A 144,179-nucleotide genomic window follows, 5' to 3' on the forward strand; every position below is an offset into this window, starting at 1 on the left:
GCCAGAAGCCATGAGTCCTGAACCAGGGTACTTTACGCAGAGAAAAGGAAACGGAAGCGGAAAGACGGGATATATTCAGATGGCATCATTACCAGACTCAAAAGGACATGGACCATGAAGGGATGGATGTGTGGGGCAGAGGATGACACCCAACTTCCTGTCTTAGCTTCCACTTGTAGACAGGCTGTGCTCGCTAAATTAGCAAAACTCGACACCGTCATCATCTACATCATCGTCAAAGCCCTCTGAACACCCTGTAGGTGCAGACTAAACGGAACGTGGACTAAGAATTAGGGCAGATCATAATAGTCACCCAGATATAGAAGGTCTGGGGCTCCCAAGAAATTCCCTACACCTGCCAGGGACGGAGGGGCGGGGCGAGTCTTACACGGGTTCCGCCCAGGGGCGGGGCCTGAGCCCAGCGGGAACCCAACCCATCTCTAGCCAGAGCCTCAACCCTCCGTAGCCGAGGTGGGAACCAGACCCGCCCCGCTCGCTTCTCGCCCGCCACCGCCAGGTGCGACAGCCCGGGAGCCAGCTCTTGTCCGAGGTAAGGGGCGCGGCCACAACCCAGCTCCAGGCAGCCCAGGAGCAGGGGACCGAGGGCAAGGCATCTTAGGGGACTCGGAGAGGGGCTGCGGGAGGCCGCCAGGGACCCACCCGCACAGCAGCCGAGCAGGAGCGTTGGCCTCGCACCCCGGATTCCCAGGTCCGCCGGGGAGCAGCGACCACTGGGGCTTGGGGGCCGATGAACAGCAACTGCAGGCAGTGAGGGGCGCCTGAAGGAGAGGGAGAGGGTGCCAGGCTGCTGAGGGCAGCGGAGGGGTGCTGAGAGGATGGAGGGAAGGCAAGAGAGAGGCGGGTGTGCAGGTGGAGAACTGGGGTGGGCCAGAGGGGCTTTGAGACGAGCACACGAGCAAGGGCTGAAAAGAAGGGGCGCCGGGCAGGAGCGGGTATCTGGTCGGCTTGAGAATTAGGGCTTCTGGGACGTGAGTGTGGTTTAGCTGGGAGTGAAAGGGTGCAGAACCGAGCCCAGCGGGTACCCGTGTGAGGGTCGCAAGTGGATGGAGACAGAGGGGTGGGGCTTGGAGGGGACAAGCTTGAAAGAAGGCAAAGGTGGGAAGTCCTCTGGGTCTACCTCGCCTGCAGAGGGAGTGGCTGGGACTAGGTACGGGGGAGGGTTGTGGCCCCATGTGCGGGCCGGGGGCACCTGAGTTCTGGCCAGGATGGAGGAGGCGGCTCTGGAGTGGAATAGGATCTGGCAGCTGGAAGCAGAGGAACCTTGAGGGAACTTGGACAGTGAGGTTGTGGGGGTGATGGGTCAGGTTAGGGAGGCGGCCACATGCGGGTGAGGTGGGAATGAGGGCTGAGTACAGCCTTGGCTCCTCACAGAACGAGGGCAGCAGGCACTGGACCCGACCACAATGCCAACTGGTGTCACGGGCAAGAAGAGCATAGTGGACAGAAAAATTCATCTCACACGCAACTCTATCCTGGAATCCAAGCATGGAAGAGGCTTTGCGAGGGCAAGATGACAGCCTCCAGAAGCCAACAGAGGTGTAGAGTGGAGAGGGTTTCTCCATCCCTCCCTCCCAGAATCCAGATGAAAAGCTGTAGGCTCTAAACAGAAAGTATGTGGATGTGTTGGTGTGTGTGTGTGTGCATGAGCAGGTATGTGTGTACCTTCATACAAGCAGAGAGAGCACACTCATTCTGTGCCCCAACACAGAAGAGGAGAGTACTTAGTGCAAGCTTGAGGACCTAAGTTCAAATCCTTAGCATGGAAGAGCCTGGTATGATCTCTCTGCCTGAACCCCAGCTGTGGGGACAGAGACCGGGCAGACCCCTGGAGCTTGAAATGTGACCGTCTCAAAAAAAAAAAAAAGTGTCAGGGCTGAAAAGATGGCTTATCAGCTAGGAGCACTTGTTGCTCTTGTAGAGGACAAGGGTTCAGTTCTTAGGAATAGCATGTGGTTCACAACCATCCTAACTCCAGACCCTCTTCTGATCACAACAGGCACTATAGGCAAGACATTCATACACATAAAAAAATTTAAATCTAAAAATCTAAATCTAAAAAATCTAAAAGAAGAAAAAAGTAAGGTGAAGAGGGATAGAGGACGATATCAGGGCCCTCCTCTAGCGTCTGGGGTGCAGTGGACACACAGGCACGTGGTGTAAAGGTGCCTCCATCCATAAACCACACACACACACACATACATACACACACATACATACACACTCACAAATATACATACACACACTCACAAACACATACATACACACTGCACAAAATAAAAATAAATAAAAAACAAACAGAGGAAGACCATGGAAGTTGGGAAAGGCCACCTGTGGGAGTCAGAAGCCATAGCGTGTTGGGAGCAGAGGAGAGGGATTTGAGGATGGCAGACGGGCCAGCGAAGTCTCTTGGACATGAAAGATGTAGCCAGCGCTGGAGTAATGCATGCTCCTGTCAGAAGACGCAGCATGGGGAAAGGTGAGGGACTGCGATGTGAAAGGAAACCTCAGTAATTGAGAATGCGCTCATGAGGTCCCTGCTCCATCTCTGCGGAGTTCACGGAGGGCCTGGCCACGCTGTGGGTGTGCAGTGACTGTGGACTGAGTGAGTAACTGAGCTGGGGTGGTAAGAGTCCAGGAGAATAATGTGAGTTGACGGGAGCTTTGTAAACTGTAAAGCACTGCGCCAGAGAAGCCACCGTGGCTGTGCAGGTGTGTGTGCCTGTGCAATGGCACTCTTGGTTAGCCCCTTCCAGTCGGAAGGGAGGAAACCAAGATGTATGAAGCTTCGCTTGTGTGGAAGGTAGAGAATGCCTCTGAAGCAGCTAGCAGAATGCAGCTTAGCTTTTAGTGAGTCCTCAGTAAGTGGGGGCTGTTCTGAGAGTGTTTCTATGGCTCTAAGAGTCCTGGCAAAGCAGTGAGGCTGGGCTGGGTTGGTGGTGATAGGTTGGCAGGTGGGGATGGTCTAACCAAGGAACAGATTGGGAAAGTGTGCTTCGGGGGAAGATGGCGTACAATAGAACAAGATTCACACCTACACCCAACTCCCTTTAAAAGTTTTTTTAATTTGTAAAAATTGCTATTATTATTATTGTTATTATGTGTGTGTGTACATGATGTGTATAGGGGCTAGTGAGCCACACTGAAGACGTAGAGGTCAGAAGAGAGCTTGACGGAGTCTTTAATAAATGTTCCCTGAGGAGGGCAGAGAGTTACGTTCGCTGAACGTTTAATATGCTGTGGTAAATGCATCTCCCACAATCTTCCCAACAAAGTTAGTTTCACGAAGGAGGAAGACTGTCTTGTGAGTTCCCTTATCCAGGCAATAACAAATAAACAATAGAACAGGAAACTGAGTCTAATTTGTTTGATTTTGAACCCCAAACTACTTCCATCACTTAGGATGACTTGATTAAAAATACCCGCAAAGCTAACAAGAAGTCTCAGTGGGTAAAGGTGCCTGCTGCCAGGGCTGAGGACCTGGGTTCAATCCCTGGGACCCACATGGTGGGAGGGGAGAGCCGACTCCTGCAAGCGGTCCTCTGACCTCTTCCACGTGAGCACGGCCACAGGTGTGCACTTGCACACCTACACACAAAACAGATAATTTTTAAATTAAGAGGTTTATAAAGTTAAATGACAGGCCAGCCAGCCCTTCAGAACCTTCCTGTCCCTGCCTCCCCAGTACTGGGATGACAAGCACATGCCACCCTGTTCAGCACTTTTGTCTTGGATCCCAAGTGTCAGACTCATGTCCCCCTGCTTTTGAGGCAAGTGTTTTACCGACTGACTCATCTGTCCTCCCAGATCCTATAAAGCATTCATTCACATGCTGACTTTAAAGTTGTTCTGGAAAGCCGTTTTATTCACTCATTCAAGGCTAGGCGTGTGAATTGCCAATAGTTGTATAATTACTGTGAGAGCCGTACTCAGCCCAGGTCTTTCAGACTTAATGCCATGGCGAGTCCTCTGACTCCCATCAGGAAAGCACATCCATTCCCTCTCCACTGCATTCACTGAGTCCATCTCTTCCTGCAGGATCGCAGGGCTCTTCCGTTCTTGCGCTACCCTTTCCTAGCTGAAGTCACCTTCTTCCCTAGGTGTGTTTTTTGTTTGTTTGTTTGGTTTGGTTTTTTTTTTTTTTTTTTTTTTTTTTTTTGCCTGCCCACGAGACCGAAAGGGTTATTTGTTTTTCATAACAACCCTTGGAAGAGACATCCCCCCCTCCCCCAAGTCTGGGACCAAGAATGGCTTCCCAGATCATTTCTGGGCCTTCATCTGTATTACTTGCCATGGAGACAGTGAGCTTGGTGGCTTTATCATTTTATGAGACTGTCACAAAAGAGGGAAGATTTGATTGATGCTTATCGTACAAATGCAGTTCTGTGTGCACCACTGTGCAGTGACCTGTCTGCTCAGATCTGCCTCAGGCGGCTGCCTGCTGGGATGCTTTCTGCTTCTCTACCAAATGTCTATGTCAGCCCTGCCCCCCACCTGAGAAGATGCCCTCGAGGGGGCTTCTGTCTGAACCCGTTCACTCTGCTCTCCGCCTCTCTCTGTTCTCATACAACCTATCAGGAAAGCTATACTGAGTCCAAATAAGCAGACTTGACAATACAGTATGGTAAATGTGGTGTGGTGATGTGATGCTCCATCCTGAGAATGCTATTTTGCTCACCTGAAATTTGTTATGGTTTTATTTTTTTTAGGCCCAGCCAAATTCTGGGAGACATGCGGTAACAGACAGCCTGGCCCACAACTGGCTTGTCATGTGACCTTGGACAAATCACTATTCTTTATAGAACCTCAGTGTTTCTTACCTGTCAAGTGATGGGATGGGTAGATCAGATAAATCAGGTCAGAGTTTAAAATGTATATTCTTGGGGCTGGAGGATCACTCAGTGGTTAAGAGCACTTGTTGCTCTTGCTAGGGACCTGGGTTTGATTTCCAGCACCCATGTGGTGGCTCACAACCATCTGTAACTCCAGTTCCAGAGGATCCAGCACCCTCTTCTGGCCCCTGCAGACACTGTACACATGTGGTATACAGACATACAAACAAGCAAAACACCCATATACACAAAATAAAAATGAATCTTTAAAAATTAAAATGAAACTTGTATTCTTCCTATCACTCCCCACTCCCCTGCTTTTAGCATAATTACTAACGGCAGGCAAGTTTCCCACAGGTTCTATAGGAACACACACACACACACACATATGTATGTATGTATGTATGTATGTGTATAGTCAACACAATGAATGAAGCATATTTATATTCATTCTATTACTTAAACTTTACAGCAGCTTTATGGAGTCACTGTTATTCCCAGATGAGCACACTGAGGCTTTGAGCTTGAGTAACTGCCAGGTTCACGAACTGAGCTACTGGGAAAACTGGAACCAGTACCCAGGCTTCCTGTTGTGATAAAAAGAAGCCTCAAGCTTCCCCTTTAAAAACTATTTATTTATTTAAACAAGGTCTTCTATAGCCTAGGTTACCCTCAAACTTGATATGAAGCTGAGGATGACCTTGAACTCCCGATCCTCCTGTCTCTACCTCCTAAGTGCTAATATTATAAGCCTGTTCCAACATACCCAGTTCCCAGATCCTTTTAATCCTAGCAATTTAAGAATGTAAAATTGCTGAACATGGTGGGACATATCTGTAATTCAAGCATTTGGGAGGATGAGGCAGAAACATCGTAAGTTCAAGACCAGCTATATAGTGAATTCCAAAGCAATATCCTGCTCCTGCCTCCCAAAAAAGTGTAGGTTGCAGGACTTACTATTATTATAGATGACCTGTGTGGTGGTATTGTGTTCCCCAAATTTTGTACACCCTAATAAACTTATCTGGGGTCAGAGAACAGAAAAGCCACTAGATACTTAGGATAGGCAGTGGTAGCACACGCCTTTAATCCTAGCATTCCAGAGGCAGAAATCCATGTGTTCAAGGATACAGCCAAGCATGGTGACTCAAGCCTTTAATCCCAGAAAACGAGCCTTTAATTCCAGGGAGTGATGGTAGAAAGCAGAAAGGTATATAAGGTGTGAGGAACAGGAACTAGAAGCTTTTAACTGGTTAAGCTTCAGGCTTTCGAGCAGCAGTTCAACTGAGAGCCATTGGGATGAGGACACAGAAGCTTCCAGTCTGAGGAAACAAGACCAGCTGAGAAGTTGGCCAGGTGAGGTTAGCTGTGGCTTGTTCTGTCTCTCTGATCTTCCAGTGTTCACCCCAATACCTGGCTCAGGTTTGATTTTATTAATAAGAACTTTTAAGATTCCTTCTACGGACCTGGGTTTGGTTCCTAATACTCATACTGGATGGCTCACAACTACCTATAATTTCAGCTCTAGGGGACCCAACACCCTCTTCTAGCCTCCAAGGGCTCCTGCATGCAGATGGTGTATAAATTCAAACAAATTCACATACCTACACATAAATAATAATTTTTTAAAAATTTATTTTATGTGTATTGGCGTTTTGCTTGCATATATGGGCTATGTGAAAGTGTTGGATCCCATGGAACTGGAGTTACAGACAGTTGTGAACAGCTATGTGGATGCTGGGAATTGAACCTGGGTCCTCTGGAAGAGCAGCCAGTGCCCTTAACCTCTGAGATATCTCTCCAGGCCCCATAAATAATAATTTAAAAATATTTAAAAAGTGTTAAACTGGCTATATAGTGGAAAAAGTAATTGAAATTTACATTTTCAATTCTGATAAATTGGAAAAAATAGATATATGTTTATTGAAAGAGGTAACATCCCCTAAGGAATCACTATAAGTGCTGACAGGTGAAAGGTGGCTAAAACTGCCCTGAGTTCAGAAGGGGAGGCAGCCAATTCATTATAAAACAGGCCCAAGTAATAGAGCCCAAGCAAGGAGAAAGATGGTTGAAAGAGTTGACTGCAGAAGTGAATTAAAAGTTGGACATGGCCAGGCAGTGGTGGCACACGACTTTAATCCCAGCACTTGGGAGGCAGAGCCAGGTGGATCTCTGTGAGTTCGAGGCCAGTTTGAGTGAGATCCAGGACAGGCACCAAAACTACAAAGAGAAACCCTGTCTCGAAAACAAAAACAAACAAACAAACAAAAACAAATAAAAATTGGACCTGGTGGTGAATGTCTTTAATATCAGCACTCAGGAGACAGAGGCAGGCAGTTCTCTTTGAGTTTGAGGCCAACCTGGTCTACATAGTGAGTTGCAGGACAGTCAGGTCTATGTGAAAGACCCTGTCTCAGAAAATTGAAGAAGAAGAAGAGGAGGAGGAGGAGGAGGAGGAGGAGGAGGAGGAGGAGAAGGAGGAGGAGAATTAAAAGGGTCAATAAAATAATAAATACTGCATAGCTTCCACAAACCAAAAATCAGCACCAGATTGTTTATATATAGTCCTGCTGATTCTATTTATGCCATAGCTCCAAGTAGGTGATATTTCCCCTGTTTTAGGGCAAACACTCTGGCTTACAGAGTTTATATGACTTCTTCAGGAATTCAGCTGATGGCTAGAGCAGCAGTTTTAAACATCTCGAACACTGCAGGCTACCACATCTAGTCTCTGCTCTTAGCTCTGAGGCTTTGCCAAATCCCCCTAATTCAAATGGGAAAAATGGTTCCCATCCACCCAACTTTCATTTTTCAGATTTACCTTAAAGGATAAAACAAGATAAAGGACCTGAAATCGAGTTAAGAATCAAATCTATGTTTTAGTAAAGTTGCCCTCTGATCAGCAATTTTATTTCTCGGACTCTGTCCCTAGGAAATATTAGGAAAATGGATAAAGGTTTCTGTAAAAAACGTCCACTGCAGTGTAATTTATGACAAGAGAGCTGAGCAATGGCTCAGCAGGTAGAGGCACTTGTCAAATCTAATGACTGAAATCCACGTGGTGGAAGGAGAAAACTGATTCCTGAGAGCTGTCCTCAGACCCCCCCCCCATGCATGCCTTGGCATATACATACCCAAACACACAATAGATAGATAAATAAATAAATAAGTAAATAAATAAGCAAATAAATAAATAAATAAGTAAATAAATAAATAAATAAATAAGTGTAATGTAATTCTTAAAAGACTAGAAAACAACTTTCAAAACAAAATTAGTCGGTGTGGTGGTGTATGCCTGTAATCCCAGCACTTGGCAGGTGGAGGCAGGTGATCTCTGTGAGTTCCAGGCCAGCTGGAGCTGTCTGTTTCAAAAACAGGGACAGGAACCCTGTCTCAAACAAACACACAAAAGCCATAACAACAGCAAACAAACAGAAAACAACAAACCAAAACAACAAAAAACATTTAAAATTGAAAACACCCTTCTTCCTAGAGAGAAAGATAACATGAGAGGATTGGCCAATAACACAGGGTGGACTGTAGCTGTAAATGTCATTGGAATAGTATTAATGAAGAATTTTTAAAATATCAGTACTTTTTGAATGTACTTTAAAATCTAAGAACTTTAAAATGACTTTTTGTTTATTTATGTGTATGTGTGTGTCTGTCCAAGTATATGCTGTGTGTGTGTGTGTGTGTGTGTGTGTGTGTGTGTGTATGTGTCCACACATGCACACATGCAATGGTCGTAGGTAAGTGTACGCAGAGGCCGGAGAAGGGCATTAGGTGTACTTCCCTAGCGCTCGTCACCATATTCCTTTGAGGTAGTGTATTTCACTGAACTGGAGCTTGCCTTCCTGGTTTGTCTAGGTTGGCAAGTTGCCAGGCCCAGTGAGTTCCTGTCTCTACTATGGTAGTGCCAGGGCTGTAGGCATGCGTGAGTTATGCGGGTGCTGGGATCCAAACCCATGTCCTCATGTTTACACAGCAAGTGCTCTTAACTACTGAGTCATCTCTGCAGTCCTGAATCACCCATTCTTGAAGGAGGATGTGTAAACTAAAAGGGAAGGTTTACAAGACCGTTTAAGTAGCCAGTGGTGCCCATCTGTCTCTTCCAACCTCACTGTCTTCCTCCATGGAAATACTATCCAGGGCATGTTCCACACTTGCTCAGGGAACATTTTCCTGAGGCGCAGATTAATTTAAAGATGAAGCTGAGGGTCTCGGATGAAGACTTGAGATGAAAACTTCTTGAAGGCAAAGAACGAGAAGACAGTGAGGAAGTTTTGCTAAAGGGTGGCTCAGAGTCTGATGTATTTATCTGATCTTGAAGAGAGCTTTATTTTGTTTGTACGCTCACTGGCTGCTTGTCCCTAGAGTCTGTCCAGATCTACTCGCTCACTCCTTCTTTCTTTTTACAATTATTTATTTAAAACTTTCTGTGTGTTTGTGTTCTTGCTTGTGTGCCACCGCTTGTGTTTGTGTGCCACTTGTGTGGAGGTCAGAGGACAAACTTTCAGGGAAGTCAGTTCTCTCCTCCACCAGCCAGGTTCCCGGGGGTTAGACCTGGTCATCAGGTGCCATCAAGTGCTTTGACCCACTGAGCTACTGACCCTCCTTTTTTTGTTTTTTTGTTTTGTTTTCTTTTTCGAGACAGGGTTTCTCTGTGTAGCTTTGCACCTTTCTTGGAACTCACTCTGTAACCCAGGCTGGCCTCGAACTCACAGAGATCTGCCTGACTCTGCCTCCCGAGTGCTGGGACTAAAGGCCACCTGGCTCTGCCTCCCGAGTGCTGGGACTAAAGGCGTGTGCCACCACTGCCTGGCTTTGATGCTCACACTTTTAATCCTAGCACTTGGGAAGTTGAGGCAAGAGGATTTGCCTCAAGTTCTGGGTCAGAGAGCCTATCTCAAAAAACAAAAAGGCCAGGGCTGATGAGATGACTCAGGGTAAAAGTGCTTGCCACAAAGCTTGACAGGAGTTCAATCCCTGTGGTGGTTTGAATAAGAATGGTCCATCTAGGCTCATGTGTTTGCTTGGGAGTGGTACCAATTGAAAGGATTAGAAGGATAGGAGGTATGGCCTAGTTGGAGGAAGTGTGTCATTGGGGCTTTGAGGTTTCTAAAGCCCATGCCAGGCCCAGAGTCTTTTTCTCTGCCTACAGATCAGGATGTAGAACTCTCAGCTACTTCTCCAGAACCATGTCTGTCTATGTACTGCCATGCTCCTCACCATGATGATAATGGACTAACCTCTGAAACTGTAAGCAAGACCCCTATTCAATGCTTTTTTGTTGTTGTTGTTTATTTTTCAAGACAGGGTTTCTCTGTGTAGATTTTGAGCTTGTCCTAGAACTCACTCTGTAGACCAGGCTGACCTCAAACTCACAGAGATCCGCCTGCCTCTGCCTCCCGATTGCTGAGATTAAAGGCGTGTGCCACCACTCCCCACAACTTATAATAGTTGTGTTGGTCATGGTATCTCTTCACAGAATAGAACAGTGACTAAGACAATCTCTGAATCCCACATGGTAGAAGGAGAAAACCAACTACTCCAAGCTGACCTTTGACTTTCACATGTATACAATCACACACACACACACACACACACACACACACACACACACACACACATTAATTTTTTTTAAGAAGATGAATGAAGTCTTAAGCCCAAGTGCTAGATTGTAGGGTTAGATCTGTATTATGGGGTTCAGATTCAGATGTTCTAGGAAAGAAGGGAATGCTGCTAGACTTGACACATAGTATATATTTGCTAACGGATGAATGTGGGAATGAAGAAATGAAGAATCATGCTCTGAAGGATAGAAGTATCAGGAATGTTCACACCTCTGTGAAGTTTGCCAGTTTTTAAAGATGTCTGTGTTAACTGGTTGGCTTTTTGCCATATTAACATAAATCTAAATATATCTGGGAAGAGGGACTCTCAACTGAGTTCATCAATCTGCCTTCATCAGATTGGCCTGAAGGCAAGTCTTTGGGGGGCGTGGGGTGGAATTTTTTGATTAATGATTGATGTGGGAAGGTCCAGCTCACTGTGGGCAGGGTCATCCCTTGACAGGTGTTTTGGGTTGTATAGGAAAACAAGCTGAGCAATCCATGAGGAGGAGGTCAGGAAGCCACATTCCTCCACAGCTTCTGTTTCAGTTCCTTCCTTGAGTTCCTGCCTCAGTTTCCCTCAAAGGACTGTGAATTGAGATGTGTAAGCCAAATAAACCCTTTCCTCCTCAAAAAAAAAAAAAAAGCAGACAAATATGATGCCAATCATTTGCTTTGTTTTGTTTTTTCGAGACAGGGTTTCCCTGTATAGTTTTGGTGCCTGTCCTGGATCTCGCTCTGTAGACCAGGCTGGCCTCAAACTCACAGAGATCTGCCTTGCTTTCCCTCCCGAGCACTGGAACTAAAGGTGTGCACCACCACCACATGACTCTCAATCATAAAAAAAAAAAAAAAAAAAAAAAAAAAAAAAAAAAAAAAAAAAAAAAAAAAAAAAAAAAAACCAACTCTCTCTCCTGAGAAAATGCAAGAAACTGTTCTTCTCATTTTTTCCAGACAAAGAGATTGAGGGCTTGAGGGAAGAAAGTGACTTCATTAATCCTTCACACATGTTCAGAGTGTTGTGATAGGCTGGGATTTCAGCTTGAAGCCAGGGATGCAGAAACAGAGGATGTTAGGTTCCAGATGTTCATTCTGAGAGAGGAGGCACAGTAACCAAGTCTGAAATGATGTAGGTGCCCGCAGGGGAAGTGGGAGTGTAGGAAGAGCAGAGTGTGCCTCTGCCATGCTCAGGGCAAGGGACACTATGAGGATGGGTAGGCACCCAGTAGAGGAAGAGGAGGCAGAAGGGGTGGGGAATAAAGTATATGCATATATATATATATATATTACACACATACACACACACTTTATATGCATAAAGTGGGGACAAAGGAAAACAAAGTGACATCTTCGGATTACAGTGAAGTCAGTGGCGTATTTTGATATAAAGATGGCATAGGCAGATGGGGGAAATGGTTGAGGGAGACAGCTTAAAGAGTTGAGGGTTGAGTTAGCTGGTTCTTTGTGAAGGTGGACAGTTCAGGTTTTCTCCAAAGACCTGTTGGAAGCCAAAACATTTTTAAAAACAGAGAATGGCAATTCACTATGGAGCCTGCCCTCTTATAGGATTCTCTTTGGTCACCAGGTCTCCAGGGTACACCAGGACCTACCAGGCTGCCATTTATCTGCTGTCCCGCTGGTCGCATTTTCCTGTTCTTGCATTGTTTTCTGTGGCAACCTGGAGATCAGTCACCATGTCTGATTCATATTTGAACACCCCCACCCCTATGCTCAGCAGAGGGCTCACCCCAGGGCGAAGTGCTCAACAAATATTTGTTGAAAGAATGAATGGGAGGAGCTGGGTTCCACCCCAATCCTGAGACAACATTTGGGGCACGAACCGTGGTGGGGAAGCCCTGAGTAGTATTTCTTCTGTGATGGTAGGTGACCATTAAAAGGTTGGGGACTCAAAGTCACACCAAAGTGATCACAGGCCTCTCTTGCAGATGGCTTCAGTAACTGATGGTAAAACTGGAGTCAAAGATGCCTCTGACCAGAATTTTGACTACATGTTCAAACTGCTCATCATTGGCAACAGCAGCGTCGGTAAGACCTCCTTCCTCTTCCGCTATGCTGACGACACCTTCACCCCGGCCTTTGTCAGCACCGTGGGCATTGACTTCAAAGTGAAGACAGTCTACCGTCATGAGAAGCGTGTGAAGCTGCAGATATGGGTGAGTGCTGGGCAGGCACTGTGGGCAGAATGAGATGTAGCTAGCTATGGGTACAAGGCCTAGGAGGTGGGCCTGGCTTGCAACATCTGGGTCGTACAGCATCGGATATCAATGCCATTTCAGGTCTGGGCCTTCACTGCCCCCATTTTTTTAAACATGTTTATTCTCCTGGGGCAGGGCGGGGGTTCAATTGCTGCTGCTTAACTGTCTGGAAGGTTTTATTCTGGCTTTTATAACGGAGTGACCAAGAAACAGGGCATTAGAGTTACAGACTGGGTTTCAATTCTACTTCTACCACTTCCAAGCCATAGAAACATGACTAAGTTATTTAACCCCTCTTGGCTACCCTTTCCTTGTTGGGGGCAGAGGGATTATAATCTCATCTAGTTACAGATGGTTGCTGAGCGTAGTTCCTGGGACACAGTACACATACCATAGATGTTAGTTAGAAATCAGTTATCTATTGTTGCATAACAAATTACTCAGTGATGTAAAAACAAGAGTAATAATTGATCATCTCACAGTTTCAGTGGGTCTGGCAGTAGGGTTTGCTTGGGGCCTTTCATGAAGTGTAGCCAGATACTGGCTTGAGCTGCAGTCAGCTGAAGGGCTGACGAGGGCTGGAGGATCCACTTCCAAGGTGGCTTACTCGCATATCTGGTGCTGGCTGTTGGCAGGAGGCCTTCCTTCCTTTCTTCCTATCTGGCTCTCTTAGCACGCTTCACCATCCTCACTATAGGTATGAAAGCTGGTTTTCCCCAGCTGGAGAGCTAAGAAACCAAATTAAAAATGGCAATATCTGTGATATAGCCTTGGAGTATTCTCTTGGTCACTGATCGAGTGTGGGAAGAAGGTACACAGCTGTCCAGATACTGGGAGGAAAGGATCATGGAGGACGGGTCTTAGAAGTCTTAGAAGTTGGAGACTCAACTACCATCGTTGTCTGCTGATGGTACTAAGAAAGCATGCACCATTTGAGAAGCTTGTCAGAGTACTTAGCAATAGCTTGGCACTGCAGTTGGAAATGTTGAAAATTTGTGAAATAATCAAAATGTGATGCTATGGTCTATTATACTTAATAAATGTATAATAATATATTGTGTATGTATCTTATTGTAAGAGTCTACATCTATTTTTACAAATTATTTCTTGTATATTAATACACATAAATGTTATGGGGGTACATAGCATTTTTTGAGACAGGGTCTCATCTTTTAGCCTTGGCTGGCCTGGAACTCACTATGGGGATTCATCTGTTTCTGCCTCCTGAGTGTTGGGATTGGAGGCAACTTCTATCTATAGGCACATAGTATTTTAATATGCAGTCCTATTTTACAGAAGAAATCAAAACCTCAGAAATTAACTTGTCTTAGGTCAACCACATAGCCACAAAGTGACACTTTAACTCTGAATTATGTGCTATTTTCCTTACATTGTGCATCTGAAATCTTAGACCACATTTCCACTTAAAATAATGTTAAATATTAATTTCTAGAGGGGTGAGTGTCCATTGACTCCCTATTAAAGGCACTGAAACATCATAAACCATTAGAAATAGGAGAAGCTCTGAAGGTTGTCTAATTTACTGGTTCTCCAATTGTGGTTCAGCCATACCAGCAACACTTGGGGATCTGTTAGAAATTCATTCTTGGGCCTCACCACAGATGCAATGACTCCAAAATGCTGGAGATAAAGCCCAAATCTGTGCTCCCAGGTGGTTTTAAGGCAGGCAAGAACCCCCAAATCTGTGCTAGTGGGCAGTTTTAAGGCAGGCTAGAACTGGAGAACCACTCATGTGGTCTACCTACCTTGTGGTGAGAGTTGATGAATATAGGAAAGCGCCTACTATGTGCCAGGTACTTTCACTAACATTATCTAATGTCAACCCCAGCACCGGAATGCGTGAAAGCACATGTCTATAGGATATGGTGATCAATACTTTGAAACTGGATTGAGGCTGTGAGAGAGATGGAGGAGAGAGAGAGAGAGAGAGAGAGAGAGAGAGAGAGAGAGAGAGAGAGAGGAGAGATCTGCTATAGGCAACTGATGGGGTTGGGGGAACCTTGCATAAAACACAAACAGCTCTTGCCGTTGGCCAGATGGCACACACTTGACAACTCCTTAGGGAACTGAAGAAAATACTAGAACTTGCTTTAAAATCTATTAATGCAGAGTAGATTTGTTTTAACTAGTATTTACTATGTAGGTTGGCATGGATTTCCTTCGTGATTCCTATACTAGATGGTGGTGTATCCTACAGCTGAAAAATCTCGAGGCCGGAGGCGTTCTACCTGTCTAAGGACTGGTGGTGGTGGCTCCCTCACACCTTGGTGCACTGAGAGCGTTTGCAGTTTTTGATGCGCCTGGCTTAAGTAGATTTATTGATTATGCTATTTAGTTTTAACTAAATGAAACCCCACAATGGGTATGTGGCTTTTCAAGAGTCCTATAAAGAAGCCTCCTATTGAAGACTATGCTAAGTGTAGTGACCCAAGTGGATATAAGAGAGTAGTTGACTGACCTGTCTCCAACTTCCTGGCACAAGTTTCTTGTCAGCCATGTTCCCAGGTAAAATCAATGAGGATCTCACTAGATCTGATTTAGTCAATCTCATTGCTTTGCTTAAAATTTTTTTCAAGGATTTTTATGTAGCAGAATTATAACTTCTATACTGTTTATATTAAAATTTAAACATTGTTTCATTTTTGCTGTATTTGTGTGGATGGGGTAAGTGCATGCCCACACGTGTGTTTGCATACATGTAGGGACCAGAGATCAATTTTCAAAAACTATTTTTAATTATGTGTGCCTGTGTGGGTTTGTTCATGTGAGTGCAGGACCTGGGGAGCCCAAAAGAGGGTGTCTGATTCCCTGGAGCTGAAGTTAGAGGCAGTTTTAAGACATCCCAAGTTGGTGCTGGGAACCAAACTTGAGTCCTCTTGGTTGGTATGTGAGGCCTCTCTCCAGCTCCAAAGTTCTTCGTTTACATATGGGGATCGAACTCAGGTCATCAGGCTCCTGTCGTTAGAAGGTAAGTGCCTTTACCCACTGACCCATACTGCCACCCCTGGGCTTCTTCCTCTATTGCTCTTCACCTCATTTTTTGAAAGAGAATCTCATTAAACCTGGAGCTCACCAATTTGGCAAGATTAGCTGGCCAGCTAGCACCAGGGACCCTGTCTCAGCTCTCCCAAAGCTAGGATCACAGGGTGTACAACCACACCTGTCTTTGACAGAGTGCTAGGAATCTGAGCTCAGGCCCTTGGGCTTGCATAGGAATGCTTTACGGACTACGTCATCTATCTAGCTCTTATTTCATTTCATATATCTCAACATAGTCTGTGCCCAAGAGTATGCATAGGTAAGCTATGTGTATGTTGTGCCTGAACCTTTCTTCCTTAAATGGATATGTTTGGAGACCTTAATGATAAGCACTGGGGGTACCACGGAAGGGTTTTGACAAAGACAGATCTGCATCTTAGAAAAATTCCTGGCTTCAGATGCAGGATAGATGGAAATGAGATAAAGGAACTGTGGTTTGGATCTAAACCCATAAAACTGTATACATTAAGTTCTGTATCAGTTCGACATTGTGAAACTATTTAAAAATAAATAAATGAATACTGACCAAGCTATAAAAGAGAAGGACAATTAAAGTCACCCAGTGGCTTGGATATTTTTTAAGTGTCCAAACCTAAAGGACATAGAACTCATGAAAAAGGATATAAAACTGTTTTTCTAGTGTTCACTCTGTTGTGAATTTTTCAAGGTGTTTTTTTGTTGTTGTTTTGTTTTGTTTTTGTTTTTGTGTGTGTGTTGGATAGGTGCATAAAAATATAAATTATAGTAAAAGTGTAAAATGCAGCAACTTCAGAATTCTGAATGTATCAAAATCATTGGGATGTATAGACTTTGGGTCTGGATAATCTTACTGTGTGATTTTTTTTTTGTGTGAGTTATTTACAATAAAGTTTTTTAATACTAGTAGCGATAATAAGGCTTCAAAGCAAGTGTGATGGTTTGAATGAGAATGTCCCCCATAGGCTTGTATGTTTGAATACTAGGTCCCCAGTTGGTGGAACTGTTTGTGAAGGACTAGGAGGTGTGGTCTTGTTGAAGGAGCTGTGTCCATGGGGGTGGACTTTGAGATTTCAAAAGCTCATGACATTCCTAGTTAACTTTCTCTGCCTTATGCTTGTGGATGAAGATGAGAGCTTTCAGCCACTGCTCCAGCACCATGTCTGTCTGTCTGCTGCCATGTTCCCCACCATGATGGTAGGAGGCTCTATCTCTCTGCAACTGTGAGCCCCTAATTAAATGCTTTTTAAAAGTAAGTTGCCATGGTCATGGTGTTTTGTTGCAGCTATAAAAAGGTCACCAAGGCAGCAAATGTGTCAGTTTACTGGGGCTGCAGTAATAAATACCACAGACTAGCTGGCTTAGCAGCAGAAGTGGTTTTCTCATAGTTCTAGAGACAAGTCCAAGATCAGGGTCCAGGCAGGACTGCAAAGGACACCTCTTCCCTTCCATCTGTGTGGCCATGCAGGAGAAACAGAGCATTAAGGTTCTTGGTGTCTCTCAGGACACTAATTCTCTTAATCAAGGCCTCACCCTTATGCCTTAATAATGTTAATAACATCTTAGAGGTCCCGTTTCCAAGTGCAGCTGCATTTCAAGCTATGTTTGAACATATGAATTTCAGGAGGACGCAGACATTCAGTTTATGATAGTGGCAAAGTGACAAATAGACTAGAAATGAAAGAGACTTAGGAATTTACTAGTTTTGATGATCAATGTATTATGAAGACAGAGAGAGGAAAACACATACTCCTTCTATACTTTTTACACAAAAATTCTGTGATTTTTTTTTTTAAAGCTGTGTGACTTCCAGTAGGTCACCTTGTGTCTGCAAATACCTAATATTTCCTATTGTAACTCTCTGTAGGGTTGTGGATGAGCATTAGAACAGCAGCAGAACATAGTGCCCGCCACATACAAGACATGTTAGGTTCTATTTCAGGTTCTGGCTCCTGGTCCACAGATAAAGGACTCTTGGGTCATATCCAGTTGCAGGAGTGCTAAACCAAAACCTAGTGACTCACCAGCGTGGTATGCAATGTTTACTTAGCTTCTCCAGCCCAGCTCTCCTAGGGCATTTCGGGAAGCTGTTCTCCACGTGGAGAGGGGAGAGGGAGGGGAGGAACATCCCTCAGCAGGACCACCCACAACTGGAGCTTTTGTTATCTCTGGGGACAGTGGAGGGTGATGGCATGGGGCACCTGGCTCTCTTTATTCTCTTGCCTCGTAGGTCCTTGAGTATTTCCTCTGTTTCCTGAGAGGCCAGTAAATGAGGATCAGAGGAGAAAATCTTCCTGGGGAGGTAGGATTAAGAGTGAAGCCTCATTCATAGGGAGTGTACACACAGGTGACCAAGTACCTTCAAAGCGACAGACCCAACTGGAGAGAGGCCATTTGTTGCTGGTTCTGGTTGCCAAGCAACCCCGGGAGACCTGTGGGAAGAGGAGAGCAGGGAGGGCTTCTGCCCTCTGTGTGTGTGGCCTGTTGATCTGCTGGTCAGGGGAAGAATCCACGGGTCTGGGGAAGGACAAAGCCCATCTAGGACTTGAGCATCTTGGGTTTTAGTCCCATGTCTGCCCGGCTTGCTGTGTGATGTGGGTGACCCTCTCCCCTCCCTGCACTTGTCTCCCCAAATCTGGAGAACTAATTCTTTGCTGTCTTTGCTTCATGGGTTGTTTTCAAGAACAAGTGGGGAAATGGAATTTGTCAAGTGGAAAGTGGGCATTGTCAGCGGTGGAAGTTCATTTCATATGTGCTTAAGGTTTTATATATATATATATATATATATATATATATATATATATATATTACTTAATGTATACAGTGTTCTGTCTGCATGTATCCCTGCAGGCCAGAAGAGGGCCCCAGATCTCATTACAGATGGTTGTGAGTTACCATGTGGTTGCTGGGAATTGAACTCAGGACCTTTGGAAGAACAAGCAGTGCTTTTAACCTCTGAGCCATCTCTCCAGCCTGTGCTTAAGGTTTTTAAAATGTGTTATTATTTGTGGATGTATCTGGGTGATACAAATGTGAACAATCACAATGGTGGTGGTGGTGGTGGTGGTGGTGGTGGTGGTGTGTGTGTGTATGTGTGTGTATCAGAAGACAACTTTATGGACTCGGTTCTCTCCTTCCACCTTTACGTGGGTTTCAGAGATGGAACTCGGGGCATCAGGCTTGCACGGCCTTTACCTAGTGAGCCACCTCTCTGCTCCTTGTGTCTGCTTTAAATAGTTCTTTGTCTCTTTCACACCTTCCAGTTGACCCAGGTAGTCATGTCCCGAAAGAAGGAATTGCCAAGGCTGGCCAGATGACTGACTGGGTAAAAGTGCTTGCCACGAATTCGGATGACCCGAGGTCAATCTCTGGAACCTACACAAAGGTGGACACAAACTTCACAGAATTGTCCTCTGACTTCTGTATGCATTCAGTGGCACAATATGCCCTGCCTGCCTCTGATATAAATAATAATAATAATTTTTAAAGAAAAAAAGGGATGTCTGAGGTCAGAGACGTCAGGTTCCCTGTGCCGAGCTCAGCGGCAGCCCTCCTTGTTTGAGTCATTCAGGAGGCTCATGCAGGACATTGTGCTAGGTTGGGGATGTGTTCTTCCTACTCACGTGAATTTTCACAGTAGTGGGGGAGATGGAAACTAAGCCCAGGATGGAGACGTTTCTCCCATCTGTCCTATGGGTCCTGAAGAAAAGAATAGGCCTGTTTCAACCTCAGGCCTGCGGCTTGGAGCTGGGAAATGTTGAGCTGTGATTTAAGTCTCATCCGTTGACTTGGAGCTGGGATTCAGCCTTTTTTATATATCCACAGCTTTTAAAAGCTTTAAAAGGCCAACGGCCTTCATCACACCCATCCTTCCAGGCCTGGTCCATGCCATAGGATGCAGCACCAGTGGCTTCCACTGTGGAAAGACAGAAATGGCGCCTCTGCTGTTCCCACCCGTGAAGCGTTCTTTCATGTCAAGACTTTCTAAATGGGACTGTCTCATCCGTCTGGGGTTACTCATGTCACAACCAGGGAAGGATTGGCTGGCCTCTCCAGCTTGCTTAAAGGATGCACAGACACTTGTCCCTGCCCCCAGGCCTGCCGCTCGCCTGTCTTTCTTTTCAGCCCATTCCTCAGAGTGCTCAGTGACGGTGGCACTTGTACGTACCTCCATTACGTCAGTTACTTTGCTCTGTTGGTGACATTTTGAGAGATAGTGCTGGCCTCAGAGTAAACGCCCAACAAATAGTTCTTATTAAGATCCAAGGGAGATCAATAAATGGTCCTCCCTTTCTTCTTCACCTAAATTTGGAAACAATTTAGAGATAGATGTAGGAGTCAGAGGGATGGGGAGTAATGTGAAAGCCTTATTACTCATAAAAACTAAGATGAAGCATGTGATTAGAGGCTTTAGCAGTCAGGCTTGCTAAAACCTTACTGTGGAGTCAGACAGACAGACAGACAGACAGACACACACACACACACACACACACACACACACACACACACACAGCCACAAGACCACATGGCTCTCTCTGCCATCTCCGGGAGGCATCTGATCCTAATCTGGAGACCTATAGGGAGATCGGTGGGCAGCGCGGGAGAGTTGGAGACTGAGCAGAGACTGGGTGGGGCTCCGACAAGCTCCTATGGCTCTAGGAATGCCAGGCAGCTGCCGAGTGCACCACCCTGTACTCAGCTCTCATGATGATCAAAATCGATTTTTCTAGGCAGCAAGTTCCTCGGTGTGTCTCCAGGGACATGCTGACACTTTCATCCCCTCAAAGCCAGTGGGAGCCAGCTGCTAGAGGAGGTTCAATCTGACTTTACCATCATAGCAAAGGCTGTGGGAAGTCAGGTCACAATTGCATAGTTTACCTTTGAAATTTGTAAACAAATGAACCAGCAAACCCACTTGAGTATTGGAGATAGTCCCCCAAGACAGATTCAGGAGCGGGGAGAGGGGCTTTGATCCTCTTTCATCCACCCTGACTAGTGTGGGGGAAAAAATCAGCTAAACTTCCTTTGAACATTTATTCATTCAGTGAGGGACTCTATCTTAAAGAATAAGAAGTCACACAGCATTGGCATCTGGCTTCCACACACAAGTCTACATATGCATACACACATGAACAAGTACACCCACACATGAAGAAATATTTCTTCCTGGAAAAGTCACTGAAGGCTTCACAGTTGAAGTTTATTTCTACCATATCTTGACAAATGAATACAAGGATCTCAGGATTGTGTCAGGGAGAGAATTTACAGGGAGAAGAAAGGACATTTGCAAGAGCTTTTTTTTTAATGCTTTAAAATATCTTATTTATTTTATTTTCTGTGTATGAGTGTTTTGGTTCATATATGTATGTGTACTATGTACATGCCTGGTGCCCGAGGAGGTCAGAAGGGGAATCAGAACCTCTAGAACTGCAGTTAGGGTGGTTGTGAGCCAGTATGTGGGTGCTGGGAACTGAACTCAGATCTTCTGCAAGAGCAACAAGTGCTCTTAACCACTGAGTCATCTCTCCAGCCCTGCAAAAGCTTCTGAGGGCCTCTTATGTACCTAGCTGTTCTAGGCTCAGCAGGGACTGGTGCTATAATGTCCCTACCTACAAATACATGGGATAGCAGTAGGCACACAAATATTGATGATGTCCTGTAGATTCTGGGCAGTGGAATGACATGGTCTGACATCTATGTTAAATAAAATTTTAATCTGGATACTTCTAGGTTTAAGAAAAGTTCAAAGATAGAACAGAGAATTCCCATGATCCTTCACATATTATCTCTAATGTTAACATATCCTAGAACCATTGGACATTTGTCAAAACTATGAGACTGACATTGCTACAATATAACTAACAAATTTATAGACTTTGTTTAGATTTTGGTAGTCTTCCACACTAATGTCCTTTTACTGTTCCAAGATCCTACTATGATGTATTAAATAACATTTTAAATGGCATAATTCATATGCCATAAAACTATGATATTTTCAAGTATATGGTTCAGTGATTTAACAAAAATTTTTGATGTAGGGTCTCACTATATAGCTCTCGCTGGCCTTGAACTTACTACATAGATGAGGCTGTTCTCAAACTCAGAGTTCTCTGCCTGCTTCTGCCTCCCATGTAGTGGGATTCAAGATGTGTGCTACTATATATATCTGGTGGTTGTGAACTGTCATGTGGGTGCTGGGAAATGAACCCAGGTTGTCTGTAAGAACAAGTGCTCTTAACCACTGATCTATTTTTCCAGCCCTGAAAAAGCATTTGAGGGCCCATTCAGGGTTTTGGCATAGTCATAAAACTGTGTAATTATCACTACTAATTCTAGCACACTTTACCTACTTACATCTTCATATTTAACAGGATCCCTCTGAGACAGTATTTTTTTTTTTTTTTTGATAAATATTTTTTATTTTACAATACCATTCAGTTCTACATATCAGCCATGGGTTCCCCTATTCTCCCCCCCCCACGCCCTCCCCTTACCCCCAGCCCACCCTCCATTCCCACCTCCTCCAGGACAAGTCCTCCCCCGAGGACTGTGGTCATCTTGTTAGACTCAGTCCAGGGAGGTCCAGTCCCTTTCTCCCAGACTAAGCCAAGTGTCCCTGCATAAGTTCCTGGTTTCAAACAGCCAATTCATGCAATGAGCACAGGACTTGGTCCCATTGCCTAGATGCCTCCCAAACTGATCAAGCCAATCAACTGTCTCACCTATTCAGAGGGCCTGATCCAGCTGGGAGCCCCTCAGCCTTTGGTTCATAGTTCATGTGTTTCCATTCATTTGGCTATTTTTTTTCAATAATTGAGTAAAACTGAAATTTATTATATGCCACAGTCGTCCTAGGGACCTCCATGCTATATATATATAGCCTTTATGGTTCTATGGGTTGTGGTCTGATTGTTCATTTTATATCTAGAATCCACCAATGAGTGAGTACATACCATAACTGTCTTTTTGGGTTTGGGTTACCTCACTCAGGATGATTTTTTCTAGTTCCATCCATTTGCCTGCAAATTTCATGCTTTCATTGTTTTTCTCTGCTGAGTAGTACTCCATTGTGTATATGTACCACATTTTTTTCATCCATTCTTCCGTTGATGGGCATCTAGGTTGTTTCCAGGTTCTGGCTATTACAAATAGTGCTGCTATGAACATAGCTGAGCATGTATCTTTATGGTATGTATCAGCATTCTTTGGGTATATGCCCAAGAGTGGGATGGCTGGGTCTTGAGGTAGTTCGATTCCTAATTTTCTGAGAAACCGCCATACTGATTTCCACAGTGGTTGTACAAGTTTACATTCCCACCAACAGTGGAGGAGTGTTCCCTTTGCTCCACATCCTCTCCAACATTGGTTGTCATTGGTGTTTTTGATCTTAGCCATTCTAACAGGTGTAAGGTGGTATCTCAGAGTCGTTTTGATTTGCATTTCTCTGATGATTAAGGATGTTGAGCATTTCTTTAAATGTTTTTCAGCCATTTGTAGTTCTTGTTTTGTGAATTCTCTGTTTAGCTCTTTAGCCCATTTTTTAATTGGACTGTTCAGTGCTTTGATGTCTAGTTTCTTGAGTTCTTTATATATTGTGGAGATCAATCCTCTGTCAGATGTGGGGTTGGTGAAGATCTTTTCCCAATCTGTTGGCTGTCTTTTTGTCTTATTGACTGTGTCTTTTGCCCTGCAGTTTTGAGAGGTCCCATTTATTAATGGTTGTGCTCAGGGTCTGTGCTGTCGGTGTTTTATTTAGGAAATGGTCTCCAGTGCCAATGCGTTCAAGAGTGCTTCCTATTTTCTTTTCTATTAAGTTTAGTGTAACTGGATTTATGTTTAGGTCTTTGATCCACTTGGACTTGAGTTTTGTGCATGGTGACAGATATGGATCTATTTGTAATCTTTTACATATTGACATCCAGTTATGCCAGCACCATTTGTTGAAGATACTTTCTTTGTTCCATTGTATAGTTTTGGCTCCTTTGTCAAAAACCAGGTGTTCATATGTGCATGGATTAATGTCAGGGTCTTCAATTCGATTCCATTGGTCCGTATGTCGGTTTTTATACCAGTACCAAGCTGTTTTTATTACTATAGCTCTATAGTAGAGTTTGAGGTCCGGGATGGTGATGCCTCCAAGGGTTGCTTTATCGTATAGGATTCTTTTAGCTATCCTGGGTCTTTTGTTTTTCCATATAAAGTTGAGTATTTTTCTTTCCAAGTCTGTGAAGAATTGTGTTGGTATTTTGATGGGGATTGCATTGAATCTGTAGATTGCTTTTGGTAAGATTGCCATTTTTACTATGTTAATCCTACCTATCCATGAGCATGGGAGATCCTTCCATTTTCTGATATCTTCTTCAATTTCTTTCTTTAGAGATTTAAAGTTCTTATCAAAAAGGTCTTTCACTTGTTTAGTTAGTGTTATCCCAAGGTATTTTATATTATTTGTGGCTATTGTAAAGGGTGATGTTTCTCTGACTTCTTTCTCAGCCCTTTTATCATTTGTGTATAGGAGGGCTACTGATTTTTTTGAGTTGATCTTATATCCTGCCACTTTACTGAAGGAGTTTATCAGCTGTAGAAGTTCCCTGGTAGAGTTTTTGGGGTCACTTATGTATACTATCATATCATCTGCAAATAGTGAAAGTTTGACTTCTTCCTTGCCAATTTGTATCCCTTTGATCTCCTTTTGTTGTCTTATTGCTCTAGTTAGCACTTCTAGTACTATATTAAATAAATATGGGGAGAGTGGACAGCCTTGTCTTGTTCCTGAATTTAGTGGTATCGCTTTGAGTTTCTCTCCATTTAATTTGATGTTTGCTGTTGGCTTGCTATAGATTCCTTTTATTATGTTTAGAAATGTTCCTTGTATTCCTATTCTTTCTAAGACCTTTATCATGAAGGGGTGTTGGATTTTGTCAAAGGCTTTTTCAGCATCTAGGGAGATGATCATGTGGTTTTTTTCTTTCAGTTTGTTTATATGGTGTATTACATTGACTGATTTCCGTATGTTGAACCATCCTTGCATCCCTGGGATGAATCCTACTTGGTCGTGATGGATGATTGTTTTGATGTATTCTTGGATTCGGTTTGCTAATATTTTGTTGAGTATTTTTGCATCAATGTTCATGAGGGAGATTGGTCTGTAGTTCTCTTTCTTTGTTGCATCTTTGTGTGGTTTGGGTATCAGGGTAATTGTAGCCTCATAAAAGGAGTTTGGTAGTGTTCCTTCTGTTTCTATTGTGTGGAACACTTTGAAGAGTATTGGTATTAGTTCTACTTTGAAAGTCTGGTAGAATTCTGCACTGAAACCATCTGGTCCTGGGCTTTTTTTAGTTGGGAGACTTTTGATGACTGTTTCTATTTCTTTAGGGGTTATTGGTCTATTTAAATGGTTTATCTGGTCTTGATTTAATTTTGGTATTTGGTATTTATCCAGAAAATTGTCCATTTCTTCCTGGTTTTCCATTTTTTTGGAGTACAGGTTTTTGAAGTATGATCTGATGATTCTCTGGATTTCCTCATTGTCTGTTGTTATGTCTCCATTTTCATTTCTGATTTTGTGAATTTGGGTGCTCTCTTTTTGCCTTTTGGTTAATTTGGCTAGTGGTTTGTCTATCTTGTTGATTTTTTCAAAGAACCAACTCTTTGTTTCATTGATTTTTTGTATTGTTCTCTTGTTTTCTATTTCGTTGATTTCAGCCCTCAATTTGATTATTTCCTGGCATCTATTTCTCCTGGGTGAGTTTGTTTCTTTTTGTTCTAGAGCTTTCAGTTGTGCTGTTAATTCATTGGTATGGGATTGCTCCATCTTCTTAATGTGTGCATTTAGAGCTATGAATTTTCCTCTTAGCACTGCTTTCATAGTGTCCCATAAGTTTGGGTATGTTGTACTTTCATTTTCATTGAATTCTAGGAACTCTTTAATTTCTGTCTTTATTTCTTCCTTGACCCATTGATGTTTCAGGTGGGCATTATTCAGTTTCCATGAGTTTGTGGGTTTTCTATAATTTTTGTTGTTATTGAGTTCTAACTTTAAGGCATGGTGATCTGATAAGATACAGGAGGTTATTCCAATTTTTTTGTATCTGTTGAGATTTGTTTTGTGTCCAAGCATGTGGTCAATTTTTGAGAAGGTTCCATGGGGTGCTGAGAAGAAGGTATATTCTTTTGTGTTAGGATGGAATATTCTGTAGATATCTATTAGGTCCATTTGAGTCATAACATCTGTTAGGTCCTTTATTTCTTTGTTAAGTTTCAGTCTGGTAGATCTATCTTTTGGTGAGAGTGGTGTGTTGAAATCTCCCACTACTAATGTGTGGGGTTTGATGTGCGTTTTAAACTTTAGTAGTGTTTCTTTTATGAATGTGGGTGCTTTTGTATTTGGAGCATAAATGTTTAGAATCGAGACTTCATCTTGGTGGATTTTTCCCGTGATGAATATGTAATGTCCATCCTGGTCTCTTTTGATTGATTTTAGTTTGAAGTCTATTTTATTAGATATTAGGATAGCTACACCAGCTTGTTTCTTAGGTCCATTTGCTTGGAAAACTTTTTCCCAGCCCTTTACTCGGAGGTAGTGTCTGTCTTTGGAGTTAAGGTGTGTTTCTTGTATGCAGCATATGGATGGGTCCTGTTTTCTTATCCATTCTGTTAGCCTGTGTCTTTTTATAGGTGAGTTGAGACCATTGATATTGATGGATATTAATGACCAGTGATTGTTAATTCCTGTTATTTTTTTGGTTGTGTTGTGTTGTCCTTCTGTGGTGTATGTTGGTGTAGGATTATCTATTGCTTGATTTTTCATGGATGTGTTTAGCTTCTTTGGGTTGAATTTTCCCTTCTAGTGCTTTCTGTAGGGCTGGGTTTGTGGACAGGTATTGATTAAATCTGGTTTTATCCTGGAATGTTTTGTTTACTCCGCCTATGGTGATTGAGAGTTTTGCTGGGTATAATAGTCTGGGTTGGCATCCGTGGTCTCTTAGTGTCTGCATGAGGTTTGTCCATGATCTTCTAGCTTTCATAGTCTCTATTGAGTAGTCTGGTGTTATTCTGATGGGTTTGCCTTTATATGTTACTTGGTCTTTTTCCTTTGCAGCTCTTAATATTTTTTCTTTATTCTGTGTGTTTAGTGTTTTGATTATTATGTGGCGAGGGGACTTTTTTTTTGGATCCAGCCTATTTGGTGTTCTGTAAGCTTCTTGTATCTTCATAGGTATTTCTTTCTCTAGGTTAGGAAAGTTTTCTTCTATGATTTTGTTGAATATATTTTCTGTGCCTTTGAGTTGGTATTCTTCTCCTTCTTCTATCCCTATTATTCTTAGATTTGGTCTTTTCATGGTGTCCCAAATTTCCTGGACGTTTTGTGTTAGGACTTTTTTGTCTTTATTGTTTTCTTTGACTGACGAATCTATTTTCTCTATCGTGTCTTCAGTGTCAGAGATTCTCTGTTCCATCTCTTGCAATCGGTTGGTTATGCTTGTTTCTGTGGTTCCTGTTCGTTTTGTCAGGATTTCTATATCCAGCATTCCCTCAGCATGTGTTTTCTTAATTGTCTCAAATTCATTTTTCAGATCTTGGAATGTTTCTTTCATCTGTTTAATTGCTTTTTCTTGGCTTGATTTGATTTCTTCCCATTTTTTGTTCGTTTTTTCTTCCATTTCTTTAAGGGAGTTTTTTATTTCCTCTTTAATGGAGTTTTTCATTTCCTCTTTAAGGGAAGTTTTTATTTCCTCTTTAAGGGAGTTTTTAATTTCCTCTTTAAGGAAAATTTTTATTTCCTCTTTAAGGTAGTTTTTCAATTCCTCTTTAAGGAAAGTTTTTATTTCCTCATTGAGGGAATGTTTTATTTCTTCTTTAAGGGCCTCTATCATCTTCTTAATGTCATTTTTAGGGTTGATTTCTTCTGTTTCTTCTGTCATGGTATGTTTAGGTCTTGCAGGTGTAGAATCACTAGGTTCTGATGTTGCCATATAGGTCTTTATGTTGTTGCCTGTATTTTTGCACTGGCGTCTACTCATCTCTTCCTCTGTGAGGTGCAGGTGGTGTCTGTGTCTGAGAGTGCCTCTCTTGTTCTAATTTTTAGTCTTGGTTTAGTAGTGGTTTTTGGTTAAATTGGTGCTATTGGGCTATTTCTTCAGGGGCAGCTGATTTCGATCGGTGAATTATATACTTATGATTCTGGTGATCTGGTTTGGTGTCTGGGTAGCGCCTTCTTCTGTGTTCCCAGGTCACGTTTTGTTCATTTGTCAACTCCTCAGCTGATCTTGTTTCTTCAGACTTTAAACGTTAGGCATCTGAACCCTCTCCCAGATGGGTTTCAGCTGAGCAGGGTAGTCTCACCAACACCTCCAAGTTGTTGGGTTTCACAGGATCAGCAGCTGGGCCCTGGGTTGTCCTCAGATGGAGTGTTCAGATTCGTTCTGGTTCTGACCCACCGAGATAGCTTCTTCCCCAGATGTTGGGGTTAGGGGCGTCCCTGTTCCAAGCTGCGTCTGCTTGTCTCCGTCCCTGGGCCTGTTTACCTCTGCAGTCCGCCGCCGGGCCTGTATGTCCCTGTCAGCTGCTGCTGAGTCTGTCTGCCTCTGGGGGCCGCCAATAGGCCTGAATGTCTCTGCCGGCTGCAGCCGGGACTGAATGTCCCTGTCGGCCGCTGCTGCTGGGACTGAATGTCCCTGTCGGCCGCTGCCGCCGGGCCGCTGCTGGGCCCGTCTACCTCCACAGGCCGCCGCCACAGGCCTACCTGCGTCTGCTTGTCTCCACCGCCGCCGGGCCTGTCTACCTCTGTGGACCGCCGCTGGGCCTGAATGTCTCTGCCGGCTGCCGCCGGGCCTGAATGTCCCTGTTGGCTGCCGCCGCTGGGCCTGTCTGCCTCAGCGAGCTGCTGCTGGGCCCGTCTACCTCCACGGGCCGCCGTCGCAGGCCTACCTGCGCCTGCTTGTCTCTGCCACCGGGCCTGTCTACCTCTGTGGGCCGCCGCTGGGCCTGAATGTCTCTGCCGGCTGCCGCCGGGTCTGAATATCCCTGTCGGCTGCCGCCGCTGGGCCCGTCTACCTCCACGAGCTCCTGCCGCTGGCTTACCTGCGTCTGCTTGTCTCTGCCGCCGGGCCTGTCTACCTCTGTGGACCGCCGCTGGGCCTGAATGTCTCTGCTCCTGAGACAGTATTATGTCTGTTTTAAAAGTGAATTAGGCTGGGTGGGGATGGCATATGCCTTTAATTCCAGCACTTGGGAGGCAGAGGCAGGCAGATCTATGAGTTCGAGGCCAGCCTGGACTACAGAGTGAGTTCCAGGATAGCCAAGGGCTATACAGAGAAACCCTGTCTTGAAAACAAAATAACAACAAAAAAGAGTGAATTAGGATGAGCTATGGACAAAAGCAGGGAGAACTGAGTAGGATTTTCAGTAATGGAAGCCAGAATAATGGTAGCTTGAGCTAGGATGTTGGAGAAGCCTCTGACTTAGCTGGGAAGGCCATAGGAAGATCAGGATTTGGAGAGACAAGATGCGGCTCAATCTGGTTATATTAAATTGGATTCAACTGTGGATAACCAAGTAGCTATATGGAATAAGCAGCTGAATTAGTGCATCAGTAGCTTAGGACAGAAGTCCTGGCTGCAGATACAGATGAACAAGTCACTCCCACATAGACAGTACTTGAAACTATAAGACTGGATCCAGTCCCCAGCACCCTGAGTAAATGTTTAAAACTATGAGACAGATGAAAATCAACAAGGGAGTTGGACATTGTGGTGCTCACCTATAAACCCAGCACTCTGATGGGGGCAGGAGGATCAGTTCAAGGTCATCCTCAGCTACATGGTATGCTGGATGCCAGCCTGGATCTTGCTAAAAAAAAAGAAAAAAACAAAAAACAAAAAAAACATAATAATAAATAATGCTGGGAAGATGATGAATTGGCAAGAGAGATTAAAAAAGAGAAAATGTAGTGTCCTGGCAGCCAAGAAAGGATAGCTTTAAAGGGGAAGGAACTTCCAACTGTGTGGAATTAAGAGGCTATAGATACGAAAGTAGAGAACTAACCATGGGGCTTAGCAACATGGAGGATATTAGTAACCTCGATACAGCAGTGTTGGTAGTTGGGATGAAAACCTGGTAAGACTGGGAGACAACACCTGGAAAGAAAAGAAGCAGGAACCTAGGATAGAAAGAAAACGCCTGGAACAGTTTCCTTGAGCGGCTGAGAGGGGATGAATTCAGGAAGAGAGGGCGAATTCTCGCTGGGGGCACACACTGTGTCCCCAGCAAGCAGGGAGAAAGCAGAAGGCTTGGACACAGGTGCAGTTCAAGGTTGCACGTGCTGGTAGAGGTTATTTTGAATAAGGAGGAAACAAGGGCATCTGATCTAAGATTCAGGGTAGAAGAGAGAGATTAGAGATTTGAAGAGAGAGGACACCATCGTGGTGGGGGGGAGGTGAACAGACGAGGGAAGTGCAACTTGATTGCCAGTTAGCATTACGGCTTCACTTGAAATTAATGATAATACATTGGCATTCATGTATTCACGAATCTGAAGCACACTTTTGTTTTCCCCCAGACGTGTCCTTGTTCTGTGGATACAGGCACAGAATAGACAAGGAGTTGGTGTTGAGGAAAGTGTGGTTTTGTTGAGTATGGTAAGCCAGCAAATGGTCCACGGAGCCAGGGGCAGGGATGTGGGCAGAGAAGTCAGGGTTATAACTGACCACAGGATTCCAGACAGAGAGGGAGGAGGGACACAGGGGTGAGGGACAGTGAAGAGGTGGCAGGGGATAAAGATGGTTGAAATAGAACTGATGAGTGGGCAGCAGAGGTCCTAGTGGTTTTAGGGTAGGAGGCTTAAAATTCCTCCTCTTAATGATGAGGTGCAGGTGTGACCTTGAGTGGCTGAGGTGGGGTGAGAGAGCAGCATCATTGAAGGACTCCCAGAAAATGAGAGTCCAAGGTGTTGGAAAGCTGCTGTAGGTGGATTCCAACCACCAAGAATTATGGAGGTAGCCAGGTGAACCCGCCGCTGTTCACTGGCCAGTGGAGGGATCCGTGGGTGGCATAGCCTCCTGATATAAGCTGGGGGTGTGTTTTGCTTTGTGAAGGAGAGAAGCAGAATGATGTGCAAGCAGGAGTGAGAAGCTGGGCAGGAGTGAGAAGCTGGGCAGGAGTGAGAAGCTGGGCAGGAGTGAGAAGCTGCAAGCAGGAGTGAGAAGCTGGGCAGGAGTGAGAAGCTGGGCAGGAGTGAGAAGCTGGGCAGGAGTGAGAAGCTGCAAGCAGGAGTGAGAAGCTGGGCAGGAGTGAGAAGCTGGGCAGGAGTGAGAAGCTGGGCAGGAGTGAGAAGCTGCAAGCAGGAGTGAGAAGCTGGGCAGGAGTGAGAAGCTGGGCAGGAGTGAGAAGCTGGGCAGGAGTGAGAAGCTGCAAGCAGGAGTGAGAAGCTGGGCAGGAGTGAGAAGCTGGGCAGGAGTGAGAAGCTGCAAGCAGGGGTGAGAAGCAACATCTAGGCCACATTCCGACTTAGCCATGCAAGGATGATGAGGAAGGAAGCCACCAGCAATATGGAGTCTTTGGAGGAAGGTGTGTCCTTAGCGAGAGCTGGGTTTCGGTTGCGGCAAGGAGGGGAAAGAAACATTCAGATGAGGCTGTTGACAAAAAGAGAGGGGAGGAGATAAGGCTAGAACAGAGGATTTTAAGGGAATATTATGAGCTGTGTGGCAGAGCCCGGTGATAAGAGGTGGCCTGGGACGATTGGGCTTCTTGCCATGACTGACGTGGACAGAGAGAGAAGAGGCCAAACAAAACCAATTATAATGCTGACAGATGCCCCAGGACTGCCAGGGGTTGTGTGTGAGTGGCGGAGGGTTTGTTCTCTCTAGACCTGTGCTCTGAGCCCTGGAGACAGTAGAAGTACTCTTCTAAACACATGCTACCCCTCCCCATGTGACACATCCGTTATCACTGTGGCGGTGCATAGCGGATGCTGTTTATGTAAAATGCCCTCACCTGGAGATGGCTTAATAAAGCCTCCCACAAGGCTGATGGGAGCTGACGCGTGGCTCCATGCCAGCACTGCGCTCAGTGATTCCATCACCTCACTTCATCCCCGGGCTCTGGAGGCAGGTGCTGTCATTGCTGGAGGAATGGAGGTATACAGGAGCTCTGTTGCTAACTCGAGTTACTCACCAAAGCAACGGTAAGTTTCAGAGTCCAGCTTTGAACCAATGTCTGTCCGATTCAAAACGATCGTACGCCGTGTTACAGTCTCTGCCTTGTTATTTATAGCTTTACGTATTATAGGGAAGGGCTCTGGGAGCTGAGGAGATGGTTCAGTGGGTGGAGGGCCTGAGGTACAAGGGTGGGGACCTGCAGTTGGATCCCGGGAACCTCAAAAAGCCAGCTGCAGTAGTGTGCACCTGTAACCCCAGCATTCCTGTGAGGAGTGGGGAGGTGGAGGCGGGGAGGCAGGTGGAGGGGTGAGCTTAGACGCTCATGGCCAGCTGGCTGGAAGGAGAAGCAAAAATCAAGAGAAAAGCAAGGCCAACACCAAAGCGGTCTCTGTCCGTGTTCTATTGCTGTGAAGAGACACCGTGACCAAGGCAGCTTTTATAAAAGAAAGCATTTAATTGGGGCTTGCTTATAGTTTTAGAGGTTAGTCCGTTATCATCACAGCGGAAAGCAGACAGGCACGGTACTAGAGCAGTAGCTGAGAGCTCACATCTGATCTGTGTCGTGCCCAGATCGTGACCCCCAGAGAGACCACCGAGGACGAGCGTACCAGAATGCAAAAGCAAGGTTTACTTCTGCTACAAGTCACGACAGGGAACTCATCTCAAGCACTCACTGGCAGTGAGGCAGGGAGGAGTTACTCTTTCTTGGGGGAAGTTAGTTTTTATAGGCAAATCCCACAAAATTTCATAGAGGGGAGGGGGTTAGTACCGGTCCACCCTTGATTGGCCCAGTTTTTCCCGGGCCTGGACTTTGTCTTATTTTAGCTTATCCATTTGCCCTGTCAGGAGTTTTACAAGCCATCTCCGGGGTCTGGTCATGTTATCTCTGGAGAGGGGCATCTCGTGGTTAATCGGTCACCACCAGATATCCTGACTTTGTTCTTTTGAAAACACCTGACTTCACCCTTTCCAGGAAGGGGGAACTGACTCAGTTCTGTTTATTTTTAAGATATCTCTTTCCTCAGCTCTTTTGGGTTTCTGGGGGAACTGTGTCTGGGCCTTTGGTGGGGGTCTTTCAATCTGCAAGTTGCAGGCAGGCAGAGAGAGAGAGAGAAAGAGAGAGAGACAGAGACAGATGGACAGACAGACTGAGCCTGGCTTGGATTTTTGAAACCTCAGAGCCCACTCCCAGTGACACACATCCCAATCCTTCCCAAACAGTTCTACCAACTGGTAAGCAAGCATTCAGACAAGCACGTGAGTCTGTGGATACCATTCTTATTCAAATCGCTACAGAAGCTGTCCTCTGACCTCCATACACATGCCTGGAATGCACCACAGACACACACACACACACACACACACACACACACACACACACACACACAGAGAGAGAGAGAGCTAAGGGCTTTAGTAAAGCACTCAGTAAATTATGAAAATATTAAGAATTATATTTATTGGAGGTGGAGCGATTGCTCAGTGTCTAAGAGTTTTTACTGCTCTTACAGAGGACCTGAGTTTGGTTCCCAGTGCCCACATCAAGCAGCTCACACTAGGCCTGTACTTTTCAGCTCTGAGGGGATCCCTGGACTCTGTGGACACCTGCACTCACATACGCACGTAGTTCAAAATTTTAAAAACAATTTAAGAAGGCTTCCACTTACTGTGCAGCCAGTATATAAGTTGTGGGTGCTTTTCTGGCCTTTCATCCTCTGTGTGATCGCCACACGAATGAATGATGCACAGGACAGATAAGGAAACAGAGAAGGGCTTTCACCAACTCTTACAGAAATTAATAAATGACACAGCTGGGATTCAAAGTTAGAGCTGTCTACCACCAAAGTCTGTGCTCTTCACACCTAACTCCCTTCCCTGCCCAGTGATACCCCGGGCACCTCACAGGAGGTTGAGAGACACATAGCCATGGCTAAAGTTTGGAACCTCCAAGAAAATACTCCCAGGAGAGGACACACTACCCATTCCATCTTATCGTCTGTTATCTCTTTAGGCCCCCTGTCTATCAGCCTCCCCGTTCTCCTACAACTTCACAGATGATTCTAGTCAGTACCACAGTGGGCAACCCTGGTGTGTAGGTGTGTAATTAACCAAGTTAGCGCTTGATGCAGGAACCTCGAAGGCAACCTTCCTAAAACTGTGACCTTTTAATACAGTCCCTTATGTTGTGGTGACCCCAGCCATAAAATCATTTCATTGCTACTCCATAACTATAATTTTGCTATTGTTATGAATTATAATGTAAATATCTGATATGCAGGGTATCTGATATATGACCCCCGTGAAAGGCTCCTTTGGCCCCCAAAGGGGTCACAACCCACTTGTTGAGAACTGCTGCTCTAAGGAGTTGCTGAATGATTGACACAAGATGAGACAGGGCTCAGTCAGTTCAGCTGTGGCCTGAGCAGAAGGGACCCCTGGCACCAGCAGTGTCTGATTTTTAGCTACTTTGGCCATAAGGCAGGACGCAAATACTAACGGCAGCTTCGTGGTATTCAGTAAAGGCCAAATGAGACCCTACGAGGAAAGGCATTGGCTTCGTGTCTGTTACAGGTGCTCAGCACTCAAGCATGAACTTACACAGCGAGGGAAGGACCAGAATTAGCGTTGACTGTTCTACTATGCTGTGCTGTGTGACTGGTCTTAAGTGGCCACTTAAGGTCACTTTTAGGATCACAAGCCCCGGGGTTGACAAGGAAGAGTCATCAGCAGAGACATTAGAAGTTAGATGGTAGTCTCACTGCTTGTCCTCTGTGCCAGTGGACGATGGAGACCGTGGCAGTGTTCTGTCCAGCTGCTGTGGAAGGCTGGGGTTCTCAAGCTTTCCTGGATCCTGCCTGACGTGTTGCTAAGGGAGGGGGTGGGAACGTTGGAGGCCATTCAACTGAGGAGTTGAAATGCCTGCCTTCTGCAGCTGCCTCCTTCCCTGCACCACTGCCCCACACCTGGGTTGCCAGGTGACCGCCGGAAGCTGCTGGAAAAGCTCGTCTGTACCCCTTTGCTTCTCACCTTCCTCTGTGAAGTCTGCAGACTCTCTGAATGACACAGAGACTCTGAGCTCAGGCCCAGATGGGTAGGAGGTCAAGTCCAAGGGGATTTCTCTCCTTTCCCCTTGAGCAACAGTTTTTCTCCAGCTCAGAACTAAGGCATGCATTCTACTCATCCAATTGTTAATTTCACATTCAAATTTCAGCCTTCTTCAATTTTGTTCCAGAATCCCCCCCCCTTTGATCTAGGGTCTTATGTACCCCAGGCTGGCCTTGAACTCTCTCTATAGCTGAGGATGGTCTGATTTCTGACCCTCCTGCCTCAGCCTCCCAAGTGTTGGGAATTACCAGCGTGTGCTAGTCCACTTCCATCCATAGCTCTCTTCGGAAGGTCAAGGCCTGGCTGGCTCCTCTTTCCCTTTCCTGTCAGGTTCCTAGTATTTCACCCTTAGACTGCAGCAGTAACCCAAACAGAGCTTCTTGTTCTGAGTCTTGTTCTTTCCAAATGCTCTCTGATCACTCTTGTGCCAGTGGGGTGTGTGTGTGGCTGGGTGGGAAAGGCATGGTTGCCCATCAATACACAGAAAATTCTACATACCCTCTGGCAGCCCACCAGCTACACCTCCAGTCCCAGCCCACGAGGTACTTAAAAATAAATAAATAAAACAGTCTTAAGCTGGGCATGATGGTACACACCTGTAATCCCAGCACTTGGGAGGAGAAAGGATCAGTTCAAGATCATCCTGAGCTACACAAAGAGGCCACCCTGGGCTATATGAGACCCTGTCTTCAAACACAAAACACAGTCTTAGAGTTACATAAAAATGTCAAGAATAATACAGACTTCCCATTGCTCTGCATTCACTTTACCCTACTAGTCCTGGTTTACATTAGCATGGCATGTTGTTATAGCAATACATTTTGACTAAGTTCTTAATTCATAGCAGGTTTTTTCTGCCCCTCCCTCCCCTTTGTGTCTCTGTGTGTGGGTGTACACATGACCAGAAGATAATTTTCCGGAGCCAGTTCCCTCCTCCCATTGTGTTAAGACAATGAGTCTGACTCTGGTTATTTCTGGCCCTGGGCAGGTTACTGTGTGAATCTCCTCCTCCACCTCCGTTTCACCACAGGAGTCTTAGGACTCCGGACTCCAGGCATGGAACCTGCTTGTTTGTTTTCTCCTTGTGAGCTCTGGGAATCAAACTCAGGTCACCTGGGTTGTGCAGCTAACCTCTTTTCCCGCTGAGTCATCTCCCTGACGCTATATACGTTTCTTTACATTTTTACCCAGTGTCCTTTTTCTCTCCCAGGATCTCATCCAGAATACCACTTATACTTAATTGCCCCTTCTCCTTTGGCTTGTCTTGACTGTGACTTTTTTCCTTCATGTTCTGCCCTGGCTGTTCCCTCCTCCCTCGTGATCAGCCCTCTTCTGTCATCCTCTATCAGAAAACCCTCATTTGACGCTAAAGATTCAATCCAGGCATCATCTCTTCTGGGCCTCCAGCCCGAGTTAAAGCCCTCTTAATTTTCCACACCTGCCAGCTGCTCCACAAGTGTCTAGAACACAAGGTCTTCTCCCCAGACTGAAATTCCCCAGGGCAGTGGGCGGGCCCGACTCACGCCTGCATCTCCAGCACCAAGCACTGGACCTTGTCAAGAATAAGGGTTCTAGGGACTGGCAAGATGGCTCAGTGGGTAAAGCACTCTCTGTGCAAGCTTGAGAACCTAAGTTCAGATCCCCGACACCCTGCAAAAAGCCAAGTGCAATGGCATACACCTGTAATCCGGTGCTGAGGATTCAGAGACGGGCAAATCCCTGGAGCTCACTAGCAGCCAGTCTGGCTGGATCAGTGAGCGCCCCCAAATAGAGACCCCAGAGAGAGATCTCAAAAAAATTAGGTGGAGAGCAATTGAAGAGGACACTAGGCATCAGCTTCTGCCTTCTACCTCCTTCATTCCAACCTCCTCTGCAGAAACTGGTTTCTTTTTTGTTTTTAATTTATTTTTTAAGATGAAGTCTTGATATGTTGTCCAAGTTGGCCTTGAGTTTCTGGGTTCAAATAATCTTCTCACCTTAACTGCCGAAGTATCTAGGGCTATGCTACTGTGCTGGGCAATGCTGACCATTTATTATTAGTATTTTATGTGTACAGGTGTTTCTGTCTTCGTGAATGTCCATATACCATGTGCATATTTGGTGCCCACAGAGGCCAGAAGAGGGCATCAGATCCTCTGAAACTGGAGTTACAGATGGTTGTAAGCTATCATGTGGGTGCTAGGAACTGAACCCAGATCCTCTCTGGAAGAGCAGCCAGTGCTCTTAACCATGGAGCCATCTTCCCAGCCCCAAAGCTGACAGTTTCTAATAGGGTTCCAAGCTGAACTTTCCAGTTTCTTTTTCTAGCTGTAGGAGGGAAGGGATAAGGAAGGAAAGGAAGAAGAACAAGTGAAGAGAGAAAGCCTGAGGTGACTCTGAGGATTTGCTCTGCTCAGGCCACTGTGAGGTGTCGCTTTGTAAGAAGAGAGAGATGTCCTCGTTGGACAGAGCTCTCCCTCACCAGTGTGTTGCTGCGTCAAGTGATTAAGCCCAAAGCCTGGCCTGGAAATTTGCCACCAGCGGAGGCATAATCAGCCTTTGAATTTCCTTTTGGTGGAAGTTTGTTCTGCCGTTTCTAGCCAGGCGCTCTCCTCCGGCTCCTCCCTCTGCACACGGCCTTGTCCCTCCCACTCCTGAGGGATCGAGGCTGATTGGCTCCTCCGGAAAGAGCAGCCGATTGAGGGCAAACTCTAAGTTGAATGAACATGACTCACGTTTATACAGAGCTCTCCAGCTGCCCAAGCACCGTCACAACACTCACTTCACCCTCCCAGCAGCGCCCAGAAAAGATCATTATCGATAGCACTATTTTTCAGTTCAGTCTAGTTCTCAGAAAGCCAAATTACGGGTCCAAGGTCACACGCTAGGAAGTGGCAGAGCTGGAGTCTGAACTCAAGTGCACTGGGCCCTCAGATCCTAGCGTTTCTGCTGCCCCTCGTGGTGCCCTCCCCGGTTAAGGGCTTACGGTGTTTTGGTAAGTAGGGAGGGGCTGGAGAGATGGCCCCGTGTGTGAGCTACCGTGCAAGCGAGCATGAGGACCAAGCTCAGCTCCCCATGTGAAAGCCATTGGCCAGCAAGTCTAGCCAAATCAGTGAGCTCTAAATTCAGTGAAAGATCCCGTCTAAAGATAAGAGGTGGAGAGTGGTACAGGAAGACTATGTTGTCCTACGGTGTTTACTACGTTCACCCCCAGCCCCCCAAGCACACACAACTAAGGGACTAGTAAGTGCTGCAGAGAGGGAATACTAAAATTAAAAGATAAGAGTAAGGATAATTTTAAGATGGTTCTTGGGTTGGGGGTGGTGGCACATACCTTTAATCCTGACATTTGATCTACAAAGTGAGTTCCTGGACAGTCATGGCTACAAAGAAAAACCATGTTCCAAAAAAAAAAAAAAAAAGTTTCTTGGCAGAGGTGATTCCATACCTGATATGAAAACAGAAGCGGGTGCCCAGGTGCATAGGGCTAAAAAATAAAATAAAATAAAAATAAATAAATAAAAAACTTGTGACCTTGTTCCCAAAGAGGTTTAGGATAGCAGAGAAGGAGCCGGAGTTATGGACTCGTCTGATCAGTTCGGTCTTGATTGTAGGCCCATTTGCCCCCAGGTGTGCTGTTTCCAATGACCTCCCAGGAAGGTGTTCTTTCATTTACAACCAACCAACCAACCAACCAACCAACCAAACCGAGAGTAGGGTTTACAGTCTGGTGAAGGGGGCAATGTGACAATTCATTGAGAAGACAGGAGAGGAGCAGGCTGTTAGGAGGGCTGTGTGTGAGGTCAGACCCCCTGGTTAGGGTCTCTACTGCAGTGTGACCTTAGGCGAGGTGTTTAACCTCAGCCCTCTGCATGAGTGTGAAACAGGAACCCCTCTCGGGAAGTGATGGGTTCAGGAAGAGTGCCCGACACACCGTTTTAACTGGCTGCACCCAGTCCTTACGTCTGCCCGCTGGTATTGGAGAGAAATGGAATTGTCCAGGAGGAGGTGTGTGAGCTGAATTCTGAGTGACAAGCTGAGGATGCCTGGGGCTACAGCTGCTCCAGGCAAGGGAAACAGAGCCGGTTAAGAACACACTGTTGGGGACCTAGGGAGGGTGGCCAGAACTAGGAAGAGGAGACTAGGGAGGGGTGGCATGATCCTTGGGCCCTGAAGTGAGAAAGCCAGAGTGCGGCAGCTTAGCCTTGGGAAGACAGTGTACCACTCTTGAGCCCTGACGCTCAGCTTGGAACACTGGCAAGTACTCTTGAACTTCCTCTTTGATGTACTGCTCAGCTCAGAGTCTCTTTGTGAGGATTGTTGCAACAACACTGCCTGGAAACCACTTGTCATGGTTCCTGATAGTATGGGCTCAATCCATGTTGGCGATCAGTATTTGATTGTAATAGTCACGGTGTCCTATAGCATGTAGTTCCTTAGATCCAGAAGCGGCTCTAACATTTACCGTCCGGTCTAACATCCTTATTTTAAAGATGGAGAATCCAAAGTCCAGGGAAGAGGGTGTTGATCTTAATTGTACCAAGCAGATGAGCAGTGGGATTAAGTCATACTGGGTCTCCTGGAACCAGCCTGCTCCTGCTGTTTCCTAGCTTTTCCCAGGCTGCCTCTAACAGGCTCCTCCCTCCCTCCTTAGATGGTTGTCTCCCTTCCCTTGTAAATACATTTCAAGGCTTTTGCTTCCTGGAGCTGAGTGCTGATCCTATTTTTAGACCTCTCTGGCACCTGTATGCAAATGATCCTCAGGGGATTTGTCTGCCATGGCGACTCTGACAAACTCCCCAAAGAAAGCCATCGATGCCACCAGAGGGAAAGCACAGCTCAGGGTAGGCTGGAGATCCTGGATGCCTGACTTCTCTTTCTAGTTAAGTCCCAGAGGTCCCGGGAGCTTGTTTGAATCTCTCATCTGCTGTGTATACACCACTCCTTGTGTCTCCATATGGAAACGGGTTCTGTAGGGTTCCTGGGCCAGACTTGGCTTTGGAACAGCACAGCAGAGAGTGTCAGTCATGGCGCTGGTGTAGGTTCTGGGGGCATGATCATTGCTTTCAGGACAAAGGGAGTAAGAACAGCCCGAGGCAGAAGAGGACTGGGATGACGGGGGAGGGAGGGCTCAAACGCTTCCCCCACAAGTCCATGTCCCCCGATCCTTGATCTAAGCAGTAGCACTCTAACCACACACTTGTTAGCACACAGTCACCGAACGTCCTCTGGGTGACAGCCCCAAGTCGGGCATCACTGTCCTGGTCTTCTCAGGGCAATGCCCATGTGCCTTGGCCTCAGAACGCTAGCTGCAGCATCACTTGCCACTCCCTCCCCACCTTTCCGTCATATGCTTCAGAGAACATAAGATGCTAGCAATCGTAAGATACATCCCAACTGCAGAGACGCTCAAACGTGGAAAAATGGGCTTTGGAAAATCCATGAAACTGTTTTATACCCCTCCAAAAATGGAACTGCCTGTGCTCTCCCCAGATGTTTCAAGCCTACCTATTTTTGTGGTGTTTCTTTTTTAGCTGTTTATTGTGGAAAAATTCAAATGTACACTCAAGTAGGGGGAATAAATAGTACATGACCATAATAATAAGATAGATAGTGTATACCCACCATCTAGCTATAACACTTAGTAGCTTATGGTTGTCCCTCCATGTTTTTCTCCAAGTTCCTTCTCTCTGGATGTCTACTGATAACAGTAGCAGCTGCCAGTGCTTGCTAGGGATTTTTTTTCTTATTTATAAAAGTAACATACACTCATTAAAAATATTTTGCAGGCTAGAGAGATGACTCAATGGGTAAATGCAAATGAAGACTCAAATTCAAACCCTTAGAACCCATGTTCTAAACCAGACATATAGTCTGGGTGTTTATAATCCCAGTGCTATTACTGGGAGATAAGAGATTGAGTCAGGAGAATCCCTGGAAACTCAAGGGCCAGCTAACTGAAGTATGCAATAAAAAAACAACAAAGAGACCCTTTATCAAACAAGGTGGAAGCTAAGGATTAACATCCATTCTGATCATCACACACATGCTGTGGTACACCTATGCCTCAATTACACACACAGATACATGCATGTGTACACTCACATGTAGGTACTCACATACACACACATACACACATACATACACACATTATATACATACAAAATATTTTAAAATTATGGCCAACCTTAAAGAAAATAATACTAATATTTGATTGCATTTTTATTTATTTTGTGTGGAAGAGGCACATGCCATGGCACACTGGTAGAGGCCTGAAAACAACCTGATGAAGTTGATTCTCCCCTCCATGTGGTCCCTGGGCTTGAACGCAGGTTGTTGGACTTGGTGGCAAGCTCCCTTTCCTGTTGAACCATTCCATTGGCCTATTATTAGTATTTCCATTGACTTCTTTTCTGTATCCTTCCTCTGAATTTTTAACATAGTTGAGGTCATACTATATATTCAATTTTTATACCTCACCTTTACTTTCATCTGATATTGTGACATGAGCATACCTAATATTAATAGAAAGTCTTAATGAATATTCATTTAATGATTTCACTTTGCTTTATGGGAAGGATGTACCATAGTCATTCATTAATTCATCACTCAGTAGTATTTGTTGCTCATGTCCAGCACTCTGAACTAATCAAAGAAGGAAGCCCAACCTTTGGCCTCCAAAGCTTAGTGTTGCCCATTTCCTGTCATTTTAACTACTTTCCAACTTGGAGCTGTTGTGAATCATGTTGCAGTGATCACCCCTGCATGCCAAGCCTTTGCTACATGTCCCTCCCTTACTCAGTGACGAAATCCCTGTCTTACTTTACCTTTGTGGTCAGCTAATATCTTTTTTTAGTTTAGTGAATTCAGTGGACTGAAACAATCGAAACCCTTCATTCCAAATTGCACTGATCTGATTACTTATTGAACACTCACTATCCCTTTATTAATTAACCATTTCTTTTCTGCGAACATCCGTTTGACAGAGAGTGCTATTTTTATCACCTGTAATTTCCCAGCACCAGACCTGACTTTCTTCATTTCCTTGTGCTTGCTATGACCTCAGGAGATATTAAGTATAATCTTGTTCTAGGTTTGACTTTTTCCTCCTGGCCCCCCTTCTGCCCTGCTCTTCTCCCTGCGTCTTCCTGTCTTGAAGGGGAGTTGGGTGAGTCATAGACAGGAGGCAGCAGGTGGCAAATCATGTGAATTCCTCAGAGAGCCTTCTCAGAATGCTGTGAGTGAGACTGTTGTCAATTTGAAGGCAAAGGAGCGGCGAGGAAACGGGCTGGTAGGTCTGAAGCTAAATTTGTCCCTGTGAAGTACTGGGGGTACAAACGGGTGATGGTTTATTCAACACACATCTCTAGAATCCCTGCATTGTGCCCAGACATGTGTGGGTGCTCACGAGGACTTCTTTGATGATGAAGCCACAAACAAAACAGATGATGAAGAGCAGTCAATAACCATGTGCCTGTCGGAAGGGTTGAGACTGAGTGGAGATGTGCAGCAGACAGCTGGAAATTTCCATCTGTAACTGGAAAGTGAGGGACTGGAGAGGATAAGGGGCCAGTATAGGACACAGAGCCAGCACAGGGGAGAGAGAAGGGAAGGACTGGCTGGCTGGGTGGTGGTGGCAGCGGAGGCATCATTAGTCCTAGCACTCGGGAGACAGGGATCTCTGTGAGTCTGAGTTTGGGGCCAGCCTGGTCGACAGAGTGAGTTCCAGGACTGCCAAGGCTACACAGAGAGACCTTGTCTCCAAAAACAAACAAACAAAAAACAAAAAGCAAACAACAAAAAACAAACAACAAAAAAAAGGGATGGACCAGCAGCCTGCATGTTACAGAGGCCAAGCAGGAGAGTCTCAGTAAAGGGGTTAGGGTTTGGGGATGCTACTTAGCCGAGGCATCATACTATCTTCCCTTCCCTCATTCATTTCTTTGTGGATTTATATTTTTGCTGCCAGGTGCTAAGCATTGCTGTTTAATATTGGAGGTACAGAAATAACAAGGCACAGCCCCATTTCCTGTCTAAATGAGAAGTAGAGGTGGGAGTGGAGGGAGGCAATCCCTGATATAGGTGCTCGATTGGTTCATTCTACACATATTTACTGAACAGCTGAGACATACCAGGGGCTTTGATAACAGTGAAAGGACGCCTGTGACATTCTGTTCAGTTCACCTGCATCAGGTAACATTTGGTGCCTGCGTCTTAATGGGAATCAGCAGTCACACCTGTCAGCGTTTTTGAGTTGTAAAAGGACATTGTATCAGAGACCAAGGCTAAAATTAATGCAAGGCGGTCATCTCACTGAACTTTTGATTTTCATCTAAAAAATGATGTTGACCTCTTGTGTACCTATCACAGGGTTTCCGTGCACTGGCAAGTTCCCCTCCTACCCTGTGTGGGTTCTGAGAGTAGGAAAGGTCTTAGCCACTAGTATAAACTCAGTAAATGCATAGGGAATTGATGTCCTCACAGGGATCCTCTATCTCTAATAGTCTGTGCCCTGCTGTTGCTAAAATAAAGACCCACATGCATTCTGTGGATGCCAAAAAGAATGACGATGAGGTTTGGCAAGACGGGACAGTGGGTGAAAGCACTTGCTGCCAAGCCTTAAGACCTGAGTCTGGTTCTTGGGCTCTACATGGGGGAAGGAGGAAATGATTCCTTTCTACAGGTTGTTCTCTGATTTCCACCCAGACCACGTGGCATGTGTGTGCCCCAAATGTAAACTAAATAACAAGAATGGTGAAATATATATTTTGAAACTGAGCCCTTCAGGGTTTCCCAGGATAGATACCCTCTGACCTGAACTTCAAACCCTAGATAGGATCCTACTTGTTCACAGAGACCAGGGAAGTGCTTTCTCATACTCAGTCCTGGATCCCAGCAATCCTTCTCCTGCCCTCTGACCTCAAGGATCTAACCATTACTACCTATGTGTCCTCAGAATCCATCTTCCTTGCCTGTAAATCAGTAGTGGCAATGGAATGTAGTGCCAGGGGAAAAAAAAAAAAACTGGCTGTGGAGTCAATTCTAGATTGCTGTGATAGACACCGTGACCAAAAGCAACTCGGGGAGGAGAGAGTTTGTCTTATTAAGTTCAGTTAATCCTCAAGGGAAACCAAGGCAGGAACTGAAGCAGGGCAGAAACCTGGAGGCAGGAACTGAAGCTGACTGAGGAATGCTGCTAACTGGCTTCCTTCCCATGCTTACTCAGCTTATTTTCTTATAGAACCCAGGACCACCTGTCCAGGGGTGGAACTGACCACAGTGGGTGGGGCCCTCATGCATCAATTATCAATCAAAAAAGGCCCCCACATGCCTACTGGCCAGTCTGATGGAGGCAATTCTTCAATTGAGGTTCCCTCTTCCCAAATAAACCCAGTTTGTGCCAAGTTGACAAAAACGAACCAGCAGAGTCCGAACATTTGAACCGGAGTACCAGCCAAATCAGGAAGTACATAACGTGGGGCAGGAACACTGGCTCAGTGGTTAAGAGCACTGGCTGCTCTTCCGGAGGACCTGGGTTTGATTCCCAGCACCCACATGGTGGTTGACAAACATCTGCAACTCCAGTCTCAAGGAATCTGATGCTATTTTCTGGCCCCTGAGGGCACTGAAGTGCACTGATAGACATTCAGGCAAACACTCATACACATAAAAATAAATGAAATCCCCAAAACAGTACTTAGTAGCTATGGGATCCTGAGAAGGTTACTAAATGTCTGGGTCATAGTAGCTATGGGATCCTGAGAAAGTTATTAAACGTCTGAGTTTCTCTATCTGTATAATAAAGAACCTAAGTGTACTCTTGGGTTGGTATCTCCAGGGTCTAAAAGTCTGCTTCATGGGTCACTGTCAGAAGTCAGTGAGAGGAAGCAACAGAAACTCAATAAACTGGAGGGTTTGCTAAGGTGTGGTCCATGCTGCCAAGAGCGGGAGAACACAGCACCAAGCCAGATCCAAAGGACGTTTTCCTCGACTCGGCCCTTCGCTTCTTCAGGGCTCTGCTAACCCTCTCTCTGCTTCCAACTTCCCTCCAGTTCCCATGGGACATAATGCCTTAGCTCCTAGAAGTTACAAAACTTGAAAGGCTTGGAGCCCAAAGCCACAACTCTCATTACCTGTTCATCATTTCTGCCCACTATACTTGCTTGGAGGGGGTGAATGAGAGAGAGAGAGAGAGAGAGAGAGAGAGAGAGAGAGAGAGAGAGAGAGAGAGAGAAGTTTCTGGTAGGGGAAGCAGGTATACAGCAGGGCAGGATTCAGGGATGGAGGATCCAGAGGTATCCACTCACTAAGCCCAGTAAGGAACTAGTTCTTCTACCATTGTGGAAAAGAATATTTGTTTAACTATGTAAATATGTGTTGCTGTTTACCTTGCCTGCCTAAGGCACCCAATTGGTCTAATAAAAAGCCAAATGGCCAATAGGTAGGCAGAGGAGGGATAGGTAGGGCTGGTGGCCAGAGAGAAAAGAGGAACCAGCCAGCCAGTGGAGTGCCAGTCAGCCAGACATGGAGGAAGTAGGAAAGCAGGATGGACAGTACATAGATGAGGTAAATGAGTCTCAGGGTAGCACATAGATTAATAGAAATGGGTTCATTCAGGTTTGTTTTGTTTTGTTTTGTTTTGTTTTTCGAGACAGGGTTTCTCTGTATAGCTTTGCGCCTTTCCTGGAACTCACTTGGTAGCCCAGGCTGGCCTCGAACTTACAGAGATCTGCCTGGCTCTGCCTCCCAAGTGCTGAGATTAAAGGCGTGGGCCACCACTGGCCGGCTCATTTAAGTTTTAAAAAGTAGCTAGAAATAAGCCTAAGCTAAGGCGGAGCATTTATAATTATAGTAAGTCTCCATGTCATGATTTGGGGGCTGGTGGTCCAAGAAAGCCTGCTACACTCCACTACTTGACCTGCCTCTTTCCGGCCTCTGTCAATAACACTAAAAGGGACCAGGAGGAGGAGGTAGTGTGTATGATGTCACACACTCTTTCAAATGAGTTCTAAATTTGTTTTCTTGTTTGTTTCTTTTGTTTTGTTTTTCATGACAGGGTTTCTCTGTTTAACATTCCTAGCTGTCCTGGAACTCACTTTGTAGAGCAGGCTGGCCTCAAACTCAAAGAGATCCGCTTGCCTCTGCCTTCCAAGTGCTGGGATTAAAAGCATGCACCACCACTGCCTGGCTAAATTAGTTTTCTTAATTCAGTACCTAGCCAGCCCTTAAAGTTCTCACTAGCATTCTTATTAAATGCCTACTATGTGCCATGAGCCTCAGGGCAGCACATAGATTAATAGAAATGAGTTCATTTAAGGTTTTTGTTTGTTTGTTTTTTTTTTTTTTTTTGGCTTTTTTTTTGGTTTTTTTTTTTTTGGTTTTTTGAGACAGGGTTTCTCTGTGTAGCTTTGTGCCTTTTCTGGAACTCACTTGGTAGCCCAGGCTGGCCTTGAACTCACAGAGATCCGCCTGGGATTTAAGCTATGTTTGGACCTGGGATTTAGCTATGTTTGATTTGACTTCAAGATGCTCATAGCCTGAAACAGAAGACAGATAAGTAAACCAGTAACTTGCATAATATAATGTATGCAAGGATATGGTATCAAACTATAAGTGGGCAGAGAACAAAGTCTCTTTGTCCTGTGTGTGTGTGTGTGTGTGTGTGTGTGTGTGTGTGTGTGTGTATGTAACTTAGTGAAAGAACCAGATAAATTTTTGCTTTTCCTCGCCACCCCCCCCCCCCCGAGACTTTGTAACTCGCTCTATAGATCAGGCTAGCCTTGACCTCAGAAATCTACCTGTCTCTTTCTCCCAAGTGCTGGGATTAAAGGCATGGACCACTACATCCAGCATCACAGAAAACTTTTGCATAAGGTTGTATATAGAAGAAAAGAGACTTGGGGCTGAGGATATAGCTCAGTAGTAGAACACTTGGCTAACATATGTGAGGCCTTGTGTTCAAACTCCAGTACCCTACCACAGAAAGAAAGAAAAGAAACAGATCAGACAAAGATCAGTAGAAGCCCAGGGGTGTGAATAATACACAGTAATCAGGCAACCTGGAGCTTGTTGTTCTGTCAAGGAGTGAGATGGAATGAACTAGAAGGGGAAGTCTGAGCTAAATTGTGAAGGGTTTCCATCCTTTGAGAAGCTGTGAGCATTCAGAATCCAGGAAAGGCCTTAGACACAGAGAAAGGTGGTGAGATGTGAGTTTTAAATCCATCTGGCACTCCTGAGTTCCATGCAGAACATTGAGGGCATCCAATAAATCCATCCTTCCAACAGGATTTGTCAGAACACTCCAGCCTATGTGCAAGTGCTGGACCAGACACTGGAGATCCAACAGGAAGCAAAACCAGACATCCTGTTCTTATGGCACTTGCAGCTTGGCAGGGAAGACAGACACTAATCAAGTAATTATACAAATAAATATGAAATTACAGTGGGGATGAGTGCTACAAAGGAGATGCACATGCTCCCAAGAAAGCACGTTCCTGAGCGTTTGATGGGCCAGGATGGTCAGGACAGCTCCTTTACTGAGCTGAGTGAGCTGTGAGGGAAAAGTGTGAACCTCACAGTACTAGGAAGGCTCCAATTAGATGGGCTTCCCTGACCCCTCTTGCCTCAGAACCCACATCCAATGCAGGCTCATCTACCATGGCAAACAGACACCGTAGACTTCAGCACTGTTTAGCTATCTTGTCACCAAACAACCCACAGCAAAGATTTGAAATTGAAAAGGAGAAAGTCAACTCCTTGACCCTTTAGATATTTGAGATAGAAATACTATTCCTTCAGGGTTAAATTAAACATCTTTCTCGGTGGGTTTCATGTTCCCTTCATGGTTCTGATCAATCTGTTAATTGTCAAGGTCCTGTTTCAGGTGACTAAAAGTCATTGATGTTGCCTTGTGAAAAGAACACTGGTGTCTTGGAGACATAAGACCTAATTTTATTAGGCCCCTGTGATAGTATTAATTGTCAACTGGACAGAATCTAGAATCATCTAGAAGACAGGCCTCTGGCTGTGCCAGCAGGGGACTATCTTGATTATGTTCATTAAGGCGGAAAGATGGCAGCTTTCCCTGGCTATGATCCTGGACTGTATAAATGGAGGAGCAGAATATGATGTGAACAGGGCTTCTAGCTCCTATTGCCTTGACTTCTCTGCCACAGCAAACTGTACCTTTGAGCAGTGATCTAGAATGGTGGACTAGATTCCTTGATAGTGATCTAGAACTGGATGGTGATCTAGAATGGTGGACAGGACCCCCTGGGTAGTGATCTATAACTGGATGGTGATCTAGGATGGTGGACTGGACCCCTGGGTAGTAGTCTAGAATGGTGGACTGAACCCTGGGACAGTGATCTAGAACAGTGGACCAAACTCTTGAAGAGTGGTCTAGAATGGTGGACTGAATCCCAGGACAGTGATCTAGAACAGTGGCCCAAACCCTTGAACAGTGATCTAGAATAAACTCTTTCTTACATTGCTTTTGTCAGAGTATTTTACAACAACAGCAAAATAACCTAAAACAGTATCTTCACAGTTGCCTGTCTTCTGCTGCGTCAGGCTTCAGCTGTCCATTTAGAGCAGTGGTTCTCAACCTGCATGTCATGACCCCTTTGAGGGTCAAATGATTCTTCCACAGGGATCATCTAACACCATTGGAAACCATGAATATTTACATTATGATTCATAAGAGTAGAAAGATTACAGTTATGAAGTAGCAACACAAATAATTTTATGGTTGGGTCATCACAACATTGAGGAACTGTATTAAAGGGTTGCAGTATTAGGAAGGTTAAGAACCACTTCTCTAGATGGGTAGAGATACTGACCCTTTTCTCACAGGGATTTATCTGAGATAATGACAGGAAACCCAATAAACTCAAAGAGTTAAACAAACACAAGGATCTAAACATTTGGAGAAATAATCCATAAGTGGAGCATTGTGTTTGTTCTGTGTCGCCAGAGAACAGAGTTAAATCAATAGACAGAAAGTTACACACATAGATTTCAGTTCAGCAAGTGGAAAGAAGTGTTTTAATGATCAGAAGTATCCATCCATAGAATGCCTTGAGAGGTGGTGGGGTCCAACATTGGAAATACTCAGTGTAAATGTGCTAGTAAAGTTAATATTTTTTGAGTGAGGGTGTAGATTAAATAACTTTGAATTTTTTTTAACTTTAGAATCCAACAAAGCTAAGTGGAAAGGCTGGGCGGGCACACGTGGCACTGAGTGGCATGAGCAGAAATATGGAGGACAAATGAGGGTGGCATGTGATGGTGACACAGGGAATCACCAAGATAAGAAGTCTGTGTTGGAGCAAATATTAGCCAAGGGCCTGCACCCTGTGCATACGATTTCATTTAAGCTTTGTAGGTGATTTCTAACCTTGTGCCCGGGAAGGTAGAAGTGTTGGCCACTGGAAAGCCTGGTACCCAGGACGGGGCTTTATGAAAGCACCTGGCACGTGTATGTGTTCCCTGACATGGTCCATGTGTGTGTCTTGCACACTGACAGGGATGCTGGGGGGCCAGAGTAGTGGCTAGCTCACTCCGCTGTCTGCTCTCTGGCATAAGCTTTGCTGATGTGGAAAGCTCACAGAACGTCCATTACCTAAAAGTGACTTGATTGTTCTTGATGACATGGTCTCCTTCCTCAAGTAGCCTGTGAGTCATTCATCTTTCTTTCTGCTCCTTCCTGTCTCCTTTTTGGTTCTATTTCTGACTCCCGTCACTGGAAATGAAATCAATGTTTGTCAATGTGATTTTTTAAAAATAAAAGATGGGGGTTGAGGCGTGCTTCTCCGGACGACTCTCCATTCAGCACCGAACGGTGAGAGCCGGCTACTTGTTCCCAACCTTGTTTTTCTTTACGGCACTATCGATATTAGCAGCTGCTGCTAGGAGCTTTTTTGAGCATCCTCCATGTCCTCTGTGCTCTGCCAGGCTCTAACATACATCGTTTCGAATCTTCACACAATCACTTGGTACCATTACCACCACTTTACAGAAGAGGAAATTACCTTTTGGATTTTCTTAATATTTTATTTTGTGTGTATGAATATGCAAAACATTCGTGCATTTGTGTGCACCATGTTTGTGTCTGGTGCCTGAGCAGGGCAGAAGAGGGCCTGTTACAGATGGCTGTGAACCAACCTGTAGGTACTGGGAACTGAACTTGGGTCCTCTAGAAGAGAAACAAGGGCTCTTAACCTGCTGAGCCATCTCTCTCTCCAGCCTAAGCAGATGAAGAAATTAAAGGTTAATTACTTATAGAAATGATTTAAAAGTTAAATAATAATGATGAATACTCATCTACTCAGTTGCCCATTATGGGCCAGACATTTTATTAAATTACCAAAGCCCTATTCCATATGTGAGGAACAAAGTCTCCAAGAAATTAAATAATCAATCTATCTACAATCACAGGGCTGATGAATGGCGGAGCCCGGAGTCAGACCAAGGCCTGTCATTCACTGTCTTTCCCATTGATGAGACTTTGTCTGGAGTCAGCCTGATAATTCTGAATGGAGAGGGAAGTAACACAGGCCATGAGACATTCACTGGAGCTGGACAGACCCGGGGAAGTGGGTTTGGGAAGTACAAAAACAATAGCTAGTGTTTAGTATGTACCAGGAACTATTCCCAGAACTTTTTTTCTTTTGAGACAGGGTACCATCCTGCTGGCTGTGCAGTGCTTGGGGCTTGAAGATTGAACTCAGGGCTTCCTCTATGCCAGGCAAACATTCTACCAACTAAACTACATCTATAACCTTTTTATGTGTAATCTTCATTTTTAAAAAATCCTATGAATTGGGTATTATCATTATTATTATTCCTGTTTTACAAAGGAAGAAGCTAAGGCCCCACCCAAAGTTTACTCAAGGAGAGGACTACAAAAGAGACAGGAGTTGTTGGAAGTCATCTAAGGGTTTGCCTCATGTTCATATGCTAAACTGGAGAGCAGAGATCTAACTCCAATGACCACACTTTTGGTGGTCGGGGATATGTCTCAGTTGATAGTGTTTGCCTAGCATGCAGGAAGCCCTGGGTTATACCAGGAACTGCATAAAACTGAGCATGATGGCTCATGCCTGAATCTCATCACTCAGGAAGCAGAGGCAGGAGGATCAAAAGTTCAGATACACTGCAGATTTGAGATTACTTTGGGCTACACGAGACACTGTCTCAAAACATCAAAACCCCCATGCTTTGAAAAAAGACTTATTGATTTTTCTTTTATGTACACAAGTATTTTGCATGTATGTATGTGCACCACATGTGGGCCACAGAAGCCAGAGAGGGGGTTGGATGCCCTGGCACCAGAGTTATGGGCCATCGTAAGCTGGGAACGGAACCAGGGTCCTCTGCAATAGCAGCAAGTACCCTGAACTGCCTAGCCATTCCCCAGCCCCAGCCCCATTCTTTGTTTGAGGAGAAGTTGAAACTCTGCTGTGTTTTTAGCCCTGTGCTAGGCATGGGAATACAGAGATGAAGCTGACTCCATGTCCAAGCTCATCTATGACTAAATAATAGGATTTCCAATTAGATGGGCATCAACCGAATCACAAGATTTTTCCATTAAAGAGTTAGGGCACAGGACTGGGCAGACACATGAGACTAAACACTTTTATAGACATAATTCAGGGGGAGCACAGGAACCCAGAGCTGGCTGGATCCCTGGATCAGGAAGGGTGGCTTTATTCTAATCCTGTAAGACAGGACTCAGGGACTGAACTTGAGACTACTGGGAGCCTGTGGCGTTGGCTCTAAGAACAGGAAGCAGAGGCAAGAGCATGGGAGAAGCAAACCAAATATTAAAACAGTGTTTATTCGGTATTCATACGCAGAGAGAGGGGAAGGGGGAAGGGGAGAGAGAGAGAGAGAGAGAGAGAGAGAGAGAGAGAGAGAGAGAGAGAGAGAACACATAGGCTTTGTGTAGATATGGTACACAGCAATTATTTCTCTCACTAGTTCCCAGGTTTCCAGTGCTAGGTGTATATGCACTCATTCATTCATGAGTTTGAGGAGAGTGTGCTTGCCAGACAGCTTAGGGAGAAGTGCTGTATATGGTCAGAAGAAAAATCTGGGGAGCACCTGGGATGAAGATGCCCAAAGACTTTGCTGAGAAGATGCACACACTAACCTCAGGCTCTGTTTTATTAACTCAGGTTGTACAAGTCTGGGCCAGAGCTGAGTGGCTAAGAGCATGGTGAAACAGTCCTGGTGGGAACAGCCATTATCCTTTTTCTTCTTCCTCTTCCTCCTTTCCTTCCTCTTCTTCCTCCTCCTCCACCTCCTCTTCCTCCACCACCTCTTCTTCCTCCTCCTCCACCTCCTTTCCCTCCTCCTCCTCTTCCCGCTCCTCCACCTCTTCTTCTTCCTCCTCTACTTCCTCCTCCACCTCTTCTTCTTCCTCCTCTACTTCCTCCTCCACCTCTTCTTCCTCTTTCTCCTCCACCTCTTCTTCCTCCTCTACTTCCTCCTCCTCCTCTACCTCTTCTTCCTCTCCACGCCCTCCTTCTTTTAAGACAGGACCTTGTGATGGAGTCAGGACTGGTCTTGAGCTCACTTAGTGTGTAGTCCAGGCTGGACTTGGACTCATAATCCTCCCGCTCAGCCTCCCGTATGTTGAGATTATAGGCATGCATGATCACACCTGGCTTGTTATCCTTCATTTTTCATATCTTTGCATCTGATTTGTCATCATATCTTGCAATTTTATTTTTTATATTTTTAATTTTAATTTTTTATGTGTATGGATGTTTTGCCTGCATGTCTGTTTGTGTGCCAAGTGCATGTCAGGCCAGAAGAGGGCATCGATTCCCTGGAACTGGAGTTACAGGTGTTTGGGAGCTGTCATGTGAGTGCTGGGAATTGAACTTGGATCCTCTAGGAGAGCCCCAGTGCTCTTAACTGCTGACCCAACTCTCTAGCCCCTTGTAATTTTATTTTAGAATATCTTTACCAGATCTTACCTGGACCACTATAAAAATCCTCTAACCAATCTTAGTGTCACACTATTGATCTAATTAGGTTAGTCTCCTGCCTCAAAACATTGACCCTCCGATAAAGCTTCTACTCTGTAATACAGTACACAAAGTTCCGTCTAGCTTCGCCACCTACGCATTCCCCACGTCCCACCAGTCTTTAAGTGCCTGGGTACTCTGGGCAGGAACCTCCTCCGTGGGTTGGTGAGCCGGCTCAGTGGTGAAAGCTGCTGTTATACAAGCCTGACTACCTCAGGTCCATCCCCAGAACCCACACTTGGAAGGAGACCACTGTTGGTCATTTTAACTAGGCAAAGATGTGTTACATTTGTTTATGGTGCAGATTATTACTTTAATTGTGTAAAGCTTGTGTTACTTTCGTTTCTGCTGCATCTGTTTAACAATGCAAGGATGTGCATTTAATTATGTAAAACCATGTTGCATCTGTTTCATCTGGCCTGCCTAAGGTACCTGATTGGTCTAATAAAGAGCTGGAACTAGGCAGAGAAAGGATAGGCGGGGCTAACAGAGACAATAAATAGAAGGAGAAATATAGGCTCAGAAAAAAGAAGAATGAGCCGGGCGTTGGTGGCGCACGCCTTTAATCCCAGCACTCGGGAGGCAGAGCCAGGCGGATCTCTGTGAGTTCGAGGCCAGCCTGGGCTACCAAGTGAGCTCCAGGAAAGGCGCAAAGCTACACAGAGAAACCCTGTCTCGAAAAACCAAAAAAAAAAAAAAAAAAAAAAAAAAAAAAAAAAAAAAAAAAAAAAAAAAAAAAGAATGAGAAGAACAAGAGAAGGAGGAGAGAAAGAGGGAGACGCTCAGGGCAAGAAGTCAGGCAGCCGCTAGCCAGACATCCAGAAGCAGTGAAAATAAGATATACTGAGGTAAGAAAGGTAATAAGCCCCAAGGCAAAAGGTGGATAAAGAGAAGCAGGTTAATTTAAGTTAAAAGAGCTAACCAGAAACATGCCTAAGTTAGGCTGAGCATTCAAAACTAGTAAGTCTCCATGATTTGGGAGCTGGTTTGTGGCTAAAAAGAAAAAGCCTGGTTCAGACAACTCAACAAAGTTATCCTGTGACCCCCACACATACCCTGTGGCATGCACATGCCCCTCCCCCTCATATACAGGCGAGATAGATAGATAGACAGACAGACAGACAGACAGATAGATAAAATAAAAAACCTCTTTCTGTTGCTCGTAATTCCTTCACTTCTCTGCTGGGGAAACCTCCCTAGCAAAGTCCCTGGTCCCCTCCTTATGCATGTCTTTAGATGAGGCTCCTGGGCCTGGTGCAGACTCCACCTGTGGGAATCTCATGCTGTTTACTATACATTTTTTCTTCGTCTCTTGAGTATCAGATAAGATTGTATTTTCTTCCGCTTTGAAAGCCATGTCTGGATATTCGATGTGCTTCACCTAATCAAACGGGGAAAACAGAAGCTCTGAGAACTCACACATGATTCCTGGGCCATCTTCCCTCGGGTAGCTGCTCTGTCAGTCTTGATCCTGAACACAGGAAGATGCAAAGCAGAGCACCCAGCCAACCCATGATGGGCAGGTGCCAACGAGGGAAAAAACCAACTGTGTTCAAGCTGCTAAGATTTAGGGATCCCTTGTTCCCAGCCAACCCAGAGTAAACAACCTCTGCTTTCTGACATGTCCTGTAACTTCAACACTGCTTCTCCCTCACCTGAATTCAGGTCACCTTTGCTCTGGACCACTTCTGTAGTTCTGATGACATACTGTCACCTATTGCTAATTACCAGTTCCGTGATAAGTCTTAGCCTCTCTATGAAGCTCTCCCAAGGCTTCTTGAGAGCAGGGATGGTATTTAGTCCTATGGGGCCTCGCTTTTCCTCATGGTCCATTGGCACGAATCCACAGGGACAAAGGGAGCAGAGGCAGTGTGCAGGGCTTTATACGGCTTGTGAATTCAACTGAAAATAGCCTTCTGGGAGTCTGCTTCAGTGTTACAGCTCAGCTTTATTTGAGAGTGAGGGGACTATATAGGATGGAGACAGCGGTTGGGGTATCACCTGATTTGCATTTGGCAGCATGGTCCTACCATACAGCAGAAGTACAATACCTAATTATCATATGGACAACAGGGCGGGGGGGGGGGCACTTGTAGGAAACTGTGTCAAAGGTCACACTTAAGATAAGTCAGGCATCCAGGCCTAGAGACACTATCCAAATAGGGTAAGGAAGGAGTCTGGCTGTGAAGAGAGTCCTCCGTACTACACCGAGCTCAGAGAACTGTCTGGATGTGGTGGACTGCAACCTTAAGCAGCAGAGCCTTCCAACATGCTCCGTTTTTATATCATACAAAGTATGGCCCGTGGTTATGGGAGTGTATTGTATTATGGTCTCGACTTGGATCCCAGGTCTCACTCTTGTTAGACAATCTCTCAAACCGGTTTTGTCATCTGTGGGACTAGAGTGCCCACACATATTCCACAAGGCTTTAGACTTCTGCCTACTTGGTGCAATAGTGACTCTGTAGAACTCCTATGGCCCTCAGTGTTGGTTTGTGTCCTGGTTACAGACGGCAGTCAGTAAATGGGTGTAGATAACGCGCTCTTTCGTTGGTTGAGGTGTTGTGGTATGTGCACTGGGTGTAGCGGTCCTGGACTCAAGGCTGACTTTTGCCGCCACTGTGTTGGCTTTGGGGAAGTCACTTACCCTCTCTCCATTTTTTTTTGAAGTCTAAATGTTATTGTTATTTTATTGCTATATTGCACTCACTGTGTGCACACATGTGTGCCTCAGTGGAAGTGTACAGGCCAGAGGAGAAGTTTTTGGTTCTTTCCTTGTATCATGTGGGTTCTTGGGATTGAACTCTGTCAGGCTTGGCAGCAGGCACCTTTACCTGCTAAGGCATCTCACCTGACCTGGAAATTCTTGTAGAAAATAAGGAGAAAGAAATTTTGGCCGGGCGGTGGTGGCACATGCCTTTAATCCCAGCACTCGGGAGGCAGAACCAGGTGGATCTCTGTGAGTTTGAGGCCAGCCTGGTCTACAGAGTGAGTTCCAGGAAAGGTGCAAAGCTACACAGGGAAACCCTGTCTCGAAAAACCAAACAAAACAAAAAAAGAAAGAAGAAAGAAAGAAAGAAAAGAAATTTTGTAATTTTGTTCAACTGTAAAGAAAAATGAAATTGTGATATCTGTAGAAAATGAATAAAACTGGAAAACATTATATTAAGAGAAGTAACCCAAAGCCAGGAAGATGAATAACGCATGTATTCTCTCATATGTGGATCCTACCTGCTAATTGTTAGGTATGTGCGTTGAAGTGGGGATGTGCTAGAAAGAGGCTCAGGAGAAGGGGAGAAAGAGGCTCTTGGGGTGAGGGAAAACACATGTGAAGTAAATAGAGGGAGTGGGGAATACAGGGCAGAGGGTGGAGTTAAATACAGGGAGGGGACAGAGAGATGGGGAAGGAGAGGAGGTGAGGATCAACCCAAACTGAGGATGGATGAGAAAGCCAGAAGGAAAACTGATAATGCATGAGCTATGAAAAAATCAAATCAAGCCTGCTCCGTGCTCATGTGCAGCCACCTTTACCACCGGCCTCTTCCTCCGCCTTGCGGGGGACGCAGGCAGCTTTTTTGCCAGAGTCCTCAAACTCGATCTCTTTCTCACGTGCTGCATCAGATCAGCATCCCCGGCATCGAATCGGGATCCCCGGCATCGAATCGGGATCCCCGGCATTGAATCAGGATCCCAGGCATCGAATCAGGATCCCAGGCATTGAAATCAGGATCCCAGGCATCGAATCAGCATCCCCGGCATCGAATCAGGATCCCAGGCATCGAATCAGGATCCCCGGCATTGAATCAGAATCCCCGGCATTGAATCAGGATCCCAGGCATCGAATCAGGATCCCAGGCATTGAATCAGGATCCCAGGCATCGAATCAGCATCCCCGGCATCGAATCAGGATCCCAGGCATTGAATCAGGATCCCCGGCATCGAATCAGCATCCCAGGCATCGAATCAGGATCCCAGGCATCGAATCAGGATCCCCGGCATCGAATCAGGATCCCCGGCATTGAATCAGGATCCCAGGCATCGAATCAGGATCCCAGGCATGCCCAACCCTGTCAGACGCGGCCACGGACACCAGCTCCTGCATCACCACCAAGGACCTGAAGCAGAAGCTGTGAAGGAGGCAGAGAATGGAAGAGAAGCAGCTGCCAGTGGGAAGGCTAATGAGGGAAACAGGGAACAGGAGGCTGACCATGAGGCAGAAGAAGAAGAGGAAGCTCAGGCTTCCACCGGCAAGAGGGTAGCTGAAGATGATGAGATCGATGATGTTGACACCAAGAAGCAGAAGACTGAGGAGATCGACTGGACAGCAAAAAGGAAAAGCTAAACTTCCGGCCACGTGACTATTCATTCACCCTCCACTTCCTGTCTCAGAATTTAAATGTGGTCACCTTGGAGTAGAGCAGCAGGCCCCGCCCACCCGCAGCAGGCAGTGCCACCCACAGATGACATGCTTTCTCCACCACCCCACCAAAACCGCATGGATTTGCAACAGGGGAGGAAAAAAGAACCCAGACTTCCAAGGCCCTGCTTTTTTTCCTTAAGATACTTTATAAGGAAAATTTGTTTGTCTTTTTCATTTACACTTTATATTTTTGTACATATTGTTAGCGGTCAGCCATTTTTAATGATAACGGGTAGCCAAAGCAGCCTTCAGAGTGTTCTCTGTCCTAATTCTGTCTTTACGTGTGGTGTGAGCGTGTTCATTATAACCTCAAAGGAGAAAAAAAAACTTGTTAAAAAAAAAAACCAACAACAAAACAATCTTATTCCAAGCATTCCAGTAACTGTGTATGCATTTGGTATATGCACCTAACTGTGCTATAAGTAGTTTGTTTGTATGAGATGGTCAAAGATAAAAGGCCAAAGATAAAGGGTTCTTTTTTCTTACTCTTTTTGTCTATGAAGTTGCTATTTATCTGTCTGTCTATCCACCTATCTATCTATCTATCTATCTATCTATCTACCTATCTATTGTTTTGGGCCTGTTTGATGTCTGTGTGAAACAATGTCCAATAATAAACTGGAACTTGATTTTGCTGAATTGTTCTAAAAAAATTAAATCAAGGAGCTGGAAAGATGGCCAATCAGTTAAGAGCACTGGCTGCTCTGTGAGAGGACCCCAGTTTGATTTCCAGCACCCACGTGGCAGCTCACAACTGTCTGTAACTCCAGTCCCAGAGGATCCAGCCTCCTCTTCTGGCCTCAGGCACCCTTTTCTGACCTCCATAGGTGCCAGGCATGCACATGGTGCATAGACCTACATACAGGCAAAACACCCGTATACATAAAATAAAATTTTAAATAGATAAGTCTATAGAAATTAAATTTAAAAAAATTAAAAAGAATTTAAATGTAAGTTTGCTACATGGTGAATAAAGCTGTTCCCAGAAACTACAAGTTTATCGGGGGAAAACCCTGTAACAGGGCCAGAGGATCCCCTCCCTATGAGCAGTTGGTCAGGAAGATCTCTGAGGTGCCTCGAAACCATACAAGGGTTTGCCACAGCCACTCTTTACTCAACAGAACTAGACCCCCTTGTTCACCTCATGCTTTGGTTCCAAGACTTAAACATCGAGCTTCCCTGAGATCTCTTACGGTGTCAGGCTGCTAGGCAAGAATTCCCATCAACTCTCATGCAGGTGTGAGCCTGTGCGCTGCACTACCAACCAGCTAGGAGAGAAGTTGTCACTGGTGACAAGTTGGTAATGGGGTAACCAATGGCTCTCTGGTCAGATGTGAGGCTCATCTTCTCAGGAGGGAGTCCACATTTGGTACTGCAAGCCTGGTCCAAAGCCTGCAGCCAGCAAGGTCATAGGCCCTATGTAGTTGGAGTTTTCTCCAGTCCTGTCCAGCCCCACGGACCCCACAACCGCTTATAAAATAACCCCTCAGAAGCTTATATTAATTAAACCGCTTGGCCATTTGCTCAGGCCTACCATTGACTAGCTCTTACACTTAACTCAGGCCATTTCTGTCAATCTATATGTCGCCACGTGTTCTGTGTTCTGTGGCTTTACCTGTTGCTCCCTGGACGGCAGGCTGATGTGCCCCCCCCTCCAGCTTCCACCTCCCAGCCTCTCTTCTCTGTTTGTCCCGCCTATCCTATACTTCCTGTCTGGCTACTGGCCAATCAGTGTTTTTATTTATCAATCAATCATAGCAACACATATTCACAGCATACAGGACATCCCACAGCAGCCCTAGCAGAGATGCCACTGCTGATTTTGCTAAATGGACAAGATATGTAAATGGACATCATATTGCTGCCTAAATATGTATGTCTATCCCCAGAGATCAGGGCTACCTACCATCAGCTTTGGTCAGAAAAGTTTCTTTTTGCAATGAGTAGTGGTAACTGTAAAGGCCCATAACTGGCCGAAGTGCTGAGAATGAGGAACTTCTGTATTGAGGAAAGAGGAGACTGAGGCAGAATGCTATCTTTGGAATATGACATTGTTGAGGCACCTTTGTTTTTAATTAATGTGTGAGTGTGTTCTCTCTCACTCATGCATTGCCCATGTGTGGAGGTCAGGGGACAACTTTCATGTGTCAATTCTTTCCTTCTACCTGCGGGTGCAGGAAATTGAACTTGGGTCATCCGCTTCAGTGACGGGCATCCCTACTCACTGAGCCACCTCACCAGCCCTGCTGTACTTGCGATCCACATCAGCTGAGATGAATAGTATAAGACTTACGCAAGACTGGGTCTGTCAACATCCTGTCAAAAGAGAGAAAAGGGCCCTTGAGCGTCCCCTATGGGCAGAAAATGGTATCTAAGTGTGTGTGTGGGGGGGGTAGGGGTCATGAGGCCTCACCCTTCCTTGATGGTTGCTGGGGGAAGGAGAAACATTTCTTTAGAAGTATAGCCAGTGATAAAGAGCCCATACTTGTAAAAACAGTTCCTCTGCCAGGACCCTATAAGTAACCCTGATGGAACTCACTGTTCATCAAAAATAAATAAGAAAGAAGAGAGACTAGTGGGAGGAGAAAGGAAGGCAGCAGAAGCTGGGGGCAGGAAAGGAAATGGGGTGCATATAACAAAAATGCATGTAAATATGGAAAGGCCATATTGAAGCCTATTATTATGTACAGTCACCACATGCTAATTAAAGTGAGGATATAGGGTTTTTAAATACATAATGGTTATCCACTTACATGTCTTCTGTGAATTATTCATGCCTCTTGCCCATTTCTCCTTTGGGCTGATAATTATTTTCTTAGTGTTCTTCTAGTCAAGACCACAAAGTAATAAACAGAAAGAATGCTCCTTAAATATGCCTTGGATTGTTAGTTAATGTCCTGGGGACTTTTCAGGATGCCAACAGACTTCCTCGGAGGCTGATTCTTTTCTTTTCTCACCCAGGACACAGCTGGGCAAGAGCGATACCGGACCATCACCACAGCCTACTACCGTGGGGCCATGGGCTTCATTCTGATGTATGACATCACCAATGAGGAGTCCTTCAATGCTGTCCAGGACTGGTACAAACCAAATTCATTCACTAATTCCTTCATCAAATTGTTCATGAAAACCTAGCCTGTGCTATGTGTTAAGGAGACCCAGGTAAATCAGTCTTGGCTCCTGATTTTAAGATGTTCTCACACGAGAGGGAAAAAAAAAAATCAAACCAGGAATGGACCATGGAACTGTCAGGTGACAGGTGTTTTCCTATTTTGCTCTTTGTTGTTGTAATGAAACACTGACTAAAAATAACTTGGGGAGGAGGGGGTTTATTTCCTTTTACAAATCCCAGGTCACAATATATCACTGAGGTAAGTCAGGGCAGAAACTGGAGACGGGAACCTGGTGGTAGGAACTGAAGCAGAGGCCGTGGAGGAACACTGCTCACTGGCTTCCTCCCACCCCTGTGGCTTGCTCAGCCTGCTTTCTTAAACAACGCAGGACCGCCTGCCCAGTTATAACACTGCCCACAGTGGGCTGGGCCCTCCCATATTGATCAGCCATTAATCACGAAAATGCCCCCATAGACTTGCCCACAGGCCAGTCGGAGGGAGGCAGTTCCTCAACCGAAGTTCCCTCTTCTCTGATGACCCTAGTTTGTGTCAAGTTGGTGAAAACTAACCAAGTTCAATACGGTAATGTCAAGGAGAGGCATATGGGTGATGGGAACCCAGAAGAGGGCTCTCTCTGATCCAGCCGCTGGAGTCAGGGAAGAAATCTTGGGCTTGAGGACCTGTATGCTAAGTTCTGAGAAATAAACAGTAATTAGTCTGAGGGACAAATGGATAAGAATTTCCAAAAAAAAAAAAAAAGACAGATATGCAAAGATGAGGAAGTAGGTGAGAGGTTAAGAAAAATGTAGGTCATGGGAGGTTTTGTGTTTTGGAGTAAAAACTTTGAATTTTACCCTACAGATGATGATATTGGAGTTGGAAATGAAGTAGTTCCAAGTTTTGTTTCAGGATGACCTCTCTGCCTACAGCGGCGAATGAGCCCATATAGCATCTCTCTATCACTGGGCTGGGCTGGGCTCAAGAGTATAGCCAGGTTCCAAAGGGTTCCGTTGGAAATCATCACAGCCCTCTCCAGATACAGCCTCTGAGCCACCAATACCTTTCTTATGCGGCATCCCTCACAGGGAAAAGTGAGACAGGAATCAGTGGAGGACGGGAGAAGGTGGGGTGTCTGTGTGGTTACCGTTCTTTGGAAACAGAGAAGCTGAGTGAACCATGTAGCGAGCAACAGCGTTGACCGGCACTAACTTCATCTCTTTTTGCACATAACTGCTCTATTAGTCTGTTTTCTGTTACTATAGCAAAATACTGGGGCGGGGGGGGGCCGACTTTATAAAGCAAAGATAGTTGCTTAGCTCACAGATTTGCAGGTCCAAAGTCTAACAACATGGGTCTCCTGGCTGAAGCATATCCTGGTCATGACAAGTGGCATCATCTTGGGAGCATAAGTAAGAAGAAAGATCATCGGGGAATTCAGGAAGCCGGTGGGAGCAGGCTGGTTCTTTTATAGTTCTCATAAGAACTCATCAGGGTCCGTCAAGAATTACACCCGTCCCTTCGTGACCGAATTACTTGCCACTGGGTCTCACCTCTTTTGATTGTTCTAGTGGTTTTTGAGACAGGGTATCACTAAAGCTACTTGAATGTCTCCCTCTGCTTCCCCCTCTCTCCTTTCCTCCCACCGTCCCCTTCTCTTTAGTCTCTCCCGTCATGACAGTCTCCCCTCTCCCCTGCCCCTCTCTGTCCACCTTCCCAGTGTCTCACCACACCGCCCGTGGAGCGACCAGCCCTTTCTTTATCACCTCATGGCTCCTTCCCTGTCACCCATGACCCTTCTCCTCGCCATCAGTCTCTGCTCATTGCCTCAGGAACACGGTGACTTTAACACCTAAACCTGGCGATGGTTTTCTAAGAATAACCTGAGCTGGTTGCTAATCTGGGAGCTGAGAGGCTGGGGTGAGAGGAGCGGGGGAAGATGAAAGGGGAGCAGAAGACAGCGATCAGGGGCTGGCTTCAGGTACCTGCCTTGAGTCTGAAGACCGAGTGTCCATCTCTCCCAGACACTGACCTTTGAGTTTGCCTTCCAAAGAACTTGGTCTCAGCCACCCAAGCCCTAGTGCCCAGAGTGGGGCCTGGCTCTTTGTGGACTCACAGCAAATGCGGGCTGAGGGAATGTTGTCTCTTGAGGGAACGAATGGCCTTTCGCCAGGTGAAATCAGTGGTAGGGCTGGTTGGAGGAGCAAAATCAAGACTACATCCAAGTTGGAGCTGAGTGTCAATGTCGCGTAGGGCCAGAGTCAAGCTATGCCTCTGGATTAGCCATTCACAGACCAGTCATTCAGCAGACATTCACTGCTACTCCTCTGCTCTATGTTCTGAGAGCTGGCATCCCAAAGATGATGAGGCCTGACGCTGCTAAGAATTTAGACAAGGAGAAGAGATGCCATGGTGGAGGTGCAGGGGACCAAAGGGGATCATTTCACCTAATGGGAGAATTAGATTGAGAATTAGGCCCATCCTCCCCACCCCAAAATGCCTATAGTATAGGGTTCTATTTTATTCTTCTAAAATTTTTCTAATTATAGAAGTTGTGCCTGTCCACTTTAAAAAATGCAAAGAAGAAACATTTGAAAAGTCTTTTTGAAAGGTCTCATGATAGAGCTGGACAGTGGTAGCTCACACCTCAAATGCCAGCACTTGAGAGATTAAAGGCAGCAGGATCTCCTCCATGAGTTGGGGGCCAGACCGGGCTACACAGTGAGACCCTGCCTCAGCAAACAAACATCTCATCATTGAGCTGGGAGCAGCGGCTCATATCTGAAATGCTAGCACTGGGAAGGCTGAAACAGGAGGATCACTGAGTTTGAGGCCAGCCTGTGTGTGCTACATACTGAGTTCCAATCTAGCCTGGACTACGGTGAGACTCTACCAAGGTCAGAGTCTCAAAACTCAAGTCTTATAGCCAGCTTATATGAATGGAACTACTTAGCATCTCCTAAGGACATGTACATCTGAGGCAGGATTACATGCAACTGGTAGGTGAGTGTGTGTATGTATGTTCCTGTGTGTGTGTGTGTGTGTGTGTGTGTGTGTGTGTGTGTGTGTGTGTGCTGAGGACAGGAGGAGGGAATGGCTATAATCTCAGGTCAGAGTCTGATGACCCTCCCACGACTCCTCCAAGGGCAAAGCTTCTTCAACAGTGAGTTGCAACCCCATATGGGTTCACATAACTGAACATAGGGATCTTGAAAAAAAAACTAAACAGCAAAAGGTGGCTGAACACACCATGTCCAAAATTTAATTCAAAGCCAAATATATCATGAGTTGAAGACATTTCTAACAGGGCAGCACACAATTTCAGTACGGCCTCCATCTGAACATGGAGCACACACTGTGCTCTGTGCATGAGGTGGTAGCAAAATCCTTCAATCCCGGCGCTTGGAAATCAGAGGCAGGGGGAGCTCCACAGTCTGAGGCTAGGCTAGTCTACATAGAGCATTTGTGCCAGGCCAGCTAGGTCTATATAGAGAAACACTATCTCATTTTTAAAATAGTTCTTAAAGAAAAACAGATTTATGTGCTTTATTTGAGGTGCTTGAGTGTTTTGCCTGTATGTATGTTTATGTACCACATGCATACAGAACCTGTGGAGGTCAGAAGAGGGCATCAGATTCCCCCTGGAACTAGAGTTATGGACAGTTGTAAGCCACCCTATGGGCCCTGAGAACCAATCCGCGGTCCTCTCCAAGAAAACCAGTGCTCTTAACTACTAAGTTATCTCTCTAGCCTCTGCTTCAAATTTTATTTATTTATTTAATTATTTATTTAAATATTTATTTATTTTTGGGGGGTTGGTTTTTTTGAGACAAGGTCTCTGTTTAGTTGGGGTTTCTATTGCTATAAAGAGACACCGTGACCATGGCAACTCATAAAGGAAAACATTTCATTGAGGCTAGCTTATGGTTTTAGAGGTTTAGTCATGGTGGGGAACATGGTGGCATGTAGGCAGACATGGTGCTGAAGAAGGAACTGAGAGTTCTCTATCTCCATCTGCAGGCAGCAGAAGGAGCCTTGTGTCCCACTGAGCATATCTTGAGCAAAGAAGACCTCAAAGCCCACCCCCACAGTGACACACTTCATCCAACAAGGCCCCACTTCCTAATAGCACCACTCTCTATGAAGGTCATTTTCTTTCAAACCACCACAGTCTCTCAATGTAGCCCTGGCTGTCCTTAAACTTGCTATGTTAACCAGGCTGGCTTTGAACTCACAGAGACCCAGCAGCCTCTGCCTCCCAAGCGCTGGGATTAAAGCTGTGCCCTACCATAACATGCTCAAAATTTTTTTAAATGTTAAAAATGCTGTCTCTCAGTATCAAATTCAGCCAAGACAATTCTTTATGTAAAAATAAGCAAACAAATCCATTTCAGTATGCAATTTACTTTAGTCTTTATGTATAATATATGGTAAAATTATACATATATACATACCAAAGAACTGTTTTACAAGAAATTTCTTTGTGATTTATTATCAGTAAATGTTTGATTTGTCTTATCTATTTTAAATACCTATACCTCTGAGATCACTTAAAAATTCCTTGGGTGAAAAAGGGTCATAAACAGTAAAGTTTAGGACCTGTGCACGGGAATGTTAACAGGCCCAGCTGTCTGGGAGTGACGTGTAGGTCATCAAAGATGCTTTGCTTTCAGGATGGTTTTAGCCATGTCACGCTTGGCACTCGAGGTGGAAAGGTGGGGGACGACAGTATGGGTAACCTATTCCTCTGTCTCTTCCTAGGGCTACTCAGATTAAGACCTACTCCTGGGACAACGCGCAGGTTATTCTGGTGGGGAACAAGTGTGACATGGAAGAAGAAAGGGTGGTCCCCACCGAGAAGGGCCGGCTCCTTGCAGAGCAGCTCGGTATGTACATGACACATATGTGTGCATATGTGTGTTTATGTGGATAAATGTCTGTGCATGTGTATGTGCATGAGAGTAAGTGTGTGCCTGTGCATGTGTGCGTGCATGTACAGAAGAGGAATAAATAGGGAACAAGAGAGGGCTTTTATTTGTGTGACATTAAGGTAGACTGTGATTATAAATGATGTACCTGTGTGCCCTATGTTTATTGTTTCATATTTGAGTTATATACATATAGACTTTTTGCTTGTGATTTTAGGGAGTTCATCATTTATATTTTTCCTATAGTGAATATATGAATAAAATTTAAATATGTGAACACTTTTTTTCAGGTTTTTCTTTTTTTTTTCTCTTCTTCTTTTTTTTTTTTTTTTTTGAGACAAGATTTCTCTGGGTAGTTCTAGCTGCCCTGGAACTCACTCTGTAGACCAGGCTGGCCTCAAACTCAGAGATCCGCCTGCCTCTGCCTCCTGAGTGCTGGGATTAAAGATGTACACCACTTCTGTCCAACTGTGAACACTGATTTTTAAACCAGATCCATCCACAAAGGATTTGAGATAGCTTATTAAAAAATAACTGTAGGGTGGAGATAAAAAAAAAAAAATGAGAAAGTTTTAGCAAGAGCAGGCGCAAGATAAGAGAAAGCTAGAGCCAGAGAAGTATGGGTGTCACAAGTTCTTGGGCACTGGTACCAGCAAGAGGTAGGCCAAAATATTGTTATTGGACTTCCTAGCAACCACTACAAAGAGTGAAACAATCTGTTATGTAGTTCAGCATGTCCGTACTATAAAAAACAAGCCTATTATTCCAGGGAAGCTCTGCTCTTCATTGGCAGCTGTGGAGCAGACTGTGCAGAATGTGGCCGAATAATAGCACACATTCTTCCAGAAACTTCAATGCTGAGCATAATAGGCCTTTTCTTGCCATTTTTTCTTCATGTAAATGGATGCCTCTCACCAACACACAATTCACAAGAAAAGTCAGCATATGAAGAGGCAAAGCCATGCAACTCAGTGCTGCTTGGACTCTTCCCAAGGTGGAAGCATTTTGACCTCAGCGTTCCACTGAGGCTCAGATGCCCAGGCATGTCTCAGTGCCCCCATCTCAGAACTCATACCTGCCTTTGCTTGAAAGATCAGTTTTGATTGTATTTATTGGGGTTCAATGTAAGATTGCCTTAGAGTGAGGAATAGTTTCTTCCATGTCTGCAGAAAGTTTATAGTCTTCCTCTAGAGCAGTGGTTCTCAACCTTCCTAATTCTGAGGCCTTTAGTACAGTTCCTCATGGCCCCCAACCATAAACTTACCTTGTTGCTCTTTCATAAAAACTGTAATTTTGCTACTGTTATGAACTGTAAATATCTGATATGTTATAAAAGGATCATTTGACACACACCCCCCCCCCATTGAGAACTGCTACTATAGAGATTAGATGGGATTCTAGGCAGTGTTCCTACAAATGTGTCATTCTAAGAGGTTTTGTTGTTGAGGAATAGAGGGTTAAAGGTTAGACTCTGACAGAACATAGTGGTGGGGTTTAGAGGTGGGGTGGGTAAGCTCTATGAAATGCAATGTGAAGTGTGTGTATGTGTATGTGTCCGTCCATGTCCGCTGCTTCAACTTCTCCATCCCTACTAACCAAGATAGTCAGGACTAGAGAGGAGTACACCCTAAGTGCTTGGTTGGAGGATTGGCTCACCTGGGGTCCCGCTGCTCCTCTGTCAGAGAGGGTCTCCAGTGCAAAAAGTGTCTCCACTTTGTTTGCAGAACAATAAGCACGTGGTGAAGCCCACACTTGGACAACTTCAGGTTATCCCTTTATGCTTCTGACCTGCAACCAACCCCTCAGGAGACTGGCAGGATGCAGAACACAGATAGGAGCGAGAATGAGGAGGCATTGAATGTAGCCTTCGTGAATTGATTTAGACAGACCAAACTTCCTGAGTTTGCCTCGACTGTTTACCTGAGCATGTCTATTTGCATATGTATCTCTCTTCCTGGCCTTTGAGAACAGAAAATATATATGGTTTGTTTCATCTCAAGGATCTAGTTTAGGGTAAATATTCACATATTCCACTTATTCATTGAATATATATATTGAGAACCAGCAAGATGGTACAGCAGGTAAAGGCTCCTGCCATCAATCCTGACAACCTAAGTTCAAGCCTCCAACACACACACTCGCTCTCTCTCTCTCTCTCTCTCTCTCTCTCTCTCTCTCTCTCTCTCCATAAGTATTTTTTAAAACAATAATATGTATTGTGCATATACTCTTAGCCATTTTCTGCCATGGTACTAAGAATATAATTAATGGGAGTATATGTAATTTTCACTATCAGGGAACTAGTAAGGACAAAAATACTAAACAAATAATTATACAAACAAATAAAAATTAAAGTGGGTGAATTATACAGTATGTGAATTATATCCCAATAGGGCTATTGTTTGTGACCAATTATGATTAATAATCTTGTTATAACAAGTAATAAAAATCTTCAAACTAGTTTTATTTTAAAAATAGAAATTTTAGAATAATTTTTTTAGTGTGCTCTTCTCTGGGGAAGATTATTTTCTCTTGCTCTTAGCTTTCTTTATTTACCTGTAGTTCTTTGTCTAGGGTTGAGGCCCTGTGAGCTTATTAAATCACATGAAATTTTTCTAAGTTACCCAAAACTAAGCCTGGTGGATTTTGTGGAATCTTAAACCCTGTCTCTCTAGAGCTATCCCCAAAGAGACATGTCAAAATGGCTCAGAACAGGACAGACTCATCATCTGTTAGTTGTCCAAATAGTCTGCTTTGGAGGAAGACACATCTAGATAGAGAAGTCTCGATCCTTGTCAAGCAGGTTAGGTGCGTCACTGTCCCTGAAGAATGAACCATCCCATGGGACACAGTGTAGAGTGGTTGAGATTCCTGATGAAAAACCTGGCCAGAATACTAGCCAAATATTCGTAATATACAGAAAAGATGACTCCCAGAAAAGCTGGGCCCTCTAGCTACATTTTCTCTCTTATCACTCACCTAATTTAAGGGCTAAATGCCAAGCTTTGGTAAGAGTGTATATACCCAAGGGAAAACAGTGTCTTTTTTTGTAGAAGTTGGAGAACTGTGAATCTGGAGCTCCTCTGGTCTGTCTGATTCCCCACACAGAACTTGGTTATGGTAGGAGGCTTAGGAGATATGTCAACCTGAGAAATACAGAGTGTAGCACCAACTTGGGTCTAGTAGACTTTCCCATATGTAATTCAGCAGCCTGCTGGCCAGTGTAGCAGGACTGCCCTCTATTTTATGGGACTCCCTTTCTCTTATCTCTTCTTGGCTCACTCAGTCAAGACTACTGACATGGCCAGCAACTAACATTTGAAGGTCTTTGTGCCTCTGTCCTCTCCAAGTTCCTGGGAGCTGGGTGCAGTTTTAGAGACACTGAGGACGAAGGGCCTTTGGTGGTACAGAGAACATTTCCTCCACCCAGGACATATGACATGATAGGGTGTTTGTGTCAATGTACCCCCCCCCCTCAATGTCTTGTTGGTCCCTTTCTTGTTTCTGATTTAGGATGATGCTTGTTAGAGCTGAGGAAGGCAAATAAAGAGAACTATGCCACAAAGGAAGGAGAGTTTTGTTTGTTTTTGTTTTAAGACAGGGTCTCATAAATCCCAAGCTGGTCTTGAACTTACTATAGAGCCAAGGATGCCTTTGAATTTCTGATCCTCCTGCTTCCACTTCCCAAGTGCTAGTACTACAGGCATGCACCACTCTTCTTGGTTTTATCCGTGCTGGGGACTCAGGATTCCCAGCCTGAGCTCCATCCCCTGCCCCGTGACAACAAACCTTTCTAAGTCATATAAGTAATGGGAGCAGGCTCAGTACTGAAACTTAGCCTTTGGATTTAAACTTTTTTTTGTTTCTTTTTTTAACTTTTTCCAATAATTTCTTATTAGTAATTGTATCATGATTCAAGGTCTCAGAGGGAACATCATATACCGAGGTCCCCCTTTACTATCTGGGGAGGGCAGAGGAGAGGTGGGCAGAGCCAGGTCAGATCTTCCCAAGAAATGTGCCTTGTGCTCTTTGGCAGTCACCCCAGGCTGAGACCCATGATACTGGTCAGAGGGCTTTGAACACACAGAGGCACTACTCACACACAAAGGCATCATTCCCCCACCCCCTGTGTGGTCATTGCCTTCTCGAAGTGGTGGAAGTCCAGGTAGTTCTGCTGCCAGCGGTTCCTGATCTGGTTCTGGTTTGGGAAGGGCTATCAAAGGGGGTGGTTCTGTAATCCTTGATTTTAGTCTTGATGTCTTCAGCCATGCTGCTGACTCCTGAAGACTGCCCTGGAGCAATGCTAGTTCAATGTGGTCGTTAGCAAAGACGCCGATGTCAGAACTGGACTCAAACTCTTAATGCTCTCATCACGCTCTACCACATTTCCCCAAAGTCTGCCATAATTTCTCTTCACGTTTGCACCATGGGTTAGAACATTAGTGAGATTTCTTTAGTTAGGTTGTGGTAACACATGACTAGAGTCCGAGTTTATGAGAAAGGTCTATTACCAGTTGATTTTACATGTTAGCTGTTGGTTGGTTGTGACTGGGCTCCTCATCTTTTCTGGGACCCAGTCCATGTTGGCTAAACAAGGTTCTTAAAGCTTCTGTTGGGACTTGGATCACATCACTTCTACCCATTTCCATTGGCTAAAACAAGTCACATGATCAAGTCCACTGTTGGAAGAACTAGAGGCACTGCAAGCCAGTTGGCAATGGGTGGAGGTGGAAAATCCCTTGTAGAGAGGACCATGAATTCTCTGCCATCTCTCCCGAGCACTCGATGGGTCCTGGGCACAGGAACAAAGGGGCTCCCTGCTCTTAAGATGCTTATGGTCTGAGAAACAAAAGCATGAAAAGAAATGTCAGCATCTTAGCAAGCTTAACTTTCCTCATTTCCCATGTCCCCCTTTGGGAGGGAAACTGACTTTTTTGGGATATGTTTCTTCTGAGTATGGCTTCTGGTTGAGCCTAGCTATGGGGCTGGGGACTGAAGAGGGAGAGAAAGGAGAAGTCTGGGTATCCCATCCTTTCCCTTGGCAAGCTACATCAGCAGGGTCTGCTCCTCCCGACTCCGGCTTTCATGGCTCCAGCTTCCTTTGCCTCTAGTAATTTCTTAACTATTTTTATTTGCTCCAGGTTTCCTCCATTCTGCCTTTCTCCTCAATTCCTTCACCACCCATATAACCCACTGCTTCTGATTTAAATGTGAAGAATCATTTCCATTTTCTTGATTGGTATGAACCCGAAACAATTCTGTTGAGTGCCCTAGGATTGCAGGGGAAAGGTACATCGTATGTTCCAAGTGGTGAAATAGGACGGGGAAGCCAGAGAGAAAAGGCTGTCTGGGATCAGAAATCCTACAGAAGAATAATGAAGATGATTGGGAGTGGGAGCGAGAGAGCAACAGCAGGAACAGAGGCTCAGATGAGAGAGCACTGATGTTCTGCAGCTCAGTGTGAGTCAAGGATATGAAGCTAAAGAAGCAGAAGGATCCAAACCATGCCGGGTTGTTGTGGTTCTGACGTGGTTTGAATGTTGACGGTGACTGAAAGCTTTGTCCTCAGCTGGTAGTGCTGGGAAATGGCAGAACTCTTAGGTAGCCAAGTGGGAAGAACTTGGGCCATTGGGTTGCGCTCTTAGACAGTGTTACCCTTTGAGTTCTCTTATGGGGACTTTTTTTTTTTTTTTTTTAGATAGCCCAGGCTGGCCACAAACTTGCTATCTAGCTAAGGCTGGCCTTGAATTCCTGATCCTTTAGCCTCCACCTCTCAAGTGGGAATTACAGGTACTAACCACTATACCTGGATTGAAAGGGTTGATATAAAAGTTGCAGACCTGTCCCTTCCCAGCTCTCTACTTCGTGGTCCAAGGCATGGTCTTCCTACTTCCACACATGCTCTCAGCACTGTTACTGCCTATGAGATACGTGCAGCTGAAGGGCGGCCGTCACCACAGGGCCCGTGCTATGCTCTTCAGCCCTTGAATCTCCTGAATCGCAAAGCACATGAATTATTTTCTTCACAAGTAGTTTGAGTCAGGCATTTTATTACAGTGATGAAAAGTCAAAGAATACAAGGTCTTGAGTTTTAAGTCAATGAGGCTGATATGAAGTTCCTCAGACCTCTTTTAGTCCCAGTGACACAAATCCAAGACAAAATAGTTCAAGTTTCATACAAGAGCATAGCATAACAAATGAACAGGCCAGGGGATGTAGCTCATCAGGACAGTGCTTATCTAGTGTAAGGCCTTAAGTTCACATTTCAGTAACACACACACACACACACACACAGAGTCAAAATATGAACCCAACTTTGGTGTCTAATGATTGCAGTCCCAATACTTAGGAAGTTGAGCCAAGAGGACTGTAAGTTTGAGGCTAGCCTGGGCTACATTAATAAGCCATAGTGTTGGGTAAATTGTTCCTATGACAGCTGAAATAACCAAGAACAAGAGTAAGCCTAGAGCAGGAAGGAAAGCAGTGAGAGGAAGCAAGAGGGTATGAGTTGAAGGTAATAAATGATGGAGATGCAGAGGTATGAGCAGGGTGGAGAGGTATTTTAACATAATGGTAGTGGAGGAATATTCAGGAGCAGGATTCTGCTAAGAAGTGAGTTTAGCTGGTTGGGAATTTCCAAATAGACTCTAAGGTCAAGTTCAGAAGCAGGTGTGGGCTCAGTCTGTGGGTCTCTAACAGCTGGCTTTGGCAAGCCAGGCAAACCTATCATTTTGGAAATGGGGAGCATTTCAGAATCAGCTGAGAATTGGATGCCATTAAAGGCAGCAGAAATTCCATTGTCCTGGAGCCAATTAGCGGGAGGAAAGGGCCAGGGGTGACTGTCTGCTTAATTGGCTGTCATCCTCCTTGCCACACTAGACTCCCAGCTCCTGAAACACTTTATTAATGAACCAGAGGAAAAGGTTACCACCTGGGCCTACTAATAAAGGCCTTCAGGAGCCTGACAGTAATTGAAGGTACACTGGAGGCTGTTCTGAGCTGACTAGACCCAGGAGGTGCTAACTTGAATCAGGATCCTCAAACTTTGGGTACTTTTGAAATGATGGTAAAGATATTCTCTGGCATGACATCCCAGGTCTCCACATTTGGTCTCCTCTTCTCCATGTCTCACCATGTTTGGTTTTTCCATATCCCACCATGATCTGATAACAAACTGTCCCGGTCTTTTTAGTAACAGAAAAGATGTCTTCACCCCCTTTTCCTGTTCACATGTGTTTTTCCTGACTACTGTGTCAGACATGCATGTGTATACTCAGTCCTGTGTCTTTGTCCCCAACTGATGTCTGTCTGCATCAGCATCACTGTCTCCAAGGAGTCTAACTTGGCCCTCAGACTTGGATCGGTACCTCTTCTGTGTTCTCAGTGTCCTTTGGCTTCCCACTGTCTCGACACTTAGCACTATGATATCAATATCTCCTCCTACATTAGAGTAGTTGCTTGCCAAGTGTAGGGCCTGTGTGTGATTCACCTTGGTGTCCCTACCCAGCACAGGGTCCACCTGTGCCATTGCATGCTTGTTAAGCCAAGCTGTTGTGACCTCTGCTGCTTACATCTCTTCCATCGCATCCTCAACGCTTTTTCCTACCTCTTTGGTTGTTTTGTTGTTTGTTTGGTTGGTTTTTGTTTTTTGGTTTGTTTGTTTTTTGTGACAGTTTCTTTGTATAGTCCTGGCTGTCCTGGAACTCACTCTGTAGCCCAGGCTGGCCTTGAACTCACAGAGATCCACCTGCCTCTCCCTCAGAAGTGCTGGGATTAAAGGCGTGTGCCACCACTGCCCGCATCTTTTCTACCTCTTTCATTCAACCAACATTCACCTAGCACCTACTCCTCCACTCGGGCTGGAGCTCCAGTGAATGGTCCAGTCCCTTCTCAGAGATCTCCCGGTTAGATGGTTTCTACCACCACGCGTGGCAACAGGTGTTATGGCAGAGGGGCGTGGAAAGCCCTGAGTCCTGCGGAATGAGAAGTCAGATGAATTTTGTTCAATTCCAACATGAAGGGTTGGCATCCCCACTAACGTAGGAAGCTGCCCCTTATTTTCCTTGCAGTGTCTTCCCTCCCCTGCCTCTCTCTTTGACCTCTGCTTTCAGAGGTCAAAATTCTGACTCAGAACTGTTCCAAGAGAGGGTGAATCTGGGAGGCATGAGATGGGTCCCTGGCTTCTCCCTTTCCTCTAAGCCTTGTTTCCCCACCTGGAAAGCAGAAGTGGTAAGCTCTGCCTTGCCCCCCACCACCACCTCAGAAGGTTGTTTTCGTACTCCATTCATGAACTATTAGGAACTACGCAGATAGGCATGATCGAAACTCTTCTTCGTGAATGTCCAGACCTAGATTTGATCTCCCCAGGTCCCTGGAACTTAGCAAAAGACTTGGCAAAATGTCAATGCTCAATAAAAATCTGCTGTGCTGATTAACCCTGAATGCTGATGAAAAAGAGGTGGGTTTTTTCCCCCCCAAAAAATGTTCACAAACAGTGGAAGGGCTGAAGTGGGTGGGGAACATATGGACAGGTGAATTGTTATGTATTCCCGTGGGAAGCCTAAGGATACGGAGGATATGCTAATCATGTCGCATGCCTTGTGTATTCCCATACCTCCCTGGGAGGCAGGTGGTGGTCACCCTCTTCTACAAATGAAGAAGTGAAGGCTGGAAGCAATTAGGCTACTTGCCCGTGCTGACAGAAATATGCTCAAATTTAGGCTGGCTTCCAGGCCTCTTCCCACTGCCCACCTGTATAATGTGGCACATCCCCAGTCTGCGCTCGTTCCTCAGAAAGGGTTTGCGGCCTGGCTTTGACCTGTGTCTTCTACTTTATCCACACTGATGGTGAACGCCCCTTACCTAGGCCAGCCAGTCAAAGGAGCAAGGAATCCATGTTTGTGATATTCATTAAGGAAGAGCCGTATGCTGAAGGAGCTCTGAGGCTGCTGGGTTCCTGAGGCCCGAGGATAATGAGCAGCAGCTGCCTCTTTCTTCATCTGTAATTAGCAAGCACTTCTTTAGCTTGTCTTTCTTGGGTCAGGAAGTAGGCCACAGGAGAGGTTTTCAGCTGGAGGTGGGCTGGCAGGGGGAGCCAGAGCCTTCAAGCTGTGAGGCCAGGGAAAGGAGCCTTGTTTGTACCTGGGCTTTAAGCTCTTCTGTAGAGGGCAGAGTGAGGAGGAGGAGGAGGAGGAGGAGGGAGGTGGAAAGGGACCCTCTTCTTTGTGGGAGATGAGAAAAGGGGGACTGAGGTGGGGAGGTGAAAGAGCGTCAGAAAGAAGCTGTCTTTGTAACAGACAGCTTTTGTACAGTGATTTACCCTCTGCCTCACTCAATCCTCCCAACAGCTAGCTCTCCGTAGGAAGACTGGTATTATTCCCACTTGACAAACCACAAGTCTGAGAACCGGAGAGGCTAAGCGATTCCGACAAGTGTGATGGCTTGCCCAGATTCAGACTCCGTAGCAGTCAGATAAAAGCAAACAGATTTGTAAAGAAAGAAAATGAAAGCTTGGTGGACTGGCATGGGCCTGTGATCCCAGTCCGCGGGAGACTGAGGAAGGCGAGCATAAGTTCCGGGCCAGCCTGAGCTACACAGTGAGTTCCAGGCCAGCTTGGGCTATATACTGAGACTCAGTCTCAAAAACAACAAAGAAATAAGAAAAACAAAAAACAAAAAACAAAAAAACAAAAACAAAAACAAAAAACCCCAAACAAACAACAAACAAAAAAAAGAACAACCCACAACTCCAGTAGGGAATGGAATTGGATGGTGAAAAAGGGGCAGGGCTGTGTATGGACTTTGGAGCCAGGCAAACCCAAGACCAAACTCACCTCCCACTGCCAGCCATGTGCGAGCTCTGCAATCTCCCGGAGCATGCATCCTCTCACATATTGATAGGGAATGCTGACCTTTTACCCACCAGGCTGTTGTGTGGGTTTAAGCAGGATGCTATTTGTAAGTCTCTAGTTTAGTGTACGGCATCATCTAGGAGATGCTCAATCGATCAAGTATGAGGCTACAGAAGAGGAAGAACAAATACCACTTCACTTACTCACTGTGACTCTTGAGGTACCTGTCCTCCAGAGCCCAGACGAGCGCTTGTCAGGATGCAGCGAGAGGGAAGTGAAGAGGAAAGGGTCCCAGAGAGACTGGGTGTGTGGTGGGGATGGTGTTAGAGCACTCGCCTGGTATGTCCAAGGCCCCAGGTTCTAACAGGACAAAAGCAACAGGAAACCTAAAACCCGGGCTTCCACACTAGTGCTCTTACATACCGTGGACACACCAGCTTTTTCCCTAAGCCACAGTGTCCAGCTGGTGATGGAAGAGCCTATAACTGGCACCCCTTCCTTCCCCCAGGCACCACCTGAACAGAAAGTGAGACAATGGATTTTCTAAACACGTTGGAATGTGTGAATTGCTCTGATTCCACACATATGCGTTCACTCTTTCAGCTAACACCTGATGCCCCCCCACACACACACACACACACTTCTCCTCGGGCATAGGGCTATTACCTCACAGGCATTCTAGCTCAGTTCACATTGAAGTAATCCTGCAAGGTAGATAAAATTATTCCTATTTACAAACTAAGAAGTTAATTTGTGAGCAGAACGAATGATTTGCCCAGGATTAGATCGTCGCTGGTAGAGCCAAGATCTGTCTGGTTTTAAATGTGTGCAGGCAACCCTTGCCCTGTACTGTCTCTTTGAGGCAGAATCCTCTGTGCATGAAATTAGGTCTCCCCGCTTCATGTCTGAGCTCTGGCTATATTGATCCAGAGAACCATGTTGGGGACACAAAATAGCTCCCGCAGAAAGGCTGGGAAAATCTGCATTTATCTCTCTTTTCTTCCTAGGGTTTGAATTCTTTGAAGCCAGTGCCAAGGAGAACATCAGCGTGAGGCAGGCCTTCGAGCGTCTGGTGGATGCCATTTGTGATAAGATGTCTGACTCGCTGGACACAGACCCCTCCGTGCTGGGCGCTTCCAAGACTGCCCGTCTCTCAGACACCCCACCACTGCTACGGCAAAACTGCTCATGCTAGGCCAGGCCCGCCATTCTCCCGGTGCCGCGCTCACATGTACCCTGCTTCTCTGTTGCTCACTGTCCACTCCCAACCCCAAGCAAGTTGAGGTCTTTGCCAGCCCCTGTGGTTCCCTGAAGATGGCCCCAATTACAGATACTGATGGTGCGGGTTACCGTGTGGGGGAAGATTCCCTTGGCAAAAGAAAACTCCCTTTTATGCAGGAGGTTCATTAGAGGGACTTGGAAAGAATCTTTTCTGCCCTTAAAATAAAATAAATTTTCCTTCATTTACCAAGATACCCCTCCACCACACACACATGTCAGGGGCTGGCCGGTGAGGCCCACCTGCACAGCTAATCCTATTAAAGAAAAATGTCTCAAAGTACAACCTGCCTGTTTCCTATCAGGCTCCCTGTGGGGCTCCCTCTCACTGCAAACCAAGCTTTGATTTGCAAAGCCCTGAGCCTGTTAGCACGGATGCCCACAGGGCCTGGGCAGTTGCTGTGGTGACAGGACAGCGCTAATCTCTGGAGAGCTCAGACTCTGTCGATGCTGAAGGAGCAAAGGCTGAGTCAGAAACACACTTTAAAAAATAAAAAAGGATTATCTTCTGCAAAATGTCAGAGGCCCCTGCCATCTAAGGGCACAAGGACAAGAAGGAGAAAAAGAACAACCCAGGCAGGGACAGGTCTCCCCTTTCTAGCTGGCTCCTGGAATCATGATGTAGCCTCAGGTTGGCCTCAAACCTGCTGTGTAATTCAGGGTGGCCTTGAACCTCTTCCTCCTGGCTCAGGTTCACCAGCCTGGGAATACAGGTGTGTGACTTCACACCTAGTTTCTCCAGCTGGTTCTTGACTGTGAGAATGTCCTAAAATTTGTCACTGATTCTTGGGGCCCCAGAATCTGAAAGGTTTGAAGCTGATGAGAGCACCCTCAGATTTACCTGGTTTGACTAGTCAGCTCCAAGCTTTCCAATTCTGACAAGTGGCAGCCAGTTCTCTCGGCCGAATTTCTGCTGCGACCTCCGAGGCTTTGGGATTGACCTGCCCAGGGCGACTGGGAATGAAGAGCCCAGACACGAGCACAAAAAAGCTGGGGTACGGTGGGCTGTGGGCTCGGATGAAGACCACCACCAGCAGCCTGAAAACTCAGTGTTGCTATACACAGCTGAACAAGGAGGTGGGTTTGCTATACTCAGTCACAAGAGGAGGCAGGCTAGCTAATCTTGGTAGGGGGCTCTCTATAGGGGAGCGGCCCCAGGCTGTGTCACCGGGAGCAGGAAGCTGTGGTTGAAACTTTCTGCACACTCTGTCAACCTTCTTAGTGGACCAGGGGACAGTCTGGCTATTCCCATGGGTCCAAGGCACTGGGTCTTTGACATGGTTGTGTTAGAGTCAACAATCCACATTCGCTCAGGACCCTATTCACTCCCCACAAATCTTTCTTTTAAAGTACACCATCTGTCAGGTGTGAGTGGCGGCTCATGCCTGTAATCCTAGCATATGAGAAGTTGAGGCGAAGGATCAACTGCTCCAGGACAGCCTGGGCTTCAGATCCCTGTTTAAAAAGAAAAAAGAGCAAGCGTGTCTTTCGGGCAGGCACCAGAGCTCACCGTCCGCAATGTCCTTGGGCAGCTCCCATAGCCAGGACCTGCCTTGGCTTCAAACTGAAAATGGCCTCCCGGGAACCCTCTGTCTTCCCACTCTGTTTGTACCAGTTCTGATGTCAGCGGTCTCCATCTCTGCCCTCTGCGCCCCCGGGATTTAAGAACGAGAATCATGACCTACTCTGTCCTGGGGTCAAATCTCCCTGTAAATCCTCTGCCGTTCTGCATAGAGCCTTCCTCCTATCCTGCCCATTTCTTCTAGGGGCAGATACTCCTGAGCAGTCCAACTGGAAAAGACAAATCAAAGCCAAATAAATCTAAGGGGACATAGTCCTGAAAAGGAAAAAAAAAAGAAAAGAGGAAAATTGTATTCCCGGGTGTCACACATCTGTCCTCATTCCTGGGTAGTAACATCTATCAGAGAGCCCCTTTGGTTAAAGTCCTGTCACCAAAAACCTGAAAGAAAAAAAAAAAATTAATCCGAGGCCAGAGCTGATGAGCTCTGGGTTCTAGCTTGCTATGGACACTTAGAACAGGTATGTATTTTAGCTGAAATGATGAGATGGAGCCATTGATAATTCCTGAAGGTTTTTCCTCCCAACCACAGCTTGATTCCACAACCTCCTGTGCTAATATGTTACCTCAGTCATCAGTGTGTGTTTGCGGGGGAGATCCATCAGTTTTCTGTATTTCAAATGCAGCTCATCATCCTGGAAAGGCAGATCCGATGCCATTAAGTCCAGAGATGAAATGAAAGGGCCAGTCAGCCCCACTGATAGACTGCCTTCTTTGATAGACTGGAGAAGACAGAGGTTAGGTTTAGGACATCTGGACACTGCCATTTAATCGGGGTTTTTGTTAGACTTTGTGCTTACATTGCATGACACATTGCTCCCAGAAATTTCCGTGTATTACCTCATTTATCTTTCTAACATTTTTATGAGGGAGGCACTTGAGTCAACTCCATTTGAAGATGAGGAAATGAGACTCTGACTTGCCTGAAGTCACATAATTAGCAAATGGTAGACTAGGGATTCAAACCCAGGACAAGTGATCCAAGGTCTGTGCTTTCAACAACATTCTGTACCACACACAGCTCTTTTGGAAAAAGGTGATCCCGACACTTGGAATCCTGCCGCAGCTGTCAGGTCCAAGTCCACTTGAGAAAGGATGTATGTCTGTGATGTGTCAACAAATTGCTCCGGTACTCAGACTAATCTGAGGTGATGGATATCCAGTGTGCAGGAGAGTTAGTTTCTGAGGCAACCAGATCCCACGGGCTTAAGAAAGAAATGCCCATCAATGTTCCTCAAGGCCCAGCGCTGACTTTTTATCTGCCTCGGTTGGTCAATACCTGTGTGGCTCCCAGGCAGTAATCTGAGCAGTCTCCATGCTCCAACCATGTGACTTGATTGGCATCTCTCACTATGGACACACAGACACACACACACACACACACACACACACACACACACACACTCACTCACACTCACACTTTTTTCTCAGGACTGTGGTCCCATTATGCTTTATACATTATAAGGCTACATAGAGTATCGTGGAAACTAACAATTTTCTCTGGACAATAGCACCCACCCATATGCCTTAGTACTAAAATTTCACACCAAAGCCTTCATCATGCCTGGGTGTTTTAGCACCTGTATTCAATAATATTGCATGTCCAGGGAAAGACTGGATCTTCAACTTCAAAAATTACTCAGGAACCAGTTCAAGGGAGCAAACATCTTCCTAACAGACAGAGTCGAGAGTCAAACATTATTGTTTCTACAGGCAACAGACAGACCTGCTTTCGAGATGGCAGTTCCCTAGCCCTGCTCCATGACCTCATTTCTGTTTCATGGAAGGCAGCCACTTCCTGCTGATTGTAGTACAGCATTCATCAATCACAGTAATGGCACAATTAGCCACCGAGGCAGGAGGTGCATAAAATGTGTAAGTGGCAACTTGTCCCAGATTCCCTCTTCCTAAACAAACCAGATAAAAGAAGGTTTAAAAACACAACAACAACAACAAACACTGACCTTTAAAGAGGTAAAAGTAGGCCAGAAGTGCATGGAATCTGTTTTAAAGGCACATGTGTCTGCAAACATGAAGTGATCCGTGACTTCTAATTGTGTCCTTGGTCTGTAGCGTTGTTCACTTGTAAAGCAGCAGCAGGATACAGTACACCTCCTGGACACAGACCCATCAAATATTAGACACAGAAGGAGCTTAGAGAAGAGCTTCTCCAGCCTCCTACTTCACAGAAGGGGAGATGAAGGTTCAAGGGGTGAGAGGAAATCTCCAAAGAACCCCAGGAGTCCCTGAGCAGCCAGGACTCGGTCTTGGATCATCTCAAAGAAGAAACTCTCCTATTGCCCTTACCTACTAAGGGCCGGTAATAGTAAACACTGGACAAACATTACAGATAAAAAACAATGATCTCTGCCTGTCAAGTCCCTATATTTAATGGTAATACTTAGGAGATCTTATTTTAAGATATCATTATCCCCATTTGGCCAGAAAACGGCCCTAGCAAAGTACATGTGCCCAAGACAGCCCTGGCTCCAAGAATCTACCCATGTCTGACTTTTAGTTTTCTTCCTCACACTGCCTCAGATGAAGAATAGATGGGGTGGGGGTACCAACTGACTCCCAAGGTTTCTCAGTTGAACCTCTGGTTCCCGATTCCTTTGTGATTGTAGATTTATAACACAGAATGATAGAAGCATCCTCCAGGCCTGACTCTCCCACTCACACTACCTGCCCCTGCTCCAAAGCTCCATCCTTGGATTTTGGGCTTCATGAAGTATCTGAGAAATGTTTGCTTTACTTTGCCAATGGTTCGGAAGAAAGGAAAGGAAATACAGCAATTAATGTCCTGTTATCCATCAATTTCAGATTCCTTATCCCAAGCCTAAACCGAACTACATGCCATAGTTGAAGAATCAAGTAATAGTCTGTGGTTTGTTGGTGTATACAAAAGACTGAGCCATGAGATAAATGCTGTTAAGTTTTTTAAGGCTTAAATCTCATATATGAAGTATTCATTGAGCAACTCAATGTCTAATATGTCAATGGCAAATTAGGCCAGTCTCTTCCTTCGGGAAGTATATAGATAGCTTCATGGTTAGTCTAGACACTGTCAAACCATCACTCCAATATAACTAGAGGGCTGTAGATCAGTTTGTAGAGTGCTTGCCTAGCATGCACGAAGTACAGGATCCCTAGCACCATAAAAACTGAGCATGATGGCACATGACTATAATCTTAGCACTAGGAGGTGAAGGCGAGAGAATCTGAAGGTCAAGCTCATCAGCTACATAGGCAATGGGAGGCCATGCTAAGCTATATGAGATCCTGTCTCAGTGGAAAAAAAAATGTATATATCTGTATATGTGTGTGTGTGTGTGTGTGTGTATGAAATTATGAAGTACTGTGAAGGAATGGCACATGATGCTATGAGAACCAGTAATTAGGAAACCCGAATCACCTTTTAAAGCTGTTTCAGGAATGATTCACTAAATACCTCCACTACCCATGGCTGCTGCTTTTATAATCTTCAATTAAGTTTTTGTCTTTTAGTTACAACCTTTGATAGTTGATCAAACTCAAATGTTTCAAAAAGATTGAGTGGGAGTTATCTATCCTGGCATGGTTGATAGTTCACTATTTTGTTGTTTCTTGTTTGTTTTTGAGAAACACAACAAATCACTTCAAAATTAATGGCTTTCAAGAATAGTGGCTCACACCTATAATCTCAGCAATTGGGAGGATGAGGCAGGAGGATTGCTACATAGTGAGTTACAGGCCACTTTGAGCTACAGAGTAAGACCATGTCTCAAAAGACAACCCCCAAATTAAACAAAACAAAAAACTTCATGCCTTTGGCTGGGGCGACAACACAGTGATATAGTTAATTTAGTGATATCAAGATCCTATGTCTTATCCCTACCCACACACTCCTACACACACATCCCTACACACACTCACACACACACTCATACACATACACACATCCCTACACACACTCACACACACACTCATACACATACACACATCCCTACACACACTCACACACACACTCATACACATACACACATCCCTACACACACTCACACACACACTCATACACATACACACATCCCTACACACACTCACACACACACTCACACACATACACACATCCCTACACACACTCACACACACACTCACACACATACACACATCCCTACACACACTCACACACACACTCACACACATACACACATCCCTACACACACTCACACACACACTCATACACATACACACATCCCTACACACACTCACACACACACTCATACACATACACACATCCCTACACACACTCACACACGCACTCACACACATACACACATCCCTACACACACTCACACACGCACTCACACACATACACACATCCCTACACACACTCACACACACTCACACACATACACACATCCCTACACACACTCACACACACACTCATACACATACACACATCCCTACACACACACACTACATTCACACACACATCACACTCACACACACATACTCACATTCTTTAATGATTTAAGAGAACAAACACGATTTTCTTGTGACTTGCTGTGTTGTCTGAAGCTGAATGTTCTGATTTTTTTTTTTTTTTTTTTTTTTTTTTTTTGTATGTCTAGGATCCCAGCTCAAATGACTAGGGTAGTCAGCTAGGCCTCTCTCCATCGTCTACGAGGCCACCCAAACTTGTTCAAGGAGAGGCAGAAGCTTTTTCAGTAGCAAGAGATCATAATGCAGAAACACCTTTGAAGTCCTGAGAGAGAAAGCGAGAGAGAGAGAGAGAGAGAGAGAGAGAGAGAGAGAGAGAAGAGAGAATGAGAATGATATGAGGCAAGAAAGAGAAAGAGGTCTCTGGTGTAGGCTTCTTAAGGTTTGGTCATCATCTCATCCTTTGGTTCTAGCAGACAGCTCAGGAGCCCCCCACCCCCTTATATATATGTGGGTGTGAGTGTCCTCCATGGCCAGTGGTTGATGCAGATGTCTTCTTTGATCACTCTCCTCTTTATTTTTTGAAAGTCTCACTGAACCTAGCTCACCTATTTGGTTAGATCTTGTGGGCCGCAAGAATATATCATAGAGATTCAGCTGTGTATTAAAGCTGAACTTTGATCAGCCAAGGGTCTGTCAAAAGGCAAAGCCATATTATGAATATTTGGTGTTACCCAGCCTTTAATATTTCAGCTGTCTTCTGCTATGAAATCCTTGTGTGCCCAGACCAATTGGTAAACAGTTCAGCTCCCCGGACCTGCTGAACCTACTAAGTTACTAACTGCCCTGCTGAGCTTAGGAGACAAGACGGTGGGAGAAGCCTGGCTTTGTTTCCAGTGCTAATGAAGCTCAGGCCATCCCCTGGCCTTGAGGAGGCCTAGTGGTTCTCCAGAGCATTTTGACTGAGAACAAAAGAGGTTTTTATATATCAAGGTGAGAGATAAAACAACATTCCTGAGGAGGCAGGGAACCATGTGTCTAGGAAAAGAAAAGGCAGGTATTTTCTGTAGACAGGGAGAGAACAGCAGGGCGAAGAGAAAAGAGAATGGAAGAACTAGATGGGTAAGAACTTGAGAGGAACAAACTGAGACGGGGAAGAACTAGATTGAAGGGCTAGAAGAGAGGACTAGAGGAACGAGATCGAAGATGAGGAAGATCCAGATGGGGAAGAACAAGATGAGGAAGAACTAGATGAGAGAGAAGGAGATGGAAGAGGAGCTGATGTGGGAAAGAACTAGATAGATGAGAACTTAGAAGGGGCAGAACTAGATGAAGGAATTAATATAGAACCTGGAGGGGACAACAGATGAATGTAAGGAGAAATTGGGCAAAAAAAAGGAGCTAAAAATGAGAGCAGAGTATAAGCTGAGAGAGAGAGAGAGAGAGAGAGAGAGAGAGAGAGAGAGAGAGAGAGAGAGGAGAGAGAGCTGACAGAATAATAAAATGTGTGGACTAAGGAATTTCGTGTACATAGATTCATTTCCTTTCTTCAAAGATTAATTATCAGCTGGTTGTAGATTCTTCCCGGACCCTGGGAGGGGACTATTGAGGGGCTGGACCCCCCTAGTCCACGATAGTTAGACAAGCTCACCAATGAGCCTCAGCAATCCACCTGTCCCCACTGCCGCAGCTGAGATCACAGGTGTGTGCCACTGTGTCCAGGTGTGATACACACCTGTGAGTGCCAAAGCCTGAACTCCGCTTCTCATGCCTATGTGGCGAACACTGCCGGCCAAGCAACCTCCACAGCCCTCAGCTGTATCCTTTCCCTAAAGCTCCATCTAGCTCTGCTCATTGGCATTAGGTTCTTATTAACTTATGACCAAAACTATATTGTTTACTCCGTGGTTCTCAGAGTTTTTTCCCCCTTCCCTACATCCTTCCAGCTTGAAAGTACAAATCTCTAATCTTTACAAACTAGGTTTGGGGGATGGGAATGGGGCTGTAGTTTAGTCAGCAGAGCGCTTACCTAACAGGCCCCCAGTTCCATTCACAGCACTGCAGGAACTGGTGGGAATGGGGTGCACGCCTATAATGCCAGCCCCAGGGAGGCGGAGGCGGGAGGCATCAAGACAGCCTCCATTACATAGTGAATTAGAAACCAACTTTTGGCCGGGTGGTGGTGGTGGTGGTGGTGGTGGTGGTGGTGGTGGTGGTGCACGCCTTTAATCCTAGCACTCGGGAGGCAGACACAGGCGGATCTCTGTGAGTTCAAGGTCAGCCTGGGCTACCAAGTGAGTTCCAGGAAAGGCGCAAAGCTACACAGAGAAACCCTGTCTCGAAAAAAAAGAAACCAACCTTTGATACATGAGACCCTGTCACAAACAAACAACAGAAAACAAACGAAAAACCCCAATCTGGGTCTTTCAAGAACTCCCGCTGATGTTGACCTCCCGGGTGAGACTATAACCCGAATAAGAAGATAAGCCTGCCATCGCCTCTCTTCTCCTTTCTACACCACCGGGACCCCGCCTCTCTCCGTATCTGTTTCTATTTCTCGGCCATCTCAGTGACATCCACCATCGTGAGAACCCGCTACTGACCAGACTGGGCATGCAGTGTCTGCCGTTCTGTCTGCCTACATCTATCATTTTGAAGTGGCCACATAGCAAAACCCTAAATAGAAAATCTCACAGCAGAGACCTGGATGGAAATGCCAGTGGAGAGCCAAGCAATCAGCAAGTCCCTGGGGAGCACGACTGGATTCCTGGTGCCCTTTGGTTTCTCACGTATCCTTTTATTCGACCATGGGCCAGGATGAAGATAACAGGCTGGGATACCCTGGTTAGTCACTCCCTATCTCTGGGCTTCAGGAACTTGGACCAGATGGGTTTTGTGGGCCCTCTTGGCACCGATGTGCTTTGATTCCATGCCCATTTTCTATAAGAGCTGTAAGCAGAAAACAGAATTTTGGCAAGAGCCTTTCATTACGAAAGCCTTTCTTCTACGGTATGCTAAGAACATAGGAGGGAGCGTGATTCTCTGTCCCTCCCCCAGGCTAATGGGTCTGGTTCCTGAGGCTGGGGGACCCATGCCTGGCTGTCCTCCTGCACGACCTGGTGCCTCCAGGGTGGCAACAGAAGAGAAAAACTAAACACCCCTGAGGAGATGTGGAGGCTGGAGCACAGGCCTGTGTGCTTGAGAAGAGGCAGCAGACAGCTGTGTTTAAGAACCAGAAATACATTCCAAGTCCAAGAAGAGTTAATACATTGCGCAACATGTGTGTGGCAGGCAGAGTCGGGAAAGATCTTTCCAGGGACAAATTCCGCCATACAACTAGAAGCTTGGAAACCAAGGGATGCACCAAATTATCTTTAAATTCCTCTAAACAGCAGATCTCAGGATGGAGTCCAAGGAGTGGGCCGTGGAAGGAAACAGATAAGCATGGAGGGCTGGCGGTCTCATAGATTCAAATTCAACTCTCGATTTGTGTTTTTAGTCACCAGTTTTGTGACTTTAGAGTTTTAGTTATTTCATATGTCAGATGAAAATTCTATCCACCTCACAGGGATGCTGAAATGACTAAATGAGTGTGAAGTCTTACTGCCGAGCCTGGTAGACAGATGTGCGATGCCGACTACATGATGTCATCCCAGTCAGGCACTGACAGGGAGACAAATATACCTCTGGATCTTCATAAGGGCACTAAGGACCACAGTCTGGCGAGGGCTCACGAGAACACCACATGCGAAGGGACAATACAGTGGACACTAGGTAGGAAATGGAGCCTGGAATTAGGAAGTGGTCAGGGCAGAAGATTATAGGCAGGAAAAGGGAAAAGAGACAGGGAATACGGCTTTAAACAGCTTTTTTTTTTTTGTTTTGTTTTGTTTTGTTTTTTTTTGTTTTTTGTTTTTTTTGTTTTTCAAGACAGTTTCTCTGTATAGCTTTGCACCTTTCCTGGAACTCGCTCGGTAGACCAGGCTAGCCTCGAACTCACAAAGATCTGCCTGCCTCTGCCTCCCAAGTGCTGGGATTAAAGGCGTGCGCCACCACCGCTGCCGCCGCCGCCCGGCTAAACAGCTTTTTTGTATGACATTGTTAGACTCCCTAAAGGGCCAGGCTACCACTAGGCACCTGGCTGAATAGTGTGTCAAACATGTCCTCTTTCAGGTGGGTGAGAAAGCCCAGCAGGTTAAAGTCTTGTGGTCAAAGCCTAACTATCTGAGTTCAAGTCCAGGAACGCATGTTTAAAAAAAATAAAATAAGAAGCTAGATGCGGTGGCATGCGTAAGATCTCACCTCAACAAAGCCAAACAAAAAGTAAGGGTGCACACACTGTGTAAGGTTGAGGAGGGAGTATTCACCCCAGAATAAAACTGAAGAAGTCTCCCCTGGATCCCGCATTTCCAATGATTCCCTCCCCCTGCCTCAACGCCCCCTTAAACTCCCAATGTGTATTTTGGCCTTAGGAACTGAACTAGAACTGTCAGGGTCCACACACCTTGGCATTGGTTGGCTTCAGAGAAGTATCTGGAAGCTTAAAGTTGAAAAGGAGGGGGGGGGGGAAGAGAAGCACTGTGTGTGGAGGGTTGGGTGAACAGAGCGATGAGCTGTTGTGAAGGAGCAGACAGGAGACCTCACAGTCACTACACTTAGAATAGATGACAAAAAAGAAAAAATGCCTGGGCACTTTGTTACCTAAGCCCTGATGGCCTTTGGCACAACCATATGGTCTGGGTTTTAGTATTCCCAGTACTCAGAAGAGGAAAACTGAGGGCTGTATCTCTGAAGCAACCTACTCAAGACAGAGAGAAGGTAGTAAATTGCTTGAGTTGTTTCAGAACGAAGTAGAGTTCCCCCCAACAAAAACAGGTAGCCCCAATCCTGGACTCTGCCTATTGGCTAGAACTGGAGGAGGTGGCAGTCATCGGCTGTGTCTTATGTCAAGCTTCCTCTGTGTTCATGGGAAAGAAGAGGTGCACATTCCTCTCACCACCCGCAAAATTAAACCCCCAGGCAGAATTGAGCAACAGAGATGTCTTCATATCACGGAGCCAGTCAGGGCCACTCTAGTCACAGAGATGTCACCTCACCTGGTCTGCGTGCCATCGTCAATTCCCCTGATTGTCACTGCTAATTTATTCAACCAGGGACCAAGCTGGTCTCATGCCAGCTTAGGAAATGTACCACAACAGGCTGAGCAGAATTCCTCATGAGGAGCAATTAGAAAAAAAACTGGAGTCATCCCTGTCTAGAAATGAGCAGAGAAAGGAATATTAGTCCTCTCGTCTCTCCAAATCAGATGCTAAGAAGACATTTAATGCTGCAAGATTCTGTGTTCTTTCTAAAATTCTGCACTTCTGTTCAGTGAATGTGAAATATATAATGCCACACGGTGTTCTGAGTTTGCACAAATACAAAGAGGTGGCGAGTATACAGTGGCATACACAATATGGAAGCAGAAGCTTCCATTTGCAAATATCTGTGGATGGCACCTCCCTTTGTTTGGTGGGAGCCTAGAGAAATGACTCAGCAGTTAAGAACACCTCACTTGCTGCTCTGGCAGAGGATCTGAGTTTGGTTCCCAGCATCCAGCTTGGACAGCTCACAACCACATGTAATTCTAGCTGTGGGGGCTCTGATGTCCTCTTCTGGCCTCGGAGAGCACCCACACACAAGCGCTCATACACTTCTGAGGATACACACACACACACACACACACACACACACACACACACACACACACACACACACACAATCTTAAAAAGAACTCTGGGAGGAGACCCTTGCCTCCTTCAGAGGCCCTGAAAGGGAATTGTGAGAACAGGCCCAGCAGAACGCAACAAAAGTCACGATGAAACACAAGAAGATCTTGATGAACTCAGAAAGGGGTGATGGGTGGTCAGGGCAGACTACAACAACCAGGGAAGGCTTCATGATGGAGGAGCACTCGGAGAGCCAGCCAGGATGCTAGTTACAGCCCGGTGCTATTGAGCGGAGGAGGCAAAGAGTAAGGCTCACTGTCTGCCTCCAGCAGCCTAGATCAGTATTCACTTCCACAGAGCGGGGCTCTGAGCTGGAAAGCGGTGGAGCTCACAGGAAAACAAAACAAAACAAAAACATGGAACTGGTTACTCCAGAAAAATGTACACCCCTCAGCCACCTGCTTCTCACTCACCTGTACAAGTCTAAGCAGGGATCAGATTCGTTCCAGTCTACCCTGGTGTCATGGGGGCCCTCTCCATTTCTTTATGGGGAGCCCTATTCATTTCTTTATACTGGTTGATGCCTCCTAACTTTGTAGACCTTAGTGAACCAAGTGGACCCAGGGCTCCAGAAGGGTAGGGACGAGACAACAGAAGCATTGGATACTGTATGCAGTCACAATTCTTTCGATGATGGGCCCAGAGAGATGCACTGGTGGTTAAAGGTACATGCCACCAAGCCTGGTGACCTGAGTTCAGTCCTTGGAACCCACAAGGTGTAAGGGGAGAACTGATTCCTAAAAGTTGTCCTTTGACCTCTGCATGTACAAGGTGGCTCGTGTGCCCACACACTTATATGCATACAAACAAACGTAATAAAATTTTTTATTTTAAAAAGATAATTCTTTTAATTACAAGAGACATAAACACATGTTTACCAATCACCACAAGAGGAGAATCTATTAGCTCATATAAAATCCAGCAGGTATATCCATCTGGCTTTAGGCATAGCAGGAACCAAATGATTAAGTTATAGTGTAACAATTATCTATGTCTTAGCTCCACTCTCCTCTGGGGTATCTTTATTTTCTGACTGCTCCAGGCACATCCTTCCAATATAGTTATCTGGACAGAGATAGAATGCCCCTGCTTCACAGTTTGACGGAGAGCCTTAGATCATGGCTAGAACAGAATCAATAGTCAAGGATGACTCGTCTAGGATCAATCATTGTGCTGAAGGATGAGGTGTTCTGGCTGATTAAGCCTGGAATAGGGTCTAGTTGCATCCCAACCAGATGAACTACAAGTAGGAAAGGAGTGGTTGCCACAGAGGAAAACAGGGTTTGATTTCCAGAAGTGAAGGGGACAGTTACTAGACAGGAAAAATATCATGTTGCTACTGGAGTTACAGAATCAGATCATTCCACAAAATACAGCCCAAATCTAGATGGAGGAGAACAGGTATGGGGTTTGATCCCCTCCCCTGTATAAGAATGGAAAGGGAGATGGAGAGAGGTGCTGAGCAGAAGCAGCCAGCTGAGTACAGAGCAGGCAAGGCTTGGTACCTATGGCTGAATAGATTATGTATTGGCAAGAAGGTTGGAGGGGGCTGGATAGAAGTCCAGCACGGGCTCTAAGCACAATGCCTTACTTCTGGTGTGTGACTGCTTCTATTAGGGAAAGGATACTTGTATAATTCACACACAGGTGTTATCTGGTCAGTAAGCCATGAGCAGAGGGTCAATACCATCTAGACGGGACACCCAACCCTAGTTTGCACAAAGATGCTATCATACAAAATTATATCTCTCACTGCCCAGGAAAATAAGGTATGTGTAAGTCTTAATTCCTGGGACCATAGAGTGTGGCCTTATTTGGAAAGAGGTTGTTTGTAGATATAATTACCAAGTTAGGTGACTTGGGTGTTTATCAGAGCAATCAAAGGAAGATTCATATACAAGGTCACAGAAACAAAGAAGATTGCGTATTGATGATGGAGGCAGAGACTGGAGTGATGGAGCTGCAAACCAAGGAACGCACAGAACAGCTGCTAACAACAGAAGCTAGGAGATGTGCATGGAGCAGAACACACACACACACACACACACACACACACACACACACACCTTTAATGGAGCCAACCTTGTAGTTACCTTGATCCTGCCCTCCCAGTCTCCAGAACTGGAAGGCTCTCTACATGCACACAGAAAGTAAAGAGTGTTGGGGGTTGGAGAATGTAGCTCAGTGGGTAGAGTTCTTGTCTAGCATGTGCTGAGCCCTGTGTTCAATCCCCAGCACCCCATAAACTGGTATGATGATGCTGTCTTTAATCCTAACACTTGGGAAGTAGGGAAGGAGGATCAGAAATGCAAGGGCATCCTTGGCTATGTAGCCAGATCATTCCATAAAATATACTTAAACCTGGACAGAGAGCTGGGTGGTGGTGGTATATGCCTTTAATCCCAGCACTCAGGAGGCAGAGCCAGGAGGATCTCTGTGAGTTCAAGGCCAGCCTGGGCTACAGAGTGAGATCCAGGACAGGCACCAAAACTACACAGAGAAACCCTGTCTCGAAAAACAAAAAAAACCTGGACAGGGAAGAACAGGAATGAGTTGTACTCCCCAGGGAAAAGTTAAAGGCCAGCCTGGGATACATGACACCAGGGAGGGAGGGGGAGGGAGGGAGGGAGAGAGAGAGAGAGAGAGAGAGAGAGAGAGAGAGAGAGAGAGAGAGAGAGAGAGAGAGAGAGAGAAGGCAATCTCTTGTTGATCAGAAAAAAGATCAGGGTAAACTCAAGGTTGGAACCCTGCATACATTGTCCTTTGTACATCTTTGCCCCCCCCCCCCACAGCGTGCTTCCTTTTGTCAAAGAACTCACTGCTCTAGACTACAATTGTCTGGTTACTGTGGAGTGGCTTTTCTAATGATGCAGAATCCATTTTCCTTGGCGGTACACATTTTTCCTCCTGTGATAAACTAAACAAGCCATAGGCAAACATGCCTAAGGGTTCTGGGGACCACATGAGCAAAGGAAAATGAGGATCTGATACTCTGCTAACAATACTGAGTGCTACTGAACCCTGTGGCAGTAAACCAAGAGCGCTCTGAACACAGGCCACTGGCTGGGAAGAGCAACAAGGCAATGTTGCTTCCTCAGAGGATCGCTTGTCTCTGTCAAACCCCCTCATCTTGTTCTATTTTCTTCATTGCATTATTTGCTTCATAAAGGTTTTGTGGTAGCAGCAGCCTGCCCTTGTGTGTTTATGCTGCTTACACTGAGCCTTGGGCAAACCGCTTACTCTCCTTCACATGATATCTCTGTTACAAACTTCTCATTTGTAAAAAACGTACCAATCTCATACAGCCATTGTGAGGATAAAAGGAGGTGATGTGGGTACTCAGATCAGACTCCACAGTCAGCTCTAACTAACACTTCTACTAAGGTTCTGGGCTGTTCTAAGTCCTCTACCTATACATCACTTTAAAATCATAACAACCTAAGGAGATCAATTCTGTTATTACCCTCATTTATGATGAAGAACAGAAAACATCCCTATATAGCCAAGGATGAACTCAAACTTCTGATCCTCTTGTGTCCCGCTTCCACGTGCAGGAATTACAGACCTGTGTCGCCACACCCGGTTTATGCAATTCTGGGGATTGAGCCCAGGGCTTTGTGCATTCTTTGTAAACCCTCTATCAACTGAGATATATCCCCAGCCCTGGAGAGGATATTTAATTTGCCCTAAGTCACATAGAAAATGCAGAACTCAAATTGAAAATTACGAATCTCGGCCGGGCGGCGGTGGCGCACGCCTTTAATCCTAGCACTCGGGAGGCAGAGGCAGGCGGATCTCTGTGAGTTCGAGGCCAGCCTGGGCTACCAAGTGAGTTCCAGGAAAGGCACAAAGCTACACAGAGAAACCCTGTCTCGAAAAATCAAAAAAAAAAAAAAAAAAAAAAAAGAAAAGAAAAGAAAATTACGAATCTCTTCCCTTAGTCAGTATAGTATAGGGCACTATTAGTTAATATAAATCCTTCCTGAATTTATTTATCACAATGGATTGGGTCAGGAATTGAGGCAGGTATAGAAGAGTGATTATGCTTCAATGTTGGAAGGCAGAGATAATGGAATCTGCATCCCATTCAGCCCTCCGGTGAGCAGGCTAGTACCTGGGAAGTGTTTATGAGGACCAATTTATAAAGCAGCAAGGAACCAGGTACTTCTTGGCTTAGCATGGCATTGGGGCGGGGCTCTGTCATTCCTCCCCATCCTGAAGAGCCCCAGAAGCATGGGCAGGGGCTTGTATAAGCACAGGCTGCCATTGGACACCCAGGCCTCATTGCAATACCTGGGACACACACCCAGGGCCAAGCACTACTGTCCTGGCAGTAAGAAAAGCCGAGCAGAATGCTCCCCTCCCCCTCAGCGGCCCAAGTTCCAGCTCCTCCCACTTTGGCAGCTACCACTCAGTATTTTACTTGATACTCTTGGAGCATCTTTCAAGAAATAAACTGTTAGATGGCCCAGTGTGGTGATCTGAATGAGAAATGTCCCCAAAAGGCTCACGTATTTGCACACTTGGTCCCCAGTTCCAGAAGCTGTTTGAGGAGACATGGAGGCTTGTAGCTAGAGTTTTCCTGTCTGGCCCACAGTCAGGACAAATCTTTGTCACCCGAGAGTCCCACAGCCACTCAGACCCAACCAAGTAAACACAGAGACTTATATTGCTTACAAACTGTATGGCCATGGCAGGCTTCTTGCTAACTGTTCTTATAGCTTAAATTAATCCATTTCCATAAATCTATACCTTGCCATGTGGCTTGTGGCTTACCAGCATCTTCACATGCTGCTTGTCCTGGTGGCGGTTGGTAGTGACTCCTTCCGTCTTCCTGTTCTTTCTTTTCTCCTCTCTGTTAGTCCTGCCTATACTTCCTGCCTAGCCACGGCCAATCAATGTTTTATTTATTGACGAATCAGAGCAACACATTTGCTATACAGAACATCCCATAGCAGAGGCTTGCAGAAGGAAATACCACACTGGGGGTGGGCTTTGAGAATTCATGGCCTCACTCTACTTCCGGTTTGTTCTCTGCTTTTTGTTCTGTTAATCCCACTGAGCAAGAGTAAGACCACTACCACAATTTTTGAGCCAATTTTGAATAAAGCTTTATTAAATACTGGCTAGGATGATGGACACTGGCCAGATCCATACCTGGGATTCCCAGAGAATGGCTGTGAATTACATTAGTCGGCAACTTTTAAAGTAGAAACCCACAAGGCTACATACTTCCCCTCTTCATCCATCAGGGGCAAGCATACATCCAGATGTACTTCCTGCCTATGTACTTCCCCACCTACTCGTGATCATGCACATCCTGAGCAGTCGGGGCAACCAACCTTGTTTATAGGAGTGAAAACACGTGGCTTGTTATCTTCTATGAACAGCCCCCAGCATTCCAGAAATTATCTTTCCTTGTGCAAGCAGGGCTTACAGATTAGAGGCATTTTTGTTTTATAGATCTCTTATGCACAGTAATTTAAGCTAAAACATAAATTAGCACTCACAGTTTCCAGTTGAAGACAAGGTCTTTCAGCTCCCTGCTCCTGCAGCTGTGCCTGTTGTTGTCTGCTTCCTGCCGCTCAATGCACGTATGGAAACCTCTGGAACGTAAGCCCAAATATACCCATTCTTCCGAAGTTGCTTTGTGTCGTGGTGCTTTATCATAGAAACAGAAAAATACTTGACGCACCCAGTGAGTCATGCTTGTTATCGGCACTAGTCGGGGTAAGGTCCTGGACTGTGGCCTAGTTTTTGGTCATCCCCCAGACTCTGTGCAGGTCCTGGCATATTGAAGGTATCCAATAGATGTTTGGCAAATGAAGAGAACCAAATGTTTCTTCTGAGCACACATGATAGTACCTGGACAAGGCTATGCTAATGAAGGGTGGTGGCATCAGCAATATTTTGGAAAGACACTGAGAAGACACAGATATCACTCTCAAACTAGTTCTGGAGGAAGCTGTATAAGAAAGAATTTGGCCGGGCGGTGGTGGCGCACGCCTTTAATCCCAGCACTCGGGAGGCAGAGCCAGGCGGATCTCTGTGAGTTCGAGGCCAGCCTCGGCTACCAAGTGAGTTCCAGGAAAGGCTCAAAGCTACACAGAGAAACCCTGTCTCGAGAGAGAAAAAAAAAAAAGAAAAGAAAAGAAAGAATTTGTTCAAGTGGTCATAGTCGCAAGTTTCAGGCACTCCATGGGCCTAAGGTTTTGTTTAAATCCTTCCCTAAAACCTCTGCAGTCTGCTTAAGTTAGAGTGTGTATTCCTGTTTTTGTTTTTTAAGGGTAAGTTGGTAGGAGCTAGAATCCACTATTTGGCACTTATGGTGTGCTCTCTTTCTGAGACCACGAATTTTCCAAGAACTACTTGAAAAATCATTATGCCCATGACAAGGAAGACAATTGTGGTGGTGCATGCCTGTAATCCCAGCACATGGGAGAACAGCCTGGGCTACGTAACAAGAAACTGCCTCCACAAACATTGCAAATATTTGTTAGATAGGCAGAAGAAAGAGGAACTAAAGAATGGCTGAATAAAGGAAGAAAAAGAAATGAAAGAAATCGTGTCCATGGGAAGGGAGGCCTTTACCCCTTCTTTAATGGTGTGCCTCTGTCTTTCATAGTTGGTGTATAGGATGCCTTGGAATCAGCCATTGTCTATATTTGTGTGGATTAAACACATTGGTGATTAACTCCAAGTCACTAGTAATGCATCAGTGTCACATTAAGGAAATAAAAGCACCTCTCCCTGGAATCACTGAACCAAGATTGAGTCAAGACTTGAATTATCTACTTCATGTTCCCTGTCTTCTGTTCTTCATTTGTCTGTTTATGAGTCTGAATCTGTGCCTGCCTGAAGGCTGTCTTGTGAATCTGTCCCTGTGTGTCTGTGTGTATCTGTTTTCTGACTACATGTGTCCTGTGTGTCTGTGTGTATCTGTTTTCTGACTCCATGTGTCCTGTGTGTCTGTGCATATCTGTTTTCTGACTACATGTGTCCTGTGTGTCTGTCTCTAACAAAGGGCTTTGCTCTGTGTTTATTGAACAACATAGAAAGCATCACATTGGGAAGGAATGAGGGACACTTTACGGAAATCTTTAACAGAGTTTTACAAGGGATTAAGTCACTGAACCCAACTGACCCAAACTGACCCAGATAACAAACAGTATTAAAAATATCATTGTTGATCAACTAATACCCAAGTGTAGTATTTAACATTTATAGTGGATATTCAGTTTAGAAAGTTGCTTTCAACCTCTGTATTTGCTGCTTTCAGCAATGATTCATATGCATTAACTGGGTCAGAGGCATGGACGAGTACATGACTTAAAATTACAGCTATACATTAGCTTAAGTTGAAAGGTGATTATACAGGAAATCCACTGCAAGTCATGTTGATTGTTAAATTGTTCTCCCCATCCCCTCTTTCTTTGAGACAGGATTTCATTAAGTAGCCCTGGCTGTCCTGGAACTCTCTATATAGAACAGGCTGGCTTCAAACTCACAGAGATCCACTTGTCTCTGTCTCCCAAGTGCTGGGTTAAAGGTGTGTTCTCTTAAAGGCAGGTTAAACAAATAGTTTGAATACACAACAAGGTGGCAATCCTAAGTCTTAAGTGACCTCAAAGTGTATTATTAACTTTGTGAGATTCAGCAAAAGCTCTAATCTCTTAGAATGTAAGAGATATTTTCATGAAATTGCATTGCCATATATATTAAATCCTTAGAGCCAGGCATGGTGGTATTGTTGTGGAATATTATTTTAACTAGGCAAAGATGTATGATATTTGTTTATGCTGCAGAATATTGCTTTAACTGTGTAAAGGTGTATTACTTTTGTTTATGCTACATTTGTTTAACAATGTAAGGATGTGTGTTTAATTATGTAAAGATGTATTGCATCTGTTTCACCTTGCCTGCCTAAGGCAACTGATTGGTATAATAAAAAGCTGAATGGCCAATAGCTAGGCAGGAGAGGGATAGGCAGAACTGGCAGGCAGAGAGAATAAATAGGAGAAATCTAGGCTGGAGAGAGAAAGAATGAGCAAAGAAGAAGAGAGGAGAAAGAAAGGGACACACCAGGGTAAGAAGCCAGGCAGCCACCAGCCAGCAGAACATGAGAAAAAGAGAAGAAAAATATACAGAAGGAAAGAAAAGTAAAAAAACCCTGAGGCAAAAGATAGATAAAGAGATAAACAGGTTAATCTAAGTTAATAAAGCTAGTCAGAAATGAGCCTAAGCTAGGCCGAACATTTATAACTAATAAGTCTCCATGTCATGATTTGGGAGCTGGGTGGTAGCCCAAAAGAAAATGCCTGGTACAGTGGCACATGTTTGTAATCCTAGCACTAAGGAGGCTGAAGCATGAATTTTAATAAGTTTAAGGCCAGCATAGGCTACATGAAACCTTGAAGAAAGAGAGAAAGGTGGAGGGGATAGGAAAGAAGGAACATGGGTAAGGGTGGAAAGAAAGCAAGTAAATACTTGGTTGTCTCAGCATGAGTCGATAATAAGAGGGACCCCATGTCAACAAAATGGAAGTCAAGGGCCAACTCTCAGAAGTTATCTTCTGACCTCCACATATACGCAATCACTCACACTCACACACACACACACACACACACACACACACACACACACACACACACCATCACTTTTCAGGTAACTGATGTTTACGCTACCTTACAGAGTGCTAGTCATTCCCCAGTATTAGAATTACCATGCTCTGGGGCTGCAGAGATGCTTCAGCAGTTGCAAGTACCCACTGCTCTTCCAGAGGATCCAGCACTCACATGGTGGGTCACAAGTATCAGTAACTCCAGTTCCAGGGATTCCAATGCCCTTTTCTGGCCTCCTTAGGCATTGCAAGCACACAGTACTCAGACATACACACAGGTAAAACACCCATGTACATCAAGTAAAAATAAAGGGGAAAAAATTGCCACGTGCTCAGATCCTGCAACGTAACAGACACTAATAAGCTAATATCCATATTGAGATTACCTGAAACAAATTGTCTGATATGTCATTTCTCCAGGGAGATGGTATCAAAACGAAGTCTTCAGGAGCCAAAGACTATCAGGTGTTACAGTAAGGTAGCAGAAAATGACAAGAATGTCCCCATCCATAATTCATTAATTCACTCTACAGTGTTACGTGCTTTTACTCATTTGCTTAGTAACAACTTCTTGAGCACACACTGCATGCTAGGCCTTGGGTTAGAAACTAAGGATCTAAGGATAAAGAGATTTTCGTTTTTCCTTTATTCTTTGTGGTTTTGGGGATCATGTGAGACTCAAGGTCTTATATGCCTTACCTCTGAGTTACAACCATAGCCCAAAAGCAATTTTTAAAAAGATATAATTCAGCCAGGCGGTGGTGGCACAGGCCTTTAATTCCAGTACTCAGAAGGCAGAGGCAGGCAGATCTCTGAGCTCAAGGTCAGTTTTGGTCTACAAATCAAGTTCCAGGACAGAGAAACCCTATTTTTGTTATTATTTTTAAAGATTTACTTATTTATTATGTATACAGTATTCTGCCTGCATGTGTCCCTGCAGGCCAGGAGAGGGCACCAGATCTCATTACAGATGGTTGTGAGCCACCATGTGGTTGCTGGGAATTGAACTCAGGACCTCTGGAAGAGCAGTCGGTGCTCTTAACCACTGAGTCATCTCTCCAGTCTGAAACCCTGTCTTTAAACACACACACACACACACACACACACACACACACACAATTCAAAGCAGTAACAAAAAATACAAAGTCCCTTGGATTAGATCTAACAAGTGTGCTGCACGATTCCTAAATGGTTATAGTTTCTCCTGATTTTTTTATTCTCTCTTCTATAGCTGTTCTATCATCCAGAGCAGTATGGTTTTTTACCAAAATAGGTATTAGGTTCTTTAATTGCCCTGGGAAGAAGTTTCTTCCACGATGACAGGAAAGAACTGAACGGAATTTGAGATGAGGGCCTGCCAGAGGCCCCTCAGGACATTTCCCAACAGCAAAGGCAAAGGATTACCTTGTCTGTCCCTTGTTGATCTACATTCAATGTCTGCCTTTGCCATACCTTCTGTATAATCCAGGAGAAAGGAAGGGGTGTTCTGTTAGGATTATTCCCTGAAAAAAACATTGTTTCTAGGAACGCCCTCTTTATAGTCCCTTTTTAGGTGACCTTGTTTACCAGAATTGAAACATTTGACATTACAGTTTTTCTTCAAACCTCTGGAAATCACCTCTCCTATCCAAGCATCATCATGGTCATAAGATTCAATATTAATTGTATCTCAGTTCCATTGCTCAGAGGGTGCTGATCTTGCCTTTAATGGCCTAGTTACCCTTTTGCATTGTGAATTAGCATTTTCAAAAGCCAGAGATTCAACTATTATTTGTCTAGCTTCTGAATTTGGTATCATTCTATTTAGATAGATTTTGGGCCCTGTATAATTTTTGCAAATGACTCAATTTTCCTTCCTACTTCTTTAGTTCTGTCCCAAGCATTCAAAGCTGCAGTGCAGCATAAAGCTAGGGTGTGGTCATCATATAAAGACTGTCTTTGTATATCAGCATAATCACCCTCTCCAAGAAGTTGATCTTGGGAAATTTCAATACCTCTAGCCCTACTCCATTGTTCAATGGTCTTAGCCTCATCTTTCCACCAAGTCCTCCATTGTAATTGATGTCTAGCCTCCAAGACTGCTGTAACCAACTCTCTCCATCTCTCCAGTCTTTTTTTTTTTTTTTTTTTTTTTTTTTTTTTTTCGAGACAGGGTTTCTCTGTGTAGCTTTGGAGCCTGTCCTGGAACTCACTCTGTAGCCCAGGCTGGCCTCGAACTCATAGAGATCACCCTGGCTCTGCCTCCGGAGTGCTAGGATTAAAGGCGTGCACCACCACCACCACCACCACCACCACCACCACCACCACCACCACCATCACCACCACCACCACCACCGACCGGGCTCACAAACTGACCACAAGTTTAACATTTGCTTCATAAACAGTGAGTGCATGCCGTATGAAATTATGGCTTCTTTGAATCTCCTCAAATCTAACATTTTCACAGGAGTCCATTCAGCTCTTATACAGTCTTGGGGATACCTATCATTTGGCAGTTCCTGTAAGGTTACTGGATAAATTAAGGTTGGCTGTTTGAAACCTTTAGGCTATTCCTCTGTAACCTTAAAATGCAATGCTGAAATTGGTTCTCCTTTAAATTCCTTTGTCTAGATCTGAATATCTCTATGATCTGTTTTAATAAGTTTTTCTAAGACTTGTATCTTGATACTCATAACAACCAACTTTTTTAGGGATAAAATAAGAATGATCAAACCAATATTGTTTATAATTGACATTGCATCAATCCTATCTAAGTTAATTATCCTCTCATTTAATTGTTCCATTTTCAAACTGTCTAGTGTGTTATCAAACAGAGACCAAACTCCTTCCATTGTAATAGTGTTTCCCATTTTTTTAATGTGGGAAAAAAAACCCTCTCTTTTAACTAATTTCTCCCTTTAAGAAATCCCAATTGACTCACCAAATCCGCTGATAATGATGAATCAGATGACAGTGTGGCAGCAGCCCGTGGAGGGGGCCCAGAGAAAGCCACGACCCACCATGCACGAGAAGGGAGAAGCCAAAGAGCCAGCAGTCTGCACAGGGGACCTGTCAAAGCAGCTAATTCGGGTGTGTTTGGAGCCTCTCCTGAGCCTGGGCTTGGAGTCAGCTGTCTTCACCGGGAACGTCCAAAAGCGGCTAACTCCTGTGGCTTTTGAAGCCCCAAAACCTATGGAGTTTGCTGCAGAGAGGCTGCAACAAGAACTTAGCCGGCAGGGTAGGGACTCCGGCCCAGGCTGGGTGGAGATTCTGGCTGCGTGCAGCTCTGGCCTGAGCTGGTGGCTGCAAAGCCACAGACAAGAGGCTTTTTCATCAATTTGTGTCCCAAAAGTTGGACACCAGATGTTGCACAAATTGTAAATGGTCTTATAATAAAAACCTGGAGCCAGATATCAGAGTAAATACTAAAAGATCAGAAGAAACAAGCCACAGCCACTTCTCACCTCACCAACTCCTCAGCCCAAAAGAGAAGATCCTGTCTCCATGAATCTTCAGACTGAATGCTCTGGAGTCCTCAGCCAAAAGGACCTGAATTCCTGTCTCCTCACTCCTTATATTCCTTTCTCAACGGTCCTAGTGCTGGGAATAAGGGTGTGTGTGCTTCCCAAATATTGGTAGCAAAGGCATGAGATCACAAGTGCTGGGATTAAAGGTGTGGGCCACCACTGCCTGACCTCCATGTTTAATCTAGTAGTTGGCTCTATCCTCTGATCTTCAGGCAAACTGTATTTGTTAATGAGTAAAACAAAATATCACCACACAAGTGCATGAATTCCATTAGAGGTAATATCAGACAACCTTATAGAAAGACGTTAAAAGCTTGGGCAGTGGAAAACTGGACCATCACTGAGGATAAAGACCCAGTGTTATAAAACTGTCAGTTATTATAAGATCAGAAAAAAGACCCAGGGGAGTAGAATGTAGCTCAAGAGTATAGCATATGCTCAGCACATACAAAACTCTAGGTTCAATCCCCAGTACCCACAAGAAGAGGAGAAAAGAAAAAGTCTAGAAGAACATATTCTGCTATGGTGTTGAAAATGGTAGACATATTTTCCACACATTTTTATTTTCACTTATTTGTGTCCTCTTACTTTTAAATAATGTACTTTTAAAATAAAAAAATATTTCAGAAGCATCAAACACCTTAAATTATGCCTAGATCCATCCAATTTGATTCTCATTAAACTCAAATAGGCTTTTTCATGGAATTTAGCTTATTCCTGGAAGAGCCAAGACACTTCTGAAGAAGTGGGAAGAGAGACTCATCCCATCAGTTATCAAAGCTTGTTATAGAACTAAATAATTGAGACTTTCTGTGTTTTGGCAAAGATATAGAAAAATATACAAATAATCTATGAAAGCCTAGTACACAATGAGATATTGTAGAAAGCATTTGTAGGTCAACTGTGAAGAGATAAGGCTTTTCAATAGTTGATTAGTAGTATGGAAAACATTAACTTTCATCCCTATTTTTTTTTTTTTTTGGTTTTTCGAGACAGGGTTTCTCTGTGTAGCTTTGTGCCTTTCCTGGAACTCACTTGGTAGCCCAGGCTGGCCTCGAACTCACAGAGATCCGCCTGCCTCTGGAGTGCTAGGATTAAAGGCGTGCGCCACCACCGCCCGGCCATCCCTATTTTATATCATACACAGATATCAATTATGGGCATAGTTAAGACAGTGTGTTTGTGCAGCTATAACAATTGCACACATAACTTACATTCTTGCAGTAAGAGATCGATGGTAAAATATCCATAGCAGCATGAGTTCTAAATATTAAAAAGCTAGAAAGGGCCTAAAAGTCCATCAGCTACAGAAAGGCTAAGCAGTTCATGATAAAGCCATATAGGGGACATTGTACAGAACTGAATATGAACTATATAGCTACATGCTTGACTCCTATAATGAGCAAGCCCCAAAGGCAGGTCACAGAATGATATAACTATATAATCCCATCTATATAACCTGCAACGGGCTGAAGAAATCAAGGTATATTTGCTAGTTGTCTTCCACTTATCTTTCCAGATTCACTCTCCATATTCCTCTGGTTCCAGGGAGGCAGAGATTTATACCAATGGCATCCTTTAATTTCTGACTTTGGTTAGGTTTGTCTCATGGGAGGCACCCAGGAAGGTTGGAGTACTACGGGGTGGCAGAGTTGGATATTATTCTCTGGTGCTTTCACTGTGTGCCTTGCTGTAGTCTGGCTCTTTACCTTCTCTGTATATCTCAGCTCCTACCAGGCATCCCTTCTACCACAACCTCCTGTGCCTTTGGTTTCCAGTCCCTCCCTTCTGCCCCACTGCCCCCTGCTCCCTACTCTCTCCACCTACACCCAGAGGTAAGAACACTGTTATCAGCTACAGAATAATTTATTCTTATGTTCTTATCATGCCCTGCTGGCATGCTTGTAAATAGCTTACCTCTCCCAGAATTATCCTAATTGGAGTGTACCATCAGTCTCCTGCCAGGATCCTGACTAATACAATATTGTTTAGGGGTACATAAGTCCTGTGGCAGAACTTACAAAGATAAACAGGAAAATTTTTACAATAAAACTGAGGGTAGGAATTACCTATGGGGAAGAAAACATAATACAGAAAAATGAGCCTGGACTAGAGAGATGGTTCAGTGGTTAAGAGCACTGGCTGCTCTTCCAAAAATTCTGAGTTCAATTCCCAGCAACCACAGATGGCTCACAATCATCTGTAATAATAAGATCTGGTGCCCTCTTCTGGACTGCAGGCATACATGTAGGCAGAACACTGTATACATAATCAATCAATAAATCTTTAGGAAAAAAAAAAGAAAAATGAGACCTATGGGAGACTCAATTGGTATGGTAATATCCTATTTCTTAACCAAAGCTATCTGTAGAAGTATATTTGTTTTGTGATTGCTCTTTGTGAGTTTTTCCCCCGAGACAGTGTCTCATGTACCTCAGGTTATCCTAGAACTCACTATGTAGCTGAGGCTTGACTTGAGCTCCTTATCTTCTGTCTTTATTTCCCTAATGCTGGGTTACAAGTGTGTGCTACTCTGATATGCTGATTATTATTATTATTTTTTAACATGGCTTTATATTTTGTAGACTTTTTTGCATATTTTACAATAAACTTTTTAAAAAAAGATTTATTTATTTTTTATTATGTATACAGTGTTCTGCCTGCACGCATCCCTGCAGGCCAGAAGAGGGCACCAGATCTCATTACAGATGGTAGTGAGCCACCATGTGGTTGCTGGGTATTGAACTCAGGACCCTTGGAAGAGCAGCCAGTGCTCTGTAACCTCTGAGCCATCTCTCCAGCCCTACAATAAACTTTTAAAATAAAGGGCTGGGAATGTAGCTCAGTTGGTAGAGTGCCTACCTAGGATGTGTGAATCCCTGGGTTTGGTTCCAGCACTGTATAAGCTAGGAGGTGGAGGTGATAAGATCAAGGTCATCCTCAGCTAGATAGGGAGTTTTTGCCAGCTTGGGAAACATGTGACCCTGTTTCAAAAAAGAAAAGATGGGGGCGGGGCCTCTAGTAGTGGTCTTCCATAAACACTTGCCTCTGAAAAGCTCAATCTCGTACCAGAATGGGTAGCTAGAGATATATTTCAGTAATTAGCATATGGTTATCCTGGGTTCAGTTTTTATTACCAAAACTGTTTGTCTGCTCTTGTAAGGATGTTGGTCATACAAGATTGGAGCCTCATCCTTATACCAGGCTTTTTCTTTTTGAGCCACCAACCAGATCCCAAATCACAACATAGAGACTTAGTTTTGTATGCTCGGCCTAGCTTAGGCTCATTTCTAGCTAGCTCTTCTAACTTATATTAACCTGTTTCTCTTTATCTACCTTTTGCTTCGGGGCTTTTTACCTTTGAAGTGTGATCTTAATTAGTCTTATTAAATAAAAACCCAGAGTCAGATGTTAAGGTGAAAGCTGAAAGATTGGAGAAGCAAAGGATAAGCCACAGTCACTTCCTACCTCTATGAAATCTCACACCAAATGGGAAGGATCCTGTCCTCAGACTGAATGGGAGGTGGGGATCCTGTCTCTATGAACCTTCAGACTGAATGGGAGCGGGGGATCCCGTCTCTATGAATCCTCAGACTGAATGGGCCCCAAGATCCTGTCTCCACCCGCCTTATATTCCTGTTTCCACCTCACTAGTGCTGGGACTAAAGGCGTGTGCCACTACCACTCAGCTCTGGTTCTCTTTTCAATTGGTTCAATCCCATGTAGCTGTGGGCGGCCTGGAACTCATACTCTTCCTGCTTCCTCCTCCCAAGTGCTAGGATTAAAGGTGTGTGCCACCACTTCCTGGCTAGTGGCTAGCTCTGCCCTCTGATCTCCAGGCAAGCTTTATTTGTCAGAACACAAACAAAATATCACACATCCCTTTCTTCCTTCTGTATATCTTACTTTCACTGATTCTCATGTCTGGCTGGCTAATGGCTACTTGGCTTCCACCCTGGACATCTCCTTGTTTCTTCTCTCTTCCTCTTCTCTTGTTCCTCTCGAGCCTATTTATTCTCTCTCCCTGCCAGCTCCACCCACCCTTGACCTGCCTAGCTGTTCCGCTTTTTTTTTTTTTTTTTTTTTTTTTTTAGATCAATCAGGCAAGCACCTAAGGCAAGCAAGGTGAAACAAATGCAGCACATCTTTACATAATTAAACAAATGCAGCATTAACAAAAGTAACACATCTTTACACAGTGAAAGTAATATTCTGCAGCATAAACAAATATAACACATCTTTGCCTAGTTAAAATAATATTTCACAACACATCCTTGTAGACTTAATTATGTCATTTACCTTAATTATGTTCTTAAATGTCCTACCTCCCAATACAATCACTTTGGGGCTTAGGATATGTACATATGAGATAATCAAGGTAAAATGTGATTACATCTTGGTAACATGTCTGCCTGGTAACGTGTCTGCTAACATGAATTTGTTAAATATTCTTTGTTGTTAAATATCCTTGAAGATAGTTGGGTTCTTCTCACAGAAACAAAGACACCAGGGCATTCACCCACATATATATGCTAAAAACGAGTTTGAATCTTCAAAAGACCTAAGGTCCATTATGCTATCATTTTCATTATGGTTTTGATAGCTATGGCCCTTGGTAGGAATCATGGGAGAAAAATATCTAAAAAGAAGATCTGGTTCACCAGAACAAGCATCACTTTACCTCATGAATATTCCACCACCTCATTAATATTCATACACTCTCCTTAAAATCCACAAGGCAGAACTCTGCTGCTCCCCCCATTGGGCAGTCCCCTTCAGTCTCCTGTACTGCCAGCTTTGCTTAGCGTTTCTAACTAAACTTGGGCTTCTGTCCTTCTTACCTAAACCTCAAACTGTCTGTTTCTTTCAAGAAGAGAAGAATCAGAGACACCCCCACCTCACACAGCACCCCAAACAGAACCCCTCACAGTGTTACACTAGTTTATATTCCCCAAATTACACAAAGTTCTTAGTGTCATGGACACCAGAAGCTCACGATATGGAGCATCTGGAAAATCAGAATCAGGAGGTTAGCAACCTCAGCCTCGAGGTTACTAAGGTGACATCTTTTAGGAAAATCAGCTTGTGAAGAAAAACCTATTCTTCATAAGCATCACTCCTTTAGGGAAGCAGGGGCTGAGGTAATTGCTCTCCTCAGAATAGAGGAGAGGTACCACTTTAAAAGTCAGGATAGTTTCTAAGAAGATACCTGTGAGAGGATTCGAAGGGGCAGAGACTTGAGCTAGATGCTGATGAATGGGAAGGAGTGAATAGGGAAACCTGAAAAGGAAGCATTTCAGGCTGAGGAGCTAGGCAGGGTGAGAAAGTGGGAATGGGACTGTTAATCTGGAGCAGTGAACGCTGAAGGAACAGCTCAAAGGTTTATACAATGACCTGAATCAGATGATAAGAGTGTGAAACTATGTACTAAGTGGGACCAGTCCTTGGGAAATAGGAAAAGGCCAGTCCCCAAGCCAAGGAGAGAATTGCAATGTCAAATCATTGACCTTCTTCAAAACACGGTCTTACAAAGCTACATTTATTGTAAACTATCTCCCCAATAGTTTCTTAAGCCTTCTAAAGCCAAAGACCTATTCCTTGGTCTGTGCTGGAGGAGTCTGAGGTCCCCCCTCCACACACACACACACACACACACACCAACTTTAAAAAAAAAAGATATGAGTGAACGGTAATATCCACATCCTTGGCACTATGGAGCTAACACTTGCTGATCTCTCACTGGGAGTCAAGCTGTGTTACCTCATTTAGTCCTCACAATGTGTTTGTGGGAAATATTGGATTACCCTTGTATTACAAAGAAGAAATTTAGACTCATGGAGAATGTTAGTCTCACAGCAGCACTAAAGCCAGGATTTGAACTTAGCTTGTCTGACTCCATAGATTTCTCCACTGCGCAAGGTTGCCAGTGTACTGTGACTGTGTTCATTCATTGAAAGGTATTTGCTAATCACCTAGTATACATTGGGCTTTGTGAATAAATAAGAAAGGTGACCAACCAATAAAACAGCAGAGTGATTTTCTAATGTAAGTTCTGTCAATGTGAGTTGACACAAAACTCAGGGAATAATTTCCTGGGGATATTTATTTATTTTGTTGTTTTTGGAACAAGATCTCCTATAGCTTGGGTTGGCCTTGAACTTCTGATCCTCCTGTTTCTGCCTCCTAAGTTCTAGGATTGCAAGTATGTGCTATTACACCTGGTTTCTTAGAATACTGAGTCACTTTGTCATTCAACAAACACCGAACTTAGTGTGAGCTATATCAGGTAGTGTTTAAGGACAACAATGTGAGTCATGGACCTGGCAGGAGAAAGAAACAAATATACTAATGAATACAGTATCAGAGTTAAAGATATACCATAAAGATAACAAAAATAATGTGGGCACCCAATGGAGAGGAGGTTGGTTTACTTTCAGGGTAGATACTCAAGTATAGAGGATGGCGATTTGGCACCAACATTCCTAAACTCTAACATGTCCCTCTGGTTGATTTATTAATTAATATTTATAAATCATGTTTATTTATTAAGCATCTACTCTATGCCAGACACAGTAACATATTCATTTATCTTGTTCAATTATCACAGCAACTCCATGGAGTGTTCTTGGTCCTGCTATATAGATGAGGGAACCGAAATCCAGAGAGGCAAGGTGACTTAAAGTCACCCATCTGGCAAGGTCCACTGCTGTGGAATATTAGTTTAAGATGTGTTACATTCGTTTATGCTGTGAAACATTTAATGATGCGTAGATGTGTTGCATTCTTTTATGTCGAATTTGTTTAACTCTGTAAAGCTGTGTTGCTTTGACTGTCTAAAACACTTGATTGGTCTAATAAAGAGCTGAACAGCCAATAGCTAGGCAGGAAATAGAAATAGGCAGGGCTGATGGGCAGGGAAAATAAATAGGAGGAGAAATCTAGAGAAGAGAGCGAGGAGCAAGAAAAGGAGGAGAGGAGGACTCCAGGAGTCAGCCACCCAACCACACAGCCAGCCACAGAGTAAGAGGAAAGAAATATATATATATATATATATATATATATATATATATATATATATATATATTATTTAAATATTTTAAATTTATATATTATATTATATTATATTATATTATATTATATATATTATATTATATTATATTATATTATATTATATTTAAATTAGAAAAGCTGGCTAGAAACAAGCCAAGCTAAGGCTGGGCATTCATAAGTGAGAATAAGTCTCCCTGTATTTGTTTGGGAGCTGGGTAGCAGGTCCCCAAAGAGTAAGACAAAACAAAACAAAAAAACCAACTACAGTCCACCCCAGAAGGGTCCATCTCATTCCTAGCTCAGTTCAAAACCAGTGTATTTCATTGCCTCTTGGTACCAGTTGACCCTCATTACCATCAATTCCTTAAGTCTTTTTATTTCCCCCCTCTATTCAGTTGATATTGTTACAATTTATAGCATCAACTCTAACTTCACCAGAAAAGTGTAATGAATGGTTAAGAAAACAATGTCTGGACGCCAGGTGTGGTGGTGCACACTTATAATTTGGGAGGCGGAGTGAGGAGAATGGCTACAAGGCCAGCCTGGTCTACAGAGTGAGTTCCAGGTCAGCATGTTCTAGTGGACTAATGAGGGAGATGCTGGACAGAGGGGCAGGGAGAAGGAGCGGGGAGTGGGAGTGGAGAGAGAGAAAGGGGAAGAAAGAGAAAGAACTATCTTTGGAAACTGTGTAGAGTGAACTCTGGCTCGGCACCTTACCAGAATTGTGACTTTTGGGGAAAAAAAAAATCACCTAATCTCTCTCTCTCTCAGATTCTGTATCTGTAAAGGAGGGACATTTAATAGGGCGGCCGTAAGTGCTAAATGAGGCAATATCTATAAACTGTTCAGTAAAGTGGGTATAGTGAATGCTAGCTGTGACAGTTTTACTGCTCTCTTTCTTTCTACAGCCCCAACAATGAGAGTCGATTTTTTCCTTTGGTTTTTCGAGAAAAGTTTTCTCTGTGTAGCCTTGGCTGTCCTAGAACTGATTCTGTAGACCAGGCTGGCCTCAAACTCAAGAGATCCACCTGCCTCTGCTTCCCGTGCACTGGGATTAAAGGTGTGCACCAACACTGCCTGGCTTGAGAGTTCAATTTTTAATGAAGTTACCAAATATACCTTCAAAGTGATCCTTTGAGGACAAACAAAGCCTTATCTGTGTCCTTGGTGTCCTAGGATGCTAAGTCAGACTTTTAGGAGACCTACTTACATTGGGACCCCTTGAACTTCTTTGGGCACAATTATAAGTATGCTCTTTGGATGGGTAATTAGACTCAGAAAGACAAGAAATCAGTCATTTGAGCTGAGTGTAGTCAAAACCTGCCTCTGACTTCTGGAATGAGGAATTGGGGAGAAAATGAGTTGTTAATGGTGTCTCTTGTAACTGTAGCCATATTCTATGTACCAGCTAATATAGAGTCTCCAAGTGGAAGTGAGTTTCACACCAGTAAAGAATACCCATTGACTGTTCTTTGGTCTACTCTCTTTTTGAAAACAACTGTTTTACATGATTATTCTCTGAGCCAAACAAGTGCCATCTTTGGAAGATTTGCTGTAGCCACTTGCAAAAGATCATCCCGGCTGGCCTTGTTGACCGTTTGTACTCTTCATGGAGGGACAAGGAAGATCACTTAAATATCCAGACACTCCATACCAACTGTTGTAGGCCACTCTTGCCCTAACTGCCTGTAACCTCAGGGAAGGGCTGGACTCTAGCCACTAGAGTATTCTCGGCAAGGAAGACGAGAGCTTCCCTCTATGCCGCTGTGGGAACACCATCCTCTCTGCTGGGTACAGACTTTCCAGTGTGGCCTTTAGGGGAGCACCCAAAGTTCCCCCTCACCTATGCTCTGTAAATGTATAGATTCCCCACAGGTGAACTTGGTCTTTAGTGGAATCTTATCTCCATGTGCCCCATTTATGGTTGGGAACTTGAAAAGAGGGGTAGACTTTAGCAACAAAAACAACAACAAAAAATCCACAACCACTAACAACAACTAAAGGCTTTCCTGCTGGAAGAACATGAATAGTGATTAAAAAGAAGCCTGGGGCTATTCTGACAAAATCCAGAGAAAAGGCTACCATCTTTTTTTTTTTTTTTTAAACAGCGTTAATATTTTATTAGGTGATTTATCTGTCTCCTCTTGAAGCTGTGGTGTTTGCTTGAAAATGAAACCACTTTAACGTGTCCATGCATTATCTAACGTTCCCATCATGTGCCAAGAAATATACTGAGTCCAACAGTTTCTGAAGACAAACTTGTTTCCTTCGTCCTTGTCCAGTTACCAGCAAATGGCTTTGGAACCTTTTTATCCCCTTATTCAGAGTCCTAGGGAAGAAAGATATCCACTTCTATGTGTCTACCTCCCCCTGGTGGCCAATCAGGAAATCATCGCTGCCCAAACCAACAGGTGCATTAAGTCTTCACGTTAAACTTCAAGAACTGAGGCAATAGTTCTGAAAACACTGTTATGGGTCAGGCTTTGTAACAAATGCTCACTGAATTTAAAGTCACCGAATCCTCAGGACATCCCTATACAGATGTGTTTTGTAGATGAGAGAACCAAGGTTAGGAGACTTAACCAATGGTTGGGTAGTGATGGCCCATGCTTTTAATCCCAGCTCTCGGCAGGCAGAGGTAGGCAGATCTCTGAGTTGGAGTCTCATAGAGACTTGTCTACATAGAGAGTTCCAGGACATCCAGAGCTACACAAAGAAACCCTGTCTCAAAAAACCTCAAAAACAAAACAACGACAAAAACAAAAACAAAGCAAAGAGATTTGTTCAAAATCATGTAAGAGATTTTAGCAGTGAAGATTTTAGGCTAACCCCTTTGTACTATTCCTTTCTTTTACAAACTGCTCACATACCCATGTACACACCTATTAGTCACCCCCATACAGCACACATATATATCCATCATTTTAATTAACCCTCACAATTCAATGGAGACTCAATATACCTTCTTTAAGAGCTGAGCCTTGGAGAAATAACATACTTTCCCCTTGGCTGTATGGCTCTTAGTATTAAGTTTTACCCAGGCTCCTGTGTTTACTATGAAACTTCTCAAGCTGATTTGAGAGCAGCCTCGACAACTTGCCACCATTATCAATCCTTGATATCACCAAAGAATTTACCTGGAGACACTTGATAAAAACACTTGCCTTAAAAAATTTCCAGGGGGCTGAAGAGCTGGCTCAGCAGTTAAGAGCACTGGCTACTCTTCCAGAGGACCTGGGTTCAATTCCCAGCACCCATATGGCAGTTCATAACTGTCTGTAACTCTAGTTCCAGGAGATCCGACACTCCACACGAATATAAATGCAAGCAAAACACCAATAAAATAAACAAATAATTTTTTTCAAAAAAGAATATTATCGGGCAGCTGGGCAGTGTTGGCTCATGCCATTAATACCAGTACTCTAGAAGCAGAGGCAGGTGGATCTCTGTGAGTTCCAGGACAGCCAGGGCTACACAGAGAAAACCTACCTTGAAAAAACAAGACAAAAAAATATCATCAGACCTCATGAGTACTGGCCAACAAAAACCAAACTCCGTGTTTGTTTGTTTGTTTGTTTGTTTTGTATGCTCTTTTGTTTCATTTTGGCATTTTTTGTCTTATTGATTTTTTGCTTTGATTTTTGTTTGTGGGTTTTTTATTTGACAGAGAAAGAAAGAAGAAAGTTGGGTGGGTAGGGAAGTGGGGATCATCTGGGAGGAAGTGGAGGAGGGGAAACATGATAAAAATATATTGTATGAAAAAATTAAATAAAATCCCTAAATGCAATTGAAAATCATAAAAATAATGTTATCAAATAATATAATTTCTAAATAAGATATGTGTTGATGTATTCATGTGTGTATGCACATGTATGTAATGGAAGAGTACAGTGTAGCAGAGTTAAGATTGAGAGGCTAAGAGATTGGCTAGGCCAATTTACTTCACATACCAGCATGAGAGTGTGTGGTTTTAGCAATTTTAAAATTATTCTAGGTCATGGACTTTTGGAGTTCACTTCTGACTAGTGGAAAGTACAACAGTGGACCCATTAAATGCCAGATATCTGCTGTAATAGTACTGTCTCTACTACGTGGGTTTGCATTTTAAAACAGTCTATAATAAGTTGTAAATGAACAAGTTAAGATTTAAATGTCAAGCATTAGATATAAGCCTTGGTAGTTAATATCAGTGAGAAGGCATAATGGAGAACTGAGTATTAAGTCTAAATTTGAGTTCCTTCTCTCTCTCTCTCTCTCTCTCTCTCTCTCTCTCTCTCTCTCTCTCTCTCTCTCTCTCTCTTTCGAGATAAGGTTTCTCTGTGTAGCCCTGGCTGTCCTGGAACTCACTCCATAGACCAGGCTGGCCTTGAACTCATAGAGATCCACTTACCTCTACCACCCACGTGCTGGGCTTAAAGGCTTGCTCCCCCCCTTTTTTTTCACTAGCTGTGTATCCTTGATAAACAAAGCCATTGACCTTAATGATCTTATCTGTTGAGTGAGGCATGAGTGAACTCAGAGCATACTAATTTTTATGTAATCAAATGTTACTATTCCAGTAATTAGATTGTCTTATTGGGATCTAATGATTTTTCAGTAGATGGAAAGCTATTCAGGACTTCAGTTAAGATCTGATCATGCTGATGGATCTTTGGGATTTGAAATTGGAGGAATACGTACACAATAGGCAGAATGATGACCTCCCTAAGATGCCCATGTCCTGATCCATGGAATCTGCAAATATATTATTATAAATGACAGGTATGAGTCGAGTTTGCTGAGGGAGTTGAGATTATTAGGTAGCTAATCCTGAAATAGGAAGATTATATTGGATTATCTGGTTGGTTCAACACAGGATCCTTCAAAGTAGAATAGAGAGAGGAAGACATAACTACAGAGAGATGTCATGTGTCTCGCTTTGAAGATGAGGAAGAGGGACACAAGCCAAGGAATTTGAGCAATATCTAGAAGTTAGGAGTAGCTCTTCTAGAGCGTTAAGAAAGGAATGCAAACAGTTGAGGGATGTAGCCCAGCGGCAGACCATGTGCCTGCTCTGGTCCCCAGCACAGAGGATAACGACATGCAGGAGAACAATATAACTGTGTCAATGCCTTTACTTTTCTCTTTAGATTTCACTTTGAAATAGCATCTTATTCTGTAACCCAGGCTGGTCTGGCACTCACTCTGCAAACCAGGCTGCCTTCACACTGGTAACAATTCTCCTGCCTCTGGCTCTTGATTGCTGCGATTATAGACATGTGTCAGCCACTACACCTGGCTCAACTTTTAATTTTAGCACAGTGTGACTTGTGTCCAACTTCCGTTCTATAGTACTAGACGATAACACACTTGTGTTATCCAAGTCACTAAGTCTGTGTCAATTTGTTTCAGATGCAACAGAAAACTAATACAGTATCTATGACCATCACTGTGTGCAAATTTATTCGCTGTTTCTTGTGGTGGAGCAGAAAAGGCACTAGACTGGAAATCTGAAGAACAAGGTCCACATTCCAATTCTACCATTCAGTAGTTACATCACTACCAGTAAGTAGTTCTTTGAGTTTATCATGGGCAGCGCTGACCTCACAGAGTTGTTATGAAAACAAATGAGATCATGGGTGCGTAAGCTGCAATACATCCTATGCTTGAAATAAATTACTATTTACAGTGCTTTATATGTGATACACAAGAAAAACTTGATAATTAGTCTTTGACAGTCCTTGGCACTGATGAGGAAATGGATTCAAAACATATATTAGGCACAACAAGGAGGAAAAGATATTATAAATGGTATCTATTACTAAACTGATTATAATGTTTTTAGGAAGATAACATTCATAAGAAGATTTAAACAGGAACTTAAATTTATATAAAATGATAACATACAGAAGTCCCACGGTTCTATATGATTTATATATGATTACTCACCAAGAAAGCAATGCAAACAACATGTATCTCCAGTCCAGGCATGGAATGGGTGATAAGTCTGTGTAGGAATACTCAATGGAGGCCTGTGGGAGGAACATCTTCGGTAGGCTCTTGGAGGGTGTGGCTAGATGGAGAGTCCCTGCCAATTCTCCCACAAACAGTGTCTGCCCACAAATCCAGGAACCACACTGTGCATTTTACAGCACCAGCAGTCAGTTCTGCTATTTCAAGTGTTACTCATCTCATCGCCATTCAGAAATATTTTTTTTCTTTTTGGCAACAATTTCAAACTTACAGGAGAGGTGCAAGAATAGTACAAAGTCTGTTTTCCCCTGAGCCTTTTGAGAGGAAGTGCCCAACTGACACTGTATCACCTGCAAATGATTGAAACTGGGCTATCTTCCCTTCCCTTTCATTTTCTTCATCTTTTGATGGTAGGGATCAAACTTAGGCCTTTGTATGTGCTAAGCATATATTCTACCACTAGTAGACAGGCCCAGTCCGGAATCACAAAGTTCATATCAATGCATTACAGCTGGGTTACTCTTTACTGGGGGGATATGAACAAACACTGTTCACCCCAGATTGGGCGCTAATAGTAGACAAAGGAAAGATTCCACCAAAATCCAATTTGGCAAGCCAATCAGTTTGTTGGACTTACTTATAGGCACGTGGGTGACCCCCAAACAGCTCATCACTGCAAAGTCACACTGCATCATGAGTAATGGCCTCATGGATTTCCACTTTCTTTATTTAATATTCATTATACATGGATCATGTTACACAAGGACATTTTCATGCAAGTATGTATTATACATTGAGCATTTTCCTCGCTCACATCCTTTTAACCTCTGTTTTTCACCCTTTTCTCTCTCTCATTGATCTCCCTTGTTTCCCCAGACAGCTTCACTTCTATTTTCACGTCTTATAGACATATACGACAGTACGTATCTGCATAAAATCTAAGAATCATAAATGAGAGAAAGCATCTGATATCGGCCTTCCCAAGGCTGGCTTAATTCACTTAATATGATTATCTTCATTTACATCCATTTTTCTACAGATGACATAGCTCCATTCTTCTTATAGCTGAAGCAAATTCCATTCTGTCATAACCATGTGCATATCTCACAGTTCTTTCACGCATTCCTGTGATGCTGGATGACTAGGTTGGTTCCATAACATAACCTAGCTATTGTGCCTGGTGCTGTAATAAACACTGGTTAGCAAATATCTTTATGATATATCAACTTAGAATCCTTTGGTTTAATATCCAGGAATGATACAGCTAGATCATATGGTATAAAGTTTTAGGTTTTTTTTTTTTTTTTTTTTAAGAAATCCCATACTGGTTTCCATGGTAATTAGGTTAACTTACATTACCACTAGCAGTGTATGAGGGTTTTCCCTTTTGTCCACATCACCACCGCCACTTGTGATTGTTTTTCCTTGTTTTCCACAGTCTCATGTAGCCCAGACTGGTTTCAAACTCATTAAGTCACTAAGGATGACCATGAACTCTTTGAGCCTCCTGAACCCGCCTCCTGGGGGATTACAGGTATATGCCAATACACCTAGGTTTAGGAGGTGCCGGAAACTGTACTGTGGGTTCCAGGAATCTAGCTAGGCTTGTCAGGCTTGGGTGGTAAGTGCTTTTACCTGCTGAGCCATCTTGCTGACCTTGAATGATGCCATTCATTTGTTTGCTCGCTTGTGAGATTGGGGTCTCATATAGCTTATGTTGGCCTTGAACTTTCAATGTACAGCTGAGACTGTCTTTGAACACCTGATTTTCCTGCCTCCACCTTCCAAGTGCTTGGATTATAAGCATGTGCAATTATACATGGCTTGGATCCTGTCTTTTAAACCAATCTGCTAATCTGAATCTTTTGGTTGGAAATTGACATTCAGATATTATTGAAAGATGTGTATTCATACCTATCACTTTGTTGGTTTTGTGGTGTTTGGAGTATTCCTATCCTCATGTTAAACTACTTTTCTATATGATTTTCCTGTTGTGATTAAAAAAAAAAAACTGGGAGAGGAAAAGGTTTTGTAGGCAGATTTTTCTGTCCTGCCATCCAGCTCCCAAATCACAACACGGAGACTTATTCTTAATTATGAAAGCTCAGTCAATAGCTTAGGCTTGTTTCTAACTAGTTCTTATAACTTAAATTACCCCATTTCCATTCACTTATGTGCTGCCACGTGGCTCATGGCTTGTTATCGTATCTCCTACATGCCATGCTTCCTCTGTGTCTGGCTGGTAACTTCCTTTCTTTTTCCCAGCATTCTCTCTGCCCCCAAAATCCTGCCTAGCTATTGGCCATTCAGCTTTTTATTCAGCCAATCAGAGTGACACATGTTCACAGTATACAAGAAGATTATTCCACAACAGGATGTGTTTCTTCTTTCAATTTACAGTCCATCGTTGAGAGAAGCTAAGGCAGGCACTCAAAATAGGCTTGAAGCAGAACTCACACGGTAATGCTGCTTACTGACTTGCTCCCAAGCTCATTGTCACCTACCCAGGGATGGCACTGCCCACAGGATGCCTTCCTACAATGATTAGCAATTAAGAAAATGCCCCCAGGGTTGGGGATTTAGCTCAGTGGTAGAGCACAAGGCCCTGGGTTCGGTCCTCAGCTCTGAAAAAGAAAAAGAAAATGCCCCCATGAATATGACTTCAGGCCAATCTGTTGTAGGCAGCTCCTCAGTTGAGAGTCCCTGTTCCCAAGTATGTAAAGTTGACAACAGGATTAGCGGTCACAGACTCCTTTAAATGTTGTCTACAGATCTGCTTTAATGGCCGTGAATTCTCTTAGCCTCTTCTCATTGTGGAAAGCTTTTTTTCTTTGTTCATTTATGAAAGATAGTTTTGCTGCGTACAGTAGTCTGGGTTGGTATTTGGTTTCTTTCCAAGTCTGAAATACATCATTTCCAGTCTTCCTGGCTTTTAAAAGTTTCTGTGGGAAAACCTGGTGCTGTTTTGATGGGCCTGCCTTTTTGTGTGAAGAGGTGTTCATCTCTTTAACTTTCCATATAGGTGTTTTTTTTTTTTTTTGGTATATTTAGTGTTTTAAATGTAATATGACTCATGAAGGATCTTTTCCGATTTTGTCTGTGCCTCCTAGGCCTAGATGAGCATCTCTTTCCCTAGAGTTGGTGAATTTTCACCTATGATTTTTATTGAAAATATTGTCTATGTTTTTGGAATGTAACTTTTCTCCTTCATCTATGCCTATGACCTGTGTATTTGGTCTTTTTATTTTATTTTATTTTATTTTATTTTATTTATTATTATTTTGTATGTGTGTGCTTTTTCGAGACAGGGTTTCTCTGTGTAGCTTTGTGCCTTTCCTGGAACTCACTCTGTATCTCCAGCTGGCCTTGAACTCACAGAGATCCGCCTGCCTCTGCCTCGCAAGTGCTGGGATTAAAGGTGTGTGCCACCACTGCCCAGCTGTATTTGGTCTTTTCATAGAGCCCCACAGACCTTACATGGTCTGCTTGTATCCTCTTATTCGTCTCTGAAAGTTCCAGCTCCTCCATCTTATCTTCAGCCCTGATATTTGTCTTCCCTTTGGTCCATTCTATTGCTGAGGTTTTCCACAGAGCTTTGCAATTGGCATATTGATTTATTTTTAACATTTACTTTATTTATTTACTACACACACACACACACACACACACACACACACACACACACACACCATAGTGTGTACATATAAGTCAGAGAACAACTCTGTTGGTTTTCTCTTGCTGCCCTGTGGATCCTAGAGACTGAGCTCAGGCCATCAGGCTTGGTGGTAAGTGCCTTTGCCAACTGAACCATCTCAACACTGAGAGTTATTGGATTTTCCCCTTCCAGCATTTCCATTTCTTTTTTTCTTTTCCCCAGTATTTCTCTTTATCGAATTCATTGGTTCATACTTGTAATCCCAGTGTTGGGGGGGAGGGGGACGGAGACAGGTGGGTCTCTAGGGCTCACTGGCTAGCCAGCATAGCCCAATTGGCAAGCTTCAGGTCAATGAGAGACCCTGTCTCCAAATATCAAGGTAGAAAACTCCAGATAAACAATACCTGAGGTTGTCCTCTGGCATCCACACATCCACACACAGGTATGTACCTCTGTCATCCCCACCCCACCCCAATACACCCAGGGAGAAATGTAATCAGATAATTTGGAACACCTCAGCTCTCAAGAGAGACAGACATAAATCAGGCCAGACTATGTTCTTTGAAAAAAAAAAAATCTGCCAAGAGGAAAAATGAAAAGGAAAGGGGAGAGAAAGAGAGGGAAGAGAGAGAGAGAGAGAGAGAGAGAGAGAGAGAGAGAGAGAGAGAGAGAGAGAGAGAGAATGCACATAAGAATAGAACTGGTCTGGTGAGTCGACATTGGATATTAAATATAGGAGAAATAAATGTGGAGGGCTGGAGGGAGTAAACAGCCTGAATTCAGTCTAGCATGCTTCCAGGCTTCCGTGTCAACTCCCTCAACATTCCTTCCTGGGTTCCTAGATGCCTGTCACACCCCTGGGCAGTCCTTGAGAGGTCAGATCACAGATACTAATCCTGCCAGAGGGTGGTCCTTTACAGGTTGCATCAGAGATATTGGTCACACCTCTCTAAGCAGTCCTTCAGTAGTCAGGTTGCAAATGTTGGTCCTGTCCCCTTGGCTGTCCTCTTTTTTGAAAAGTTAAATTAAAATTATTTAATCTTATGTGGATAGATGTTTTGCCGGCATGTATGTCTTGAGTGCCTGGTGTCTGTGGAGGCCAGAAGAGGGTGCTGGATTCCCTAGAACTGGTGTGACAGACAGTTGTGGGTCACCGTGTGGGTGCTGGGAATCAAAGTGGGTCCTCTGCAAGAGCAGCCAGTATTCTTAACTGCTCAGCCAGCTCCCAGCCTCGTGGCTGTTCTTAATATTGGGCATTCATGTTAGAATATATGCCTTTGCCCTTTGCAGGCTCCGGCTCAGACCTTGCTGAATACTTGTGGTTATGACTCAACATTTTACCCATGCAGTTTGGAGATACTCTGCTGGCCAAGTATCAGCAGGACATATTGTGTGGCACTTGCTTTGAATCTTCCAAGATGCTGATTCAGTAGGGCTGTTTTTTTTGTTTTTTGTTTGTTTGTTTGTTTTGGTTTTTTTGAGACAGGGTTTCTCTGTGTAGCTTTGCGCCTTTCCTGGAACTCGCTTTGTAGACCAGGCTGGCCTCGAATTCACAAAGATCCACCTGCTTCTGCCTCCCAAGTGCTGGGATTAAAGGTATGAGCCACCACCACCCGGTTCTGTAGTTTTTTTTTTTTTAAGAAAAAACAAAAAACAAAATCAAGACTTTTCCCACTGCTTAGTTATCACACAATCTCTGTTTCCCTTCTTCTTTGTTTTTTGTTTGTTTGTTTGTTTGTTTTCTCTCTTTAAGAGTGTCCATCACTGGCATCTATAAGTGCCAATTTCTTGAGGGTCCCTGTCTTAAGTGTAGCTGAGAGCGGAGGGCACCCCAGACCCATTAATCTCCCCAGAACAGAGTCTCGCACTCCCCTGCTCTTCTGTTTTGTGAGGTTTCCTATTTTGCTGTGCTGTTAGACGGATGCCACTCACCTCTCCTGGTAGCTATTCACCGGTCCCTCAGTTTATTCTTCGGGGATTCTGGCAGATTGTATCTGCAAGCAGTCAACATCCTCTGGCTCTAACCTTCCATGTTCTGTGTACTCTAGCATCTCCCAAGATCACTTGGAGTTGAGGGCTGGAAGGAGGAGACAGTGCTGGAATCCCAGGTGAGGGTCTGTGGGTCTGTGGTTCTTCTCCTCTTTTACTACGGCGCAATAACAAGCTTCATCACCATTACCACAGGCTATACCACACCATTACCACAGGCTACACCAACCATTACTATCACTGAGTTTTTGTTTATTTCATCACCAGAACCAGAGTTATCTCTAGTTCAGATGGTGACAGGATGGTCACATTACATCCAGAGGAAAAAGGCCATACTACAGGAGTTATCATCTAATCTTTAGACCTCTCCCAGTAATACCACAAATTACTCTCCCAGTAATATCACAAATCATTGTACATTGAATTGTTACATCTCAGCAGATCCTTGATCTTTAGCTCTCAAGACCTTGATACTTTTCAAGATTACATATACGCTATTTGATCAAATGTCCTTCAGTTTGTGTTTGTCTGATGTTTTCTCTTGACCAAATTTATCAGGAACAGCTCAGAAGTTATGATAGTTTTTCCTCATTGCAAACTGTCAGCTGGTAATAATTTCAGTTTGTCCCATTACCGTGTTTTGGGGGCAAGTGATATTTGCCAAGTTTTTCCATTATAAACTTATTCATTATCTCTTCTTCTTTTTTTTTTTTTTTTTTTTTTTTTTTGGTTTTTCGAGACAGGGTTTCTCTGTGTAGCTTTGCGCCTTTTCCTGGAACTCACTTGGTAGCCCAGGCTGGCCTCGAACTCACAGAGATCCGCCTGCCTCTGCCTCCCGAGTGCTGGGATTAAAGGCGTGTGCCACCACCGCCCGGCTTCATTATCTCTTCTTAATTAATAACTATTTTTGAAGAGATATTTTGAAATGACATAAATACCCCATCGTTTCAGTGTTTTGGGGTACAGGTAAAGGAGGCATACACCCCACTGTCTTCTTCAGCAGTCTAAGGAGTTCCCTTAGAGCAGTGCTTCTCAACCTTCCTAATGCTGTGACCTTTTAATACAGTTCCTCATGTTGTGGAGACCCCCAACCATAAAATTATTTTCATTGCTACTTCATAACTGTAATTTTGCTACTGTTATGAATTGTAATGTAAATATCTGTCTTTTCTGATAGGTTTAAGTGACCCCTATGAAAGGGTCATTCGACCCCAAAGGGGTTGGGACCCACAGGTTGAGAACCACTGCCTTAGAGCTTTAGTGACCTTGACTCAAGATTCATGGCTGGGCATAAAATACTAAAGTTACTAAAAAACTATCAGCTCAATTTGGCTTCTAGATGTGTGAAGTTGAAACTATAATCGAGGCAAATATCTTATTTATTAAGTCCCATTAAAGGAAGACCCCCCTCATTCCACCTTTTGGTCCTAGCCTTGACTGTATACTACATTTCAAAAAGAAAATGGAGTCTGGGGCTACAAGATAAGAAGATTCAAATCCAGGCTGCTTCCTTTTTCCTAACACTATTTAATTCAAACATTACATTTGCACCTGTCTGTTCGTCTTTCCTTCCAGGTCCAATGACAGAAGTCTTTTTCTCTAGCTTAAGGCTAATCTCACTCTTCTACCTCCTCTGAGATTTTTGAGATTCTAATAGTGGCCCTTTTTATGTTGCACAAATTTATCAATTCAGAGGTTACTTATAGACCAGGCCAGTCAAGGCTACCAGTGAGACTCTGTCTCAAAAAGAAATTACTTATAAAATACTCAATATGTTCCAGGAATTATTCTTGATTTTAGGAACACGGAAGGGAATAAGACAAAGTACTCACTCTCTAGTGGATTTATAACACAGAGACAAGCTGATGGAAGAATAGATAACGAGCACTCTTTGGAGTGGTCAGAGAAAGTTGCTCTAAAGAATGGTGTTTGAGGAGTCTGGGGAGGTGACTCAGGCATTAAGTTGCTTGCAGTGCAGGTGAGGACCTGAGTTTGATCCCCAGAACCCATGGTGGCATGAACTTGTCATTCCGGCACTAGAGAGGCATAGACAGACATATCCCTTAGGCTTGATGGCCAGTAGACACGATGGCCAGCCAGTCCAGTCTTATCAAGACTGCAAAAAGAGAAGGTAGATATCCACTGAGATGTCCTCCCTCTCTGTCTCTCTCTGTGTCTCTCTTAAGCACACGCACACATACACAAGAATGGTGTTTGAGATGTCATGTGACTGCTGAGGAACCAGTGATATAAAATTTAAAGGAAGAGAAGTACAGGCAGAGGACCACAGTAACAGCCCTGATGAAATACGTACCTTAGTCTGTTGAAGGACAACAAGAAAATGAGGTGTAAGGTCTAGTGATGTAGCTTGGTTGGTAGAATGCTTGCCTAGCAAGCATGAGGTCCTGGGTTTGATCCTCAGTACCACAAAAACTGGGTGTGGTGGGGGATACTTGCAATCCTAGCACCCAGGAAGTGGAGGGAGGAAGACCAGAAGTTCAAAGTTCTCCTCAGCTACACAGGGAGTTGGGGTCCAGCTTGAATAGAGACACTCAAAAAAATAAAAGCGAGAATAAAACAGAGTCAGTGTGATGAGCAAAGGCCCCAATAGTAGCTGAGATTAAAGACTGTGGGAGCCCACAAAAGTTTCCTAGTGAGAGCTGAGCTTGCTTTACATGGCAGGGCTGCATTAGGGGATGGCTTGACCACGTGCATGGTCACCAGGTGGTTAGGATGGTCTGCACTTGGTTGTGCTCGGGGGAGGTCTTTTGCTCCACCCCTTGGCATTCCTTTAAAAGCTCTTTAGTAGAGACAGAAAGGGCTGGTGGGTTTTGATCCAGCCCTCCTGAGGCTATCCTGTGTTTCTGTCTCTCTCCTCTTTAATTCTATCTACATATTCCTTATTTCTCCCTGCTCAAGAGTACCCTGGGGGGAAAAGTGGGGGCAGGCCCCCCACAATGGACATAGAAGAGGAATTCTAAATGATCCCTACAGACTAGAGCAGATGATAATGTTTATTGAAAGTACCAAGGGTCTTGAGAGGGGAGTTACTTTTACTGTTATAATTGTTGTGTTTCTACAGTCCTTACATGGAGTTTCAAAATGCATGTCTCTAGAAAAAAGATGAGGAACCACTAGCTGGATTTATTGCCGAATAATCCTTCATATGATATATCGTGTTTGTTGAGTCCTTTTTAACTTCTTTTAAGGTTTGAACACTAAATTCTTCCTAGAACTATGTTGACAGTTATTGTAGCTTCATTTCTGTTGCTGTGATAAAATACCCTGGCAACAAGCAACTTCGGGGAGAAAGGAGTTTATTTTCACTTACAATTCCAGGTTACAGTCCATCATTGTGCGGAAGCCAAGGCAGGAACTTCTAATAATTAGTCAAGAGAAGAGAAAAATGAATGTATACATGCTTGCTTGTGCTTAGCTCAATTTCTTCATTCTTACATAGTTCAGGATACCCTGCCTAGGGGATGGTGTGGTGCACAGTGGGCTGGGTCTTTCCACATCAATAGCTTGATTAAGATAATACCCCATGCCCACAGGCAAACCCAGGGTAGACAGTCTCTCATAGGTAATTCTAGTTCATTAGAAGTTGACAATTAAAGCTAACCACCACAATGTATAGGAGAAAGCAATTTTTATGATCATATAAACTCCCTGGTCTAGTGCCACATATAATTAGTCTCCTAAAACAGGACTCCATAAGAACATGCCTACTTCTTGACCTAGATAGATATAAAGCAGCTACATGTGAATAGCGATCAATGGGTGGGACACTTATTAATTAAAACTCCAAAGATATAATTTCTTACACTGTGGGCCTTGGACAGGATTGAAGATAATATTTTCCTTATTTCCTCCACTTGTTTTCCCTCTGCATTTTCTTCCACATTTGGCCATTTCCTCATCCACCTCAGGTTCATAATAATCTCAGATGGCCCAATGCATGCTCAGAGTGGGGTGGGGAAGGGAGGGAGAGTGAGGAAGAGAGGAAATAAAAACAAATCCATTCACAAAACGGTGTTTTACATTCCTAAGAGTGTTATTGGCATTTGGGAAGAGTTATAGAGAGGATAATGAATGACTAGTGAGGGAATTTTGTACAGTAAAGGGAATAATTTGGGACTTAAAACTTTAAAAGGCTCATACTATCCCTCATTTACACAATGCAGAACCCACAGTCCACACTTCTGATATCCTGACTCTCACAGAAATTCCCTTTGAAATCTAGACTTAAGGGGAGGGAAAACATGAAAGTACAGGGTGAATATTTGGGAAGAGGAAGGAGACTGGAGAGTTGGTTAATACAACCAAAGTACATCATACATATGCATGAAAGTGTCATAGAGAGTCACATTGCTTTGTGCACAATTAATATATGCTAGTAAAAAGGAGAATATATATATATGGAGAGAGAGAGAGACCACACATATATATATGGAGGCTAGAAGAGAATGTTGGATTCCCTGGAACAGGAGTTACAGGCCGCTGACATGGGGTGCTGGGAACTGAACCCAGGTCGTCCGCAAGAGGAGCAAGTGTTCTTAACCACTGAGCCATCTCTCCAGCTCCCGTTTTTCCTTCCTTCCTTCCTTCCTTCCTTCCTTTTTTTTTTTTTGAGACAGGATTTTAGTAAGTTTTGTTTATCACCTAAGAAACTGCCCAGTCTCAGGTTTACTTTTGCCCAGTCTTCTGCTTTTCTAACTCCAGATCTGACCTCATTTGTGCGGTACACAAATATCACAATTTGTTCCCAACTGAGTTAATGTTTTCTTCCCTCCAAACTGTTTCTCTTCTAGAATTTCCTCTTTTCCAAGTTACTAGCAGAATCGGGAGGGTCAAAACCCAGGCAAATCTAGCAAGCTCAGCTCAGCCGCTAGCTCTTAACAGGCCACTTAGAAAGACAAACGGCAGTGTAAAGCAGAGACAAGAGATTTAACCAATAAGGCCTCACTGAGAAGAGCAACTGCTGAAAGTCCAGTGACCCTACCAAGTCCCATCATCTGGGTCCTGACATGAGGAGGTTTGGGCTTAAACAGAGTGCAGCTAAGCAGTCCTGATCAAGATGTGGTCTCCTCCACAGCTGACCTGTTATTTGGTCCTAGCTAGCTTCTCCTGCAGGATGGTCTGACAAGCTTTCAGAACTGTGAGAAAGCTTTCCATGGGAGACAGGTTCCTACTCTGACTGGCATCAGGTCATCCAGCCTAAGATCACTGGGGAAATTCCAAATCCCTAGGGACCATTGTGGAAATAATAGCCAAGGGAGGGTCACAGGTGTCTCTCTTTGGAATACCTTTTCTCTTGCCAGGATGGGTTTTAGCACCATTCTCTACTCAACATAGGAAATTAGCTAGCCAAGAGTTACCCCCAATGTGGCTCTTCTTTCTCGAAGCTGCTATTGGGACTGGAGAGATGGCTCAGCAGTTAAGAGCGCTTGCTGCCTTTCCAGGGGACTCTGGCTCAGATTCCAGCACTCAGGTTGAGTGGCTCATGGCAGCCTCTAACTCCTGTGCCATGGGATCTGATACCTTCACCTGGTTTCCGTGGGGACTGGTACACATGTGGCACACACTCATAAATAAGAATAAAACTTTAAAAAAAATCACTAAAATCAGCCAGTTTGGGGTTGGAGAAATAGCTGGCCCAACAGTTAAGAGCACTTGCTATTCTTGCTAAGGACCTGAGTTCGGTTCCCAGCACCCACGTGGTGGCTTACAATCACTATTAACTCCAGTTCCAAAGAACTTGGTACTCTCTCCTGGTCTCGGAGGGTGTCAGGCATGCATGCAGTGCAGATGCATATATACCGGCAAAACTCACAAAAATACAATACAAATAAACAACAAAACCAAAGTGTTTTGGTTTTTTGGCTCTTTTTTTTTTTTTTTTTTTTTTTTTTTTTTTGGTTTTTCGAGACAGGGTTTCTCTGCGTAGCTTTGCGCCTTTCCTGGAACTCACTTGGTAGACCAGGCTGGCCTCGAACTCACAGAGATCCGCCTGCCTCTGCGTCCCGAGTGCTGGGATTAAAGGCGTGTGCCACCACCGCCCGGCGGTTTTTTGGCTCTTTTGGGGGGCCATCACCCAGCTCCCACGTAAATCACACACAGAGGCTTATTTTTTTTTAATTATTTATTTACTATCTATACACAGTGTTCTGCTTGCTTGCATGTACCTGAACACCAGAAGAGGGCACCAGATCTCATTACAGACGGTTGTGAGCCACCATGTGGGTGCTGGGAATCAAACTCAGGACCTCTGGAAGAGCAGGCAATGCTCCTAACCACTGAGCCATCTCTCCAGCCCCCGGAGGCTTATTCTTAATTATGCATGTCTGGCCTTTGCTTGGCTTTTTTCTTGCCAGCTTTTCTTAAGTTATCCCGTCTACTTTTTGCCTCCGGGCTTTCCCCATTCTCTTGTGTAAATTTTACTCTTACTCCGTGGCTTGCTGTGTAGCTGGGTGGCCGGCCCCTGGCGTCCTCCTTCTCTGGCTCCTTCCTTTTCTCCTTCCAGATTTCTCTTATATATTCTCTCTGCCTGCCGGCCCTGCCTAACAACTGTGATCATTTCTTCTCTTCCTTTGCTCACACATTACTCAGTGAGTACCTACAGCTTGTTGGAAAACATTTTAAGATCTGGGAATCCAATGATGCACGAAACAGGCAGGCCAATGTCATATTCTCTGGATTGTTCTATGTGATCTTTGCCATGGACCCTGTCCCTTTGTTTCCAGTTTGCCAGTTTAACCACACTCAGAGCTTTCCATTAAGTTTCTTTCCACACCAATACTTATTAGTTTGGAAAACTTATGTTAGCTTAAATGTCCCTTCTTTGGGAAAACTCTCTGGAAAGGGCATATCTGTTTGTGTATCTCCATCTAAAGTTACTGATAATTAAAGACTTAAAATTTGTATGCTTCTTTTTTGGGGCTTTATGCTCAAATTTCTACACTGGAAAAAAAAAGGTAAAAAACAGTAAGTTACAGAGACATCATCTTTGCCCTTAATGTCTGCTCTTGGGACTAGAGGGGGAGAGAGGAAAGCTTTGAAGCATGTGATTGTGGTACCAGGATACTTCAGAAAGATAGGGAACTCTTCATGAACTTGCCTATCACCCATGAGCAGAGGATTTGTTCTTTTTTGTTTTTTCTTTTGAGGCAGGGTCTCAATAGGTAGCCTTGGCTAACCTGGAACTGCTATGTAAACCAGGCTGACCTCGAACTCAAGAGACATTCACCTGCTTCTTGCCTCCCTGAGTGCTGAGATTCAAGGTGTGGGCTATCACACCTGCAACGATTTGTGTTTTGTTCATGACTCTATCTTCAGCACCTGAAATTCAGAGGCGGAACGACAACCACTAACGCATCTACTGGTTTCAAGTCTTTTTTCGTTTATTCATGTTGAACACGTTTACTTCCTCCATGTAGTATGATCTCACTATCTAATGGTATCCGCATACTGTATCTTGTCATCGGCTTTTTATTTTATAGTGTGTCTGTTCCAGTCTCAGCAAAGGCTCTGGCAAACAACAACAACAAAAAACTTGGGAAAGTAACTCGAGGGCGGCAGCCTAACATGTTTTTGCTTTTCAGTAAAAGTTGGCTAAACTTAAAAAGGCAGGACCGAGGACTCCAGTCTGTGGGGAAGCTAAAAACAAAACAAAACAAAACAAACAAACAAACAAACAAACATTTCGCATACAGGAGTGAGATAACCAAACCGGTCTTTTAGGCACTCTTTCGGATTTTTGGGCGAGAAAAGAACCAACAGGATGGAAAGGTGCAATTGTTATTTCCGGTGCTTAGTGACCCACAAGAACAACGTCCATCTCAGGATAGGGTAGGAAAAGACTTCCGGTGCTCCGCTCTTTTAAAAGACTTGCTGAGTCACTCTGGGAGCAGAGTCGAAGAAATACACGGCAAATGGGTGAAGAGGAAGATCAGCATTCACTATCTTGGCTCCCCCCTGGGTCGTCTCGCTGGGGAGTATTTCCGCAGGGACACGGCGCACGACGCGGCTTCCTTAAAACAGCCACCTGAGCACGTCACAATCGCAGCAAGGCTTCTCCCATCATCCTCCGCCTCTTTCCCTTCGCCCCGCCCACGTCGGGTTTCGAAATGCTCTCTGGGTGCGTCAGGAACCCGGCCTGTTCCTATTGGCTCCTCTCCTTTCATGCTCCTATTGGCTGTCCCGGCAAACGTGACGGCTGTCCAGCCTTGTGATTGGCTAGAAGCTATAGCGTCATTGGCTGTCAGGAGGGTGGGATGAAGGAAGTCGGTGTGAGCGAGGCCGGGTTGGAGGAGGGGTTCAGGCCTGTCCTCCCCAGCGGCTGCGGCAGCAACAACGCCGGCCGCCGCCGCCGCCCCTGGGACGCGGAGGAGGAGGAGTGGCTGGAGGAGGAGGAGGAGGAGGAGGTGGTCCTGGGGAGCGGGATGTCCAGCGCGACGACTTGCTGGTGAAGGCTGAGGAGAGTCGCGGTTGCTGCAGTCTGTGCCACCGGGAGGAAGTTGTGGTGTGAGGCCGGGCGGGAGCTTACGGCTCTGGGGCGAATCGGAGCACGGGGTCTGTGTGAAGAATCTGCGAGACCTTTTCCTACGCTGACCATGCCTGGAAGAAACAAGGCGAAGTCCACCTGCAGCTGTCCAGACCTGCAGCCCAATGGACAGGACTTGGGCGAGAGCGGCCGGGTTGCCCGTCTAGGAGCGGATGAATCTGAGGAGGAGGGACGGAGCGGGTCTCTCAGTAATGCCGGCGACCCTGAGATCATCAAGTCTCCCAGCGACCCCAAGCAGTACCGGTGAGGGACGAGGCTCGGACTGGGGAGAACAGGGTGCGGGCTTCGGTTGGTGCTGCCATGACTTCTGGTCTCCGTGTCTCCCGGAGGAGCAACAGGGCGTTATTACTTCTCATCCCAAATGTGTGTTTGGGTGGAGGTGGCAAGGGCAATTTGGGGTGTTCCAGAGGAGTCTCTGTGTAGCTCTGGCCGTCCTGGAACTTACTCTGTAGACCAGGCTGGCCTCGAACTCAGAGGTCCACCTGTCCCTTCAGTGCTGGGATTAAAGGTGTGCGCCACCATCGCCCGGCTAATTTTGACTTCCATTGAGGCAAGGACTGAGGTTTCCACGAGGAAGACAGGATGGGGCGGGGGGGGTGGGTGTGTTATGAAGAAAGATTGACAGCGATCTTAATTTTCGAGGAGAGGCTATTTGAGATGTGTCTGTTATTTCTATTCAGTTTCAATACAAAGGTATATCAGAGTCCCTTAAATAAAAGAGAGGTAAAACGGAGTGACAATTCCGACGAGGATGGTGTGGTTTTAGTAAAAGAACTTTACGACATAGCTGGCCAAAGATGGAGTGGCTTGTGACCATGGGTAGTCCGCCGTAACTAGAATTGGCTAGATGACTTCTTCCAAAAAAATGTATTAGATAGGACTTGGGCCTCAGTTGGGTGAATGATAGGCTTGTAAGATCCCATCTAATCCAGTGTTTCAATCAGTAATGAATGGTGACTCAGTCCCCACCTGAATGACATAAGAGTTTGTTTCATAAAATGTGGCTATCTTGTATTTGAAATAGTTCATATTATCTAACAGCTTCGTTTCACTGGTTGAGGAAATCCCAGAGAGTTTTTCTTGCTTAGAATTAGGCAGTGAAATAATATTGGAGCTTGAATGAAACTGGCCATTTGACACAAAACAGCCACTTGTGCTATTTGCCGATATTTTAAAGAGTTTCATATTCGTGTTGAGTTAGAAACCTAAATAGTCTAGGTCCAAATTTATTATAAGCCTACAGTGTGTTAAAGAGTAGAAAAGAACCCTAGAGATCTTTCCTACTTTCTCCCACTCCTATTTTACAGAAAACTCAGGTCCAGAACGCAGTGACACAGCCCCCCCCCCTTCCCCACTTCAAGACTAGCTTCATTTCTCTGTATATTTTTTGACAGGCCGTCAGGGTCAAGGTCTCTATAAATAGGGGATAACTTTTCTTGTCAAAGATGTAGTTGTTCTCGAAAAACCAAAAAAAAAAAAAAAGATGTAGTTGTAACATGTAAGTTGAAAGTAATAAAATCACTTGGTTTTTGCCCCCCAGTTTAAATTGTCAGTACAGGCTTTAGTGGGTTTTGTTTGTTTGTTTGTTTTTTGGTTTCCTGTTCATATAAAGTTACCCAATAATAGCTAAATGTCAGATACTGTTCTAATTGTTTTAGATGTATTTATTCATTGACCTTATTTTTTGCAAATTGCCTTAAGAAATACTTACTAAATTTATGTCAGATGCCAAAATAGCATTTCTGCACCTTGGTCATATATACTGCAATAAATAACTTTCTATCCAGAGTGGCATACAAAAATGATTAAACTTATAGTGTAGGAGGATGTAGACATTTTAAAAAGTAAAACGGGGGCTAGAGAGATAGCTCAGAGGTTAAGAACACTGGCTGTCTTCCAGAGGTCCTGAGTTCAGTTCCCTGCAACCACATGGTGGCTCACAACTATCTGTGATGAGATCTGGCGCCCTCTTCTGGCCTGCAGGGATACATGCAGGCAGAATGTTGTATACATAATAAATAAAAATATCTTTAAAAAAAAAAAGTAAGCGAGAGTGGGGCATGGTAATGTACCCCTATAATCCCAGCACTGTGCAGGTGGAGGAAGGAGAATCAGAACTCAAGAGTCATTATATAGCTTGGGCCACATAAGACCCTGGCTCAAAAAGCAGACTGAGGAGGGGGAAGCAAAATCAGGGACCTAAGGTGTATGGAACCCTCATGGACGTGTGTATGTTAGAGTAGATTAAAGAACAGAGTAGGAAGTGATAAGCTAGAGTGGCTAGAGAGCTTCTTCTAGAAATGTATGAGACAGGACTTGAACCTCAGTTGGTTGAATAGTAGTATGTAGGATCTCTTCTAATCCTCCAGTGTTCCAATGTAATGAACTAGTTTGTGGGACAAGGAAAAGGAATACTTCAAAATAGAGATAATGCACCTGGATGTGGTGGTGCACAGCTTTTTTTTTTTAATTTTTGATTTTTTATTCATTTTTCTTTATTAAGAAATTTTCTACTCCTCATGCTATCCACAGACCTCCCTCCTCCCTCCTCCCACTCCCCAGCCCTCTTTCCCAAGCCACCCCTTATCCCTACATCCCCCAAATCGAGGTCTCCCATGGGAAGTTAGCAGAGCCCAGCAAACTGAGCCTAGGCAGGTCCAAGTCCCTTCCCACTGCACCAAGGCTGTGCAAGGTGTCACACCACAGGCACCAGATTCCCAGAAGCCTGCCCATGCACCAGGGACAGATCCCGATCTCCCTGCCTGGGTGTTCCCCAAACAGTTCGAGCCAAACAACTGTCTTCTGTGTCCAGAGGGTCTAGTCCAGTCCCATGGGGGCTCCACAGCCACCAGTCCACAGTTCATGGGTTTCCACTAGTGTGGCCCGTCATCTCTGCATGTCCTCTCATCATGATCTCGACGTCCCTTGCCTGCAGTGTCTCTCCTCTCTCTCATCAACTGGATTCCTGGAGCTCAGCCTGGTGCTTGGCCATGGATCTCTGTATCTGCCTCCATCTGTCACTGGACAAAGGCTCTATGATGACAGCTAGGTTATTTGCTAGACTGGTCACCAGAGTAGACTGGTCCAGGCACCCTCTGGACCACTGCCAGCAGACCAAGGTGGGGTCAACCTTGTGGATTCCTGAGAGCCTCCCCAGCACCCTGCCTCTTCCTATTCCCATGATGTCCTCATCTATCATGGTATCTTCCTCCCTGCCCTCCCACTCTGTCCCTGTTCCAGCTTGACCCTCCCATTTCCCTATGTTCTCATCCCCCACTCCTCGCCCTCTGCCACCAACCCCCCACACCCAGTCCACTCATGTAGTTCTCATCCACTTCTCCTTCACAGGGTCATCCATGTGTCCCTCCTAGGGTCTTTTCCTGTTAGCTAGCCTCTCTGGAATGTGGGTTGCAGTCTGGGTGGCACACAGCTTTAATCCCAGCACTCGGGAGGCAGAGGCAGGAGGATCCCTGAATTCAAAACCAGCCTGGTCTATAAATTGAGTCCCAGGAAAGCCAGGGCTACATAGAGAAACACTGTCTCAAACAAAAAAAAACAAACCAAACAAAAGAAGAGATAATGCTTGAGTTACTTTGAGTTTCAACACATACACACACACACACACACACACACACACACACACACACACACACACACACACACACACCAAGCAGAAAAGACAATGCTTAAGAGTTACTTTGAGTTACAAAAAAGGAAAAAACAAAAAAACAAACCCACACCAAGCAGAGAAGATAATGCTTAATGGTTACTCTGAGTAAATTGTTGAATTTCTATTTTATGGCCTTTGTTTAAATCATGAGCTTCCCTTTTTGACCACTTTTACCTTTTTTATGTACTGAAGTTTCAAATTGACTTTTTTTTTTTTTTTTTTTTTTTTTTTTTTTTGGCCAGGCTCTCATTAATTGGTCTGGAACTCACTGTGTAGACTAGGCTAGTTCTGAGTGCTGGATTTATAGGCGTGCACCACCACATTGTCTTACAGTTTGACTTTTGAAGAAAATTTTATTTTTATTTTTTCACTTTAAATAAAGGTGGAGCCAGGCGGTGGTGGCACACGCCTTTAATCCCAGCACAGGGCGGCAGGGCCAGGCAGATCTCTGTGAGTTCAAGGCCAGTCTGGGTTACAGAGATCCAGGACAGGCACCAAAGCTACACAGAGAAACCCTGTCTCAAAAAACCAAAATAAACAAACATACAAATAAATAAATAAATAATGTGGAAAACTTCAGAACTAGATCTTGGAATTTAAATTCTGTGAAGTTTTGTATCTAGAAACAAACATATCAAAAGTCTGCAACCCCAGAACTAAATCACCTTTCTAATACTTGCACATAGATGTTAACTTGTGCAACACCTTTCTAGCCAAAACTGATTGTTTCCATTGTGTTTCTGTAGGATTTTGTCCATGATCCACTATAGTACATAGTCATCATATTAAGTCTTTTGAATAGGTGAATGAACACCAGACCTGTTTAGAGGAATATTATGGTGAAATAATCCCATCAAAGCTCTATCAGTTTGCATAGTTGGCAGAATTTTATTTTTATTTCTCTCTCTTTTTGAAATGTTGACAATACCTCCAAGATTACATTTTCCCCTTGACGTGTGTGTGTGTGTGTGTGTGTGTGTGTGTGTGTGTGCGCGCGTGTGCGCGCGCGCGCCAGAAGACAACTTGCAGAGGTGGTTCTGTCCTTCCACTGTGTGAGTTCTGGAGTTGATCTCAACCCAGCTAGTTGGTCAGGCTTGCCGAGTACCTACCTGCTGGCCCGGTTATCTCTGTGTGCTTACTATAGGAAGTAAAGCATAGTAAATGAGGTACAGGCTGTGTCTGAGTATTGATTATGTTGTTGAACAGAAAGAGCACACTCCAGCTATATTGAGGACATTAATATGTGCTGATTTCCTAGTTTAATAGTGAGATACTTAGAAGCAGAAACCTTAGACAAATCCAAGTTATCAGAAGGCAGACATATATAAAAATTAAGAGAAAATTTCCTTTTGTATTGAATGGTAAGAACATGGGCTGATTTGTTGATTTTTTTTTTTTTTTTTTTTTTTTTTTTTTTTTACTAAAACCTAGTGGTATAATAAGTGCTTCATTGAATATGTGACGGATTAATTTTCTTTGTATGTGTACATACAAGTTAGTGGTGAGATCATAGGCTCTTAGATTTATAAAAAAAAATCATTTTGTGTTTACTTGTATATAAATTCTAGGAACTTAGAACCTTCTATTTCTTGGTCTGATACCTGAATCCACACTCCAGTGCCCTTAAAATTTTTAAGTTTTATGTGTATAAATGTTTTCCCTGCATGTATGCATGTGTACCATGGGCATGCCTGGTACCCTCAGAGGTCAGAAGAGGGCATCATTTGGGGCTGTGTTATCTGTAGTGGTAGAGTCAGGGAGCAGACACTGAAATGGAATGTAATAGGTATCAATGTGTAAAGTCACTGTGTATTCAGTTCCCAGTCTAAGCTATGTGACCTTGAGCAGGTTAATCTCTTTAAGGCTCAGGACCTTTAAGAGACATAGCAGGGCCGGGCGGTGGTGGCGCACGCCTTTAATCCCAGCACTCAGGAGGCAGAGCCAGGTGGATCTCTGTGAGTTCAAGGCCAGCATGGACTACCAAGTGAGTTCCAGGAAAAGGCGCAAAGCTACACAGAGAAACCCTGTCTTGGAACCCCCCCCCCCCCCCCCCAAAAAAAAAGAGAGAGAGAGAGAGAGACATAGCAGGACAATCCTAAACAATTGAAATATGTAACACGAATTGCTAAATGGTCTTATAACAAAAAACCCAGAACCAAATATTGGGGTGAAAGCTGAAAGATCAGAGAGACAAAGGAACAAGCCACAGCCATTTCTTACCTCTAGGACTTCTTAGCCTGAAAAGCTTTCCTCAGGCAAAGGACTTTAGTTCCTGTCTCATGCCTTATATACCTTTCTCTGCCCACCTATATCATTGCCTGTCTCAACTTTTCTAGTGCTAGGATTAAAGGTTTGCGACTCCCAAGTATTGGGTTAAAGGTGTGTGCCACCACTGCCTGACTCTGTTTCTTTCCTAGACTGAGTCAGTCTCATGTAGTCCAGGGTGGCTTTGAACTCACAGAGCTCCAAATGTATCTCGGCCTCCTGAGTGCTAGGATTAAAGGTGTGTGCCACCACTGCCTGGCTTCTATGTTTAATCTAGTGGATTCTTCTGTTCTCTGATCTTCAGGCAAATTTATTAGGGTATATAATATATCACCACAGAAATAGAAACTGACAGTCAGGAAGAAGCAGAAGGAAAACTTAAGTGAAGACCCACTGAAAGAGAACACTTTAGCAAGGAATGAGTGTCCGACATCCTCATTACTGGATACTGTACAGTAACAAGATTTGAAGTCTTTCAGAGACCTAAGAATTTATTCCTGGTGAAAATGCTTTCAAAGAAACAATAAGGAAGCAGATGTGTTGAACTGTTTAAAGAATGAATGGGGCCGGGTTGTGGCATGCCTTTAATTCCAGCACTCGGGAGGCAGAGCCAGGCAGATCTTTGTGAGTTCGAGGCCAGCCTGGTCTACAGAGTGAGATCCAGGAAAGGTGCAAAGCTACACAGAGAAACCCTGTCTCAAACCACCCCCCCAAAAAAAAAAAAAAAAAAAAAAAAGAATGAATGGGAAGCATGAAATTTTAGGTCACCAGGGAGATATTTTTCAAGATTTTTTTTAAAAGAAATCCGTCTGCCTGTCTGTCTGCCTGTCTGTCTGCCTGTCTGTCTGCCTGCCTGTCTGCCTGCCTGCCTGCCTGCCTGCCTGCCTGCCTGCCTGTCTACAGAGTTTCATATATTCTAGGTTGGCCTTAATCTCATTATGTAACCCAGGCTGACTTTGAACTTTGGATCTTCCTACATCTACCTCTCAAGTGCTAGGATTATAGGCATATGCTCCCACACACAGTTTATGCAGTGCTGGGGCTCAAACCCAGTGCCTTGTGAGTGCCAGGTAAACTGAATTATACTCCCAGCACCTCAAGAAGATTAAAATAATTATTTAAAAAATTTTTATGTGTGTAGATGTTCTACCTCAATGTATGTTTGTGCACCACATGTATTCCTGATACCCAATGAGAGCAGAAGAGTGCTGCTTTGGACCCCCTAGAACTGGAGTTACAGACAGTTTGAGTCACCATATGGGTGATGGGACTTGGATTCAGGTTCCCTGGAATAAGTAGCCAGTGTTCTTAATTGCTGAGCCACTTCTAGCCCAAGAAGATAGTTTAAGGTGGAAGGGATGAGAACTTTTTTGATAATGCGTTGCCTAGAGTAGAGGGAGAGCTTTTTCAGGGTGGAGGAGATGACGTGTTTAGCACTTAAAGAATTTGAAAGTGAAGATAATCCTCAGATAGTTAGGAAGTGACAAGATTCATAGTATCTGTGGAATTATTGGTTTTTGAAGAGATAGAAAAATGTCCTGTGAAGTGGAGAAATCGGAGAAAGTAAAAGAAAATAAGTAGTGTGCACACAAGTGTTGAAGGCTGATTCGCTCCCTGTATGCATGGCGGTGTATTTAAGTGGTTGGCTAAGTTGTGAGCAGAAGCAGTAGCAGCTATGAAGAAAACTTTGATTGGTTGTTCTGACAAGTCTTTTGTCACCTAACACAAGCTAGGGTTATCTCCGAAGAGAAAACTGCTGTTAAGAAAATGTTTGTAGGAGAGTCTGTGGGGCATTTTCTAGGTTGGTTGATATAAGAAGATCCAGTGAAGTTGCAAAAGGAACTTAAGCATCCCTCAAAGACTCTATTGAGGCTATTCGTGTGATATTTTGAATTAAGATTTTGTGGTTTTGGCAGCTAGGGCTTAAGAATCAGCTCTGATTTGCAAGAGACTGGTACCAGTGAAGTAAAACCATTGCTTTAGTGGACACTTGATGGTGGTTAGCTGGTGCTGAAGTATCAGCCATGATTAATACGAAATGGGCATCACTGAGGTGAAATCTTCTGCAAAGTGTTTCCTTAGGGTCAGCACACAGAAGCTGTAGTACAGAGAATGGCTAAGGTTGCATCTTAAGCTGATAGCCAAACTGGGTAATGTGTAAGAGTGCTGTGGATATCGCTCTATATAAATAAAACACTTATGGCCAATGACCAGACAGGAAGTATAGGCGGGACAAGGAGAGAGGAGAATTGGGGAAACAGGAAGAAGGAGGGGAGACACAGCAGCCACTGCCAGGACAAGCAACATGCAAAGATGCCAGTAAGCCACCAGCCACGTGGCAAGGTATAGATGTATAAAAATGGGTTAATTTAAGATAAAAGAACAGTTAGCAAGAAGCCTGCCACGGCCATAAAGTTTATAAGTAATATAAGCGTCTGAGTGATTATTTTATACGTGGATTGTGGGACTGCGGGGCTTGGTGGAACCTGGAGAGAAGCCCTCCAGCAACATAAGAGACTCCCACTTGGTATTATTTTTGAGGGCATGAAGGGTCATGGGGAGCTGCTGAGGTTTGGCACCATGTGACAGGGTCAGAGCCCCTGATGAGAGGCCAGGAGGCCATTGCTGAAGGTTCAGGCTCAGTTTCAGTGGAGACTCTAGAATATTGGAGATGTCAGAAATATGGGATGACTGCCAAGAACGGAGCAGCTGTGGAGTGGAGCCAGCCTGAGCCCGTGGGCTGAGCTTTGTGTGCTGTGAAGGACAGAGTCAGAAAAGTGGGTTGCCTGAGCTCTTTGGAGCCTAGGAAATCATGATTGAATACCACGCCATGGAGCTAACAGGATTTAATTTACAGTGCTGGATGTTGTTCTGCTTTGATTTAATTGTAACTGCTCTGGTTCTTCCCTCTTGGAATAAGAAATATGTAACTTACTTTTGATTTTACAGAAGCCCACAATTGAGACACTTTGGATTTTTATTGTTTTCTGTCCCCCCCCCCCTTTTTTTTTTTTTTTTGAGACAGGGTTTCTCTGTGTAGCTTTGGAGCCTGTCCTGAAACTCTGTAGCCCAGGCTGGCCTCGAACTTACAGAGAACCTCCTGCCTCTCTGCCTCCTGAGTGCTGGGATTAAAGGCGTGCGCCACCACTGCCCAGCTTCACTTTGGATTTTTAAAGAGAGGTTGGATATAAAGAGACTGAACTTATAAAGTGTTGAAAATTTAAAAAATTTTTACTTTTATTGATTCTTTGTGGATTTCACATCATGCATTCTGATCCCACTTATCTCCCTTGTCCCCTCAAGTTCTCCCTCTGCCCTTGCAACCTCTCCCCGAAACAAACCAAATTTAAAAGAAAAACCTCAAACCAAACAAAACAAAACAAAAATGAAAAAAAAAATGAAATTTTTTAAAAACTGCAGGAATTTGAAAGTTATTCTGTGTTTTGTATTGTGATAGTAACGTGAGAAATTAGAGATAAACAAGAAAGCAAAGGTTATGGGTTAATAGTGATGTATTTGTATGTCAACTTGACAAGGAGTCAGTTTTGCTGGTTAATTTTTTGTTTCTGCTTGTATTATTTATTTATTTATTTATTTATTTATTTATTTATTTATTTATTTATTTATTGTGAACTTTATACAAGCTAGAGTCACCTGGGAAGAAGGAAGGAACCCCTATTGAGAAAATGCTTCCATTATATTGGCCTATAGGAAACTTTGTGGGGCATTTTTTTGATTAATAGTTGATTTAATAGTTGCCCACTGTGGGCAGTACCACCCCTGGGCAGGTGGTCCTGGGTTGTATAAGAAAGCAAGCTGAGCAAGCCATGGAGGGCAAGACAGTAAACAGTGATCTTCCATGGTCTGTGTGGTCTGTGTTTCATTTCCTGCCTCTAGGTTCCTTCCTGGACTTCCCTTCGTGATGATAAGCTGTAAAATGAGATAAACCCTTTTCAGGTGGCTTTTGGTCATGTTGATTATCACAGAAATAGAAAGAAAAGCAGGGCACTGGTGGAAGTTGATAGCTAATGCAGAGAATACTGAAGAGAATAGGTGACAGTTGTTGAATGCCACTAAGAATTTGTGGATCCTTTGTGTGAACAATGGCAAAAGGAGAATGATGTTTTAAGATTAATCTGAAGGCTATTGCTTAGATTCTTTGTCAAGACTGGTTTAGAAGGCAAAGTTGTGTGTTGAGTAGTGTACACTGGCACATGTGGCACCAGGTTTTCTCTAAGTGGTATGCTCCCTCTTCCTTTTTGTGTGTGTTTTTATTTTCTTGAGACAGAATTTCCCTGTGTAGTCCTGGCTGTCCTGGAACTCGCTCTGTAAACCAGGCTGGCCTCAAACTCACAGAGATCCGCCTGCCTTTGCCTCCCAAGTGGTAGAATTAAAGGTGTGTGCCATAACATCTGGATTCTTTTTTATTTTTAAATCTTTGAAAATTTATTTTATGTGTTTGAGTGTTTTATGTGCATGCCTGGTGCTCACAGAGGCCAGAAGATTGTTTGATCCCCTGGAACTGGAGTTACTGGTAGTTGTGAGCCACCATGTCGATGCTGATCTACCCTGGTCCTCTGGAAGAGCAGCAATTGCTCTTATCCACTGAGGTATCTTTCTAGCCCTTCAGTTTTCTTTTAGGTGTTCCCCTACTAACTCAATGTAATAAATGTTGGCAGACTAAAACTTAAGGAATGTGGAGAATATATCTGCTTTAGTCGCTGTGTGCCTAGCACAGTGTCGATTCTCTAATACCATTTATACAGTATGTGGATGCTAGGTATTACACAGTAAATGACTGCTAGGCATTTTTTGTAAAACTCCTAGTAATATTTTTCCCAGAAATTTCTTAGATTAAATTTAAAAATACTTTTATTTCCTAGAAAACAAGTATAAATAGGCAAGTTACAAAACAAGTACAGGTTATAGAAATAATAACCCATGGCAATATTGTATATCTGATTTATATGGAAGCTTGTGTTTAATATATAGCAAGCACTTAAAAAAATAACTATAGCCGGGCCTTTAATCCCAGCACTCAGGAGGCAGAGCCAGGCGGATCTCTGTGAGTTCGAGGCCAGCCTGGTCTCCAAAGCGAGTTCCAGGAAAGGTGCAAAGCTACACAGAGAAACCCTGTCTCGAAAAACCAAAAAACAAAACAAAACAAAAAAACAAAACTATATAGCGGGCAGTGGTGGCGCATGCCTTTAATCCCAGCACTCAGGAGGCAGAGGCAGGTGGATCTCTGTGAGTTCAAGGCCAGCCTGGACTACCAAGTGAGTTCAGGAAAGGCGCAAAGCTACACAGAGAAACCCTGTCTCGAAAAATCAAAAAAAAAAAAAACAAAAAAAACCCAAAAAACCAAACAAACCGAAGAAAACATATATTTATAGTTACTAAGTGATATTTATTTGTATAAGGTTATTGTTTGGTTTAGTTGTTGTTTTTGTTGTTGTTGTTGTTTGTTTGTTTGAGATAGGGTCTCATTATGTAGTCTTTGCTGACCTGGAATTCACTGGCTAGTCTTGAACTTGTGGTTCTGCTGCTGCCTCCGAAGGCTGGGCTTAAGCTGTGCCACCATGTCCAGGTTGCAGCATGGCTTTTATAATAGTAAAAAGTTGACAGTAGTTTTTATCACGATTGTTCAAAGATTATGTAATGGTCAGTTTACAATGAAGATAATTCAAGCTATAGAAAGATAAGTGTTTCTTCTTTCTTTTCTTTTCTTTCCTTTTCTTTCTTTCTTTCTTTTTCTTTCTTTCTCTCTCTCTCTCTCTCTCTCTCTCTCTCTCTCTCTCTCTCTCTCTCTCTTTCTTTCTTTCTTTTTTTTTTTTTACAGTTTGAGACCGGGTCTGGAGTTGCTCTGTAAACCAGGCTAGCTTTGAAGTAATGGCAATGTGCCTGAGTGCTGGGGTTCCAGGCATGAGTCACCATCCAGGGAGGTTGTGTTTTGTATATTGACACAGAAAAATGTCTTATAACTTATTGTTGAATTACAACTAATGGTCAAACAAAACATTGTGTAATTTTGTTTTTAAAGGAAAACCCCATTCAAAACAGCACCTCTATTCTTAACCTAAAATACAATTTTTTTGTTTAAATGTATATAGAAAAGGAAAATAGAACTTTAGTATTCTTTGATTTTTAGTAGCTAAAAGATGTTAAATAACAATAAATATGAATATTGTGTGGTCATTGTAAGAAATCTAGATACCAAAAAGAAAAGTTTAAAAATCCCCACAATCATTGTATCTATTATTAACCACTAAATAACTTTTGTGTGTATTTTTTATGCATTTATAACGTATCTATTGGGCTGGGGAATTTAGCTAAGTCTAAGCATGCATGGGCTTTACCTTGAGACAGAGTATCTCACTGAACCAGAAGCTGGACTGGTTTGGCTAGACTGGCTAGTCAGTGAAGTTCCCAGCAACTGCTTGTCTCTATCCTCCATAGCTGAGGTTACAGGCATGTGAGTGCTGGGGATTTGAACTCAGATCCTCATGCTTGTACAGGAAGAACCCTTACCTACTGAGTCATCTCTCTAACCTCAGAAGAACAATTTTATATTGTTAACCTTTTCTGCTAGTATTCAATTTTCTGTTTCACTTTATTTAGGATGCTTTATAAAAAAATTAAATTAATATTCATCCTATTTTTATCTCCCCCCAAGGTTTCAGTTATATTTGCTGAAGTCCAAAAACATTAAGTAGAATTTGCAGAAATAATTTCTTAAAATTGTATAGCATTTGGAGTATTGTGATGAAATACTGCCTAAGATGTAGCTCATCATTTGTTCAGCACTCTTCTCTCCTTGGTAGCTTAGTCTTGGTTATTAGATATGTAGAGCTGATACCAAGCCTCAGATAAGGGAGCCACTATATAGTACAAGCTTTCTATTTCCTTTTAAAAAAGATTTAACTTATTGTGCACATTGGGGTTGGGTGGGGTGTAGTGTGCTTTGGTATGTGTGTGAGGTTCAGTTCTTTTCTTCCATCATGTGGCCTCTGAGGATTGAATTGAGGTCATCAGGCTTTGGCAGTAAGTGCCTTTATCCTCTGAGCCATTTCACTGCCCACCCTGATTGTTTTCTTTATAACTTCTGTGTTGTTTAGTGTAAAATTCTTCAGTCATATTATGATACAAATCTTTTTCTCTGAAATTTTTTTAAATTTACTTTTATTTTTTATGTGCATTGGTGTTTGCCTGCATGTATGTCTATATGAGGGTGTTGAATCCCCTGGAACTGGAGTAACAGACAGTTGTGAGCTGCCATGCCAGTGCTGGGAATTGAACCTGGGTCCTCTGGGAGAGCAGTCAATGTTCTTCACTACTGAGCCATCTCTCTGGCCCCTCTCTGAAATATTTTTAAAACATTCTTTATAGCTCTCTACACTATATATATATATATATATATATATATATATATATATATATAAAATGTAAATATACTCTGTCTTATCACAAAGTGCTGGTTAAGATGCATGGACATCTATATTTTTCTCCACTCTTATTACCTCATCAGGTACAGATGATTGCTTCATTTGAGACTTTTAGATTTTTGGTATACTTTTTATATACATTTAATGTGTATACTTTATATATACAAAATTTATTATTAATTGATTTTTACAAAACCAGCGGTTAGATTTTATTTGACATTTTGTTTCATTTGGCAGAGATTAAGTGTCTACAGTGTATCAGGCCCTCTTTTCTAAATTGAAAATTCATATAGTATTCTGATCATGGTTTCCCCTTCTCCATCTCCCAGATCCTCCTCCACCTCCTCACCTATCCAACTCAATGCTTTCCTTATTTCTCTCTTTAGAAAACAAATAGGCAAATAAAAAAACAAGCAAGTCAGAATTAAAACAGTAACAACAATGACAAAAGCACAGGAAATACACACACACACACACACACACACACACACACCATAAAAGTATAAAATCGGAAGCGGTACTCTACAAGTAAAAGGCTGTCAAGATTAAAAAAAAAGGCTCAAATAAAGCAATATGAGCCCTCCCTCTAAAAAAAATTTACAAAAATCCATTGAGTTCGTTTTGTGTTGGTCATCTGCTGCTGGGCATAGGGCCTGCCCTTAAGTGTGGTTTACATTCCCAGTGAGAATCCATTGAAGAAAACTGAGTTTTCCTTTGCAAGCAATTGTCACTTGGAGATAGCTTCTTGGTTAGAGATGGGAAATACTGTTCACTTCTCCTTCTTAGCACTGGGACCCCATCTGGTTAACCCTGAGCAGGCCCTGTGCATGCTTCCACAGTCTCTGTGAATTCATAATGTCCTTCATCCCTGTTGTTTCTAGATGACACTGTTGCTTTGGTGGCTTCCATCCTCACTGGCTCTTAAAATCTGAGCCCCAGTGGGAGGGGTTTGATGAAGATACTCCATTTAGGGCTGAGTGTTTCAAAGTTCCTCACTCTTTTCACATCGGCCAATTATGCATCTCTGTTAGTTCCAATCTACTGCAAGAGGAAGCCTCTCCGATGATTGCTGAGTGAGATGCTGGTCTATGGGTGTAGCAGAATGTCTGTAGGAGTCTTTTTGTTACTGTGTTCCCTTAGCAGGAAAATAGTATTTGGCTTTCTCCCAGGCCCACGGTCTATCTAGTCTTCAGGTTTGGGGCCGCGTGAGCAGTTTCTGGCAGGGGATATAGATAGCAGTGTCCGGCCTTAAATGCAGTCAGGCAGTGGTTGGTTATTCTCACAACATTTGCGCCACTGTGGTACTAGCATATCATGCAGGCAGGTCGCTGTTGTAGATTGCAGGGTTGTAGCTGAGTTGGTGGTTACCTTTATCTTCTGGTAGCGTGGAGAGTAACTTCCAGTACCATGAACACTAGTCAGTAGAGGTGAAGGCTTTAGTTAGGCGCCACCTGGACTTCTCTGTTCAATTATCAGGCCTCTTCTAGAAGTAACATTTACTTTTTTTGAAAATAAAAATTTAAAATTGTTCTGTGTGTGTGTGTGTCTGCGTGCGCACGCGCATGCGTGTGCAAAACAGCATGTGTTTGAAGGTCAGAGGCTAACTTGTGGGAGTTAGTGCCCTCCTTCTACCATATAGGCCCTGGAGCCTGAGCTTCAGGTTGCTAGGCTTGGTGGCAAGCACATTTGCCTACAGAGCTGTTTCTTCCGCCTCAACATTTTCTTTTTTGATTTGTTTTTGAGACATTGTTTCATTAAGTATCTCAAACTGGCCTCGAATGAGGATCCTCCTGTCTCTCCCTCCTTAGGCTAGGGTTACCAGATATATACCAACACATTCATCTGTTAACATTGTTTTGTCTATTTAGCAAATATTTCTTAAATATTTAGTATTTGCCAGATGATAGCATATATGGGAGGAAAAAAATCTTTGTAACATTCTAATGAGGCAGAAAAGTGTTTAAAAAGTAGTGGGAAATGTTGCAAACATACTCAGAGTATGATTAAAGAGAATAGAGATTGACTGGTGTGCTATGGAGTGGTCAGGGGACACATTTCTTAAAGTGGTACATTTCAGCACAGACTGCCTCGCATTTAGTTGCCTGTCCTTGGCATGGGATCTGCCTTGCAGTTAGTTGGCTCTCCTTGGCATGGCATCGTCTCATCTGGCCTTTTCCTCTGAGCTCAAGAACTAGGATTTGCTTCTATTTTCTTGTCTGTTGCCTTTCTTTCCAACACTATTTTAAAGCTTTTGGTGTATTTTTCCATTGCTTTGATTGGTAAACCTTTTTTTCAGGTTTCAAAACATATAAATCTATGTCTAAACAATGATTATTTATTTTGCTTGCCTTTTGGCTTTATTTGAATGGTATTCATGTGGTATGTTGTCTTTTGTGACATGCTTTTCTCCCCCTTATTATATCCTGAAGATTACCCAGTTTTGTAGCTTGTTGCTAAATATATTTTTCTGTTTTATGATAAACCATTGTAGAGGGACATCTACTGTATGACTCAATCATAATTTATCCTTGTGTTGTCAGTAGACATTTGAATTCTTTCCAGGTTGATTAATGTCTTCATCAGTGTTCTTTGCTGTGAAGAGACACCATGACCACAGCAACTCTTATAAAAGAAAACATTTAATTGGGGCTGGCTTACAGTTTCAGAGATTTAGTCCATTATAATCATGGTGGGAAGCATGGCAGCACACAGGCAGACATGGTGCTGGAGAAGGAGCTGAGAGTTCTACATTCAGATCCACAGGCAGCAGGAAGAGAGAGAACCGCTGGGCTTGGCTTGGGCTTCTGAAAACTTCCAAGCCTGCCCTCAGTGACACACTTCCTCCAACAAGGCCACACCTCATAATCCTTTCAAATAGTGCCACTCCCTGGTGACTGAGTATTCAAATCTGTGAGCCTGTGGGAGCCATTCTTATTCAAACTGCCACAGTTAATAATTGAGCTTATCCTGAGCCTTTCCATACTTTTTATTTATTGGTCTGAAACTTTGCCTTTTTTTTTTTTTTGGTATTGTGGGGGAGAATTAATACACGATCATGTATTTAGATCAGTGGTTGTGGTTTTTCTTGTTTATTTTCTTCATTAATCTGATCAAATTT

The 144,179-nt window shown here is 44.1% G+C and overlaps 2 protein-coding genes and 1 pseudogene across 2 annotated transcripts in view; 2 read left to right on the forward strand and 1 right to left on the reverse strand.

Annotated features, from left to right (window-relative positions):
- The first annotated feature begins 404 nt into the window (after positions 1-404).
- Rab3b (RAB3B, member RAS oncogene family) lies at positions 405-76,863 on the forward strand. The gene is made up of 5 exons (XM_028888777.2): positions 405-550; positions 12,412-12,639; positions 60,375-60,493; positions 65,285-65,409; positions 76,310-76,863. The coding sequence occupies exons 2-5, from the start codon at positions 12,412-12,414 to the stop codon at positions 76,495-76,497; spliced, it is 660 nt and encodes a 219-aa protein (XP_028744610.1). The 5' UTR covers positions 405-550; the 3' UTR covers positions 76,498-76,863.
- On the reverse strand, positions 69,110-70,795 carry LOC119087436 (annotated as a pseudogene).
- Positions 76,864-127,428: 50,565 nt separating the features above from the next.
- Nrdc (nardilysin convertase) overlaps positions 127,429-144,179 on the forward strand; it is a 73,720-nt gene continuing 56,969 nt past the window's right edge. Inside the window, exon 1 of the mRNA XM_028888793.2 lies at positions 127,429-127,927. Coding sequence (XP_028744626.1) covers positions 127,734-127,927 — 194 coding nt within the window. The 5' untranslated portion in view covers positions 127,429-127,733. The remainder of the gene's footprint in view (positions 127,928-144,179) is intronic.

The sequence above is a fragment of the Peromyscus leucopus genome, chromosome 2 (assembly GCF_004664715.2).
Source record: "Peromyscus leucopus breed LL Stock chromosome 2, UCI_PerLeu_2.1, whole genome shotgun sequence".
Classification (NCBI taxonomy): Eukaryota; Metazoa; Chordata; class Mammalia; order Rodentia; family Cricetidae; genus Peromyscus; species Peromyscus leucopus.

Bases quoted from the DNA above. Each gene is read 5' to 3' on its own strand.
- Rab3b (XM_028888777.2), top strand. From the start codon at position 12,412: ATGGCTTCAGTAACTGATGGTAAAACTGGAGTCAAAGATGCCTCTGAC. The intron at 12,640-60,374 runs GTGAGTGCTGGG...TTTCTCACCCAG, and splicing joins GTGTGAAGCTGCAGATATGG to GACACAGCTGGGCAAGAGCG. The intron at 60,494-65,284 runs GTACAAACCAAA...GTCTCTTCCTAG, and splicing joins TTCAATGCTGTCCAGGACTG to GGCTACTCAGATTAAGACCT.